The following is a 144,179-nucleotide window of genomic DNA, read 5'->3' as shown; positions in this document are numbered from 1 at the left end:
AACTGACACAAGAACAGAAAACCAAACACCTCATGTTCTCACTCATAAGTGAGTGTTGAACAATGAGAACACAAGGAACCCAGGGAGGGGAATATCACACACTGGGGACTGTTGGGGTTTGGGGGGCTATAGGAAGGATAGCAGGGGGTGGGGGGATTGGGGAGGGACAGCATTAGGAGAAATACCTAATATAGATGACAAGGTGATGGATGCAGCAAACCACCATGGCACATGTATACCTATGGAACAAACCTGCATGTTCTGCACATGTACCCCAGAACTTCAAGTATAATAAAAAAACTTAAAAAATAAACGGGCATAGATGGGCCAAAAACGGATTCTGACAGGGATCTATCTGTTTTTAATTCTTGGGGTTTCATAAGAAATCTGGTCTCTGCACTATTGCCTGACTTTAGCTGCACTAAGTGGCCAATATTTCTGGCTTTCAAACTTTACCAAAAGCTCAGAGAAAGGAAAATCCAAGGCAGTTTGTGGAGAGGAAAGGAACCAATATCAAAAAATTCGATAGTAAAAGGTCATGCAGATATCAAACCTGAGAGAACTCATTCCCTTGGCCAGGATTGAATCCAGCCACAGGGAGGCTAAACAAAGCCTTGCTGCAGGGTTGCGGGCACCATTCCCAAGGATGTAAAACAAGAATCAGGCATGCAACTAAGTTTGCTGCGGACCATACATGACCATACGGCAGATTGGCTGCAGCTTAAGATGAACTGCACAAATCCTTTCTCACAATTAAAACTCTACAGAAAATATAAATAATGATCCCCATCATTCCTGGCCTAGCAAAGCATCTTCTACAAAAAAAAAACAACAACTCTTGTTTAAAAGTCAGCTACCGACAGGGTGAAGCGAAAAGGATTCCTGGGGAAAGAACTTCTTATTCTTAGGCAAATGGTTCCTCCACCAGGGAGAAAAGCTTAATTGCTGGGGACAAAGCTGGACTCCCTGCCCAGGGAGGGGGAGACCCCAAGGTGCATGGTGGGGAATGTCAGCCAGCCAGGTGGGGCACTTTAGAAACTGGGTAGCAGCTGTGGCTTATTGCCGCCCTGAGTGGCTGTTGAACACCGCACACACCTGTGGCAGACGTGGCCACACACCCCAGGCAGTAGGGAAGGGAGAGCAGGGAGCCGCCCTACCCAACCGTCCCACACACACACCTGTGTGAGTTGGGGTGGGTGTGGACCACCTCCAGTATTGTAAAAGAAAGATAGATGCCATTACTCTCCTGAAAAATATAAGAGGAATCTCATAAGACCAAAAGGCTCAGAACCGAAAGTGAAAGGTTTTGGGTCTCCATTTCACTCACCCTTCCTCAGGTCCCACATTCTGGGCGCCAAAAACTGTAAAACATTCACTTTCCATTCTCCCCTTCCCCGTCTCCCTGGAAACCACCATTCTACTTTCTGTCTCTACGCATTTGCTTACTCTAGTTACCTCATATAACTGAAATATTTGTCTCTCTGTGACCAGCTTACTTCGCTTAGCATATTGTTCATAAAATTTATACATATTGTGGCGTGTAACAGAATTTCATTCTTTTTTTTAAGACAAATCAATATTCCGCTGCATGTTTATACCCAACTTTATCCAATCATGTATTGGTGGGCGTTTGGATATTTCTACTTTCAAATTAAGTTTAGGCCTGAGGTTGCCTCCATACTTGAGCCCTTACGTGACAAACTGCAACCTGCATTGGTAGACAGACTACTAATTGAAAGCCTAACTTAGGAGTACATAAACTCTTCTGACAAGTGTCTGAGTTCTAGTCAATCACAGCTGCTGAGCTTCAGTCAATTGCAGGTGCCCCCTCATTCAAATAAGGCAAAACGCTGAGCTGTAACCAACTAAGCTGACAGTGTATCACTTCTGTTCTTCATCCATAAGTGTTATCACTTCGCAGTCCCCGAGTTATTATAATCTATTCTGGTTCTGAGGGCTTCCCAATTCCAGAATTGCTAAGATCTTTAAATTTGTTGTAATTTTATCTTTCAATATCACCTTTGGCCTATTGTGCATAATGCTGCTATGAACATTGGTGCAAAAGAATCTCTTTGAGTTCTTGCTTTCAATTTTTTCAGGTGTATACTGAGAAATTGAATTTTGTTAATTCTATGTTTAGCTTTTTGAGGAACCACCATACTATTTTTTACAGATGCTGTTCTATGCACTAAGGTTTTAATTTCTCCACATCCTCACCAACACTTATTATTTTCTGTTTTTTTTTTAAATAACCAACCAAATGAGTGTGATCATTTATTTTTATACACGTACCCATTGTACTAATAGTCCTAATTATTTTAATAGAAAATTTAAAAGATGAGATAAAGATCATACAATATGAGTACACTTTATCCAAAATGCTTGAAAATAGAAGTGTTTTGAATTTTAGGTTTTTTTCAGATTTTGGAATATTTGCATACATATATGCAAATCTTGAGGACGAGACCCAAGTGTAAATACCAAATTTATGTTTTATAGCAACCTTGTACACATAGCATAAAGATAATTTTATTCAACAGTTCAAATCATTTTGTGCATGAAACAAAGTTTTCATTGTTTTGACTGCAACACCTCATATGAGATCAGGTGTGGAATTTTCTACTTGTAGCATGATGTTGACACAAAAAGTTTTGGATTTCAGGGCATTTGGGATTTTGCATTTTCATATTAGGGATGCTCAACCTATAAAATCTGTATTGTAAAATAAACTCTATTTGTAAGTATTATTTCTCAAATATTATGTTTAGCCTAAAAAATTAACATCAACATTAACCGTTTAAGTAAAAACAAAGTGACATGTAACACCTTGTTACATTCTAAAGCTTAGTTCAGCACTTTGTGATGTCACTGAGTTTTAATGGCTATCATCTGAAAAAAGTTTATTATACATATGTTTACATCCATGTGGAATGTTATTGGTTGTAAACCCTGAAGTTTATTTTTTACTTTGATTCACCAATTTTTAATATTTTTCTGTTAAAATACATCTAGTAATTTTTTTCTCTCTGATATGAGTGTGTTTTCTTATTAATAAATCAGAAAGTATTATATTTTCTTACTTCAGGTTAAACGTCCCTAATCTGAAAATCCAAAATCCAAAATACTCCAAAGTTCGAAACTTTTTAAGCACTGGACATGATGTCATAAGTGGAAAATTCCACACCTGACTTAATGTGACAGGTCGCAGCAGAAATGCAAGTCACAGCACAGTTTACTTAGTGTCCCCAAGAGAAAAAGACCCTCTCAGCCCTCTTCAGCAACAACATATTTTTTTTTTCATGCATGCCCAGACTTCCTCAGGCAAGCATGGCTGCAAAGGGTAATAAAATGCCACATGTGCAGGATGAATGCACCCATGGCAGATTCCCTGCAATGATCCACATAGGCCAGGACCTACATGCATTACTCACTGTTTTTTGCTTATTCTCTCCTCTCTGATGTAAAGCTAATTGTTGGAAATGTCAAAAAGGCCTGCAGATACCCTATGGTAATGGTGACAAGTGAAAGAGGAAGCATTTATGTTTATCTATAGCACAGAAAGATAAACTGTTGGAGAAAATGGACAGTAGTGTAAGTGTAAAATGTCTTACAGAAGAGTATGGTGTTGGAATGTCCAGTATTTATGACCTGAAGCAACAGAGAAACAAACTGTTGAAGCTCTATGCTAAAAGTAATGACTAAAAGTTAATGAAAAATAGAAAAACACTGTGCAAAGCTAAAAATTAAAATATTGATTATGCATTGAAAGAATGGATCCATCAGTATTGCAGTAAACACATGCATGGTATGCTGATCATAAAACAAGCAAAGCTCTGTCACAATAAACCGAAGAGAATTGTGAATATTCAACAAGCTAGTTGTAGAAATTTAAGAAAAAATGTTGCACTACATTTTTTAAATATTTGTAGTGATTAAATTTGTAGTATTTTAAAAAAACATCTACTGAACATGAAACAACAGAGAAATTCATTGACAAGTTTGCCAAGGTCATCCCTGAGGAAAATTTGACACCAGAACAGGTCTATAATGCTGATGAAACATCACTGTTTTGGCCGTATTGTACCAGAAAGTCACTGACTGCAGATGACGAGACAGCCCCTACAGGAATCAAGGATCCCAAGGACAGAAGAATATTTGCATACACATAATGAGATATCTTGGAGATGGGACTTGGGTCCCATCTGTGCTGGGCTGTGCTAATGCAGCAGGCATGCATAAGTGAACCTGGTGTGACAGGCAAAAGCTGTGTCCTTTCTGTTTCCAAGGAATGAATTTTTTACCAGTCCATGATTATGCTAACAAAAAGGCACAGATCACCAGGGACATCTTTTCTGTTTGGTTTCACAAACATTTTGTACCAGCAGCTTATGCTCAGAACAGGGAAACTAGACTGGGTGATGACTGCAAGATTTTGTTATTCCTTGACAACTGTCCTGCTCATCCTCCAGCAGAAGTTCTCCTCAAAAATGGTTATGCCCTATACTTTCCCCCAGACGTCACTTCATTAATTGTGACTAGGGTACTTTTAGATCAATGAAGTAAATATAAAAACACTCTACTGGACAGTATGCTACACTGTGGATGTGGAAGGTTAAAAAAGGAGTTTAGCATGAAGGATGCTGGGTATGTTGTTACCAATCCTTGGAACACAGTGACTAACACACAGTTGTGCATGCCTGGTACAATCTCTGGCCTGTAACTGTGTTCAGTGATGATGGTAAAAAAGTTGGTGACTTTGAAGGATTCTATATATCAAGTTAGAAAAAATGATGGCTGACCTCCTTAGTATTCAGAAAACACACCTTCAGTGTTCATCAGTAAGCTAGAAGTGGATGTTGAAGAAGTTTTTAACATTGATAATGAGTCTCTGGTTATTCATTCATTGATCAATGGTGAAATAGCTGAAATGGTGTAAATCAAGATGATCAGAATAAAAGATGACAATGAAGATGAAGCTGATAACACGGAAGAGAAAGTGCCTAAGGATGATGTAGGGAAAATGTGTGATGGGCTTACTGACAGACTAGAGCAGCATGCATTAATAACAGAACAAGTCATGTCTATTTATAAAACCAAAGAGAGACTCTGAAGACAAATAGCATTGTCAATGAATCAGAAAACTCTGGAGGAAACATTTTAAAAAGCCATCCAGCAGGCCAAGCATGGTGGCTCACACCTGTAATCCCAGCACTTTGGGAGGCCAAGGCGGTTATATCAGCTGAGGCCAGGAGTTCGAGACCACTCTGGACAACATGGTGAAACCTTGTCTCTACTAAAAATGCAAAAATTAGCTAGGTCTAGTGGCAACTGTCTGTAGTTCTGGCTACTCAGGAAGCTGAGGCCAAAGAATCTCTTGAACCCAGGAGGCAGAGGTTGCAGTGAGCTGAGATCATGCCATTGCACTCCAGCCTGGGTGACAGAGCGAGACTGTCTCAAAAAAAAAAGAAGCCATCCAGCAGAATGACTCCTCATCCCTAGACAATCTACCACTTCCTGGTCCCTTAACTCCTTCTCATATTACTTTTCACCCCAAAAATAAAATACAGTTTGCAGTAAACTTTTGGTCAAAACACAACATCATCGATGGAGACTGAAAGCCTGCTGCTGTTTGTGGTTGCTGAAGTCTAACGGCTGACACAGGTTTTCTGGTGATGTTACTGTGCTGCTTAGTTACCCTGAACACATTACTTTTTCACTGCATTCATGGTATATCATATTTTTTACTGAATACTTGCTTGTGAACAAGCATAAGAAAATGATTACTTTTTAGTAGCACATAAGTTCAGAGTCAGGAATGATGGTAATACCAAACAGCATAGATTATTTACATGGGTAGCTGAGATTGTGACACTTTTGCTTTCTGATAGTACAATGTATACAAACCTTGTTTATGCACAGAATTATATAAAATATTGGATAAAAATTACTTGCAGGCTATGTGGGCCGATGTATGTGAATCATAAATGAATTTCGCGTTTAGACTTGGGTCCCATCCAAGATATCTCATTATGTGTGTGTAAATATTCCAAAATTCAAAGTCCAGAACATTTCTATTCCCATGCATTTCAAATGAAAGATACTAAACCTGTATTATCAAATAGTTTGAAAACCCATTGGAAATCTTTATTTGAAATGTTTTTAAATAGACAAAACATTTACTTGTCAATTTTTTGAGTTTAGATATGAGAAAATTCGTATGGGACACATACGCATTGTTTGGCAGTAAAATCATGGAACAATAGAAACATTTCCAAACATCCAATTTTAAAATGCTTTGTTCATAGCAGGAGTTGCTTTTGAAAAGCCATTACTTTTACATTCATTGTTAAAACATTACTTTATACTAAGGAGATGGATTAAGTGTGTTTATATTTTCAAAAAAACATCTGGTGGGTAGCATACTATTGACAGACACTTGTCATCACAGAAAAGAACAGAAAATCTGGAACACTTGTCTTTTCATTTTAAAAAGATGAAAATTACACATCTCTAAGTTAATTATTCAGTAGTCTGTCATGATAAATGCAGAGAAACTTTTACAGTAATAAAGATGTTCACAATCTCTTCCTGTCTCATTGCAACATCTACTCTTCTATTTCGTTTTTGTAAAACTAAGTGCACTAGCACAATCTGTATCAAAATACAGCAGAATGGGATTGTTATAAATGAATGAGTGGGGCGGGGCACTCAAGCCCACTGCCTGGTGGGATTCCCACTTGCAATAAAGCAAATAAAGGACCACAAAACAGCTCCTTCCTTCTATCCTTTGCAAGGTGACTCCCCAGCTCTTTTCAGAGAGCAGTTATTTCCCCTTCCCTTGAATCTGAGGTAGCCTTGTGCTCTGCTTTGGACAACAGAGCATGGCAGAAGCACCACAGTGTCCGTTTCAAATCTGGACCACTAGACTCTTTGCCTGCTTCTGCTATTGCTCATGGAATCCTGCCACCATGTGATCAAGCATGGGCTTCTTAGAAATACAAATCTCCAGGGCTCTCCTCCAAAGATTCTAATTTACTGGGACCAAAAATTTATGCTTTTATTCTGATTCAGGAGGTCTTCAGATAACACCACAAAAAACACTGCAAACCTGGATTATGGAGTGGCCTCAACTCCAAGCATATTATAAGAATCAGAAAATACGTAAAAACTAGGGTCCAATCAGAGCAGCCTAAACTCAGTGGTAATACTGCATCAGTGTATGCTCCTAGTGCATGTAGGGAGTATCCCACACTGTGACAATATTGATGCAACAATTAGAGGGAGGACCTCCAGAGAAGAGGAAAAGAAGGGCCCCTGGAGGTTCTCCTATGCGTCAACTTTGCAGGATTCCTGAGCTTGACTTTAGTTCTGATTTTGTCTTTTACTAACTTCACAATGTTGGATAATTCCCCTAACCTCTCTAAACTTTAACCCTTCTATCTATAAAGTGGGAATTCTAACTGTCTCATAAGTTTGTTGCAAGAAGAAAATGAGATAAGTTGTAGAAAGCACTTAATACGGAACCTGGAATACAGAAGATATTCAACTATTTATTATTCTTCTTTCATTATGATATTGATATCCTTAAAAACCTACTCCTATCAAAGAGCTAATCTGCATTTCTGGACATCTCCAAATCCCTCAATGGAAGCCTGTCTCACATATAGTCAGACTCTGGAATCAGACCTATCTTGGTTCCTGTCCTCAACTCCACCACATGTAACCTTCAGCAAGTCACTTATAAATCTTTTTTTTTAATCTGTAAAACAGAGACAACAATATTATCTTATACAATAGGGTTGTGAAGATTAGAAGTGTTAATGTTCACTGCCTCACACACTGTAACCCACAGCAAATATTAGCAATTAGCATTATTTCCTCAGGGCTCTCCTTCATCAATTCTGAAATCTGAATCAAGAAAATGCACCTGCAGGTTTACAAGAAGCAACCCAGAAATTCAATAATAAGGTCGCATCAATGTATGCTCCCAGTGCATGTAGGGAGAATCCCAGAGTGTGACAAGATTGGCGGAACAATTAGAAAGAGGACCTCCAGAGAAGAAGGAAAGAAGAGTCCCTGGAGGTTTTCCTGGGGCACAGACCCTAAAAACAGACCTATCTGGTGTTTGGAGTTGCAGCAAGAATAAATTTGCTTTTGTGGGACTCATGTTGTCAAAAGCTCAACTGTAAGTGAAAAATGAAGTTGAGACAATGTGGTCACCAAAAAAACAGGTCAGGGCTTTGAGGCCCAGGAAGTGATTTAGAAAGATAATAAAGGCATCATTCCATCTCTATTACTTCTTTTACTACCTCATCCAGACCCTCCTGACCCTCGGCCTGGAAAAGTACAGCACTTTCAACTGGTCCCTCTGCATCTTGCTCTTCTGTTCCTCCCATCCACTCAGCACACCAAGGCCCAAGTTATTTACTGAAAATACTCATGGGTAAAAACCTACAGAGGCCACTCCCATTGGGTCTGATGCAAATACTTCATTCTTACACAGTAGACTTCACCCTGCTGCCATGTCCATGAAATTCTTCTCATTAGGGTCATCAATACAGTAGTCCCCCTTTATTCAAGAGATACATTCCAAGATCTCCAGTGGATTCCTGAAACCTCAGATCATACTAATCTCTATATACACTATGTTTTTTCCCTACACATACATACCTATGATAAGGTTTAAGATTAAGTTAATCTAACACAACACAATGCTGTCAATCAGAACACACTTCTGTTCATGTTTTCCATCCACAAATTTAAGGCCTTTGCCATTTTAACTAAGCACTTATCATTCGCTGTTTGAGGTGCCACAGCAAAAGCAGCACTGCACTGCCATGAGAATCGATCTGATAACTGAGAGGACTGCAAAGTGACTAACAGGCAGGTAGGGTATGCAGGGTCAACACACTGTCATCCAAAGGGATGATGCATGCCCAGGCAGGATGGAGCAGGATGGCATAAGACTTGATCCCAATACTTGGAACAGTGCACAATTTTAAACAGATGAATTATTCATTTCTGGAATTTTCCATTTAATATTTTCAGACCATGTGTAACTGAAAATGTGGAAAACAAAACTGTGGATAAGGAGGGATTACTGTAGCCTTCCAACTGCCAGAAGCAGGGAAGGGTAGTACTCTCCTGAACATTCGTGTAGCCCAAGTTAGAAGAATGTAGCAAAATTCCCCTAGACCTTCACATTTTAGGGCTAGCCAACATAAAACAAGATTCTTTAGGTTGTTTTAATGTTGCATTCAGAATAAATATGCTATAGCTGAACATTTTTCATGCTGGTTTTTTTTCACTGGTTACATTTTATTCTTTTTAAAATTTTTTTTATGATTTACAAATAATTTCCCATATTCTTATTTTTTGTAACAAGATTTTTTTCTAACCTTTTAAAATATGTTTCATTTTTAAGTATGTTCTCAGATTCAGAAGTCTTAGTTCTCTTAGAGGGCCACTTGCTTGAATAGAGCTAAGATTCTGACTCCCAACCTCCCATAGTCATGCCTGTGGCTTACTTCAAGATTGGAATCTTCCACAAGTGATTCTTGACAACCAAAGAGGGAATGAGCTGTGTCTAGTGGCAAGGGGATGCCAGTCCATGAAGTATAGCAGGGTTGCCTTGCATTCCTCAGAGGCTGAAGCAAAGTTGAGAGAAAAAAAAATGCTAACATATGAAAGCTTGCCTCAAGGCCTGTTATACGGAGCATTTTTCTGAGACTGAAGTGTTCCTGCCTTTCACATTTTATAAACTTGCCATTGCAGCAGGAGAGCCACAGAGAAAGAAAGATGGAATCACGGAGAATGGGAGATTGGCTTGGCCCTGAAGAGAAAATGCCCACAGTGTGACCTGTTTTCCCCTGTTTTCAGCTTCAGCTGAGGGTTCAAAAGGAAGCCTGTGACATGTGGGACTACATAGGATTTTCCCTAGTGTCAGAGAGTAACTATGGTGATTTCCCTTTGAGGGAATCTGGAGCTGTCTTTAGGCAACTCATGATGTCTGCTAAACTTAAAGCCCTGTTTAATTGATTATGAGACTTTCAGCTAAGGAGCCTGAGCTCTCTGGAAAGCGTTCTGTCAATTCCCGCAAAAGCCTTGCATCAAGCAAACTATAAATTGCTACAGGTAACATAGAAGCCAAAATAACATTACAAATATTCTTATTGCTATTGTTAGTGGTGGTCTTACTGTGTTCGAAGATTATATGGGCTCTTAGGAACCTCAGGAATTCCTGAGAATTATTTGTGGGAAAGCACACATTTTTAAGCCTCACTAACAAAGGAGAAACAATTTATCAGAGCCCTAGTTCAGGAGGGGACCATCTATGCTCTACCCCTGCCTTTAGCTGAAAATATCGTGTTTATGCTCAACTTATATATTCTCAAAATATCCAAGGGATCAGGGCTTTACTCTTCAATTCCAAATAATAACTTCTCCATAAAATCCTCACTTCTGGAGCTGATAGTCAAGTCCAAATCTTATTAAAGTCTTCATTCGGAATGCATATCCAAATCAAAACATATGATAACTTCTTAGAAATTAATCTCAGATTTTATGCCACCAGATATTAAATTTTAGGGTGCATAAGAATGACACAAAGCACATATTTAAAATGCATATTCCTAGCTGCAATCCAGAAATATCAACCCAGGTGAATTTAATACAAATGAGTGATGGCCACAATTTGAAAAACATGTCTTTAGACTTTTCTCAGTTAAACACAACCAAACAGAAATTGCCAAAAGACATCCATCATGTATTGTTACATAGCTTGCTGAGGAAGCATTCTTGAGTCTTCCTACCAAACAGAAAAATAAATAAATAAATAAATAAAGGAATTATTGTATGGTTAGAAGTATCCACTCTCTTTTATGAGGAAAAAAAGCCTCTGCCCCAACAAAATCCCATTTAGGTCTCTTGGCCCAAACTTGTCCCATGGCCTCTCACAGCCAGCACAGGGGCTGGGAAAGCTGGGAACAAGGCTATCATGATCAGTCCAAGTTATCATGACCCAATACTAGGGCTTAGTATTTTGCCAACCTCAACAGAATCAGAATCCTGTCTATAAAGAAAGTGGAATGAACCCTAGATAACTCTTAGTGTCTAGCTCCAAAGGGAAGAAAGCAAATAAATAATGAACACCTACCATTATATACGGAAAGTTCTGGAACAGGTACTTCCACATTTTAAAAAATCTCATTTGAGCTGATTGAAGGGGGAACTGAAGCAGGGAGCCAGACTGGGAGATTCCCGGGCAGAAAAGCGCCACAAATCTCAACACTGCTGTTTCAGCCGGTGCAGTGCCCCCACCAAAAAACAGCAATTGGAAGCACTGAAGATTGAGAGTTTCACAGCAAGTGCAGCTGAACCCAGGAAGGTCCAGCTTCACTGGGGTGGGGCGTCCACCAAAGGAAAACTAAGAAACAGAAAAAAACTTCATCACCAACAAGCTGGACGTCCACTTAGAGACCCAATCTGAAAGTCAGCAATTACAAAGAAGACAGGTAGGTAAATCCACAAAGATGGGAAGAAACCAGTGCAAAAAGGCTGAAAATACCCAAACTCAGAATGTCTATCTTCCTACAGGGGATCGCAGCTCCTCATCAGCAACAGAACAAGGCCTAATGGAAAATGAGTGTGATGAATTGACAGAATCAGGCTGCAGAAGGTGGATAATAAAAAACTTTTGGGAGCTAAAAGAACATGTTCTAACCCAATGCAAACTAAGAACCTTGAGAAAACGTTGGATAAAATGCTAACGAGAATAGACAATTTAGAGAGGAATATAAGTGAAGTAACAGAACTGAAAAACACAATACAAGAACTTCATGAAGTATGCACAAGTTTTAACAGTCAAATTGATCAACCAGAAGAAAGGATATCAGAGGTCAAAGACCAACTTAATGAAATAAAATGAGAAGACAAGTTTAGAGAAAAAAGGCTAAAAAGGAATGAGCAAAGTCTCCAAGAAATATGGGACTATGTGAAAAGACCTAATCTATGTTTGATAGGTGTACCTGAATGTGACAAAGAGAATGAATCCAAGCTGGAAAATATTCTTCAGGATATTATCCAGGAAAACTTTCCCAACCTAGCAAGGCAGGACAATACTTAACTCCAGGTAATACAGAACACACCACAAAGATATTCCTCAAGAAGAGCAACCCCAAGGCACATAATCATTAGATTCACCAGGGTTTAAATGAAGGAGAAAATACTAAGGGCAGCCAGAGAAAAAAGTCAGGTTACGCACAAAGGGAAGCCTATCAGACTCACAGCAGAAACCCTATAAGCCAGAAGAGAGGGGGGCCAATATTCAACATCCTTAAAGAAAAGAACTTTCTTTCTTTTTTTTTTTTTTTGAGATGGAGTTTCGCTCTTGTTACCCAGGCTGGAGTGCAATGGCATGATCTCGGCTCACCACAACCTCTGCCTCCTGGGTTCAGGCAATTCTCCTGCCTCAGCCTCCTGAGTAGCTGGGATTACAGGCATGCACCACCATGCCCAGCTAATTTTTTTGTATTTTTAGTAAAGGCGGGGTTTCACCATGTTGACCAGGATGGTCTCGATCTCTTGACCTTGTGATCCACCCGCCTCAGCCTCCCAAAGTGCTGGGATTACAGGCGTGAGCCACCACGCCTGGCCAGAAAAGAACTTTCAACCCAGAATTTCATATCCAGCCAAACTAAGCTTCATAAGTGAAGGAAAAAATAAAATTTTTTGCAAACAAACAAATACTCAGAGATTTCATCACCACCAGGCCTGCTTTATAAGAGCTTCTGAAAGAAGCATTACACATAGAAAAGAACAACTAGTATCAGCCATTCCAAAAACACACCAAAAGGTAAAGAGCATCACCATAATGAAGAATTTACATCAACTAATGGGCAAAACAGCCAGCCAGCATTAAATGGCAGTATTAAACTCAATCCCAAATTTAAATGGACTAAATGCTGCAATCAAAAGACACAGACAGGCAAATTGGATAAAAAGCCAAAACCCATCAATATGCTGCATCCAGACCCATCTCACATGCAAGGATACATAACGACTCAAAAAAGGGATGGATGAAGATTTACCAACCAAATGGAGAGCAAAAAAAAAAAAAGCAGGAGTTGCAATTCTCATCTCTGATAAAATAGACTTTAAAGCAACAAAGACCAAACGAGACAAAGAAGGACATTACATAATGGTAAAAGGATCAATGCAACAAGAAGAGCTAACAATCCTAAATATATGCATACCCAATACAGGAGTACCCAGATACATAAGGCAAGTTCTTAATGACTTACAAAGAGACTTAGACTCCCACATAATAATAGTGGGAGACTTTAACACAACGTTGTCAATATTAGACAGATCAACGAGACATAAAATTAATAAGGATATCCAGGACTTGAACTCAGACCTGAAATAAGTAAACTTAATAAACATTTGCAGAACTCTCCACCCCAAATCCACAAAACATGTATTTTTCTCAGTATCATATCACACCTATTCTAAAAGTGACCACAAAATTAGAAATAAATTACTCCTCAGCAATTGCATAGCATTTCACAGGTTTAAATGAAATATTGGTTGGCTGCTTGTTATTTTCCTCCCTTATTCCTTCCTGTCTCCATTGTTAAGCACATTTATTGGCATAAAAGAGGTTTTTAATACCCATTTTTAGACTGCATTCTAGCCTGGGCAATAGAGCAAGACTCCTATTCTCTCTCCCTCTTTCTCTTCCTCTTTCTTTCTCTCTTTTATTCTTTTTTTCTTTCCTTCTCTCTTTCTTCTTTTATTTCTTTTTCTTCCTTTCTTTCTTTTTTCTAAAGAAAAAAAAAATCTCATTTAACATAATACTCCAATCTTGCCTGTAAACAGAGCCTTTTTCTTTTCTCATATCTTCTCTGATGATTTTCTAAAAAGATTGCCTTTAAAAGTTTCTATTTACTGTAATTTCAGTCACTCAAAACTGAGTTTTCAAATGGGTCTCTAAGCTATATTACACTTTAGTTTTCTGTATTGAGGTTCTTTGTTCTTTTCGGTTGTTTCAGGCAGCAAGAGAAACATTTTTATGCAAACTTTGGGCATAATATGTGTAATCCATTTGAGATATAAATAAAAGGAACAAAATCTCTTTCCTATTTTCTTAAAGACGAAAATATTTTTTAAAACCCGAAGACCTCAAATACAGCTGTTATATGGTATATGGTGATTTCCCTGAGAGAATGGGACATTAAAATTTTTCTTTTGTTCTCAATTTCTAAAAGGAAAGTAAATGCAAAAAAAAGCTAATAATACAATGTACAAGATACCAATTAAAACGTGGAAGTCAAGAAGCACAAAGGTGAATGTTTTCATAGGAACCTCAGATCATGTGCCCTGTTTCCATGCATGATCTGGGTGTTTCAACCGATAAACCTGACATTCTGTTTCTTTGTTATGTTGTTGTTGTTTTTGAGATAGAGTTTCCGCTCTTTTTACCCAGGCTGGAGTGCAGTGGTGTGATATCAGCCCACTGCAACCTCCACCTCTTGGGTTCAAGCGATTCTCCTGCCTCGGCCACCCAAGTAGCTAGGATTACAGGCACCCACCACCATGCCCAGCTAATTTTTTGTATCTTTAGTAGAGACATGGATTCATCATGTTGGCCAGGCTGGTCTTGGTGAACTCCTGACCTCAGGTGATCCAACCTCTTTGGCCTCCCAAACTGCAGGGATTACAGGCATTAGCCACTGCGCCTGGCCTAACCTGACATTCTGGTCATGAACCCTTGTAAATCTGTAACTGCCTGGACAGTCATCATATGTTTAGAAGTGAAAAAAAATTCTAGAATAATTGCTTATTAAAATTCATATTTATTTTTATTCTCTGCACTGTATCTATAAATAATATAACTATGTTTTTATTCTCTGCACTGTATCTTAAAACAATGTATTTATCTGTATTTACAAATCTTTAGTTTCCATTACCAGAAGAATTGGGTAGATGGATCAACATGGTGCTAAAAAACTCTGATCTATTCAGTAAACAGATCAGTCCACACCGGCCCAGACTAAGTCAGATTGAATGTCTGACACTTCATTGAATTGTTTAGACATTTTACAGTCATAGACAACCAATCTCACTCCTAGAATAGGGGGCGGTTAAGCACGCACCACACATATTTCTTTAACTTTGAGGTGTTAAAGAGTTTTGGTCTCTTCCCCTTTGTCATCTCCCTCCACCCTCCTTCTTCCCTCCAAGTCAGAGAGGGAATATAAAGGCACTATATGCAAACTAAACACTACACATAATGCTGTATTCCCTAAGCCTATCCCCTTCTTTTAGGTGGAAACTCTGATGTGCAGACCACATGATGTAGAAGTAATTCTTGGTCTGGAGCAGGGGTTAGCAAACTTTTTCTGTAAAGGGTTGAAAAGTAAATATTTTCAGCTTCTCAGGCGCAAGTTCTCTGCCTTAAACTACTCACCTCTTCTGTTGGAGCATAAAAATAGCCACAGATAATACATAAACAAATGGGCATGGCTATGTTGCAATAAAACTTTATTTACAGAACCAGGGCAGTGGGCTAGGTCATTTGCTGAACCCTGGTCTACAGAATTCTAGCTAGTTTGTTTTTTCTCATTGAATTAAAGATATATTCAATTTTATAGTTCAGTAATTCAACCCTATTTTTAAAAAATATACACTGTTGCCTCATTCTATTTTATTTCTTGCCACTACTATTTTAATTAGTCTATCAGCCATTCTTCTAATTGTAAAGCTTCTAGGTCCAATTTTAGATTTGTTTAATTTTCTCTACCTCTATCACAGCCCAAATTTCCCCAGCCTTCATCTGCTGATGAGTACAATCACAGCTGAGTTAGAACACTTTAGCCTTAATACTTGTTTTAATTAGTGTGAGGTATCAGAATACAGCATCCCAAAATATGCTATTTTGGCATAAGAATTATTTTGAAGGGAGGGGACTCAAGATGGCGCTGTGAGAACAACCCAGGATTGGAGCCCGCGTTGAATCCGCAAACGGTGAGTCAGTGCTGCATTTCCAGACTGATCTTTGTTGCCCACAGAACGGGGAAACTCCCAAGTATAAAAAGACACGGGACGCCAGGCAGTAGGTCTGCCTGGCGAAGCCGGCAGCCGGGGCGGCGGCGGCCGGCCCTACCCAGCAATCCCCACAGGGCGCGCTTGTCCGGGTGCCTTGTTGAACCGGCAACCTGAGACTTGAGAGGGCTGGACTTGAGACTGAACGAGACTTGGACAGTAGCCCAGCCCAGGGGATTGCAGGGACAGATCGTTTGGGATACCCAGTGGGACGAACAAAACCGCGATTTCAAACTATCCCAAGCAGACGGCCTGAGACGCTCTGTGGGGGAGGGGCGTCCACCACTACCGAGGCAACCCGCCCCAACTGAGATACACGCCCACTGCTGACGCAGCCAGCCGTTGCCGAGGCAACCCGCCCCAACTGAGATACACGCCCACTGCTGACGCAGCCAGCCGCTGCCGAGGCAACCCGCCCCAACTGAGATACATGCCCACTGCTGACTCAGACTGCCGTTGCTGAGGCAACACGCTACAACGAAGAGACTCCGCCGCAGGGCGTGGCGGAGACCACAGCAGAGCCTGCAGGAACAGGGCGAATCACACAACAGCAGGGCAGAGCCTGGAAAGCAAACAGTGGCTAGTCTGCCTTCTAGCTGGGCAGGACACCTCATCGAACATCCAAAAATAAAGCCCAAACCCCCCAACACAGAGCATTTGAGAAAAAAAAAAAAAAGGGTTTTTTAATGAGCTCTGTTGCAGCAGAATCAAACATAGCAGCCTAACAGCCCTGAAGGAACAACAGAGCACACAGCTCAGCAATTAAACCCCTATAAAGTACAAACTGTCTCCTCAAGCAGCTCCCTGACCCCTCTATATCCAAAAGACTGATATTAGGCAGGCATCATCCTGGGACAAAGATAGCAGAAAAAGAAACTGGTAGCATCCCTCGCTGTGCCACAGCTGCTAGAGGTGCACCCCAGACAAGCAAGGTCTGGAGCGGACCTCAGCAGTCGTACAGCGAAGGGGCTAGACGGGTAGAAGGAAAACCAAGCAACAGAAATACTTCATCATCAACATTCTGGGTGTCCACTCAGAGACCCAAACGAAAAGTCAGCAACTACGCAGACGACCAGCGGACAAATCCACAAAGATGGGAAGAAACCAGCGCAAAAAGGAGGAAAGCACCCGAAACCAGAACACATTGCCTCCTAGAAAGGACCAAAACTCCTCACCAGCAAGGGAACAAAGCTGGACGGAGAATGACTGTGACGAAATGACGGAATTAGACTTCAGAAGATGGATAATGAGAAACTTTGGTGAGCTAAAAGATCATGTATTAAATCAATGCAAAGAAACTAAGAACCTTGAAAAAAGATTTGAAAAAAGATTCAAGGAAATGATAACAAGAATGGATAACTTAGAGAGGAATATGAATGAATTAAAGGAGCTGAAAAACACAATACGAGAACTTCGCGAAGCTAACAAAAGTTTCAATAGCCGAATTGACCAAGCAGAAGAAAGAATATCTGAAGTCGAAGACCAACTCAATGAAATAAAACGAGAAACCAAGATCAGAGAAAAAAGCACAAAAAGGAATGAACAAAGTCTCCAAGAAATGTGGGACTATGTGAAAAGACCTAACCTACGTTTGATAGGTGTACCAGAAGGGGACGAAGAGAATGAATCCAAGCTGGAAAATACTCTTCAGGACATCATCCAGGAAAATTTCCCCCACCTAGCAAGACAGGCCAACACTCAATTGCAGGAAATACAGAGAACACCACAAAGATATTCCGCAAGAAGAGCAACCCCAAGGCACATAATCGTTAGATTCAACAGGGTTGAAATAAAGGAGAGAATACTAAGGGCAGCCAGAGAGAAAGGTCGGGTCACCCACAAAGGGAAGCCCATCAGACTCACAGCAGATCTCTCGGCAGAAACACTACAAGCCAGAAGAGAGTGGGGGCCAATATTCAACATTCTTAAAGAAAAGAACTTTCTACCCAGAATTTCATATCCAGCCAAACTGAGCTTCAGAAGTGAAGGAAAAATAAAATCCTTTGCAAACAAGCAAGTACTCAGAGATTTTGTCACCACCAGGCCTGCTTTACAAGAGCTCCTAAAAGAGGCACTACACATAGAAAGGATCAACCAGTACCAGCCATTCCAAAATCACACTGAATGCTAAAGAGCTTCAACATAATGAAGAATCTACAACAACAAACAGGCAAAACAGCCACTTAGCATCAAAATGGCAGTATCAAATTCACACATAACAATATTAACCCTAAACGTAAATGGACTAAATGCACCGATCAAAAGACACAGACTGGCAAATTGGATAAAAAGCCAAAACCCATCAGTGTGCTGTATCCAGGAAACCCATCTCACATGCAAGGATACACAAAGGCTCAAAATAAAGGGATGGAGGAAGATTTACCAAGCTAATGGAAAGCAAAAAAAAGCAGGAGTTGCAATTCTCATCTCTGATAAAATAGACTTTAAAGCAACAAAGATCAAAAGAGACAAAGAAGGCCATTACATAATGGTAAAAGGATCAATACAACAAGAAGAGCTAACAATCCTAAACATATATGGACCCAATGCAGGAGCACCCAGATACATAAGGCAAGTTCTTAATGACTTACAAAAGGACTTAGATTCCCACACAATAATAGTGGGAGACTTTAACACTCCACTGTCAATACTAGACAGATCAACCAGACAGAAAATCAACAAGGATATCCAGGGCTTGAACTCAGACCTGGAGCAAGCAAACCTGATAGACATTTACAGAACTCTCCACCCCAAATCCACAGAATACACATTCTTCTCAGCACCACATCACACCTACTCTAAAATTGACCACATAGTTGGAAGTAAAGCACTGCTCAACAAATGCAAAACAACTGAAATCATAACAAACAGCCTCTCAGACCATAGTGCAATCAAGCTAGAACTCAGAATTCAGAAACCAACCCAGAACCGCACAGCTTCATGGAAACTGAACAACTGGCTGTTGAATGTTGACTGGGTAAACAACGAAATGAAGGCAGAAATAAAGAAGTTCTTCGAAACCAATGAGAACGAAGACACAATGTGCCAGATCCTCTGGGACACATTTAAAGCAGTCTCTAGAGGAAAGTATATAGCAATAAGTGCCCATATGAGGAGAATGGAGAGATCCAAAATTGACACCCTATCATCAAAATTGAAAGAGCTAGAGGAGCAAGATCAAAAAAACTCAAAACCCAGCAGAAGACAAGAAATAACTAAGATCAGAGCTGAGCTGAAGGAGATTGAGACACGAAAAACCCTTCAAAAAATCAATAAATCCAAGAGCTGGTTTTTTGAAAAGATCAACAAAATAGACAGACCACTAGCCAGATTGATTAAAAAGAGAGAACAACCAAATAGATGCAATAAAAAATGATAAAGGGGAAATCACCACAGATTCCACAGAAATTCAAACCATCATCAGAGAATATTACAAACAACTCTATGCACATAAACTAGTAAACCTGGAAGAAATGGATAAATTCCTGGACTCCTGTGTCCTCCCAAGCCTAAACCAGGAGGAAGCTGAAACTATGAATAGACCAATAACAAGGTCTGAAGTTGAGGCAGCAATTAAGAGCCTACCACACAAAAAAAGCCCAGGTCCAGACGGGTTCACAGCCGAATTCTACCAGACACACAAGGAGGAGCTGGTACCATTCCTTCTAAAACTATTTCAAACAATCCAAAAAGAGGGAATCCTTCCCAAATCATTTTATGAGACCAACATCATCCTGATACCAAAACCCGGCAGAGACCCAACGAGAAAAGAAAACTTCAGGCCAATATCCATGATGAACATAGATGCAAAAATCTTCAATAAAATATTGGCAAGCCGATTGCAACAGCAAATCAAAAAACTTATTCATCATGATCAAGTAGGATTCATCCCGGGGATGCAAGGCTGGTTCAACATACGCAAGTCTATCAACGTAATTCACCACATAAACAGAACCAAAAACAAAAACCACATGATTATCTCAATCGACGCAGAGAAGGCATTTGACAAAATTCAACAGCCCTTTATGCTAAAAACCCTCAATAAACTCGGTATCGATGGAACGTATCTCAAAGTAATAAAAGCTATATATGACAAACCAACAGCCAATATCATACTGAATGGGCAAAAACTGGAGGCATTCCCTTTAAAATCTGGCACTAGACAAGGATGCCCTCTCTCACCACTCCTATTCAATATAGTACTGGAAGTTCTAGCCAGAGCAATCAGGCAAGAAAAAGAAATAAAGGGTATTCAAATAGGAAAGGTGGAAGCCAAATTGTCTCTATTTGCAGACGACATGATAGTATACCTAGAAGACCCCATTGCCTCAGCCCAAAAACTCCTGAAACTGATAGGCAACTTCAGCAAAGTCTCAGGATATAAAATCAATGTGCAAAATTCACAAGCATTCGTCTACACCAACAACAGACTTAAAGAAAGCCAAATCAAGAGCGAACTGCCATTCGCAATTGCTACAAAAAGAATAAAATACCTTGGAATACAACTCACAAGGAACGTAAGAGACCTCTACAAGGAGAACTACAAACCACTGCTCAATGAAATCAGAGAGGACACAAACAGATGGAGAAACATTCCATGTTCATGGTTAGGAAGAATTAATATCGTGAAAATGGCTATACTACCCAAAGTAATTTACAGAATCAACGCTATCCCCATCAAGCTACCACTGACTTTCTTCACAGAACTGGAAAAAACCACCATGAACTTCATATGGAACCAAAAGAGAGCCCGCATAGCCAAGTCAATTCTAAGCAAAAAGAACACAGCGGGGGGCATCACACTACCGGATTTCAAACTATACTGCAAGGCTACAGTAATCAAAACAGCATGGTACTGGTACCAAAACAGAGATATAGACCAATGGAACAAAACAGAGGCACCGGAGGCAACACAACATACATACAACTATACAATCTTTGATAAACCTGACAAAAACAAGCAATGGGGAAAGGATTCCATGTTTAACAAATGGTGTTGGGAAAACTGGCTAGCCATGTGCAGAAAGCAGAAACTGGACCCCTTCCTGACACCTTACACTAAAATTAACTCCAGATGGATTAAAGACTTAAACATAAGACCTGGCACCATAAAAACCCTAGAAGGAAATCTAGGCAAAACTATCCAGGACATAGGAGTAGGCAAGGACTTTATGAACAAAACACCAAAAGCATTGGCAACAAAAGCCAAAATAGACAAATGGGACCTAATCAAACTCCACAGCTTCTGCACGGCAAAAGAAACAGTCACTAGAGTGGATGGGCAACCAACAGAATGGGAAAATATTTTCGCAGTCTACCCATCTGACAAAGGGCTGATATCCAGAATTTACAAAGAACTCAAACAGATTTACAGGAAAAAAACAAACAAGCCCATTCAAAAGTGGGCAAGGATATGAACAGACACTTTACGAAGGAAGACATATATGAGGCCAACAATCATATGAAAAAATGCTCATCGTCACTGGTCATCAGAGAGATGCAAATCAAAACCACATTGAGATACCATCTCACGCCAGTTAGAATGGCGATCATTAAAAAATCTGGAGACAACAGATGCTGGAGAGGATGTGGAGAAAAAGGAACACTTTTACACTGTTGGTGGGAGTGTAAATTAGTTCAACCATTGTGGAAGACAGTGTGGCGATTCCTCAAGGCCTTAGAAATAGAAATTCCATTTGACCCAGCAATCCCATTACTGGGTATATATCCAAAAGACTATAAATCGTTCTACTACAAGGACACATGTACACGAATGTTCATTGCAGCACTGTTTACAATAGCAAATACCTGGAATCAACCCAAATGCCCATTGATAATAGACTGGATTGGAAAAATGTGGCACATATACACCATGGAATATTATGCAGCAATCAGAAATGATGAGTTTGTGTCATTTGTAGGGACATGGATGAATCTGGAGAACATCATCCTCAGCAAACTGACACAAGAACAGAAAATGAAACACCGCATATTCTCACTCATAGGCGGGTGATGAAAAATGAGAACACATGGACACAGAAAGGGGAGTACTAAACACTGGGGTCTATTGGGGGGAAAAGGGGAGGGCCAGTGGGAGGGGGAGGTGGGGAGGGATAGCCTGGGGAGAAATGCCAAATGTGGGTGAAGGGGAGAAGAAAAGCAAAGCACACTGCCATGTGTGTACCTACGCAACTGTCTTGCATGCTATGCTCATGTACCCCAAAACCTAAAATCCAATAAAAAATTAAAAAAAAAAAAAAAAGAATTATTTTGAGCTGGAGGCATATGAGAATCAATAGATGTAGAAAGAAACCTTCCTGGAGCTTTCCACATCCAACTAAAAGCAGACAATTCTGAGAAGTGAGAACTGCTATGAATGTCCTCTCTATGATGGCCATGAAGGAGATGAACTCTGCACCAAGGTGCACCTGAACAAGCAAATCTTACTCCATTAGTTTCTCCCACATATTCAACCTTCCTCTATTTGCCACTCGTCTTAGTCCATTTTTTGCTGCTCTAACAGAATACCTGAGGGTAGGTAATTTATAAAGAACAGAGATCTGTTTCTTACAGTACTAGAGGCTAGAAAGTCCAAGATTGAAGGGCTGACATCTGGAGAGGGTCTTCTTGTGGCATCATCCCATGGCAGAAGGCAGACGTGCAAGCAGACACTCTTGTGAGAAAGAGAAGGGAGCTGAACTCAATCTTTTATCAGGTACCTACTCCCAAGATAACAACCCACTCCTGCATTAACAGCATTAATCCATGTCTGAGAGCAGAGTCCTCATGTCCGAATCACCTCTTAAAATGGTACCTCTAAGCACTGTTGCCTTGGAGATTAAGTTTCCAAAACATGAAATCTGGGAGGCAAATTCAAATCACAGCACCACCTTTGAAATCCTGGAACTCTTTTTTTTTTGTTTTGTCACTTCTCTACCAATGTATTTTTTTTTTCTCATTAAGATGCTATTGGCTGGGTGCAGTGGCTCACACCTGCAATCCCAGCACTTTGGGAGGCCTAGGTGGTGGATCACCTGAGGTCAGGAGTTCAAGAGCAGCCTAGCCAATATAGTGAAACCCCTCTCTACTAAAAATAAAAAAATTAGCCAGGTGGAATATGCCTATAGTCCCAGCTAGTGGGGAGACTAAGGCAGGAGAATCACTTGAACCTGGGAGGCAGAGACTGCAGTGAACCAAGATTGGCCCCATCTCAAAAATAAATACAAATAAAATTTTAAAAAGTTACCTAAGCCAAATTCCAGCCTTCCTCTCATTTCAACTACTCCTCAAGAGGTTTCTGCCTTGCTATGCACTGCATCCATTAACAAACTGTTTTTCTCTTGTTAACTTTTTTTAGTCTAACTTATAGGGCCCTAACCAGAGAACATGAGGAGATGGAGCATATTTTTTCTCCCCTACAGAAGCACCCCAAAAACTGTGTCTTGAAACAACTACTCATTATCTTTTGTGAGTCTTTTGGATCAGACAGTTGTCTCTCCTCACTTCTTCATCATAACTTTCTCATCAGTTCTTGGTATTTAGTATTCCAAATGAACTAATAAAATTATTTTCTCTAATTCCCAAAAGAAATCATTGAGGTTTTTATTGCAATTTCCTCAAACATTTATCTATTTTAGAAAGATTGACATTTTTATGACATTGTCTTTTCACCTAAAACCATGATATACCCTTCCATTTTTTCAGACCCTGTTTTCTGTCTTTTCCTAAAACTTTATAGTTGTATTCAAGGAGGCCCTGTTTTTTCCTCTTCATTTTGTTCATAAGCATTTTACAAGTTGTATGGCTATCATTGGGGCATTTTCATTTGTAGTCAATTATTATAAATACAGAGAATTTTGATTTTTGCACATTTATCTTATGCCTAACCCCTTTACTAACATCAAATTTACGTTTTAAATTTCTCTTTTTCAATATATTTTATTTTTCATTTTTCTTTCAATTCTCAATTTAGAATTCATTTTTTCCTCTCCTTTCTTAATATTCCTTATGATGTGCCCAGTGTCATTACAAGCATTAAATAAAATAGTACATGTAAAGCATTTTGCACAATGGCTGGCAAAACGAGCAGTAAGCACTCAGTAAATGTTAGCCATATTAAGAATTTGATGTTTATTCAAGATAAATTTTAATTTGATGCTATACTTTGGTCATCATTCTAGTCATAGGTATGGGATTTCTTGACTATATGAAGCAGGAAAAATCTATCTGTGGAAAACTCTGGGAAACAGTACACAATTTTGTATTTCATATTCCTATATTCCTAATATCCATTAATATCCAAAGACTATACAAATAATAAGCCAATACATGAAGCACCATTTAGAGTTAGTTCAATTCTAAAGATTAAATGTATTGAAGATTTTATGCTTTGATGAAAAGTATCAAATTGAATTGTTTTTATATGAAAATTATAATGCTTATAAAATGCAGCTTTAATATAACCAATGAACACAATTAAAGTGGAACTTCTTAATTAAATATAATGTTGAGAATAATCCATGTTTCTAATTCTGATTGATATATTCTACTACCTATATTTAAAGACACTTGATTCTGCTTTCCAAAGTGCTATCGTTTTTTTTTCAATTATTTTTTTCTATTATATTTGGATTAGTCTATGCTTCCTTGAGACAAATGTTCCCCCTTTTCTGCTTTTTTCCCCTTGCAAAAATATATTTTTTAAAAAAATCTAAGAAAGACAAGAGAAATTGGACACAAGGAAAAAGAAGTGTGGCTGAACCAGGAATACTGTGTTTTGACTGCCTTTGGATTTGTATCTAACATGTATCTCTACAGTCTGTGCAGCATAAGGATATTTCAATAAACAGACTATATACCTAGAGAGACAACATACCTGTCTGTCTTCAGGTATATAGTCTGTCTAGATATATAATCTGGATAATCCCATAAGATTGTAATACTGTATTTTTACTGTACCATTTCTATGTTTACATACACAAATACTTACCATTGTATTACAACTGCCTACAGTAACATTCTATTCAGGTTTGTAGCGTAGGAGCAACAGGCTATACCATATAGCCTAGGGGTGTAGTAGGCTGTGCCATCTAGGATTAAGTCATCTCTGTGATGTTTGCACCATGACAAAATGACCTAAGGACACATTTCTCAGAATGTATTCCTGTCATTAAATGATGCATGACTGTATTTAGTCCCTTGGCTCAGTGGGCTAGAGAGTGGTACTATGAAGCAAAGATTCAAGGTTTAGGCTTGTCGATTTTGGTATCACTGTATTTCTTGGCCAAAAGACTATATTTCAAAAGTAAATAAATATTAATAAAAGCAGCAGTTCTTTAATGCATTATTTCATGTAATTCCTGACTATAACTTTTGCTTCACAAACAAGGAAACTGAGGCCTAATAAAGCTGAAGGTCAAAAACCAAGGAGGAATTAGTGGTTTGGCTTCAGAATCTGAATTCTTAATCACAAAACTAAACTTTCTCTTAAACTTTTGTCTTCTGTTTTGCTAAGACATTTCCTAAGTAATGAAGCTTTTAACTGATTTTTACTCAAAATTCTTTATTGGTATGAATATCTCATTAGAAATTGCCTAAAATATGTCAAAAGCCAAATTTCTATATATGCACCTGTATAGAACACATACATACATACATGTGGCCCTGGATCACAAAAAATAGCACTGGCCATATGCTTAGGCTGAAAAATCGCTTAAAGCAGGCTTCAGGGCAGCCAGAAGGTATATGAGACATAGCTCAGTCTTCCCTTTGAATTACTCTAACTTAGCTGTTTTTTCTCAGGGAAGTGATTATGCAGCAAGGTCCCAGTATGTTTGCTTTTAATATACAACTACTATTCTTTTGGGGAACAAGAGAACATGTATATGTATACATATATACACATATTATATATGTATATATTATATATATGTGTATGTATATATGTATATGTATACACACATAGATATATATAATAAATGTATATATATAATATATGTATATATTATATCTATATGTGTATATATATATATATATATATACACACATATATATATATAATTCTATTCAGGACAAGACTGTATGGAATAGAGAATGGATCCTGCAGAAATCAACCAAAGAGGCTTGCAGGCCTTCTAAGAAATACACTCCACACATAAAAGAGGCCCAGTGGGCAAATACCTCCTTACTTTGCAAGCCAACCCACTCCTGGAAGTACATGTGCCAATAAAAATATATCACATGTGGGAAACATGACTTCCGAATTTTCCCTGATAAGGAATTTGAATGCTGACCTCCAAGAGAAAGACATAATTGCTCCCCTCTTGGATGGAAACAGAATTCAAATATGTGATCTTGATTATCACAGTGAAATAGAGAACTGACAGATTTCAAACACTTATTTCTGCCAAGGTGATTGCACTTTTCCTTCTTTCTTTAAAAAACATTTTTCCATTCACTTTTCCAGCTGACGGATAGATAAGAATGCCATTGAGATTTCCAAGATTACTTGGCAGGAGAGGTTTGGTGTGAGGGTTGAATGTTTTAAACATTAGTTTGAGCTCATTTTTATGAACTGGGAAGAGGAAAAATGAAATTTCTGCGTATATCAGATTTGTGAAGACTCACATACCAGCCTGTAAACTGGTGAAAATCATTGGTTACTTTTATTTTCTTCTCCCTGTGAAACATACAAGTGGGTGACTTACCCCCGGGACAGGAGCCTAGAATCATGTTCTCACCATGTTCCCCTCTGGGGAGCTGGAGGCAGGAGGTCTCATAGGGTACTAGACTCACCACAATTGCCTAATAGAACACATGATTACTTTCTAGACCATATTGCACCCCAGTGCTGTTGATCTCTCATCTTCTCATTCTGACCTTAATAAGAATATTGATGTAGTCTTGAAAGGATGCTGGTTTTTGATTGTCAAGTATTTTTAAAATGTCTTTTCCCCCCGGTATGTTTAGCTTTTAAAATATACTGTTGACAGTAAAAATCATCTTGAGATTTAGCAGTATCAAGATTTTTATGTAAAGTACACTTTTTTTTTTTCACATGCCACCTATTATGGTCAGAGTTCTTGGTAGCAAATGATGGAAACTTAATCCAGATAATTTAGCCAGCCAGAGAATTTATAGGAAGGCTACTGGGTATTTTACAGAATTTATAAAAAATGCTAAAGAATGAAGTTTAAAAAGTGATTCAAGAATGAAAGTAAGGGTCCCTTGAATATTCTAGATAGGATAGCACTTCTACAGGAGACCCCCACCGCCATGGGTGCCATCTCCACTAGGCACTTGATGCCTCTGGAATCCTAGCTCTGTCCTTGTCACCAAGAACTCATGATTCATTTTCTCTAGAACTTTGCATTTCTTCCTACACTTTCAACAACGTTTAGAGTTAAGGTATAATGTCACAGTCTAGCTGCTTGTGGTTGGAGTAGTATCTGCGGTGCCCTTCAATCTTTGTACACTTAAATAAAGGAGTTTATTCCTAAATAATGAGATCTAAGTAATATGAAGCAAAAAAATATGTGAGTATATGCATATCAACTACCACCCCTAATTTTTCCCAACACATGCATATGCCACTCTGTACCATTCTATAATGAATATTTTTATTCACAATACACTTACTCATATTCTCCATTATTTCTATTTATCAATTTTCTCATTATGATTCCCTCTATGATCTACTTTTTCTGCATTTATCCTTCAATTTCTTTTCCTAGTGGTATTTTGTTTCCATTTGCATGAATGCCAATACACAACTTGCATGTACAACCAGCTATCCCTTTATAAATGCTGAATCTTCAAGGCCAGATCACAGAAGATTATTTCATCATAGAAAGTATGATCATAAAAAGCTGATCTCAGCTAGAATTCTATACCAAGTTTCTGCATCTTTATACTTGAATATCCTATCTGATATTCTACAAATGCAAATACTCTATAAGAGCCAACTTGATAGGCTGCCCAAACCCCCACCCCCCCACCCCAGGAACAGACTCACTGGAATCCTCCTGTCTCCTACCTTCTCTCTATTACCAGTGCCACCATCCATCCATTTATCTCATTCAAATCAGGAATCTGGAGATCTGCACAATTTCTCCTTTGTTCTCCACCTCTACTTCCAGAGAATCACACAACCCTGTCAGTTCTACCACATAAATATTTCTTGATTCTGCCCTGTTCTCTCTTCTGTCCCTGTTGCCACTGGACTAAGTCAGGCTCTCATTTTATCTTAAGTGAAGGGCTCTGCTTATTCCTTGTGCCTCATTTCGCACTGCTTCCCACACTTGGCATTTTTCACCCAGGCTGTACCAACACACTTAGTCTCTGAAATATGTCCAACTTTCATGCATTTCTGTTTGCTAGGAATGTTTTCCTACCTTGTGTACCCAGCAAACAAGTGTTCATCATATAAAACTGAACTCAGAGTCCACCTCTGCCATGAAGCATTTCTACCTCCTCTCACCTCCTACCTCTAATGCCACCCCCCATATCTAGGTTATCCCTTCCTCTGTTCCATCACTATTCAATCATACTGTATTCTAAGTCTATCCACTATTGCCCCTCTTAACATTGAACGATAATTTCTGGTGTGTATGATTACAAGCTCCTTGAGAAATGATATGATTTGGCTCTGTGTCCCCACCTAAATCTCATCTTGAATTGTACTTCCATAATTCCCATGTCCTGTGGGAGGTACCTGGTGGAAGATAATTTAAATCATGGGGAAAGTTTCACCCATACTGTTCTCATGGTAGTGAACAAGTCTCACAAGATCTAATGGTTTTATCAGGGGTTTCTGTGTTTGCATCTTCCTCATTTTCTCTTGCTGCCACCATGTAAAAAGTGCCTTTGGTCCCCAGGCAAGATGACTAAATAGGAACAGCTCTGGGGCACAGCTCCCAGGGAGATCGACACAGAAGGTGGGAGATTTCCACATTTCCAACTGAGGTACCTGGTTCATCTCATTGGGACTGGTTGGAGAGTGGGTGCAGTCCAAGGAGGAGCAAGCTGAAGTAGAGTGGGGTGTCACACCACCCGGGAAGCACACGGGACCAGGGAACTCCCTCTCCTAGCCAAAGGAAGCCATTGGGGGATGTTCCCTGTACTCCAGATCAGATACTGCACTTTTCCCATGGTCTTCACAACCTGCAGACCAGGAGATTCCCTCTGGTACCTACACAACCACCAGCGCCCAGGGTTTCTAGAACAAAACTGGGCAGTCGTTTGGGCAGGAACTGAGCTAGCCACAACAGTTTTGTCATATCCCAGAGGTGCCTGGAATGCCAGCAAGACAGAACCATTCACTACACTAAAAAGGAGTCTGAAGCCAGAGAGCCAAGTGGTCTAGCTCAGCAGGTCCCTCCCCCACAGAGACCAGCAAACTAAGATCCATAGCTTGAAATTCTCATGGTCAGCACAGCAGTCTGAGCTTGACCTGAAACATTCGAGTTCCATGGTGGGAGGGGCGTCTGCCATTGCTGAGGCTCAAGTAGGTGGTTTCAACCCCTCAGTGCAAGCAAAGCTGCTGGATATTCGAACTGGGTTGAGCCCTACACAGCTCAGCAGCTGCAGGTACTGTCTCACTAAATGTCCTTGCTGGGCAGAGCATCTCTGAAAAAAAAGCAGCAGCCCATCAGGAACTTACTAATAAAGCCCCCACCTTCCTGGGACAGAACACCTGGGAAAAGGTGATAGTGGGTAGTGCGGCAGCAGACCTAAACATCTCTGCCTGGCAGCTCTGAAGAGAGCAGTGGATTTCCCAACACAGCATTTGAGCTCTGATAAGGGGCAGACTGCCTTATCAAGTGGTTCGCTGACCCCTGTGTATCCTGACTGGGAGACACCTCCCAATAGGGGCCTACAGACACTTCATATAGAGAGCTCTGGCTGGCATCTGGCAGGTACCCCTCTGGGACAAAGCTACCAGAGGAAGGAACAGGCAGCAATCTTTGCTGTTCTGCAGTCTCCACTGGTGATTACCAGGCAAGCAAGGTCTGGAGTGGACCTCCAGCAAACTCCAGCAGACCTGCAGCAGAGGGGCCTGTTAGAAGGAAAAATAACAAACAGAAAAAAATAGTTTCAACATCAACAAAAAGGACATCCACTCAGAGACCTAATCCAAAGGTCACTGAATTCAAAGACCAAAGGAAGATAAATCCATGAAGATGGGAAGAAACTAGCACAAAAAGGCGAAAAACTCCAAAACCCAGAATGCCTCTTTTCCTTTAAGAGATCACAGCTCCTCACCAGCAAGGGAAAAAAACTATACAGAGAAAGTTTGATGAATTGACAAAAGCAGGCTTCAGAAGGTGGGTAATAACAAACTTCTCTGAGCTAAAGGAGCATGTTCTAACCCAATGCAAGGAAACTAAGAATTTTGAAAAAAAATAGATGAAATGCTAACTAGAACAACCAGTTTAGAGAAGAACATAAATGACCTGATGGAGCTGAAAAATGCAGCATGAGAACCTCATGAAGCACACCCAAGTTACAATAGCTCAATCAATCAAATGGAAGAAAGGATATCAGAGACTGAAGATCAACTCAATGAAATAAGGTGAGAAGACAAGATTAGAGAAAAAAGAGTAAAAAGAAATGAACAAAGCCTCCAAGAAATATGGGATTCAGTGAAAAGACCAAATCTACATTTGGTCTGTGTACCTGAAAGTGAAGGGGAGAATGAAACCAAGCTGAAAAACACTCTTCAGGATATTATCCAGAATTTCCCCAACCTAGCAAGGCAGGCCAACATTCAAATTCAGGAAATACACAGGACACCACAAAAATACTCCTCAAGAAGAGCAACCTCAAGACACATAATTGTCAAATTCACCAAGGTTGAAATGAAGGAAAAAATGTTAAGGACAGTCAGAAGGAAAGGTCGGGTTACCCACAAAGGAAAGCCCATCAGACTAATAGCAGATCTCTCTGTAGGAACCCTAAAAGCCAGAAGAGACTGGAGGCCAATATTCAACATTCTTGAAGAAAAAAATTTTCAACCCAGAATCTTATATCCAGCCAAACTAAAATTCATTAGTAAAGGAGAAATAATAATCCTTTAAGACAAGCAAATGCTGAGAGATTTTGTCACTATCAGGCCTGCCCTACAAGAGCTCCTGAAGGAAGCACTAAACATGCAAAGGAACAAGCAGTACCAGCCACTGCAAAAACATACCAATTTGTAAAGATCATTGATGCTAGGAAGAAACTGTATCAACCAATGGGCAAAATAACCAGCTAGCATCAAAATGGCAGGATCAAATTCACACATAACAATATTAACCTTAAATGTAAATGGGCTAAATGCCCCAATCGAAAGACACAGACTGGAAAATTGGATGAAGAGTCAAGACCCATCAGTGTGCTGTATTCAAGAAACCCAACTCACATGCAAAGACACACATAGGCTCAAAATAAAAGGATGGAGGAATATTTACCAAGAAAATAGAAAGAAAAAAAAAGCAGGGGTTGCAATCCTAGTCTCTGATAAAACAGACTTTAAACCATCAAAGATCAAAAGATACAAAGAAGGGCATTACATAATGGTAAAGGGATCAATGCAATAAGAAGAGCTAACTATCCTAAATATATAAGCACCCAATGCAGGAGCACCCATTTTCATAAAGCAAGTTCTTAGAGACCTACAAAGAGACTAAGACTCCCACACAATAATAGTGGGAGACTTTAACATCCCACTGTCAATATTAGACAGATCAATGAAACAGAAAATTAACAAGGATATCCAGGACTTGAACTCAGATCTGGATCAAGCAGATCTAATAGACATCTACAGAACCCTCCACTGCAAATCAACAGAATATACACTCTTCTCAGCACCACACTGCAACTATTCTAATTTTGACCACACAATTGGAAGTAAAGCACTCCTAAGCAAACACAAAAGAACAGAAATGATAACAAACAGTCTCTCACACCACAGTGCAATCAAATTAGAACCCAGGATTTAAAAACTTACTCAAAATACACAACTACATGTAAACTGGACAACCTGCTCCTGAATGACTACTGAATAAATAACAAAATGAAGGCAGAAATGAAGATGTTCTTTGAAACCAATGAGAACCAACACACAGTGTACCATAATCTCTGGGACACGTTTAAAGCAGTGTATAGAGGGAAATTTAGAGCACTAAATGCCCAATAGAGAACGCAGAAAAGATCAAAAATTGACACGCTAACATCAAAATTAAAAGAACTAGACAAACAAGAACAAACAAATTCAAAAGCCAAAAGAAGACAAGAAGTAACAAGAGATGAGAGCAGAACTGAAGGAGACAGAGTCACAAAAAACCCTTCAAAAAAAATCAATGAATCCAGGAGCTGGATTTTTGGAAAACAGATAGATCGCTAGCCAGACTAATAAAGAAGAAAAGAGAGAAGAATCAAATTGATGCAATAAAAAATGATAAAGGTGATACAACCACTGATCCCATAGAAATACCAACTACCATCAGAGAATACTGTAAACACTTCTAAACAAATAAAACAGAAAATCTAGAAGAAATGGATAAATTTCTGGACACTTACACCCTCCCAAGACTAAACCAGGAAGTTGTCAAATCCTGGAATAGACAGCTAACAAGGTCTGAAATTGAAGCAGCAATTACTAGCCTACCAACCAAAAGAAGTCCAGTACCAGATAGTTTCACAGCAGAATTCTACCAGACGTACAAAGAGGAGCTGGTATCATTCCTTCTGAAACTATTCCAAACAATAGAAAAAGACAGACATAGATGAAGCTGGAAACCATCATTCTCAGCAAACTAACACAAGAAGAAAAAAACCAAACACCACATGTTCTCACTCATAAGTGGGGGGTTGAATAATGAGAACTCATGGACACAGGGAGATGAACATCACACACTGGGGACTGTCGGAGGGTAGGGGGCTAGGGGAGGGATAGCATTAGGAGAAATACCTCATGTAGATGACGAGGTGATGGATGCAGCCAACCACCATGGCACACGTATACCTATGTAACAAACTTGAATGTTCTGCACATGTACCCAACAACTTAAAGTACAATTAAGAAAAAGAAGTGCCCTTCGTCTCCCAGCATGATTCTAAAGCCTCCGCAGCCATGTGGAACTATTAGTCCAATTAAACCTTTTTTTCTTCCCAGTCTTGGGTATGTCTTTATCAGCACCATGAAAATGGACTAATACAGTAAACTGGTACTGAGAGTGGGGTATCGCTGAAAAGATCTGAAAATGTGGAAGCGACTTTGGAATTGGGTTAACAGGCAGAGTTTGGAACAGTTTGGATGGCTCAGAAGAGAGCAAAATGTGGGAAGGTTTAGAACCTCTTAGAGACTTGTTAAGTGGCTTTGAACAAAAATGCTGATACTGATAAGGTACAGGCTGATTTGGTCTCAGATGGAGATGAGGAACTTGTTGGGAACTGGAGTAAAGATGACTTAGGTTTTCGCAAAGAGACTGGTGGCATTTTGCCCCTACCCTAAAGATTTGTGGAACTTTGAACTTGAGAGGGATGATTTAGGGTATATGGAGAAAGAAATTTCTAAGCAGCAAAACATTTAAGAGGCAACTTGGGTGCTGTTAAGAGCATTCCATTTTAAAAGGAAAACAAAGCATAAAAGTTTAGAAAATTTGTAGCCTGATGATGCAGAAAAGAAAAACCCACTTTTTGAGGAGAAATTCAAGATGGCTACAGAAATTTGCATAAGTAATGAGGAGTCAAATGTTCATCCCCAAGACAATCCCCAAGAAAATGTCTCCAGGCCATGTGAGAGATCTTCATGGCAGGCCTTCCAATTACAGACCTGGAGGCTCAGCAGGAAGTGGTTTCCTGGGCCCAGGATCCCTGTGCTGTGTGCAGCCTAGGGACTTGGGAGTCTTGTGTCCTAGCCACCCCAGCCATTGCTAAAAGGGGCCAAGGTACAGCTCAGCCCATGGTTTCAGAGGATGCAAGCCCCAAACACTGGCAGCTTCCACATGGTGTTTAGCCTGTGAGTACACAGAAGTCAAGAATTGAGGTTTGGGAACCTCCACCTAGATTTCAAAAGATGTATGGAAACACCTGAATGCCCATGAAAAAGTTTGCTGCAGACAGGGGGTCCTCAGGGAGAAGCTCTGCTAGGGCAGTGTGGAAGGGGAATGTGGGGTGGGAGCCCCCACATTGAGTCCCTACTGGGGTACTACCTTGCACAGTAATGAGAAGAGGGCCACCATTCTCCAGACTCCAGAATGGTAGATCCACCAACAGCTTGCACTGTGCACCTGGAAAAGACACAGACACTCTAACACCAGCCCATGAAAGCAGCCAGGTGTGGTTACCCTGCAAAGCCACAGGAGTGGAGCTACCCAAGACTACGGGAAACTACCTCTTGCATCAGCGTGACCTGGATGTGATCTCAAAGGAGATGATTTTGGAGCTTTAAAATTTGACTGCCCCACCGGATTTTGGATTGCATGAGCCCTGCAACCTCTTTATTTTGGCCAATTTCTCCCATTTGTGATGGCTGTATTTACCCCATACCTATACCCACACTGTTAGGAAGTAACTATCCTGCTTTTGATTTTACAGGCTCATAGGTGGAAGGAACTTGCCTTGTCTCAGATGAAACTTTGGACTGTGGACTTCTGGGTTCATGCTGAAATAAAACTGGGGGTCTGTTGGGAAGGCATGATTGGTTTTGAAATGTGAGAACATGAGACTTAGATATATGGTTTGGCTCTGTGTCTCCACCCAAATTTCATCTTGAATTGTACTCTCGTAATTCCCACCAGAGACCTGGTGAGAGATATTTAAATCATGGGACTGGCTTCCCCTATACTTTTCTCATGGTAGTGAATAAGTCTCAAGATCTGATGGTTTTATCAGGGGTTTCCACTTTGGCATCTTCCTCATTTTCTCTTGCTGCCACCATGTAAGAAGCGCCTTTTACCTCCTGCCATGATTCTGAGACCTCCCCAACCATGTGTAACTGTAAGTCCAATTAAACCTTTTTTTCTTCCCAGTCTCAGGTATGTCTTTATCAGTAGCATGAAAATGGACTAATACAAAAAACATATCCCTACAACCCACTTCCAACATAGAGAAAAGAATGGCAACTTTGGTACTTATAACTCATGGTCTTCAATATTCCCAGTCTACTTGCCTTCCTATACCCAGAGAAGTCTGCATTTCCTAACCCTCCTTACATGTGAGTGGGGCTATGTGACCTTCTTTGCATAATGAACTAGCACTTCTGAGACAAAACGCTTAGGAGTTGGTGTGTAATTTTTATGCTCTTTCCCTCTAAAACCTATTACTGACATAGGAACATAGGGTGGGAGAACATCACCCTGGATGATTAAGGTGAACAGAACCTCACTATCAACCTGGATGGATCAAATGGCACAAAATTTAGAGATGTGTTTCTACAGCGTAAGCTAGCTTTTCCTAACTAAAGCGGTATGTACCCATCTATGTTCAAAATCCTTGCAAATTGTTACATAGGTATTTATGCATATTAAAAAAATTATTTGAAGAAACTTCTTTTGAGATGGACTAAGAATGCCTTATTATTTTCCCACTTAAACATGATGGAACATAGGTTCCTGCTATCAAAGATTTCATTGTAATACAGTGTAAGAAACTAAGTATTGGATTCCAGTAATAAAAGATGGCTGCATTTTCCCTCTTCCATTAGAAACTTTTTCACAAGGAGGAAAGGGTATGTGGAAACAAAGCAATATAAAATGTATCACATAAATAAGAAGCCAAAAAATTAATTTTATTGAGTAAAGAAGTTCATTTAGAGCTTACACAGATCATAAGAATACTTTAGATTATAACAGCTGAAAAGATCAATAGCTGACTAGAAAGAAAAAAGGAAGCAGTTTCTATTTTCAATGTAGAAAAAAAGTCTAATTGCTACAGATGTCTCGTAAAATTCCCAAAACAAGGTCTAGCCAAGTTTATTGTTTGGTAATTTTTTTCTTTTTTCTAAAGGAAAAAAGCAAGATTCAATGTGTGTACTACTGGTTACAACTAATGTAACAGCTTGAAAACATAATGAGACAGAAGCATAAATATAATATAAAAAGACAAAACTTTAAAATTGTATTATAGGAATAGAACTATAAGTGGAAAAGATACATTAAAACCATCAGTGTGTTATATATACTCCTTCAAAACAAAATTTATTAAGACCAAAACTGAAGCAAGAAAATGGTCAGTTTTTAGGAAGCATATCAAGACAGACACCACAAAAAATGCCAACTGAGACTATGTGGTCCCCTCGTTACTAGTAATGTGTCAAAAGTGGAGTGACTGGGTTAACAGCCTAAGCTTTCTCCAAAGATTTGTAGTATTCCATCAGCACAGTCCAAGCCTTGGGAGCCATGAAACCTTCAGGTGGTTTCTGGCATTCTCGGGCAAGTTTGCGCATTCGTGTTCCTGAAATAAATTCAAAGTCTTCATGGCTAAAGGAGAGGAAAAAAAGAAAATTAATTTCATAATTTAGTGAGATTTTAAAAAAAGAAAACTGAACATAGTACTTGTGAATATATATCTGATTTCAAATATGTCATTGAACAAAAAACACCACTATTGAATATTACCATTTTTAGAGCCAGAAAAGAAATCCGTATTAATCATGGTATTACTTATCATAAATTTTTATTAAGACCATTGTAGAGTCACAGAAATTGTAAGAAATAATACAGCCAGTCACCATTATACCCTTATCCAGTTTCCTCCAAAAGGTAACATCTTGCAAAACTACAGCATATCATAGCCAGGATATCAACGTGGAAACAATCTACCAATCTAACTCAGACTTTCCTAGTTTTACTTGTGCTCATTTCTCTTGTATAGTATTACTTAATACTATACTACTTTATCACATGTGCAGGTTCATGGAGCTGCCACAGTGAAGTTACAGAACACTTCCAAAACCATGCCCATTCCCAGGGGTTTTCCTTTTATAGTCATACCCATATCACCTCTCTGCCCTCTCCTCCCCAGCTCCTGGCAACCACTAATCTAGGACTGGATTTTTTTTTTTTTTAAGAAAGCACTCAATCTAATTTAGCTAGCACAAATTGAAAACTTTTAAGGAAGTTTCAACCTGAAAGGCTAAATGCATAACTGAAATATTAAGTGCAAAATTGAATGTTTCTTTTTTAGAACAGCAAGTAAGTAGCAATAGTCAATACTATTTCATTAACAAGACACTATAGAGTTAGTACTGACAGTTTTTCTCATCTTCACACATACAAAAACACACAAAAGCCCTCTAAGCACTAAGCACAGAGCACACATAGCTATGGCATATATTACTTATCATAAATTGATGCTCTTCTCTCAAACATGGGAACCAACTTAGACGGCCAGCTAGTTCTTAACAAGCATTCAGAGTCACTCAGGTCACCAGATCACAAGGCTGTTTACTTCTAGTTGGCAGTTCTGTCCCTCTTCTCTTCATTGTTTATAGAGTTAACCCTGAGAACCCAGCGCAATCATAAACTACCAAGTGGCCCTGGCTTCTGGAGGTATGCCAAGTATGTTTTAACTATTAATCACACTTCTACAAACCTAGAAGAAAATAATTAGAGGCAGACAAATATGCTTAAGACAGCTATCTGAAAGTCATTTTTTGACTGCAAAATACTATAAATAACCTAAAGGCCAAAAGATCCAAAATAAGATCCTATGTAATATTCTACTCAGAACTGAGTCATATAAATTTTAAACTCTGGTTTCTACTCAGGATTGAGTAGAATATTACAGAGTCATTAAAGTAAGGATGGGATAAGATGCTCATGATGTGATTAATAATAAATAAAATAACCAGAACACAAAACTATATGCAAACACTGCTATGAATTCAATTTTTGTATCCCCCCTTTAACAATATTAGGGCTTCATATGCTGAAGGCCTCATTTCCAAAGTGATAATATCTGAAGGTGGAACATTAGGGAAGTAATTAAATGAGGCCAAAAGAGTGGGCCCCCGTGACGGGATTCATCCCCTTATAAGAAAAGAAAGAAACAGGAAATTCTTGCTCTTTTCTCTAAGTGAGGATAGAGCAGAAAGGCAGCCATCCACAACCAGGAAAAAGGGTCCTCACTAGACACTGCCTCTGCTGGAACCTTGATCTTGGACTTCCCAACCTCTAGAACTGTGAGAAATAAATGTTTGTCATCTAAGCCATCCAGCATGAAGTCAGAGAAATATCACTGCTATTTTGAGAAAATGCAGAGAAAGAGACAGAGAGACAGAGAGAGAGAGAGAGAGAGAGAGAGACACACACACACACACACACACAGAGAGAGAGAGAGTGTGTGTGTGTGTATACATAAGAGTGCGCACATAAAGAAGTATGTCCTATGTAGTCACTATTGGGGTTTTAAAAAAAAGAAATATGTCCAAATGTTAACAGTGGTTATTTCTAGGAAGTGGTCTTACGAGTGCTTTTTATTTTGTTCATGTTTTCTGCAGTTTTCTACAATGATCATTTAATCAATTATCATTATCAAAATCAAATAAAAATATCAATTATCAATTTTATAATAAGTAAAAACTTATTTTAAAAATCTCTATCAGAAAGTGACCATTCTGGCCCCCCAATAATTATAATGGCTATTAACACACACACAAATGACAGACATTAGCAGTAAAAACTATATCTGAATGGCGCTAGGGACACCAAATATATTCAATAAATATTAACTGACCAGTGACCAGGTAGTTTATTATCTAACTAGGAGCTCAGTAAATATTTGGTAAAATATGAAAGGATAAATAGGTATATGTATAGGAAAATGTATTGGTTCAATATAGAACTATTCATAGCCCTCAATGAGTGACTAATCTTTATACTGTGGCAAAAAGGGGAATTAAATCTTACTGAATATTATGGTCAATTTGTGCTACTTCTTTGGTTTTTGAAAGGCAATGTTTTATTCAAATGTAACAAATTAAGAAATGGGTTGTAGACATGGGTGACAGGGGACATAAGGACAAAAAAAACTAACGTGCATTAAGATGGGATAGGAATGTTGATATAAATAAGTGAATACATAAATATATAATATAAGAAGTATCAGTTACTAAAGTCTGAGCTACTTCCACATTCCCTTTTATCTTAATCTGGACTATTAATATTAGAAGTTTCAGCATGCCCTTCATAATGATCTCATCAATAATCCTTTTCAGATCTATCTTCTCTCTGACATCATTCACCTCCACACTAGTCAGCTTCCCACCATCTTCCTTAGCACTCGTCACTGAGTCTAGCTATGGGCTTGTGGGCTATCCACTCATTAGGGTGGGTTCTAGAACAAGAAAGAAGTATCATGATTTCCTTAGCCATCTAGGTGGTGTATCAAGCTTCTGGCTTCTCGTTTGACGTTTGTTATCTTTGTACTCAATCACTCAGCTACTCTCAGGGCTTATATGAGGCCTGGGCTTGGTGTTTTTTGTTTTGTTTTGTTTTTTCTCTCCAGCTTCCAAGCATCTCCTATACCTGACCTACCCCCTGGCCTGACCACTACTGTCAGTTCTTACAACAACTTGACACTTGGTCCCTGGTCTAGTTCTGCCTCTTAGATTCACTTCTGGCTCCAATTCTGGCCTTTCCAACTTCCCAGTGAAGAACCAGGATTTTAAAAAATGCTCCATCTCCCCTTTGAAACATGTCTAAGAGTTTTATTCTTGAATGCTATACATACATGATATGAATATAAACTAGTGTGACTCATTTCATCAGTCACAAGAAAAATCAGTGTGTTTTATAATGTCATTTCTAACTGTTAAGGAGAAAGGTACTACTAATTTAATTCAGATGTGTCACAACCTCCCCTAGTCATCCTGTCTGTTCTTCCTATTCCCTGCATTACCAGAAAGACAAGAAGATAGACATACACATTCAACTCAAGATTTCAACTCTCATCTTTCTAGGGTAAAACATATTTTACATGTCTGTAACAAATTATTAAAGATGATGGATAAAAAGGAAAGGTTAATAGATATTCCTTCAAAATAAGACAGTTTGATTCTGAGAGTTTATAAATGTATGGCGTATCACCCACCTCTATCATAGTCAATGTGCAAGAAGTGTCAAGTAGCCCATGATATACTGGCCCATGCAGATGGGCTGGTTACTACAGTTTATACACAGAGTAAACCATCATCTTTCTATTACGTAAATGACTACGACCTAAGGGGAGAAAAAGTTACTGCATGTGAAATGAACCTAGAAAAATAAGCAACACTATGAGAGAAGAGATTTCGAAAACAATCAAGAGAGCTATAATTAGAAATAACTTGTAAGTTTATCAAAACTAAAATAAAAACTCTCCAAGAAAATGGAGAAGCTCTCCAAAGAAAGAAAACTCAGCAAAAGGGAAATAATACATTTGTCAGAGGTAGAAAGAGAACCAAGATGATTATATGGAGTCATGGAAGAAGGGAAACATAAATGGTAAGGCCACAGAGGGCTTAGGAAGATGACCACAGGGGGGAACAAAATGCTGAATTTACAAATCAGAATTGAAATCTTCCTAATAGAAGCGTTTTAATAGATGAGGAAAGAGATGGAGCGGTGAAATGACAGAGATACACAGTGGAGTTCAGATGTGATTTTTCTTTTTAAAGAAAAGAGAGACGGCTTAACAAGTTATATAGGCAGAAGAAAATACGTGGCAAGAACGAGAAAGGGGAGAAGGATGACTGCGAGAAGAGGAAACAAGAGAAAATATAGAATGGAGAAGGAAGCCCAGGATGATGACACAAGGAGAGGGGCTTTGACAAGGAGGCAAGTCCGGCTGATAAAATGAGGAAAGAGATGGTGTGAGGGTGGAGTGAGAGACAGAGAAATGATTTGTGTTAGAAATGGTGGTTAAGGCAAGATGGTTTCAATTTTCTCACTAAAGATGTCAAGTTGCCTTGTGAGGGTAAGGAGAATCCGCGTGCAAATGAATATAGAAAATAATCCATCAATGCAGTTAGTTGACTTTACCTCCAGGCCAGAGAGGTTATATCTCAGGACAAGGCTTAGTGAGCAGAGCCTCGACAGGAAGTCAAGGGAATTGAGTAGCTATAGAAGTGTCCAGATAGCTTTCCAACTATGTCTAAAAATGCTTGCTCCAACCAGATGTAAAATTAAAAACTTGTTTGGTCAAGAATAATTTGACAAAATAGTGACCTGAATGTGTTTCAGTTCCTTAGGAGGTCCACCTAATCAGCTCCCTAAATAAGCTTCATTGTGAAAACTTATGATGCTAGAGCTTTCTGGTCATGTTAATTTTAAACTCTGGTTTCAAAAAGGAAAAACCTATCAGTTGCATAAAGTGCTTGTTCTTGAAGGCAATGAAAAAGAAGAGAGCAGCTTGCAGAATGGCTCTGCCTAACTTTTTGATTAAAGGAAAAACGCTAGACCAATTAAAGTCCTTTCTTTCCCCAGAATGCCAAACTGTCTGAAATCCAGAAGTTTGCTTGCATTCCTTCTGAAATTGCAATTTTAAACCAAGGTCCCTGGGCACCTCTTTTCCTGAAGCTAATTCACACTCCATCTGCCCTGCATGCCATAAGCATTTCTTCATCACACGAAATGGGAGTTTCCGCTTCCACATGGTGGTGGTTCCACTCCACCCTGGCTTCGGAAAACACATTTTCCTCTGCCTTATACTTATATTTCTATCTCTGTCACATAAGGATTTTAACTTTTTATCAGAATCTAGGTTCAAGGAGTCAACACAAGAGTCACCATAATCAAATCATATTTTTTACAAGTACATCTTTAAATGGGCATTATTTTACAGAAATAATTAAATCAAAAAAACTGGAGAATTTCTGGAATGAGCTAAAATTATCTCTGAACTTTACCTACAAGTAATCAATCAGGAATGTGTCAGTAGCAGGAAAGGCTACTAAATAAGGGACTTTGGGTTTTCACTACAAATAAATTCTAATTAGGGCCATTTCATTACACTAATTAACCAATTTTCCATGGCACCTGGAAAAAGAAATACAAGTATGTTTGCTTTCTTCCTTCTCAAAACCACTTGGTTACAGATTCTTCTAATCTACAGCAGACAGAATGCTAGCTCTTAAAAAAAAGAGAGAGAGAAGAGGTTATAACAGCAAGGAGGGAGGAAATGCCCCAAATGAGCAGAGAATGTGAAACCCTTCATAACATACTAACCACATGTGGCCAGCATCTTGACTAACTCCAAAGCAGAAATGACTCTCGGCCACTTGTTGAAGATTTTAAATCTTTACAGCCATCTGCTGTTTCTCACTCCACGTACATGACCATAAGGGCCACTAGTTGTTCATACGGACAAGAGCTGGGGTCTGCAGATGGTCCTTTAAGTGTCTCTTTTGAAAGTTCATATTCAATTAGACCAGCTTTTTAAAAGTGTTAAATAGGCAACAAGAAATTCAGAGAAGCAAAAGAAAATTTCTTCTTTGATAGAACTGAAAATCATAGTGGTAACTTATAAGTGATCTATTTTGAGCCTAATTAACTTTTTATTCTAACTTGAAAGGAGGTTACATCAAACATAGTACATCAAAACACTAAGCATTCTTAAGACTGGGGTTAAAAATTCTCTTCAAAATCAGATAAACATTTATGGCTTTCTTTTCAAGAACTAAAAAGTGTTGTTTGACATCATACATGACAAATTCAACAATTTTTGTTTTCAAACCAAAGACCATGACCAACTGAAAGACAAGAAAAACTAAATTATCTAAAATCTAATTAATAAAAGTCATTCATTTGTCATGTTTTCCTCCCAGCACTCCAGTCTTTTAAATAAAGGCTAGAGTACAGTACCTATTAATATTGTCAAATAATGAACTTCCAGGATTGTCCTAAAGTGTGCTGCAAAATCAACTCAATTTCTCAACAGAGATGATTTTTGCCATCCTCTTCCCCTGCCCAGGGCAAACATCGTATAATGCACAGGACAGCCTCTCCAGAACAAAGATTTATCTGGCCCAAAAGGCCAATACTCCTGAGATTGAGAAACCCTGATAACGAGTATGCTAATAAGAAAGCAAGCTTGGGTTGACAATTTTATAAAATGTAAATTTTACCGTTACCCTAAAGGAGCAGAAAAGAAAAAAAGAGATGTCAAAGTCACAGGAAAAAGAAAAGTAGGTAACAGAACAAAACATCACTTTGTAAGGCATATAGCTTAACAGTTATTTCCTCCTAGACCTCTTCACAGTAAGAAAGAAGGTCAATGACTGCTCACAGCTCAGATCTATAGCGTAAGACATCATCATGGCCAGGTTATGGTACAGATACAGAAAAACTTCTATGTTTTTAAAAGGAGTGGAAAGAGATGGGACAAGGAGACGAATGCTACCAGCCCTCAATGATACCTAAGGACACGAGTGTGCTGTGAGGAAGCTTCTTCCAGAGCAGGGTGAGCCTTCATAAACTTCTTTATTCAACTACAACCAGTGAGACGTACCGCATAGCATCATACCAGATACTGAAAAAGAGCCATTAAAATGATTGCAAAGAACTTCTAGTAGCATGGAATGATGCTCATGAAAAGTAAGTAAATTAAAAAGCAGGACATAAAATGCTATTATATTGTAAACTCAACTGTGTTAAATGAATGTATAAAGAGAGAATAAACATGCAAAAAATATTGGTGGTGACATGTTAATTTTCTCTTTTTAAATGCTCTCGTAATTTTTCTCAAACGTATTTTCAATTGGGTGACCTCTTAGGGGGCACTTATTCCATCCATTTACCCCTTATTCACCCAAGAATGTATCCAAATCAGGGCACTCCACTTATCCACAAAGAAGAAACTTTCCAGGAAGAGAGGTTTTTAAAGAGTGAGTAGAAATGACTGTGACCTATTTTCCATCCACGGGAGGACATCAAGAGCACGCGTACTACTCAATGGGGAGACCTGGACCACTCTACCTACGCACTAGGGAAAATATTCTTTCAGGAACTGTCTTATTTGCTCTTTCTATTTTTTCTCTAGTACTGATACCCTACAAGAGTGGTCAAATCTATTAAGGGCGTTTGAGAGAGAGAAAATGACCTCTGTCTTTCTCTGGGTTCAAAGCTACTTTGGTTTTCTGGCATTAATAAAATATGTCTTCCATGCAGTCAATTCCAGCTCACAAGAATTCTACACTGGGGCCGAAGCCCAAGAGTACTGCTCTGCCTTCAATTGCTGTTTTCTGCTCTATGCCTATCTCCCCTTCCCCTGCCCTTCTTTCTCCCAGATACTGTAGTTGATTAAAAGCAGCATATGGGTATTGATGGGTTTTATAACAAAAATACTGTAATAATGGTGTCTTATCTATCATTCCTAGTATTAACCATTAAGGGAAACAATCACTTCTATTTTATTTCTAGAAAATGTAAGTGTCTGACCTCTCTAGAATGGTTTCAAAACAAGGGTTTATGAAAGGATAAAACAAATAATGCACATGTCCAAGTCATGTGTTTCATTACTGATTAAAGAAAGCTTACCATAAGAACTAGGGAGAAAACTATCATCTTCTATTGTTAGATAAAATATTCTAAAGGGAGCAAAATACACAAAATCTTTTGTTTATTAACTGCTTTATGAAATGTAGAAGCAGAATCTTGTGATCAGAACACTTTCAGAATCAAAAAATTTGCTGTCACAGAAAACTTAAAATTGTACACAATAATAATGGTGTGTGAAACACAAACCCTTCACTCATTCCATCACACCTTTACATCAACAGTTCTTTCCATTAAAACTTCCTGCCTATTACCCATGGAATTGCAAAGGAGGATAATGAACTAAATTGGTTTTGTTTTGTTTGCTTTGAAATGGGGGAGGTGAGTAGATGTATTTGATTAAAAAAAAGAAAACAGCCTTTTTTTTAATAACAATTATACTCCAAGTTCTACTGACTATGCCTTCTGAAGATGTCTTGAAGTCAAACCACTTCCTCCAATCCTCCCAGTGCAACCCACCCACATGATATTGACACACACCTATACACTGACTTCCCTTTCTTTCTGTTTTCTAAACTCCTAAGTCACTTTTATAATTTTTATGTTCCATGTGGGTAGTTTCACACTTCTCCTTGGTTTTACAAACACTACAAGTATAGTGATTTTGTAATCTATATCTGGTAATTCTAACATGCGAAGTCTCTGTAGGTCTGCTTCTGCTGACTACAGTTTCCATTTTTTTCTTGTTATGGTTATTTGTTTCTTTGTATCCTTTGTTATTTTTGACTAAAACTGTTCATTAAGTATATACAAGTATTTATAGGAGTAAGTTGAGGCCTAGGATGCTGATGTGATGCTCTAGAAAGAGTTTATGTTCACTTCTGCTGAATGCTTAGAGGAATGCCTAGTCAAGAACCACCTAAAACTAATTGTATGGCTTGAGGGTTTTTTGTTTTAGTATCACCCAGGTAATGTACGTTTGGCCCATCTGGGCAGAGCTTCCAACTTTCTAGCTTAAGCACAATGTACTGCTCACAGTCTCCTACAACAGGAGAAGGAACTGGGTTCACTTCAGGCTCTCCCTTATACTTAAGGTGGGAGGGTGTCTCAACTGCATGGGAGTTTCTCCTGTTAGGCTCTCCACCTTGATCAGGAGCAGAGTTGTATTTTCTGTTTCCACCTACATGATGCGGCATTGAAAATCGATACTCTCAAGTTTGTTAGGTTTACCAGGGCAAAAGCAACTTCAACACTCAGCTTATCTGAAGTTTTAGCATTCACTTACTAGTTTTGGCCTCACAGTTCCTATCATCATCTTGTCAGATCCATAATACTTTTATGAAAATATTTAATCTAGCATTTTTAGTTTCTTCAGAAAGGCAGTCTGTAAATCTAACCTACCTTTTTGCCAGAAACCTGAATTTTATATAACTAATTCGCAGTTACACCACCATCTTTTAAAAAGTTCTTATCAACTCCAGCTCCTGCCTTTCAAGAACTGTTTTATCTGGCCCCTGAGTATCTCATCAACGCCCTTTGACTCTGTTCTACCTCATTTTGTTCAACCCTCTATGTCACCCAGGACCTTGACATGCACGGATCCTTTTGTCCAGAATACTATTATTCCCTTCTTCACCAAAGGAGTGCCAATCATCTTTTGGAGCTCAGAGCAAACATCACTTGCTCCAGGAATCTATCCCCGATACCTGAGACTTGGTCAAGCAAGTGCTCAGTTTTCCACAGTCTTCTGCCAAGTACTTAGCACCGTTAATTGTATTGTCAGTGGTTTACTATCTGTCTTCTTTCCTAGAATTTAAGTTCCATGAGGGCAACGACAATATCTGCCTGTTTCCATATATAGTGCCTACAATCTAGCAATGGCTTGCAAATAGTAAAGGCTCCATAAGAAGTTAATAAATGAATAATGCCGAGGAAAGTCAAAATTTTGTACTAATTTCAATAGAGTATATTGACCTCAATACAAGATCCAGTATATATAAAATATATAATTTCATTTTCAAAAATATATATATACTATAGGTTATACTATACATAATTATGATTCAAATGCACACTAGAAGACAATATAACAGAGTTTATATTAGGTTTTATCTATTAATGACCATAAAGCAATAAAATAAATGCAAAATTGACAAATACAGGATGAGACTAATTGGTAAATTCATGCAGTTATAGTCAGACTCTAAATGTATTAATTTTGTTTTTATCAAAATTAATAAAAACAAAGCATTTTATGAAGTAACAGAAAAGACCGTTTCCCAATACTCTAACAAATACTTGTGTATTACAAAGATTGTGGCAAGAAAGGGAAAGGAAAAAATTCACACATTTCACTCGTAAACTTGATAAGACCTGGCTACAATGAGTGAAGGAAAAGGATAAAGGACTTTAAGTTTCTATATAGTGAGAATAAGAAGTAACTAAAGATATGTAAAATTTGGGGATATTATGAGGGTAAAGGTAAAGAAATAAATTTAGAAAGAAATAGAAGAAGCAAGAAATCTATGCAGAAATGTTCACTAGTGTGAGAGGCAGATTTCTAACATGGCCCCAATGACCTTTGCTCCCTGGTGTTATTACCACACTATGTTAACACATGGCAAAAGAGATTTTGCAGATACAATTAACATTTTCATCAGCTGACCTTAAAATAGCAAAATTATCTGGGTGGCCCTAAGTTAACCACTCAAATTTTCCTGTCTTGTAGCAGAAGGGAAGTTAGAGAGATCTGAGGCATGACAGGGATGCAACATGAGGGAGGTTCTATTGCTGAGATGGAGGGCCTCCAGAATAGATGGAGGGCTGTCTAGGAGCAGAAAGCAATCCTCAGCCAATAGTCATTAAGAAGACGAGAACTTCAGTTCTGTAACTAGAAGGAACTGAACTCCACTAATAACAAGGTTCAACTTGAGAGTACATTCTTTTCAGAGCCTTCAGATACAAACCCAGCCTGCCCAGAGAACCCTGTCAAGCACATCCAGTCTTCTGACCTAAAGAACCATGCATGAGGTAATAAATGGCTGTTATTAAATGGTGCTTTGTTATGCAACAACAAAAACTAATACAACTGGGAAACACTGAGGTACAGGTTTAAAAATCACCCCCACAGGAACTGCAGGAACAGATGAGCTCTCCTATGGAAAGTATATCTGAAAAACCCTTGAAGGATGCCTACAGTTAGGGTGTTTTTTAAAAATGACACCAATAGGCCAGGCGCAGTGGCTGACACCTCTAATCCCAGCATTTTGGGAGCTCAAGGCAGGTAAATCACAAGGTCAAGAGATTGAGACCATCCTGGCCAATATGGTGAAACCTTGTCTCTATTTAAAAAAAAAAAAATTAGCTGGGCATGGTGGCACATGCCTGTAGTCCCAGCTATTTGGAAGGCAGAGGCAGGAGAATCGCCTGAACCTGGGAGGTGGAGGTTGTAGTGAGCCAAGATCGTGCCACTGAATTCCAGCCTGACGCAGAGTAAGACTCTGACTCAAAAAAAAAAAAAGACACTAATAGTAAACGGTTTAGAGTATACTCTGGCATCAAAAACATGAAAGAAATCCTCTAATGATGAAAATGTGGAAATAACCAGACAGCAAACATTTCTGTCCACCTACCCATTCATTTACCCATTTCCACAAGGCACTCTCACTCTTGTATACTCTGCCTTCTTTTTGAGTTATTTCACTAATCTGAATAATTCTGTATCTATCTACCCTAATGCAAAGACTTACTTTATAAAAGAGGAAAAAAAATACAAACAAGATAATTGAATTACCTCTAAAAGTTTAATTGCAATATCTGAACAAATGGACTTTAATCTCATAGTCCTAAAACTAAATTTCCTTTAGTGCCTATTATGGCTACTTTGAACCTCCTTAACTTTCAAAGTATAAACAGATGATTTATTATAATTCCTATCAATAATGTTTTGCCTGAAATCTTCATGAAGTTTGTTTCTTTTCTCCTAAGCTTTGCCTGATACTGGTATTTAATCAAATAAGAAGCAAAAAAAAAAAAAAAAAATCATTAATTACATAAAAGCTGGCACTGAGTAATATCCATTAATCAGACAAAAGACAACCTCATCTGTGCATAATTAATAACTGTTTTCTCACTACATCAAAGCCCATCGCCTTTCCACAAAATTTTAATCACTTTCCAACATATTACCATCAACTTAATTATTTTTGAACACAAACACAAAAAGTTAGAAAACTAAGGCAGTTTTAAAGCTTCCCCAGTTATTACTTATTAAGATTTGGTAACCCCCAAAAAATTCCAAGAAAATGAGCCACTCATGCAACGAATATAGAATTCATCTTTGGAAAATCTTATGAGAACTGATGTAATTATTTAGCTTTTGAATGATTAAAAGAGAGACTTAAAGCAATACTACACAGATTTAACCAAACATCAAAGTTATCAAAGGCTTACCAGCACATCAGTCAACTACATACAGATGGGGTTTAGGGTCCTGTGTATGATTAAACCAGCTGATCATGCAAAGAGACCACAGTAATGAAACATTTCGGCACAAGAAGTGTAAAAGAAAAGCTCAGTTCTTTTTAGTTTGGTTTTGTTTTCATAACTCATCAAAATGGAAATTCACCTAAGTTTTAAGCATTTAGCCACTAGCAAAGTAATTTTATTTCATTCTCCTTGCTCTCCCTTGCCATTGTATTAGCAACTTAAGGAAGTTTTTCCTAACTTTCAGAACAAAAGTATGTTCATAATTACTTGCATACAAACAGAAAAAATAAATCTCACGCCAGGTGAGAAGCAAAAGGTTGCTGGGCCCAGCATTTCACCTGACATTGTGTGTTTTATAGATCCATAGGAAGGCACTGCTACCCTTTTTTAGTGGTTTTAGGGTGGGGAGCTTTTAAAAGAATTACAAATGTATAAGGCTTCTCCCCAGACTAAGTAAATTAGAATTTTTGACAATGGCCTGCTATAAAAGGGCAGAACTGTACCGAAAGTTTTTTACTTCTTTTAATAATCAATTTACATTTTAAAGTTTCAATCACCTTTTGTGGTAAAACAGTTCAAAGTTAACTACAATTTTTTTCTTTCTTTTCTTAAAAAAATTTTAAGGCATCCTTTTGGTAGAAAAGCCCTTTTACAACCAACTCTCAGCACACCGCTTTTACAGTTGCACTTTTTAGACAGTGAAATTGTACTAAGGGTATATATATAAGTATGTATACACATACATACATATAGATACATATTTCTTTTAAAGGCAAAAAAAAACCCACATGATTTAGAACTATATCTAAATGTTGACAAACCTAATTCTGTACAAGGGTAAAAATGTTCTAGTGTGCTGCAATTTTTCTTTTGGTGTGGTTCACAAGTATACTAGAATCTGGGCCACATTTCAGATCTTCAGAAAATACAAACTAGAATAGCTCCTGTCTTGAATTATATAGGGAACAGTCAGGAGTCCTTTTACACTTGCCTACCCCAGTTATGAAAGCCTTTCTGTTCATTTACTCTAACAAGACTTTCCTATATTTTAGCTACAGTTCATCTCTCAGAAAAGTTTATCATCTAAAAGTGTGTATTGTCTCCAGAATTATTTCTGTCATTAAAGAGAAACCACACATTCCCCAATATCCACTGGTAATAATAGTATTTCCTTCTCCAAACAACTTATCATTTATTTCCAATAAATCAAGTGACAACAAACTTCATGTCCATTTTAGAAACAAGAGAATGTTGTTTTAATTTTTTAAAGGTTTATTTCTATCTTCTGCCCCTATTATCACAAAATGAGCCATACAGAAGAGGACACAGGGTCAGAGCTGCATTATTCCTAAATGGGGAACCAACTATGAAGTATCATGGCAAAGCATGGCAGCTTTCAGATTAAAGGTTACTAGGCCATAGTCAATTTCCAATTAATGCATGTCAGTAGAGCTGACACTGGTAAAAATGTAAATTAAAAAAATCTGTTTTGCTTGTTGAATTATCTGTTTGCTTGCTGAATGTGGATTGTGATTTGTACTAAAAAAGCAGGTATACTAAGTAAAGGTCAAGCACACAACAATTCATATGTACAAGTACCTACTAAGGTGTAAAAATAACCAGGTGCTATATATCATGCAAAGGGCTACACATTTTGAGCTAAGAGGGAATCATCTTGTCCACTGCCATTATTCCAGAGACAAGGAAACAAGAGAAGACAGAACTCTCAAGCCATGTAGCAAGAACAGGGCTAGAACCCATAACTTCAGAGTTTACAGCTTCACACTACCACTTTAAACTTACAGACTGTACTACCTATAGATGAAAGGTAACATAATTTTGTCAGCCAAAGGTACATAGATACAAGGAGCCATCAAAAGATTCCTGGAAAATGTTCACTATGGAAAAAACTATGCATGGATTTCAATTTTTCACCAAAATAAATTCACACTAACTTTTATAACATGTCTGAACAGGATCTAGTTTGAAGCACTAAGAAAGATAAGATGTCAGTTTGAAAAGAGCCCCTATCAGGGCAATATGAATTCTGCTAAAACTAAAGCAAGAACAAACATCAACTTTATGGTGAAGTTTGGGTAAAAGAATGGTGAAATCACTGATGCTTCAGGAAAAGTTAATGGGGATAATGTCCCAAAGAAATCAGCAGTTTACATTTTGAGAAGGGATAAAATGATGTTGGAGATGAGGCCCACAGTGGCAGACCACATCAATTTTCAAGGAAGAAATTAATCTTGTCCATGCCCTAACTGAAGAAGACCGATGATTAACAGGAGAAACAAAAGCCAACACCAAAGACATCTAAATTGGTTTGGCCTACACAATTCTGACTGTAAAATTAAAGTTGAGCAAACTTGCCACTTGACTGGTGCCAAAACCACTACACCCAGATCAGCTACAGACAAAAGCTGTCAATGGGAATTTTAAACAAGTAGGATCAAGATCCTGAAGCATTTCTTCTAAGAATTGAGGCAGGAGATAAAACATGGCTTTACGAGTACAATCCTGAAAATAAAGCACAACCAAGCAATGACTACCAAGAGGTGGAAGCTGTCCAGCCAAGCAAAAGTGAACCAGTCAACAGCAAAGGTCATGGAAACAATTTTTGTGGAATGCTTAAGGCATTTTGCTTGTTGACTTTCTAGAGGGCCAAAGAACAATAACATCTGCTTATTATGAGAATGTTTTGAGAAAGTTAGCCAAAGCTTTAGTAGAAAAATGCCCAGGAAAGCTTCACCGGAAAGTCCTCCACCATGGCAATGTTCCTGCTCATTCCTCTCATCCAACAAGGGCAATTTTGCAAGAATTTCAATGGGACATTATTAGGCATCCACCTCTAAGGTCCTAATTTGGCTTTCTGATTTCTTTTCATTTTCTAATCTTAAGAAATCTTTAAAGGGCAGCCATTTTTCTTCAACCAAAAGAGATTACATTGACACGGTTAAATTCACAGGACCCTCAGTTCTTTTTTACCCCTAGTCTCCAGGTCTCCAGACACCCTCATTCTTCAGGAATAGATTAAATGACTGGTATCATAATTTACAAAAGTGTCTCGAACTTGATGGAGCTTATATTGAGAAATAAAGTTTACATTTTTATTCTTATGTTTTAATTCCATTTTTCCACAAACTTTTTGAAGTTCCCTTGTATATGTTTGATGTAGTTTGACTCTGTGTCCCCACCCAAATCTCAACTTGAATTGTAATCCCCACATGTCAGGGGAGGAACCTACTGGAAGGTGACTGGATCATGGGGGCAGTTTCCCCCATGGTGTTCTCGTGATATTGAGTTCTCATGAGATCTGACCATTTAAAAGTGTGGCACTTCCCTGCTTTGTTCTCTCTCCTGTGGCCATGTAAAACGTGCTTTGCTTCCCCTTCACCTCCCCAGTCAAACAGAACTGTGAGTCAACTGAACCTCTTTTCTGTACAAATTATCTAGTCTCACATTGCTTTTAATAGCATTGTGAAAACGGACAAATTCAATGTTCAATACTACCAATAATTTGTACTAAAAGCTTAGGGTTTTTTGCTCTTCCTAAGATCTCTGAAGACAAAAGTTGTGGTGTTAATGATTAAGAGCACAGACTCTGTAACCAGACTGCCTGGGACTCAGCTACTTAGCTGTCATTTACTAGTCCTGTGACCTCATACAAGTTATCCGGCCTTTGTATGCCTCAGGTTACTCAACTATAAAATGGAGCTAACTGCATCTACTTTAGAGATCACTGTGGAAAATATACGTTGAGCATCCCAATCCACAATCCAAAATATTCCAAAATCTCAAAATTTTTGAGCATCAACAAGACAAAAGTGGAAAAATCCCATCTCTGACACCTTTGCTTTCTGATGGTTTAGTGTACACAAATTCTGTTTCATGCACAAAGTTATGTAAAATATTATATAAAATTACCTCTAGGCTATACGTATAAAGTATATTTAAAACATAAATGAATTCCATGTTTAGAACTGGGTCCCATCCCCAAGATATCTCATTCAAATATTCAAATATTCCTAAATCTGAAGGAATTCAAAATCAGAAACACTTCTGGTCCTAAGCATTTCATACAAGGGATACTCAACCTGTAAATAATTTAGTACTTGTAAATAATTAGGACAATGCCGGTCGCATAGTGATTGCACAAATATTAGCTAAACTCTCTCTCTATACATAGACTCTCTTGGCTTACCATAGTAATCATCACTGAGTTCTCGTACTACTTATGTTCACTAAGCTACAGCAGACGTAGTAAGCAGAGAAATCACAATACTGCCCTTACAGACTTTACAACAAAATTTCTGAAACTGTGAAACAAGATTCAAGTTTTATTTCTACTTCTAATTCTTGGAATATTGAGAAATTAGTTTTCTGAGTTTACCTTTCTCTGACATGGGTAAAACAAAGCCTGTCATCAGTACAGTTGTAGAGATTAGACAGTAAGCTAAATTCCTAGGACCAGCTTAGACGACAAAACACTTCAAAGATTTGTACAGAGAGTGTAAGACTTACTGTTCAGAGTCATAATAGTCCATACGCTTCTTTTTCTTATTGTAAGCCGCAACTCGAAAGGGAACTATTTCCAAAGTGATTAAACCAGGGGCCATTGTCAGCACTTTGGCACCATGACTTGGCTCATAAAGATCCTTCCCTGTTTCTGGATGAGGCATGCCAGCAGGGTCTCGTCCAACAATGTAAAAGTTGGCTCCTGCAACCATTCGTGCTCTGCAATGCCACTGGACCTAGAATAAAAGTTTCATTTTAGATAAGTATGCTTTTATGACTATGTACTTAAAAGTAATAAGTCAATAATAAATGCATATGATTTTCATATAATCATTATCAGTAGGAAATCTCAAGAAATTTAAATGTACCATCATGGGAAGCCAAAAACAAAACAAAAAACAGAAAAAAACCTGCCCCAAACCAAAAGATCAAAAGCATAATGATTTATGGATATATATGTTTATTACTTACCTACTTATAAATGTAAATCTATATATGTTTCTAGATGTTTGATTTTACACAACTACCAGATGCCATTTATATAGCTCAAAATCTAATCTATGAGGTTAGAAGTCAGGATAATGGCTGACCCCTGGAGGGAGGCAACTGCAAGGAGCTTCTGGAATAATGGTAATGCTGTTTCTTGATCCAGTATCTGGTACTGGTAATTAGGATGTGCTCACTGTAAAAGTTCATTGACCTATGCACACACTTATAATTTAGGAACTTTTCTCTATATTATACTTTAACAGGTTAAACAAATCCTATTGGACAAAAATGACAAGTTATGTAAGTACTTAAACTGGTACTGAGAAAATCATAGAAATAATATAACTAGTGTATAACTAATCATATAACATAAGCCAACACTAGCTTAAAAAACAAACAAACAAAAAAAGATTGGTTGTGAATAAATGGCTATGTTGCATCCAAAACTGGCCTTGAGGCCTGTAGTTTCAGACCTAGTAAGACCTATTATTAAAAAATAAAAATTAGTGTAACATCTAGAATAATGCAACTTTAGAATTTAAAGTGACAGTAAGAGATCATCTCTAGTTCAACAAAAAATCTGAAGGTAAAGGCGCCCAAAGGTTAAGTGACTTGGCCAATAAAGTTTAGGATAAACTCAGGCCTAGAAATTTGGTCTTAGGTAGACTCCATTATCTGGTAATTTATATAACCATCACTGTTCTATATTGAAAGAAGGTATAAATGAAGACCACTACACATAAATAACCAAATCACCTTTTACTGATTTGTTTTCATTTTATTTCTCTTGATAATTTCCTGCATACCAGATACTTATCTGTTTATCAACATAGTTTAGAAAGAGCAATAGTAAGAGAGCAATTCCATACCTCACACTTGAACTGTTCATCCTGAGGGGTTCCAACTTTTTAAATTGTTTCTACTAATGTTCCCCTTCATGTTTTCAAACAGTATGCTTATGCTGCTTTAACTGTTTAATTTTACACAGTTTATAACATAGATATTATTTCTACATCACTTAGATTTGATGCCATATTAGAATATTTAATGAGGTTTTTATTCCCTAATAGGTACAGTGATACCAGCATTTTTGGTGAAATCAATATTCATCTGTGAAGTGAGGATTATAATAGTATTTATCTCATAGAAGTTTAAGAAAATTAATAAATGAAACATGTGAGGACTTAGAATAATACCTGGTACACAGTAAGTAGACAATAAATTTAGCCATTATGATGTGTATTTTAATCCCTTTTTTGTACAGCTGTTTATTTTTCCCAGATTTAATGACTGCCTTGATTTTTTCCACTTGCTTAGTTTTCCCAGGTTTCTATGTACCTTGCTCTAATCTTCTTCGTGAGCACACAGTTTAACATAATTCCCATGTTCCTTGCAGTGTGGCCATATGACTGAGTACTGACCAAATGAATGACTGCCAAAGTTGTATGCAGCTCTTTTAATTGTGGCCCATTAAAACGCCCCCTGGCACTTTTCTAGTTCCTAGAACTCGGAAGGAACTATCATAGTTCTGAATGAATAAGATGGCAAAGTATGATGCCATCAGATGTCTGTTCCCCATATAAGCTACTACTTCTTCCACCAACCCTCAGATTCAGCTCTTCACAAAAATTTTGGTCATTCCCCTCTGTTTATACAGAAGAAAGACACAAGACCTCCTAGTTCAGACTCCTGTTATCAAAGGATCAGTCAGAATGATATCTTCAATTAATCACTCTGCAATTCTACTTAAACGGAAAATCTTTTCTGTCTCATGCAAATTAGAAGCTGCTTACATGGAGTTACATTAAAAGAGCAGTCTAAGTTCTCTGAACTTCAGTGAAACTAATTTGCTCATTAAACATTTATGCCTATCATTCAAGTACCCAAAAGTTGATAATCTGGAAATGTTTTACTTAATTTTAATATGTAAGGAAGCTCAGATAATTTAACCCAATTCCGTTTGTCTTTTTAAAACCAGAGAGGAAACTGGAGCTCAGAAAAATTAAGCACCTTACCAGGGGGTAGAACATATTGGTGGCAGTGGCCAGTTCTAATTTCTAGTCTTGCACAATTATTAGAAAATGTAATTGCTTGACTTCTTCTAGAGGTTATATGAGTAAATTAACAAACATGAGTCAACATTCTCTTGCAGGTGACTTGAATAATTTTCATTTACATTCTACCAAATGGTTCTCCAGTGAGAATACTTTTAAATTTGAACAGACATGAATAAACAGAACACATGAAACTCTTCCAAGAACACCTGTTTGTGAGACAACTTAGAACTTATTGAAAAGTTAATAGGCTTTATAATCAAGACAATGTAAGTCAGCCTTCATCAATGGTGTATCTGGTTAAGAACAGACCTTAGAGTCAGGCTGCCCTAGATTTGAGTCCTAGCTTTGTCCCTTACTGACTGAGTGTCCTTAAGTAAGTTCCTTACATAAATATAGTCATCTAATTTATAAAAATCAGAATGATAATGCGTAACACCAAAGGTTGACAGAAGATTTGAAAGCACTCAAGATAGCACCTGGCCCTCAGTAAGTAACAGCCACACACATCGATGCTGTTACTATTATTCTGTGAAACATTTCCTGTGAAACTCAGCTGAATTAATTGCTTCCTAACCAGAGTTTCTAAAGAAAACCCATTCACTCTCTGAAAAAGATGACATGCTGACTATAAGATGGGTGCTGAAAACCAGTGACAGCTGCCTGCTCATCTCCCCAACAGATTTATGTCAAGATGTATTATTTATCTTTATATGCCCAGTAGTAGCATGATATCTGGGATATTTCACGCATACTTTTGAAGGAACACAGGGATGATTTCCAAAGGTTTTCTATAAAGCCCTCTAAGAAAATGTAAGTTGTGCATGGTGGCTCATGCATGTAATCCCAGCACTTTGCAAGACTGAAGCAGGAGGGCTGTCTGAGCCCAGGAGTTTAAGATCAGCCTGGGCAACATAGGGATACTTCATCTCTACAAAAAAAAAAAAAGAAAAAAAAGCCAGGCATGGTGGCACTTGCCTGTAGTACCTGTCCCAGCTACTCAGGAGGTTGAGGTGCGAGGATTACTTGAGCCTCTGGGAGACTGATCCTGCAGTGAGTGGAGATCGCACCACTGCATTCTAGCCTAGGTAACAGAAGAAGACCCATCTCATAATAAAAAAGGAGAAAAAAAAAATAGGTAAATGGCCAACCTCACAGCAAACGACTCATTTTCAGCTTTACTTGTATCTATCAACCAAATAACAACGTTATTTTCTGATTAGAAAAGTAACTTAAATCATATGTAGTAAACACTGTCAGTTTCCAATGCAAGTGATTTCTCTTTGTCCTAATCTCTCTGTTCCTTGATAATAGCAATCTCACTCTCAGAAGGATGAGAATGTGAACAGTTTGCTTTCCCAGCCTTCCTTGCTGCAGCCTGGGCATCCAAGAAAATAATGGAACCTCTGGGGAAGTCTGCTGGAAGGTTTCTGAAACACTTTCCCTCCGTAATAACATTCTCAACTTTTTTTGTTCTGAAAATGTCTTTACTTCACTTCTACTGTTTAGAGATATTTTTGCTTGCGCATAGAATTCTAGATTAAGATGCTTATTATTACATTAATTTTAATTTTCTTTCATTTTTATTTTTTCTCTTAAAGATGTTATTCCATTGCTTCAGAGAAGTCAGTCACCATTCCTACTATTTCTGGGTATGAAATATTCCCTCTTCTCTCCCCTGCCCACCTCCTTTTCTATTTATTGTTAACTTTCAGCAAATTGACTGTGTGCTTAGGTGTGTTTTCTTCAGATTTATCTAAGATTCACTTGACTTCTTAAATTTGTAGGTTGATATTATTCACCAATTTCAACCATTACTTTTTCATAACTTTGTATGTCACATTCCTCTCCTTCCCCACTTCTCTCAGAACTCCAATTATATATATACTAAACAACTTGATACTGTCCCCAAGTCACTGAGGTTCTGCTTATTTTCTCATCTTTTCTTTTACAAAATTACTATATTTTAAGCCTTTAACTATTGTTCATTATTTAAAGGCATCCTATAATAAATTTCCCCTTTTTTCAAATTACTTTTACTGATCTGTCTTCTAGGTGAATAAGCCAACTGTAGTCTGCTTTTAAGTCAGTCATCCAAGTAAATTTTTTCATTTCAGATACTATGTTCTTTTAGTCCTTGAATTTCCTCTTTAAAAAAAAAATGTTCATTCTTCTGAGATTCCCCATCCATAGGACTATGAATTTTTTTGAAGACATTAATGCTCTTATTCCAAAATCAGCATCATCTCAAGATATGTTTTTACAGTTTTTATTCTAGATTATAAATCACATTTTCCTATTTCTTCCAGTATATACTGTATGCTTCCAGTAATTTGTTATTGTATGCTGTGTATACGAGTAAAGATACAGGAAAAAATACAAAATTCAGGACAGAGATTACCTGGGGTGGAGGTGGGTGATGGGAATGGCAGCATAAGAATGGGATTAGAAGTACTTGCTAGGTAGAAGTCACACTTATCGGCTTAGGAGCAGTTCTATGTTGTTCATTAAATAGTTTATTGTTTCTGAGACAGAGTCTCACTCTGTCACCCAGGTTGGAGTGCACTGGTGCAAAAATGGCTTATTCCAGGTTCAGCCTCCTGGGCTCAGACAATCCTCCTGTCTCAGCCTCTCAAGTAGCTGGGACCACAGGGATGCGCCACCATGCCAGGCTATTTTTTATTTTTTGTAGAGACAGGGTCTTGCCATGTTGCCCAGGTTAGTCTCAAACTCCTGTGCTGGAATGGCCCTCCCACATTAGCCTCCCAAAGTACTAGGATTACAGGTGTCTGGCCATTAGTTTTTAAAAATAAGAAATACATAATCAAAATGAAAAAGGACAATTAATTCATGAGCTAATGACAGGGCATCACGTACCACAGATTATGATTAATCCAATTCTGTGTGTCTGAGGTCCATGCAAGATACTTTTAGGAAATAATATTAATTTACATTCCCACCATGTTTTAACTTTATCGAAGTAAATGGTGGAACATTTTATTAAGGTTCAAATTCACTGACAAAATTAACAAGATATGTTATCAACACATCATTTAAAATAAACCCAAACAAAGAAATGCATTTCCTACAACGTAGCTCATATTTTACCTAATTTTGTTCATAGGGTTCCTAATTCACACTGCTTAAATGTATTTCAAAGTACATGAACCACAAGATTTTGTATACATTATACAAGTTGGAAAGAAAATTAAAAGATGGCTAAATTTTGTAAAATATTCACAAGATCTAAAATTTCCACAATATTCTAAACATACTTTTAAAGTTTTTCTATAATGTTTTATTTTTACTTCTTTTTTATATTCTATACTGGCCTTTACTCAACATAAATACACTTCTTTAGACAGACAGACTTCAATTTCCAGTTCCTTAACCAAAGAAACCTACTGGCTGAAAAACGCATGTTCCCTAAAGACGACTGCTAAAAACAAAAAGTAAGAGAAAAAACTCAAGGGAAAAAAATCCAAACTATTACAGTGTATTTTATTCCCAAGCATTAATATGGTATACACTTATCTTTTTTCACTAGGCTACAGCTTAAAATAAACTAAAAGAATTAAAGGGAAAAATATCTCCAGCAATATGATTCTTTTTGTCATCAATAAAGCCAAGAAGATGCTCATCCAACATGTCAATTCAATGACCACATAAAAGTTGCATTTAAAAGCAGACCAAAAATTAAAAGAAATAGGTGGAGCAAATAAGGACTGTTTTCCTCTATAAACTTCCAATCTCCTAAAAACTGTTTTTTTGATAAAGTGAGGCAATTAAAGGAAACAAAAAGGAGAAACAATAGGAAGTAAACAGTGAATTAACATTTTAAAAATAACACCACGAACATAAATTTATATGCTGGTAATAACTCTATAGAAAGAATAATCTACATGCTGGAACCATGACACTAAAAAGTTACATAATAAACATTACTTTATAAGACTTTAAAATATTCTTATTACCCAAAATAGCACAACTGTTGCATTTTCTGGAAGCTGTGGTGTTTCCTGGACTTACTGACAGGTACACAGAGACCCTCCCTGGCTTAGGAAGTGTGCTTCTCTGTTTATCTTGTCAGTCACAAACTTTCAACCTTCCAGCACTTAAAAATCAGTGACAAAGCAGGCATGTGAGTGTACAGTGATTACCTTTTTAGACAGTATTATACTACTTTGCTCTGCGTATGTGAAAGAAAACTGGGTATAAGATATCCAAAAGGCAAGATTTTGATAACATGTCAAAAAATTCAAGCAATTTCAATTCCAGAAATATTGTGAAGTAAATATGCAAAAAGGTTCATTTCAGGATTTATTACAGGGTTGTCAAAAAACAGAAACTAACCCAAAGATCCTTCAACTGGGGTTGTTATTTAATTAAATTCCTAAACAGCAGGGAACTAACTGTACCATCATTAAAATCAAAGATCAATATTTAAATTAACATAAAAAGGTATTTGTAACACAGGAAGTTTAAGAAGCGGTTTAACAATACAAAATACATATAGAAATGTTGGGGAGAAATGAAACAAACGTTCTAGGCTTTGATCTCTATCACAACCATCAAGCCCTAGAGAATATGATTTCGGAAAATCACTTGCTGAATTCGCTTACTAGTGAAATGATGGCAGACATGCAACTCAAGGAAGAGGAGGAACAAGAGTGATAAGACAGGTCTTACACTCCCGAAACAGAATAATGAAATCATCAGTGTGGATCTGATTCACTATGTGGTACAAAATTTCCATACTGCCTTGTTCAAGAAAATGAAAAAGCAGGGGAAGATAGGAGGATCAAATTTAAATAATACTGAGGTGCCTTTTTACCTTTAGATAAAGTTTAAGAATTGTCTTATCAAAATGGAAGGCAGAATACGGGCTACTAAAAATAAGTAATTATACTTGAAATAAATAGATATTTGTTTCAGAATTTCCTTCACAAGGACATTCATGGAGCTAAGGTTTATTCGAATTTTTACTTAATTTCCTGTGAGTCATACAGGTAAGAGTTAGTGATGTTTTACCACCCAATAGTGAGAATAGAAGAGTAGCTCCTGGTCCAAATTAAAGTCAACACTTTAAAAAAATGTATCTATGAAAATTTTAATTCTATAGTGGCTTCTCCTTGCTATCCATCATAGGTTAATTAAGATATCACATGACTAATAGGTCAATGATCGCTGATGGGTAAGAACCTCAGTTCCATATCTCTACACACATTTGTAATATAAAATTCTTCAGAGTTAGAATTGTTCTAGATTCATCCCAATATGGCATGTTTTCTAGAAGTTTCTTAACCTCTTTTAATTCATGCCCCTTTTTATAAACCTAAAAGTTTCATTTCTTCCAAATACATTTGAAAACAGTATCTATCACTTATCTCTCACTTCCACACCTGGCAAAGACTTTGGTAAATTTTATTTTCAGTAGTTACTAAAACAAAAACAAATTAAAAACCTACTTTTCAAATCTGAAGTTACATTATAAAATTATAAAATAGACTATTATACTGCTTACATTTAATACCACTCCCATTAAACCATTCTCTCCCCACACCCAACCGTTGAGAAATTTCAACGTTCCAGAAGTCTGGAAGATTAGATATATGATATTTTCAATTTTTATGAATTTAAAATACTGAGAAGAATAAACTGAACATTTGAGTCCCACTTTAAGTGGCTTATGTCTTTATAGCTTCACATGAAAATCTGCATTTATTTAAGTGTAATAAATTTTATTAAAGTCAACATTCTGTAAGGCCAACTTTACATACTCAAAAGGTTTATAAAAGAACATAGAAACTATTTTTTTTAGCAAATGTTTGAATTTTATTTTCTAGACTGTCAAAAATGTATCTGTTTTAATGCTATAAAAATTCTTTAGGAATTACCCAGGGCCTCAGTGTAAATTAAAAAAAAAATTCTTTTTTAAGAGTAAATAAAAAAATAAATAAATAAAATTCTTTAGAAAGTCAAATGCATTACCTAATTTTGCTGTGTAAAAAAATCTACACCTTAATCTTAAGAATTCCATATTAAAATATTCTTTATCTTGGTTGTACCTTATCTAGTATTAACACACTTTCTTGAAATTCCTAAACTATAGTGATCTGCCTCTTGACTTTCCAGAGATAGGAATTATTTTAAACTCTTCAAGCTGACTGGGAGAATCGAGACAGGCAAGTGAAAGACAAGGTTCACCCTCCCATCATATAGCTTCCTGATACTGTGGCTTTTGCTCTTCTTTGTACTAATACAACTGATATTCTAAGTGCTTCTGTTACGTTCTATCACTATGTACTGGTACTGAACACTGGTCTCACGAGAGTCACATTTCTGGTTTGCAATACAAAAATTATGAAATTTACTTGGACGTTTCATACTTCACTTTGTAGGAGAGAATTAAATATACTTTACAAAAACTCTTACAATTTTAAGAGCTGAAAGGGAGTCTAGATGATGGAATCTGAATTCTTCATTTCATATATGAGGCCCAATACAAGACAGAGAATTTCCCCAAAATTTCCTTTACCTTTAAGGATAATGTTTCAATCTCCAAAAAAATATACCTCAAATGTAAGAGCTGTATTTTTTAAGAACAATCAGCAACCAAACTAATTTTATGCTTGGAAGTGACCTTGCCCTGGCTGAGCTCAGACCCCCCAGTCAGGTGAGAACAGTATCAGCCCTCCCAGAGTGGGGCCTCAGAGTGAAGACAGCAAGCCTGGCAAGGCTCAGCATCCACCTTCCCTTCTTGCCTCCCAAACCTTGGGGCCCTCAAAAGGCTCTCTGCCCTCCCACTGATTGTTATTTTAAGAAAACAGAGGAAAGCAACCATGATGATAAGGTACTGGAAACTATTTCATGAGGTCATTCACTAGGGTGAGATGAAGAAATTAAAATAGGTAACAAGTAACAAGCTCTTCCCAATATGCCAGTCACTGTACAAAATGTTTTATAAATATTTAATGTTTATAGCAAATCAATAAGATAGTTATTATTCCTGTTTTACAAATAAGAATACAGGGACTTGGAGAATTCAAATAACATATCCTAGCTGCAAAATGAACTGGTGAAGGACCAAGTCTTTGGACCTGGATCTGTGCGACCCCAAAACCCACACATTCCTATTCATCCTAAGCTACTCACACTGTATCAAGGATGGTTAGGGAAGACACTGTATAGATTATCTAGCTGGGAAATCAAAAAACTTGAAAAATCAGACTAACAGACAATATCTGAGTTTGATGCAGCTTTAGTAAGAAACAAGCAAGAACGAATTCTGAACAGAGCAAGAGAAAAAAATGACATCTTTTTCCCTGTGAAAAGCAATCTATCACCTGCAAAATCTGGTGTTTCCTAATGAAAAAAGTTCAGTTCTCAAGACAAATATAAGATAAAAGTATAAAATAGACTACAGGGATCCCCAAAGTTACTTTCAAAGCAAATCAATACACTCTACATCTATTTGTGACACAGGCCCACAACTGCTTATTCAAAATTTTGAAATCTAAAAACCCAGTTTTGTAACTCACTTGGTAGAAAAACCTGATCAAAACCAAGGAAGTTTCAATTGGTCTTTTTGCTAATCGTATTTGTGAGAAAAATCACTCACTTTGCTACAGGAATATTAATGTGCTTTAACATGGGGATACCATCCCAGGTCCATCAAGAGAGTTAATACATAATCCTAAAAATTTTGATAAGAGATTGTGACTATGTCATACTACTCAAGAAACTTTGGAACAAAATAAATGAGAAGACAAAATTGTCAAAGACTCCCAAAGATAGTCAAAGGTACAAATAAAACTTAGGTGTCTACAGCTTGTATAATTAAACTCAAGAAGTAACATCAGTTGCTAGAGCTATTGGACGTGTGCAGAGGGAAGAACAAGTTTATATCCTAACAGACACCCTACTCCCTGCTGCAGATACTGGTGTAAAGCATGGCCTACTTAAACAAGCACACTGGCATCCATGTCAGAGTGTGTTCTGCCCCTGGTAAAGGGCATCCACTTGCTTACACATAATCAGTTTCTTTTATAGAGTCATTTAACAATGCATGAGTAACTTTCACAGCAAAGGATAATCTCTACCTCCAACTGCATTTTCCCCTAAATTCAACTGTTTATGAAGTTTTAATCCTTATTAAAACTTCATAAACCCAGCATATAGCTGTTAGTAGCATATATCCACATTCTCAAATACATCTTACCTTTGACACTTTCATGTCACAGGTCTTAGAAAGCATTATCTATCCTTTGCAAAAATGGACTTAGTATGCAGTGAGATGAGACAAATAGAATTTCCTACACAGTCAGTTAATACCTCACAAAGACAAAGTGTGTATGTATAACACCATTTTAGCATTAGAAAGTTAACACTCCCTCCACATTCTCGCTTCCTCCATTCCTGAAATGGAATTTAGGATGCAAGCCATAAAATCTTTACAGACTAGAAAATCAGGAACATCCTGTTGATAACCAAATAGGCTTAACAGCTGCTCATGGTTCTGAAAAGCACTTGTGCTAAGGAAACAAATCTGGTACCAATACCTTCTAAATGACCTACAGAAAACTATTAAAGGAAGAGTCATTGTTTTCATTTTATTATTATTAGTTGGAAAATAAGCATTACTGACAGACTTTTTCCTGATGTCACTGGAAATGCTACAAAAATGAGGGTGTTTTTTTATTACAAAAAAATTCTTCACTTATGGCTGCAAATAAGCCAAATAAGTCAAACACACAAGTTAGGCCCTCGAGAAAAAGAGATACTTTTCCTAAACAGCTCAATCCAACAGCCTAAATACTGCCAGGCCAAAAACATTAAAACACTTCATGGTCTGAAATATTAAGATGTTTACTAGAATTTCTAAAGCTTATTCTTCTCAAGTTCAGAAGTTAAAAACTGCCTTTTGCTCAGGCATCAGAGCTGGGCCTTCCTGAAAAGAACCACATCTCTTAAGCTCACAATTCACACTCCAGACAGAGATGTAGAGGCAGACACAGCTTTAATATGCCTCTTAGTCTCCCTAGAAAACCCGGGAGCTCTGCAGGCACCCAGAACAACTAACTTCTTAGCCTTCCCTCCAAATGCCAAAGCACAAAGCGACTTTGAGGCTTCTTGGCAGCAAGGAGCCCTAGAAGGAAAAACAACAGACAGGCCCAAGTTTCAGACCCACTTCTGTGTCTCTCCTTGACCTAACATTAGTCAGGCTCCTCTGAGTACTCTAAGTCTTGACCTTCAGTGTCCATCGTTATCAGGCCTGCATTGCCCAACTGTAGCAAAAATCTTGCTAAGTTTGTTTACTGAGAATCCTCTATTTTCAGCATCTGTTCACTTTCATTATCTGATCAAATTCCTTATCTTCCACCCACCTCCCAGGTATCTGATCATCCTGGCCTGCCTTCAGCAAGAATCCCATTTATGCCAGAATCCCCTACTTCCAATGTTTCCTCTCAGTAATTTTCCATCCACTTACCTCCACCCTGTCCTTGGCTATGAATCCCCACCTGTCCATGCTGTATTCAGAGTTGAGCCTAATTCTATACTGAAGTCTTTATTCTCCTGTTGCAGTATTCCCTGAATAAAATTCTGTTTTTATTACTTTAACCACTGTACAGCTCTGGTCTTCTTTGACAGACTACAGTTAAGTCACTTAGCCTCTCTGAGCTTCAGTAACCTCACTGGTAAAACAAGAATAAAACCTTCCTCACCAAGCTGTGGAGTAACATAATGCATGCAAAGCAGCTATTTAGTGAGTGACACATGCACAGCCACTCATAAAATAGGTATTTTACATTTCTTTATATTATTAGCTTTACATATTATTAAACACCAAAGGATATCCCAAATTAAGCCTAGGACACATGCTCTGACATGAAGCCTATTGGGTGATAGGTCATCCCAGGTTCCCTGCCATCATCAAAACTCTAAGACTTCATAGACTTAAGAAGCATCCTTGAAATATTGATAGTTCCTTTGATGTGGGGCCAGAATCCTAGAAATGCTGAGAATTTGCAGCAAAGTAGTTTTTTAAAGACAGCCAATTATATTAATTACCACATATTGTCATGAGCCAGGCAATGTGTTAAATGATTTACATTGATCCGATTTGCTCCTCTGAACAACAGAAACATGGGCAGATATTACCAATACCAGGAGTCAGGTAATGTAATAATACAAAGATTAAGAATATGTATTATATGAAGAATATCACAATCCACAACTCTAGGCTCTGATTAAAAAAAAATAAGTCCATTTATTTGGAGATTCCCCCTGTAATGAATGTTGCCAGAGCCATCCTAACTCACTGCTTTGGAACTCTTATAGGATATTATAAGAATTTATTTCTAGTCTTCTCAAAAAAGATGTGGCTACATATTTTTAAAAATATTTTAATGTTATATAATATTAAAAATTATGCAAAATTATAATACAAAGCTCTGGAGCCAGATTACTTAGGTTGAAATTTTTTTTTTCTTTTTTTGAGACGGAGTTTAGCTCTTGTTACCCAGGCTGGAGTGCAATGGCGCGATCTCAGCTCACCGCAACCTTCGCCTCCTGCGTTCACGCAATTCTCCTGCCTCAGCCTCCGGAGTAGCTGGGATTACAGGCACGCGCCACCGTGCCCAGCTAATTTTTTTTTTGTATTTTTAGTAGAGACGGGGTTTCACCATGTTGACCAGGATGGTCTCGATCTCGTGACCTCGTGATCCACCCGCCTCGGCCTCCCAAAGTGCTGGGATTACAGGCGTGAGCCACCACGCCCAGCCAGGTTGAAATTTTATATCTACCATGTACTACTACTATGTGGTCCTGAACAGTTTAACCGCCCTACTTCAAGCTCCTCATCTGTGAATTGTGAATAACAATAGTACCTACCCTCTTAGTATTGTAAGGATTAATCCTTATAACCACTTACTGTGCACTTAAACACAGTCCAGAGAAGTCTCCAGAAGTCTAACCTGAGATTACAAACTAGCTGGTGGCAATCCAGGCCCAGAACTGTATCTGAACTACTCGACAACAGTCTTGTATTATTTCCACAAGACCAGGCTCTTATGGGTGGTGAGCAAAGTTGAATCTGAGGCCAGGGAAGGACTTGCTGCAACGTGCAGACTGATAGGGTTCAGGACGCACTCCCCCAGAATATGGCACCTTGGCATTTGAGAAAACAACAGAAGAAAGCAAGCCATTCTCACCTTCCCCTGAAGCAGACATAAAACGTAGTGGATCTTCCCCTGAAGTAGGTCATAAGACCCTTATTCCAGAGGTGCCTACCCTATACCTACAGGAAAGGAATGTGCCTATCTCTGAAAACACAAGGACACAGAGAAGAATAGAAACAAATAGGCTTTGCCCAGCTCCCCTCTTTAACAAGGACCGAGAACTCTGGAACTGGGACAAGATCAATGATGTTGGAGTTGTGTCTGCAATGTGGCTAGCAGTTACAAGAGGAGCTTGTGGCATACCTTCCAACCACACCCAGCCCTGTCCGCAGAGAACAACCCCTCCTTCAAACTGAGGCCAAGACCCACAACAGCAAGTGAAACCTCTCCCCACCTTTCCTTTCTCAAAGCTGCCCCTAACATCCAGGGAACATCCCTAACAAGCAGGAGAGGATGTTGTGTATGCTAAATGTTTGGAAAAGTCTACACAGCAGAGAAAAAGCAATGGGATGGTGACACTAGCTGTGTTAGTAAGAGGGGCTTTAACACTGCCGCAGTGAAAATCTTACAAGTTGTTTACCTCAGTTGGTCCAGCATACATCATGGGAGATGGGAAGATGGCCACCACAGTCGTCTCAGGATTCAGGACTCCTTCCTCCAAAACTGCAGCATGCTGCTTCATACGCCACATCAAAGGAACATCATCATCCTTTGTCCAGCCACCCAGAGGGTGGAGGAGGAGGACGGGGCGCCGGTAGCCCCTCTCTAGAAGTTGCTTATGGGTATCCTGCATTAACAGGGCATGTCCATTGTGCACTGGGTTGCGTAACTGAAATGCAAATACAGCATCTGAAAAGAGAATTTCCAGAGTCAGGAACAGCATGTTTCTAACAGATTACCTTCCAAAGGATAAGCAATTTTTCTCAAAACTTGATAGTTAGGATTAAGCAAACATATGCCTACTCAGAAATCAGAAAACTGGTTTAAAAAAAAAAGAAAAAGAAAAAGCATGTACTGCTATGACCATTTACTCTAGGATAATATCACCTATACTTCTACTGTACAATATTAAGTAAATCATACTTATCTGAGGATATGCAATATTACAGTCATGGATTTATAAGAATTACTTTCGTGCATTCATGGGAAATCAGAGCAATCATCAGACTTTCTGGTCCTAACATCTGGGATCATCTGCTTACCATAGATACACATTTTGGGTCTCTGCCTCAGTTACCCATCAAATCAGTCCCTCCAAAGGATCTAAGATAATGCTTTATTAAGGGAAACAGAAAGGTAGAGACAGATATTTGTAGTTTGAAAAATTGACTTACTGTCCAAATGTGCTCAATTACAACGATTACTTTGTTTGATTAGAACCATATTTTGTTTAATGATCCAAGGTCAGAATTTTGGATTATAATTTAGCAACAACAATATCCCTTAAAACAATGAAAATTACTAGACAGATGAAACTGGTTAACTCCCTATCTCCTGCTTACAACCCTGGCTTCATTCCTACGCGGTGCTTGCTAGGAGACCTCTCTAATCCAGTTAAAGGAGCTCTGTATTTTGCTTCCCTCACAATACCTGACAAAGCATGATGCCATGCTGATCCAAGATTGACTCAGACAGAGAAACAGCCTCTCTAAACAATCTGTAAGCCAAACAGTACATCTTAATCTATTTTCAATTCTGACCCTCTTCTATCATCATAACAAAAGGTATCACACTGTGGCATCCTACTGAGATTTTTTCTGTTTTGCCACATCCTGTAAAATCCAAGATTTATAGCATGATCATTATTCTTGGAAGTCCTCAAGTTACTTTTATACATGAACAGAACAGGGCTCATTTTCACAAAGTAAATAGCTGATATGACATTGGTACAAAGAACAGAAAAGTCTTAATATATAAGCACTTAAAATTATTTTGCTTTGGGATGGAAGGAGAGAAACAGACCTAACATTTTTCTATCCTTCTGAATGTACTTCAAATTTCATTTTACATATGGACATAAAAGATCCCAATATATCTATCCCTTTTGACAACTAGTACTACAGAATTCCCCTCCCACAAGATCAAGAACCAATTTTACTTCCTGACTAGATTATACTATAGTTAAAAAGACAGATGAAGAATATCGCCTGAACACAGAGGTAATAATATTCCTTCATAGGAGTATCAGTATTCTTTAATTCAGAGGATTACTGCCTGATGTTAATCGGCCCACTCTGATTCTGGCCTAAATCTCATCACTCAGTTCTCTCACCTCTCATCCTCTCACTTTACACTGCCCATTCTTCATAAATAGCTTAAACCACAACATAACACTTGCTAAGCACTAATGAATCCTACACCTGGGCTGAAGTGAATCACTGCACTGGGAGGAGGTGCGAGGGTCTGGCCCAGCACAAGTCTGCAGCACCAGGGCCAAGGAGAATAACTGGAGATTGAAGCCAGGAGGGCCAAAGCCCAGAAGACAGCCTGTTGGACTGGGAGACTGTTTACATACAGGAAGGTAGAGCCAGTAAGTCAATATTGAGAATAACGAGAGCCAGGGTTCTCACTATAGAAGAAGACAAGCATACATACAGAAAGGAGAATGGCTAGAATAGACTACAAGGTATTGGATGAAAATACGAGTGTGATGCCATGATTTTAAGCTATATGAACAGATACAAGAATACATACAAATTTAAGTGTATACATACACATGTGTGTATATATGTATGTGTATGTGTATATATATGTGCACATCTCTTAGTTTTGTCCACTTTCTTTTTGTAGGACCATTGTTTGGTCCTATAAACAATGACTACCCAGTGGCAAGGAGCAAAACAAAAGCCCAAATTTTCATTTCTAAATACCATTCCCCACTTATATCAACTGGAGCTCCTTGGCGAATGGCAGCTTTTACAGCTGGGGCAAGGAAAGTACAACATGAGCTGGAACACGTTTTTGTACCATTAAAAAAGGAAGTGCTCAATGAATAATGGGGACATCTGAAGAAGGCTCATCTGACAGACCACAATCTACACACTGGTGAATAAAGACACACTCTGACAACAGCAAGGACAGGCACTGCCCTCCCTGTCAAGTTTTTCTCTTTGTTGCATTTTTGCACAGCTATTATCAAACACATGACATTTGTATTCCACTTGGCCATTCTGGTCTAACCACCTGTTTCTGACATCTTGTGGTCCTCTTGGAGCCACAAGGCTTAATGCTGGGCCCTATGAAATTCCTTCTTTACAGACTCATTCAGGAGGCTTACCCCTGCACCTGGGTTCAATTACTGCACAAGAACAGATGGCTTCTCTTAGCCACATCTCTAAGTCCTGCCTTCCAGTTCATCAGACAGGCACATTACAAAAGCCATTTCAATACACATTGCTCATTACCTGCCTCTTTCCTCAATTCTTCTACCTTTCTTATTACTGTCACATCTCAAGTCAAATTTGGGTCTGGCCCCCAAAGCCTATTCCTTCTCCTGTCCTGCATGTCTATGTGAAAAAAATTCCCACTAGAGCAAGTTCTCTCCCTTTCCTCTGGATTCCTTATCATCTAGTCCAGGAGTCAGTGCACTACGGAAATGAGTGACATCTGATCCCTTTCCTTCCAGCTAGTAGAATAGGAAAAAGAAAGTGAAGAAGGTCTTCCTGAGCATACATGTGTGACAGGAAAGGCAATGAAAATATCAGCATTCCCTGGACACATGTAGGACAAGCCACAGGCCACTTCATCTAGTGATGTGGCCAGCAAGGACTGTCATGGCACAGTGCAGAGCCACCCAAACTCTACTCTTTCCAAGCTGAGCATCCAAAGAAAACTGCAGCTTAGCAAATACATAAATGAGGTGACGAGCAGGACCATGCTCCTAAATCCTAGTCACCCTTCCTCAGACTTCCAGAACTGTGCTTTGCATTCCAGCCCACAGCCAGAGCCCAGTATCCACCGCAACCACTGAACAGAGAATGACAATGTCTTGCTGCTTCTTTCCTCCTAACTTCACTGTAAGACTCCCCTACACAGAGCAGTCATTAGTAATTCCTTTCTTGCCATCCCACCCAAGGTTTCTATCTGCCTCTCTACCCAAAGCTCCAAGAACAGACATTTCTGATTTTTCCTAAATCAATGGAGTAGCTAAACAAGACAATGGTTCTAGGGTTGCTAAGAGTTGTGTGTTCAGTGTTTGCTTTTATGGGAGTTTTTGTGAAAGGACCTGGAAGAACAAAGCAATATGATCTCCCCTCCTCCCTTGAGATTATCATAAACTACCTGTCTTTCTTTTACTCAAGCTGCTTAAGAGAGGGGGGAGAAATAAAGGAATAAGACAGAGATGGGCCACTTGAGTGAATATGAAGATACTAGAATTTTTCACAAACTGGTACTCTCATACTCTAAAGTACGGTAGCAATGAACTGTTTTCTATTCTCATGACTAAAAATGCTTCCAAATTAAAGTAAGATGTTGACTATAAAGCTTTGTGCCGACTGGGTTCAGTGCCGCTTCTTTGCCATTCACCTTCCCATCTATTCTCTGATGTCTTGGGGCAAGGAACGCAGAGGTCCCTTAGGGCTTCCCCTAGAAGGGGCTGTTGTCCTCCTGCCTCAAGGGTGGGAGGCATTGGCAGGCAACCAGAGGATGGAGGGAGAAAAGTTTTGGGAGAGCTCTTGCCCCCACTAGCATCTGCCTCAGCACTGTGACTCTAGCTGTGCCAACAACTTGCAACCAGCTTCCGCCCAGCGGCCCTCCCACAGCTGAAGCTCCCACCTGGCACATGTAGGACAAGCCACAGGCCACTTCATCTAGTGATGTGGCCAGCAAGGACTTCCAACATCAGGAAGCAGGACAACACTGCTTCCTGCTCTCACCTCTTTGGGACTGACTGATGCTACCCAATGCCACTAGTCACTGGACACCTCAGCAATTTCTTGTAGGTTCCCTTAACCCTGATCACCCTTCTTTAAATACTTGCTCCATTAAATTATGCTCAAAGCCTCATCTGAGTGTGCCTTCTGCTTTCTGCTGGGACCTGACTGACAAAGGCTCCCCCTCACCCACTCTCAGCTCACAACATCTCCGGCTTGCTGCCACTGATCAATCCACTACCAACTTCAGAGCCAAACATACATAGATCTGCTTCTGCCTCAGCTTTCTCACATACCACCCCCAACTTTACCTTCTGATGTCTCCAGTTACTCACTTAAAATGTAGTTTGTAATTCAGCAACTCTAGAAAGCTTTCTCAGATTTATTCAACACTGTACTACCACATACTAGTCTGAAAGAAATTATGTCAGCTCTTCCCTTTGCAATCAGCAGGAAACCAATATTCCGTGTTCAATAAACACTAACAGGCTCTTACTTGGCTTACGTGAAACGCATTCCTCCCCTCCAGGATATTGGCCAATCATCAGTAATGCAAAGAACTTGCCATCTGGAAATGTATCACCTTGAAATCACTGATGTGGGTATTAAAGACTTCCCAATCCTTCCAGCTACAGAATGGTCTTAAGAACAGCCAAACCGATAATGCCATGCATGGGACAATACCCCACATGGGGTAATCAAAGTACTTCGAAGATGAGGGGAGTACAAAGAGGAAAAGGTAAGAAGAGAAATCCTAGATTAAGAAAATTAATTAATTCCCCACTTTCTCTCTCCTGAACACATCAGAACTGACTTGTTATTGGCTTTCTCAAAGAGTGAACAAGAACTACAAAGTCAACTCCTCAGTCTGTTGCTTATTTGCCTCAGTATAAAAATGGAAAAATAGAATAACACTCCAATTTTTGTTGTTTGATGTAAGGCTAATAACTGGCTCTCAGCTACTTTAAACAAAGTTGCAATCATTCATTATGTAACAAATTCTCTAAATGACTTAAAATGTTTGGCTCACAAAGAAGACTGCAAAACAGATGTAATATGAAAGTCCCTAATTATGAATGATAATTCCTTGATAAGACCCTTTCAACAGTGCCAACAATTAATCTACTAACATCAGTTCCAGATATGAATTCAAAATTTTGGCAAAAAAATTAAATAACATGTTCTCAGCAAGTCCTCCATTAAACATGTTTCTGTTCACCAGCAAAAAAAGGGAAGTGTGCTTATAATAAACTACCAGATGCTTCTGGTTGCAAATAACAGAAAATCCAACTAGAAGTACCTTAAATAATTTGAATATATGTTATCTCTTTGAATAAGAAATCTGGAGATAAATGACTGCATGGTTGGATGAGAAACTCACACTATAAGGACAAAAGTTAGCATATTTGGAATATTCATGAATACAAAATGGCTGCAGGAACACCAAACACTGTGTCCTCACGTGACAGCATCAAAAATGCTGTCAAAAGAAAGAGAAGGATGGAAAAAAGAGAATTTATTTGGCATAAGCCAAACTATCAGAAAAAAACATCTTTCCTGAAAACCCTCTCTCCCTTACATCTCAATGGCCAGAAATCACTTAACACACCCTTAAATCACACACTGACAACAAAGAAAGGGCATCATTATTGACTTATATCAATTATTATTCATTCCTGCATATTGGGCCTAAAACATGTTAGCAAAAAAGAAGAGAAATGAGCTGTTATGCAGGCAGCACCAAGTATAGCACTCAAAGAAGTTTTCGTACAAGTAGTTTAAGCTAAATATTTGCTTCAAATTCAGGAGTAAAGTACAAAAGGGGAAAAGGGGACCCCACACTCAAAAACTCTAAAGGAGCCAAGAAAGAAATGTGAATGAATCAAACAGAATAGATAGGAACTATGGAGCACTGAAGAGTGGGTGGCCCATCTGAGGCCTCCAATTTTTCATCCACACTGCAAATTTCAGAAAAAAGAGCTTAGGCATAAACAGATATTCTTGCTTTAACCTTCACACAAATAGTCTAGCTTCAGTTCACACAACAAAAATTAAGACAGTTGTATTACCACACGGCTTATCATTAAACGTATAGTAATAAGACATTACCACGCTGATTTCATCTCATTGGGTATGAAGAAATACCTGAGATTGGGTAATTTATCAGGAAAAGAGGTTCAATTGACTCAGTTCCACACAGCTGAGGAGGCCTCAGGAAATTTAAAATCACGGTGGAAGGGGAAGAAAACAAACACGTCCTTCTTCACATGGCAGCGAAAGAGAGAATGAGAACCAAGCAAAAGGGGAAGCCCCTTATAAAACCGTTGACCTGATGAGAACTTACTATCACAAGAATAGCATGGGGGAAACCACCCCCATGATTCTGTTACCTTCTACTGGGTCCCTCCCATGACATGGGAAATATGGGAACTACAATTCAAGATGGGAGTTGGGAGGACACACTCAAACCATATCAGCAGCTTAATCTCTTAGTACATGCCAATACAGTTTAAAGTGCCTTAAGCATCTTATTTCATTTCACTTTTAAAATAAAATGTTTTTCTTTAGGTACCATCAATATCCTCACCAATTGTCCATGAGCCTTAGAAAAGTAATTTCCCCACAAACATACAACTGCTAGGCAGTGAGGCAGAGTCTGAACACAGGATTCTGAATGCCTACCAGAAGCATTCTGGAGTTCACAGAGACTAACACAAATACAAATGAAATGCCTGCTCTTTCCCAGATGTTCTCTAGTTACTCGGAACGAGGGCTTCTGGTCCACAAACAGGGATTGGTGGCCAGCTAAACATCCCAAAAAGGTAACCATATTCACCTGCCCTTTCTCAGTCATATCCACCTGATTTCTTCGGCTTAGGGCCGAACCATCTCTGCAGTGGGTGGGAATTAGGATCACAACTGCAGGATGCTTCAAATTTTTCAGATCTTACAAAAGCCCCCCAAAATCTATAGTGAATCCTGTTCCCTGATGTGAAACCTTGAATTTGCAGGTACAGGAAGAGTATGGAAGCACCAAGGTAAGCAGATGATTTACCCACCTCTGTGGAAAAGACCTAATAGCACGAAGTCTGATATAAAAATCCTGTCCTGGAAAGCTTTATAATATAGAAAACACTATTATACAGAACAGCATCTGTAGCCTCTCTATTCTGCTCCCAAACAACTTTTTTCTATTATTGTTTAATGTCTCTCTTCTATACCATAAGCTCCTAGAGTATTTATCTATGGATCCTCAGCACCTGGTGTACTGGCATATAAAGATTCACAAACATTTTTTAAACAACGTGAACATCATAAAAGTTCCGTTGTTCCACGATTTGCTGTGATAATGACATTCATATTTTGGAAGTCCGCAATATATATTTGGTGATGTTAGGCTTGACCAGCTGATTTTTCCTTGTTAAAGTTACTTTTACTTCTATAATTCTATACCAAAAATTTGTATCTAAAGACAATCTGATGAATTATTTTGAGAAGTATTTCTATGCACAGTGTTTCCTGTAGTTTTTGCTTTACACAAATTTCTCTACTGTTTAAATCATAGTCATGTATCATTAGTACAATGGTATAATACAATGATCATGTATTATTATTTGCTATGCTACATCACCAAATATATACTGTGCACTTCCAATATATGAATGTCAAGTAAAACACTGAGATACGACATTCATATATATGTATATATATGTCATATAAAACATTCTGATATAAAGCAAATTTATATGAGTGAATTATTCAAATAATGTTCTATAGTTCCATTCAGCTTTAACGTGAGTTTTACAATAAACAACAGATAAATTTTGTATTAGCATCTTGCTTCCAGAGTATTCAAAATAATGTCAGATCAAATTATACCAATAAAATGAAACTACACAGCCTAGTTTTGATTGACTACATTTCTTTACATATTCCACGGATATATTTACCTGTACTCATTATTGTTTTACATTTTAGTAAGCACTGGAAAAAAATCTTCTAGAACTTTCTCTCCAAGCAGACCTGTATTAGGTAATGAATCCATGTCTTACCAGCATTCATATCTTTAAATTTTTGCTTTAGTTCAGTAGGAGTAAGACGATACTGGTCAAGACCATCATTCCAATAAACTCGGTCCAAGACTTGAAGATCTCCTCCAATCAGCCAATCTCCTTGTTCCATAACCATCTAATAGAAAGAAAAAAAAATTTTCTAATAGAAACTGAGATTGAAGTAAGTAAAAACATTTCTCTCATATAATCTAAATACAGCTGTTGTAAGCCACTCTCATCTTAAATGAGGTAAATCTGACTTAACAACTAAATTGACATTAGAGATGCTATAAAATTAGAAAAGATTTTGTAATTTCCCAAAAATTTGTGAAATAACTATCTTTACACATGAAAGGCAAATAAAACCAATGTGAATAATTATACCTTTTCAAGTAACAAAAATATTCTTTTCATTATCACTGTATATTGATTTACAGAACAATTTGTAGCCATGGGTCACCCCATACTCTATTTTCTCCAGTCCTAACCTTTTGAAGAATTAATGATCATTGAGTTAGATACAAATTCATGCCTTCCAATCTCCACATCACCCGAATTCCTTACAATTTTACTACTTTCTTTCCTTGCATCTGAAAGAAGCAGCCATGACCCTCCAGGACCTGTCCATCTTCAAAAGGCAGCTCCAGCCCTCCTTTTTTCCCATGTGGCTTTGGCTTATGTGCCAACAATGCCCCCGGCTTCTTTTTCAGTCTACCTTACCACACCTAACAACTGACAGAAATTTGACTTTAATAACATTCCACATACAATATATAAAATAAATGAAGAACACTGAGGAGAAATTATATTTCACTGCTTTCATATCAAACCATGCTGGTGAAAGCTCTCTTAGACCCCGACCTCACATGCTCATTATAAGTACATGCCTAAGCACATAACCAGACTGCATACTCCAAGTGCTGAAATACTGTGCCAGTGGTGTCCCTTGCCCTGCATTCCCAGCACCAGCACCTAGCTCAGTGCCATGTATATAATAGATATTTAAAATATGATTGTTGAATAAATATTTACTTGGACCAAAATGACAAGAGCATATGCTCATCACACTAATCTAAGGTCCGATCTCTACTCTGCAAAATATTAACAATTCCAATGAAAATCAATACACAGAAAATGCCCATATTTTAGTGCAAACATCACTGGCAAGACAAGATTAAATGCAGAATGCAGCGAGGTTTCTTCAGCACCTTGATGTAGGGGTGGTTCTTGCATGTTGTTCCCCACTGTCTGGCACAGCGCTCCTCTTTCCTGTGCTCATAAAATTCTGGATTGCGAAGAATGGCCACACGGCGGCCCTCATACATCAGAGCAAATGCTGTGCAGCCATCTAGCCTCTCTTTATCTTCATGAGTAGCAGTCAGAACTATAGGTACTGACAAGTTAATGACACCTCCTGCAGAGCACAAAGGAACATGAAGCACACAGTTTGGATTACTCAACAGGCTTTATTTATATCCACCTTTCACTTCAGGGGACTCTCTTCAAATAATAAAAGGCTATGGGCCCAGTGACAGTATTCTACTGGTAGCTGGCACAGAAAATCTAGAGACAGAACAAGGTCAGGAAGAATAAGCAATAAGACCTCAGAATAAGACTTCAGAAGTTTTTTAAAAAGAGCAAAAATTAAAAGAATCAAACTCTTTGGGTACAAAATTTTGGTATAGAATAACTTAAGTAAAAGGAAATGTTTAACACAAAAGAATCAGATGTTTAAACCTACACCGGCTGGTTAAGCCTGGGAAGCAGCTTTCCACAGTTATCAGGCAGAAATAGCATAGAAAAAGTATATGTTTTACAAGCCATCCTCAGCCCTAATCTCCAGATTTTCCCTCTCTCTCTGCAATAAGTAAGAGTCAGGAAAGGGAAAAATGAAAATAAGATCTCATGATTCACTTAAATATTCAGCACTGACATAACTTAGTCTTATAATCTACCTCTATTAAGATGTTATCCTACTACTTTTTGTCAACAGTGGCAAATCTCTGCAACTATGTAATGTCTCTTCTGTATACAACATAACTTTGAATGTGAAATGTCTTACCATCCAGAAGACAATCAAAATGAAGGCACTGCAAGTACTCCCTCTCTCTCATAAAGCCATTCAGTGGGGTTGCCCAGCCTTCTGCCAAAACCTGCACCCACTGCATATCCACCTAGTAAATTTGAAAGTAAAGCAAAATTTTCTATTCCACGTATATATGAGCAAAAGCAGTGATGATCTTTATGAATTTAATTTTGAAAGCAATAAAAACAGTGTAAGGATGATTACAGATTATACCAAACTAACAAAGAATTAAGGGCACTAGGTAAATATTCCCTTCTCCTATTAAATTTAAATAACATTAAGTCTCCAGGTATTTCTAATAAGAATAGCCTCGCCTAAACTACTGGTTCCCCAACTTTACCTCAAATCCCTGGAATGCTTGCTAAAATGACAACTGCTATACTCCCTGAGTTCCTGATTCAGTCAGTTTGCTGTGGGGCCCACGAATCTGTATTTCTAAAATGTTCCCAGAAATTGCTAACAGTGATGATCTAATACATTGATAACCACGGTCCTTAACCAAGAGAAACTTTACAGCCAGATGTGGTAGTTCATGTCTATAATCCCAGCACTCTGGAGGCCAAAGCGGGCAATATACATCCATCACCTGACGTCAGAAGTTCAAGACCAGGCTGGCCAACATGGTGAAACCCAGTCTCTATTAAAAATACAAAAAATTAGCCAGGTGTGGTGGTGCACACCTGTAGTCCAGCTACTTGGGAGGCTGAGGATATGAGAATTGCTTGAGCCTAGGAGGCAGGGGCTGCAATGAGCTGAGATAATGCCAATGCATTCCAGCCTGGGCAGTAGAGTGAGATCCTGTCTCAAAAAAAAGAAGATGACGAAGAAGTAGTCATCTTTGGGAGATAAGGAAACTCAAATAACCAATAAATGTACTGAAAAGATAGATACCCTTAATAAATCATCAGGGAAATTTAAAATGATTGCATAATCATTTCATAGAACAGAGAAGACTTTACCTTTATCTGTAAAGTTGCATTTTATTTGAGAGTTTGGTACCTTTACAGTGTACCCACGCACCCAGCTTATGGTCTCCAAAAAAAACTAGGCCTGGTTAGACAAAAAGTTGAGTCCAACTATAGGGCTAGAAGGTACAAGGTGATCCTAGAACATCTTTTTTACCCAGGAAGCAAAGAATCTTTCCAAGATTAACAAAATCTTGTTGGAAAGACACAGGAACCACCCCATTAGCCAGCTAAGACCATCTAAACTTCAAAAGAAAAACATTGGCTGAGGTCACTTGACATACAATAAATAAGAGCTTTGGCCCATTAACTGACTCACAAAAGAATGACCATAAAGCACTGTATTTCAAAAAAAAAAAAAAAAAAAAAGTGTATAGAAATAAGTACTTTCTCTTTTGTGGTCTTATTAGAAAAAAAAAAAAGGAAGCCACTGCACTCCAGTATGGGCAACACAGCAAGACGCCATCTCAAAAAAAAAAGAGAGAGAAAAAAAAAAAAAACTTTAAATAAAAATATTTTCTGAGAAAAGTCTCTTACCCATGACAGAGTACTCTTCATTTTACAAAGATCGATTTCTTGAACTTTGAGATTTCTAGCATATCCCATCAGGATCATAAGGGACCAACGAACAATGTACATATGATTAATCTAAGCTGGATATACTCATTTTATAACTAGGTATACAGCAGTGGCTCTCCAATGAGAAAGATAAAGCACCCGGCCGAGTGGTGTGCAGTAACAGCCTACTACTTATTCCCAAAGTGTGTTTGCCAATGTGTTCCACTGCAAAATCAAATACTGGTAAAGAATTCTGCTTGAATGCACAGGAAATAAAATTGTATTCATGGAGAAATTGTATTTGTTTCCCAAAACCTTTGATGGTGGCTACTACTTGTCTCTACTGGAATTCAATTCTAGATGGTATCTGTTAGGGACTCAATGTCTGTGTCCTCTCAAAATTCCTACATTGAAGCCCTAACCCCAATGCTACTGTACTTAGCAATGGGACATGCAAGGAGGTACAAAGAATGTGTGCCTTTCAGGTGCTCTGCCAATTGAACAAATTTGAGAACCAATGAATTGAAAAAATATCCTGTTTAGAAAAAGCTACTGTCTTTCTGGATTCCAAAATCTGACACGTAGATTCACAGTCATTCATTCTCATTCTTCTCTCTGCCTTTGTCTGCGTATATTAAATCCATGCAGTCTGTAAGAAACAAATTCTGTTGTTCTTTTCCAACAGTTCACTTCTTGAGCTGCTCTGCTCTGTAGTTCGCCCTCCCTGTCACTCCCTGGCATGTCTTGGCTTCTGGTCAGAGACCCAACCACACACACAAAGTGCATCAATGTAATTTACTCCCATCAGGGATTTCGGTAACTACTTAAAAGCATCTTTCTCCAAGCCTAGAGGTTTTGTTTTGTTTTCCTTTCTCCTTACTTTCAGACATGGCACTTCCCTGAGTGTTTTGGATTTTTACTATACTAAAAGAAAGGATGGGAAATGTAACTTCTGGTCCAAATACTTACTTCTTAATCTCCCTTTTTTTAAGTATATATAAATGATACAACTTAAAATTCTCTAAGATTTGAAAATGATAAATTATAGTTTCCATTCTCATGATTTCTAACTTAACTAAGCAGTTGTGATGGTAAAGACATCTAATGATATCATCAGAGCTAAGATACACAATGAAATTATTCCTAACAATATAAGACAGAGAGTCAAGTTTTGGCAAGAGATTAGAAAACATGCCTGAAGGGAGAAATGTCTACTTAATTACTATGGACTGGTATTTCTTAACCCTTCAGAACTCATTCCTTCTGATAAGCCTGAAGATCTCATACTTATCTGTTCTTTGATAGTTCAAAATAAGTAATACTACTCAAAGCAAATCAAAGCCATGGCAATTTAGGAATATGGCTGCACAAATTAAACACATTCCTCATCCTTAGAAATTGTGATATATACCACACCTTTGCCCCTCAACAAATACCACCCCAGCCTCAAATACTGCTATAAGTCACAAAGTTAACAAACTAACTGCTGTGTATAAGGCTGTATCACTTGCTGTGAAAAACAACAAAAAACTTACTTTATTAATTTTCAGAGCTGGTAATGTTTCTGCATCTGTTTTTGCCAAATGAAGTTTATTTTCTGGCACATATAGTTCTTTTACTTCATAAGATGCATCCACAGGTACAATATCCTATATAACAACAGGAATACAATTTAAATGTTTAATTCAAGATTTAGCGTTTACCAAAGCATATCTTAATGAAGAAAATCTCTCAAAATGAAACCAAAAAGTAGCATAAAAGAAGGCTATGAGTGCTATGTTCCCCTCAATCAATACTCTTAAGCAGATAGTATCTCACATACAAGAATTAATTAAGCACAATGTCCCAGCATCTAATGGGAAAGAATAAATTTCTAAAATATATGATATATGTCAAAGTCAGGCAACTAGAAATGAGAGGTAACCTCAAAGAACAGGTAACAACAAAAAGGATGTGGAAACAAGCAAATAAAACCCACCTGAACCATCATCCTTGTTATCTTTATCATATCGCAAAACCATTTTATTCCAGCTTTTATATACATCTTTATCACCACTGTCACAAAAGCCACCTTTTTCCCATGCAACATATTCTAGAATGTCAGCTTTACTTCCACCACTGTGGTCTGAAAGTCAGAACTTTTTGATCCCACATGAAATACAGCCTGGAATTTTTATCCAAGCTCCAAGTACTCATCTATAAAACACTGGGATAGTGTTTTTTTCCATTTATACTGCAAGTACATATTTGTGATAACAACATAGCCATTTACATACTGCTCATCAGGAGATCTTAATAAGGCTTGTTCACAACACTTGACATATCCCTAAGAATACTTACTAAATGTGTTTAATCACTTTAATTTTTTGTTTAAGCCAAATCTGTCAGGTAACCTCTACAACTATGCAAAACTGGCACTGATGGAGGGCTTTTCATGGACGTGCCAAGCAACACTTTGTCATTCAGAATAAAAGAATGAGAAGATAAGCCACAGACTGGGACAAAAATATATTCAAAAGGTGTACCTTTAGATAAAGGACTGTTACACAAAATATACAAAATTAAAATTCATCAATAAGAAAACGAACAACCCAATTTTAAAAATGGGCAAAAGACTTAAATAGACACCTCACCAAAGAAGATATACAGATTACAAATAAGCACACGAAAAGATGTTCAACATCATGTGTCATTAGGAAATGGCAAATCAAAATAAGATAGCACAACATACCTATCAGAATAGACAAAATCCAAAACACTGACAACATCTAATGTTGCCACAGATGTGGAGCAACAGGAATTCTCATTCATAGCTGGTAGGGATGCAAAATGGTACGACCACTTTGGAAAACATTTTGCCAGTTTGTTACAAAACTAAACACACTCTTAGCAGCAACTTCACTCCTTAGTATTCACCCAAATGAGGTGAAAACGTACCTCCACTCAAAAACCTGCACCAGGTGTTCATAGGAGCCCTGTTCAGAATTGCCAAAATTTGACAGAAACATGTCTTTAGTAGGTGAACAAACTGCAGAACATCTAGACAATGCAGTATTAGTCAACTCTAAGAAGAAATGAGCTCCATGAAAACATGGAAGAACCTTAAGTGAGAAGTGCTAAGTGAAAGCAGCCAATCTGAAAAGGGTACAGACTATATCATTCCAACTGCATGACATCAATTTTCCTGTGAACCTCAAAGTTCTCTAAAAAAAAGTCTGTTGTTTTTTATTTAAAAAAAAAAATCTAATTCGAGATGAAAGAACTGTATTTTTAAGGTCATGCTCCACTATGTTTCCTGAGGAATAGATATACTTTAGAAAGAAACTTCAATTTATATTTGGTCTTACATGACATATTCAGTAGGGAAAAAAAGGCAGATATGTCAATCAATGCCAGATGACTTCATGAAAGACCTAGGTGCCACCACTCAATCAGCAACTATGGGTTCTGAAAATCTAGAAAGAACTATTATCTTACGTTTTTCCTACTTTTCTCACACACTCAGTTTCTCAAAGATGAAACAAGAGACAGTTCAGCAATGGGTAAATATGCGCAGAAATCAGGCTCCTCCTACTGGTAAACTCAAAGTCTCTGACCTTTCTAATAATTAAAAACAAGAATAAACATGTAGAAAAAGAAATGTTAAAATCTAAAGACGGAAAAGAAATAAACACCACTAGCCACAACAGCAAATTCAGCCAGCTGTGCTGCTCCTGGTTTTAAGACATGAACAGCACTTTCTGGAGGCCCCTTGTCCCTCTAGGGTCTCACTGCTCACAGGACAAAAGCAGAAAAGTGTGTGAGGCACAAACCCGGCACAGCATGGGACTCTTCATATACCTTCCAAATCTTCTGCAGTTAAACTTCGAGCAGGCACCCACAGCTGAAAGCTATCTATTGCATTTACTGAGGGTAAATGATACATGAAGGCATTAAAAAATAATGGTGAAGGAGAAAGCTCCACCACCTGCTTCCATGTTCTCTTTGTAGATACAAATATGAATTACAGAACCATGCACTAATGGGGCAGATTATTTCTAATGAACCCACACTAAAGAGGGCATGTCTTCAATTTTGCCAAGGAGTTCAAAGCAGTTACAAGCAAATATATATAGTTTATACGTAATACTTAATTGTATACTGGGAGGGGAAACCACATATAGAAAAAAAGACTCTTAAATTGAACATAAGACATAGTTTGTCTTCCAACTCCAGGAATTACTTTTAACACATTTATTTTAAATTATAAAATAGCAGTGGAGAGAATTTGGGAATGAAAAAAACAATTCATCCTGCACCCCAGATATGGTTATCATTGCTTTTCTATCTTCCCTTTGATCTGGCCTTCATCTATAGGCACATCACAGAACAAATGATAGTTCAGCAGTCTGTACAAAGCCTATTACTTCATCAAGTAGAAAATAAAATTTCAGAGTCAATTTTTCCTAGAAGGAAATATCATGTGCATTAAGTGAACTACCCAATACAATCTACATGTTCAATTAGCTTCTTGGATATCTAAAGCCTCCAAAAATGCCTTGAGGCATACAGATTCTTTGCAGCTGCAAAGTATTGAAATCCTCTATACTAGGGAGAAAAAAACACTAAATGTAACTGAAGTTACATAAGTCAGGCATTCATTAGGACTTTTGTGAGGAAGAGTATGATACAGTCTCACAAGACACTTAAAATTAAACATGCACATAATCACAAAATTCAAGGGTCATAACATCTTCAAAACCAATGAGATACAAAAAGGAAAAACTGTATCAAGAAGAGTATGATACAGTTTCACATGACACTTAAACTTAAATATTTACATAATCACAAAATTTTAGGAGCATAACATCTTCAAAACCAAGGAGATACAAAAAGCAACAGTGGTCTATATATAGGTCAGTTATTTCCAATGTTCTTATCACTACCAATGTGAACTAAGAAGAGGGCAGAGACTTTTTATATTAAGATCTGAGTTCCAATTCTAACAGTACAACCTTAAGCATCTTACAATTTGGTTTTAAAAAAAATACACACAAAAAAAGATACACCCATATATGTTACAAGGCTGTGTGACAATTTATTGACCTAAATACCTGAACAGTGGAGGGTAACATTAGAAAGAACTGTCTACAATACCACACATTGTTCTAAGGGCTTTCTGTGAATTTTAATTCATTAATCTTCACCCCATCCTACTTATGAAGGCAGAAGAAACTACTGCTATCCCCTTTACAGAGGAAATCAAGGCCCAAGAGAAGTCAACGACTTGACCCAAATCCCTGCAATATTGCCTTTCAATGGACTTAACTCACAAAGAATATTCAATAATTACAGTATGCTTGCTACATGCCAGGAGCCTGTTTAAGCACTCTGCATATATCAACTCATAGAATCCTCTGTAAAATCCTGAGGCACGCACTTTTATTATTTCCCATTTCACAGATGAGCAAATTGAAGTCCAAGAAATTAGGCTATATCTTCCAAGGTCATACAGTTGAGAAGTACTGAAAACGAAGGTATTATTTTGTCAAATTTTTCTTATTTTCATGATTTTATTGAACATAATTCCCAAGTTCTTAGTCAGCATGTTATCTTTCAATGCATTGGTAAGGTTCTAGACAAAAAGAAAAGATATTCAACATTTCAGTTAGGCCTAAATAGTTCTATCAAAGACAAGTAAGCAATTTTCAACCAACTGTTCCGAACCCTCCCACTGTGAATAAATCAAGAACCTCTATTTCCACTATTGTGGACCCCTTAGCAGGATATATATAGTCTGGGAACAAATGACAAAGGACTCCAGAGAAGAAAAGAATCTCAATCTCAACTTCAATTGTAAGAAAACCTCTATATAAAGCTTTCTTTGCCATCTCTGAAACGTATCATAAGGATGGGATACCTTTTTGTATGTTGTGATGGGGCTTGACTACTCTCCCCATGTTTACTGCTGAAAATTGCCAAAATCCTAGAGAGGCAGAAGAAACCATGCAGCAGACACATCTTCTATTTTTACTGGCTACAACAAGGTATGTTTAGCTGGTTTCCTAAACCAGCATCACTAGTTCAGCTCACAAAGACTGAAGACCAGCACCAGTGAGCACAGTCCACCGCAATGCTACAGGCACAAGGCTGGGGCTGTATTCTTCCCTCCACCCTGTAGCCCCAAAAACACCAAGGGTGCACTCAGGAAGCAGAGGCTTCCTCTGAAGAGATGTTCCAAATAAGAACTGTGCACTAACAAATGTTTCTATAGATGATGTCTACCATTTCCTTCCAGTCATATCCCCAAGTTAAAAAAAAACTATACAAATAATTTGTGATCAAATCTGTCTCCACGGTAACTAGTTTGAATGTGAAAAGGGCAAAATCTATACTATGAGCCCTATCAAATTACTGAAATGTTTTATGCACTAATAAAGGTATTTGTAATTGAGCATAAATGTATTTTTATTAATGTGCTACTTTACATGTATTATCAACGGCTATAACCACTTTCTTTTCAAGAAGGGAAATATTTTTTGTTTTTGAGTCAAAGTGAAGTTTTCATTAGAAGCATTTCATGATATTCTTCCCCTTTCAAAATTCACACCTTACAATATTTTCAAATGGATTTTAGCCTCACAACCTCAATACAAAATTCTTCTCATACCTAATCAATGCCAAACTAAACATTCAAGAGGTTGCTACTGTTTTTCTCTTCAAAAAAAGATACATAGGGTGAACGTTTTGGGAATTAATGCAAAAATAACATGAATCAAGAAGAACTTGAAGCATCTGCTCAGTCTGTGGAAATGAATTATACACAGATTCTATGTGTTAAAGACAAAAGGACTCAGTCTCTATCAGGAATACAAAAAGAATCTTAAACATGCAGATGCTGCCAGCTTCTAGCACTGCCAGCTTCTAGTACATTCCAGTAACAAATCTCAGTTTCTAAAACCACTGTTAAACATCTGAAAGGAGCAAAACCACCTCAAAGTGAGACAAGATATCTGGACAACAGAAAGCTGAAGTCCCTGCCATATGAGCTATCCACTTTATTTCAGATTCATTAGGATTTCCATAGACACAGCTATTAGAAACAGCATGCTCTTCTTAGATTTGTATATATAAAATGCTTTATTTCAGAAAATGTCCTTTAAAACAAAAATAGATCCCAATCCAGGCCAGGAGAAAGTCTTCACATACCTGGATACCTCACCTCCAATCTGAAAGGCTCCAGTCACCCAGCACTAAAGGGTAAAGGGGACTCAGAGGAGTTGTAGGAATACTTCTGAGCAGAAGATCAGTAAACAACCCATACTCTACTATTAATGAGAGGTGAATTCTGTAACCTGTAAGTCTAGAGATACTATAAATCTGTAAGTATTAATTTTAAAACATAACACGGGTTACCCAGAACTTTTTTTGTTTGACTTTGACAGTCTAAGATGTAACATATGTTGTATCTAAAAACGGACAACTGTTTTTGTTTTACCTGGAAACTGGCAGGAAGGGCAAACAACATGCACTACATGAAAGTGGTAGCTCTCGCCTCTCATTTTAATCTTCCTAAAGAACTCTGAACATGTTAATACAGTGATTCCACATTTTAAGTTTTCCTTTAAATATTTTCTGCACTTTTTTCTTGAGCCAAATCTGCTCAACAGATTTGAACACCAGGGCACATTCATATTTTTATGTAACTATTAAATTTCTATTATCTAAACTACATGCATCCAAAGCATGAACACCAAATGACATTCTGGCAACACTTTAAAACTGAGCTGCAAAGTCTGGCTTTTATGTGCAGCATAAAACCCATTTAGAACACTAAACCACCATTTCGTAAAAAGACAAACCTTTAAATAATTTATAGCACCAGTAAATCTAGAGTTCCTGGTAGATTTTAAAACAGTATTTAAAATATCACTTTAGATTAAAACCAGCAGCAAGAAGTCTACTTCCTTATGTCATAACAAGTCAAGTCAAAATGTAATACTAGCAGGCCATCTAGTGACCAATTTAGGGTCTAGGAAAATAAAAAATCCTAATTTGTTAGTGTCTTCTATTTTCCTAAATACATACCAAACAAAGAAAATTAAGATGTTGGGAGAAAATACTGAGAAATGCAGTCTTTGTATGAATAACTACTTTACCTATCCCTGGATTACATTACACAGCCAGAGTGAAAGAGAAGGCACTCCAGAAATGACAGAGAAGACTTAGGTTTGTGTAAAGTACCCATGGTAACCAAAGGACCCATCATCACAAAATACCCCTTGTACAGCATACTAAAAAGATTTTTCTTGGGCAATGAAATAAATACTGTATCCTACTAAAGACCATTAAACAATTCCAGGTACAATTCACTACAGAAGAGTCTCTCCAAGGGAACACAGTGCAACAGATAAAGGCAAACTCTACTTAGCACTATTATTTCCACGGAGACAGTGCTTTTCAAACATCTTCATTCTCTGGAAAGTCCCAGACCATAGTACCTTCTTCCTCGAATAAAAAGTTGTATCCAATGGGAAATATATATGGTGTTTGCTCTCTGTGTCTTTTGGCACAGAGCTCCTAAAACCCTTCAAATCCCCTAAGTGATCAACGTGTCTTTAGAGTGCTGAGATGACTCTTGGCTGAAGGGCGCCTGTACAGCTTCACGATGGGGGCTGGAACCAGAAAGTCCAAGTCACCATCACAGGGTTGAAACTTTCAGCCTCACTCTTCTCCCCTGACCTCTGGGGAGCAGAAAGGCATTAGAGAGATTGAACTCAATCACCAGTGGCCAATGATATAATCAAATGCGTGATGTAAAGTCTACATAAAAACCTCTAAATGTTGGGGTTCAGAGAGCTTCCAGGTTGGTGAGCACAAGCAGTTACTAGGGAGTTGAGGGGGGCTGAAGCTCATGGAGAGAGCATGGAAGCTCTGGCACCCCCTTCCTGCACATCTCTTCCATTTGGCTGTTCCTGAGTCTGTAAGAAACTGGTAGTAGTAAATAAAATACTTCACTGACTTAAGTGAGTTGTCCCAGCTAATGATCAAACCTGGTGTGGGGAAAGGGTAGAGAGGTGGGAAATCCTGGATTTATAATCAGCCAGGCAAGAAAGTAGGTAGCCTGGGCTCCCCATTTGGGCTGGCATCAAAAACAGGGCATTGTATAGGAGTGAGCCCTTAACCTGTGAGGTCTGGGCTAACTCCAGGTAGACAGGGTCAAAATTGAATTGAATCACTGGACACCAGATGATATCAGAGATTAAACAAGAAAATGGCTGAGAAAAAAAAATCTTCAAAAGTCTTAAAAAACTAAGCTTAAAGAGGGATAAAATTTACTTAGCTTATTTTAGGAATAAAGTTGTGATTACATCTAGTATAACACTTTGCCACTTAGATTTTGGGTTTTGTTTTTTTTTAATTATATTTGGGCTCTGGGGTACATGTGCACATCCTGCACCCTGCAGGACTGTTGCATAGGTACATACATGCATGGTGGTTTGCTGTCTCCAACTCCCCCACATTGCCTACATCAGGCATATCCCCCAGTGTTATCCCTGCCCATCCTTACCATCCCACCTACTGTCCCTCCTCAACCCTCCACCCCCAAATCTAGACCTGTGAGTGTTGTTCTCTTCCCTGTGCCCAAGTGTTCTCATTGTTCATTACCCACCTATGAGTGAAAATATGGCGTATTTGTTTTTCTGTTCTTGTTTCAGTTTGCTGAGAATGATGGTTTCTAGATTCATCCATGTCTCTACAAAGGATACAAACTTGTCATTTTTCATGGCTGCATAGCATTCTATGGTGTATATGTGCCACATTTTCTTTGTCCGGTTTATCATCCATGGGCATTTGGATTGGTTCCAGGTCTTTGCTATTGTAAACAGCAACACAACAAACATATATGTGCATGTGTCTTTATAATAGAAGAATTTAGAATCCTTTGGGTATATAACCAGTAATGGGATTGCTGGGTCAAATGGAATTTCTATTTCTAGATTCTTGAGGAACTGCCACACTGTCTTTCACAATGGTTGATCGAATTCACACTCCCACCAACAGGTACAAAAGTGTTCCTTTTCTCCACATCCTCTCCAGCATCTATTGTCTCCAGATTTTTTAATGATCACCATTCTAACTGGCGTGAGATGGTATCTCAATGTGGTTTTGATTTGTATTTCTCTTATGACCAATGATGATGAGCATTGTTTCACATGTTTATTGGCCACATATGTCTTCTTTTGAAAAGTGTCTGTTCATATCCTTTGCCCACTTTTGAATGGGTTTGTTTTTTTCTTGTAAACCTGCTTTAGTTCTTTGTAGATTCTGGATATTAACCCTTTGTCAGATGGGTAGATTACAAAAATGTTTTCCCATTCTGTTGGTTGCCAGTTCACTCTGATTGTTTCTTTTGCTGTGAAGAAGCTCTGGACTTTAATTAGATCCCATTTGTCTATTTTGGCTTTTGTTGCCATTGCTTTTGGTGTTTTAGTCATGAAATCCTTGCCTGTGCCTATGTCTTGAATGGTGTTGCCTAGGTTTTCTTCCAGTGTTTTTATGGTGTTAGTTCTTACGTTTAAATCTTTAATTCATCTGGAGTTAATTTTTGTATAAGGTGTACAGAAGAGGTCCAGTTTCAGCTTCCTGCACATGGCTAGCCAGTATTCCCAACACCATTTATTAAACAGGGAATCCTTTCCCCATTGCTTTTGTCCAGTTCGTCAAAGATCAGATGGGTGTAGATGTGTGGCATTACTTCCGAGGCCTCTGTTCTGTTCCATTGGTCTATATATCTGTTTTGGTACCAGTACCATGCTGTTTTGATTACTGTAGCCTTGCAGTATAGTTTGAAGTCAGGTTGCGTGATGCCTCTGGCTTTGTTGTTTTGGTTTAGGATCGTCTTGGCTATGCAGGCTCTCCTTTGGTTCCATATGAAGTTTAAAGTGGTTTTTTCCAGTTCTGTGAAGAAGGTCAATGGTAGCTTGATGGGGCTAGCACTGAATCTATAAATTATTTTGAGCAGTATGGCCATTTTCACAATATTGATTCTTCCTAACAATGAGCATGGAATGTTTTTCCACCTGTTTGTGTCCTCTCTTATTTCCTTGATCAGTGGTTTGTAGTTCTCCTTGAAGAGATCTTTTACATCCTTTGTTAGTTGTATTCCTAGGTATTTTATTCTCTTTGTAGTAATTGTAAATGGGAGTTCATTCTTGATTTGGCTCTCTGTTTGTTGTTGGTGAATAGGAATGCTTGTGACTTCTGCACATTGATTTTGTATCATGAGACTTTGCCGAAGTTGCTTATCAGCTTAAGATTTTGGGCTGAGACAATGGGGTCTTCTAAATACACGATCATGTTGTCTGCAAATAGGGACAATCTGATTTCTTCATTTCCTAATTGAACGCCCTTTATTTCTTTTTCTTGCTTGATTGCTTTGGCTAGAACTTCCAATACTATATTGAATAGGAGCAGTGAGAGAGGGCATCCTTGTCTAGTGCCAGTTTTTAAAGGGAATGCTTCTAGTTTTTGCCCACTCAGTATGATACTGGCTGTGGGTTTGTTGTAAATAGCTCTTATTATTTTGAGATACATTCCAGGTTTTAAGAATTACATAAATCATAATTCATTAGGCAAAATGTGCCTTATCCAAGGTAAATTAGATGACCTACAAACACGTTTCTTATTTCACCTACACAGAAGAAGCCTTTCACACTAAGTGGGCACAAGTATAAGCAGTTTATTTTTTGAAATAATAAACATTCTTTCCAACCCAGATAGTGTTGCCTCTGATCTGCTCCAGTACTTCCAAAGTATTCAAGAAATATTAACCTTTCTAAGGTCAACGAAATGCCCATGCGTCTCCCATTTCTTAATCCCAACTATAGGTGTGGAACAACTCATCAAGGAATATGAAAGAGAGTCAGAGAAAAGACTGGTATTTCAGAAATAAACTAGAAATGGAATGAATCTAGATATTATTAAAGGCAGTATAGTAGAAACATGAGTGTGTAGGCTGCAGAATCAATCGGAACTGTGTGCAAACCTCACTCTCCCCAACTGAACTATCTGGACAAATAACTTCACCTATGGAATCTGTTTCCTCATCAGCAAAATGAAGATAATTTTAACTACTCCTCAGTTTCAATGCAAACTAGATGCAATAATGCTACTGCAGCACCTAACACAGGGCCTAATACATAGTAAAGTTCAGCTGATGAGTTCCTGTTGATGGTCTCCATCTCTGCCTATAATGGTTAATACTGTGTGTCAACTTGGTCAGATTGAAGGATACAAAGTATTGATCCTGGGTATGCCTGTGAGGTGTTGCCAAAGGAGATTAACATTTGAGTCAGTGGGCTAGGATAGGTAGACCCATTCTTAATCTGGGTGGGTACCATCTAATCAGCTACCAGCACAGCAAGAATATAAGCAGGCAGGAAAATGTAAAAAGAGAGACTGGCCTACCTCCCAGCCTACACCTTTCTCCCATGCTGGATGCTTCCTGCCCTCAAACATCAGACTCCAAATTCTTCAGGTCTCGAACTCAAGACTAGTTTCCTTGCTCTTCAGCCTGCAGATGACCTACTGTGGGACCTTGTGATCATGTGAGTTAAGACTAAATAAATTCCCCTGTATATATATATTCCATCAGTTCTGTCCCTCTAGAGAGCCCTGACTAATACACTGCCCATGGCATTCTCTTTCAGCACACACATTTGTATCTTCTTTTACATAATGCAATGTAATGGCACATAATGCTGGTTAATGTGGGACCCCTAACCTTCACCTCCCCACTCCAAACACACACCCTAGAGCTATATAGATTTGATTATTATTTCTTGCTTTATAACAACATGCACTTGATATATTCATCCCTTTCACCTCCCCATCTATACTGAGATTATACTATGTGTCCTCCCATAGCCTACCTTTGGAAAACCTAACAAATGTCTTTGTGATAACAATGAAGTTGAATGAACCGAATTTGCGACTCCTGGATAGAGGGAGTTTGGTATGAAATGTACACATTATAGCGAGTCACTTTCCAATGAAGTACAGTGGGCAAATGCACAACTGGCATCACTAAGGATGAACTCTGAGCTGAATGTCAGGTATTCACTGATTTCTCCATGTGCCCTAATGCCCACTGGGATTCAACTTTGGGGGGGAAAAAATCAAAAGAAAGTAAGTGCCAGATATAATTGTGTGTATATGCATATTTCTTCCTTCAATTATACATTTAAATTCTACATGATAGTATAAGAGAAGAAAAACAAATGAATCTGTATATGGTCATTCTAGTCTATACACTATAAACAAAATGATAGTGGTGAAGACCAAAAATTAAGGTCCCTGAGGTAGGAATGTTTATTGCTTAATTCACTGCCACATCCCCAGCATTCACAAAAGTACTTGCCACATACAGCACTAACTGTTAAATTAACTAAAAAGATCAAATAAGTACAACAGAAATGTTCATGCTTTCATTGGAAAGTGAAGTCATTTATTCAGAAAAGCATGTAACAAATATTTAAAAGGAGGGTGATACCAAAAGAAAGTGATCAAATTAGGGAGGCATTTGCATTTCTTCGTTTGTCACCACTCACTTTTGAGATAAAAATAAACAGTTTCTCAAAAGAAAATTTCTGTCTTAAATGAACATAACCAGAATTCCTTTCTGGATATAGATTTAACTACATCCAAAGTGTAATGAGAACACTCCTGAAAGTAAAAGCCAGAGGTTTTTATAAGAAAATGACTGAAATTGTAGGTGCGGAATCCAGCATGTCCATGAACAAGTTTCTTCATTTCTCTGAAATACTTCGAAAGTTTATGGTATGAATAAAATTAAACAACATATGAAAAGAACTTAGCACAATGACCACTTGGAAAACTACCACAGTAATTCAGGTGAGAGATAGCTGGAAGCTAAACTATGTAAAAAGGCCACTTTCCCTCAAACTGAAATAAACAGAACAAGTTATTTTAAAAGACAACATACTATATATATACATATATATATCCCTTATAATAAGGACTCAGCAAATGTTGATTTCTTATCTACCCTTCTTTTTCAAGGATAATTTCCTTCAATGAAACTGTCCAATCATCAGATTGTCTAGCAGGCATAATACAGATTAATATCTATATAAAAGAAGGCTCTATATAAAACAGTATCTATTACAATATATTAGTATCTATATAAAATAGCATAATTAATAATTAGATACAAATAAATTAGGAGGAAGGCATTAATTAAGACTAGATATAATACAACTCATAGCACCAAGGAAAGAAGGTACCATGGTGGACTTCATAAGGACAACGAATAAGAAAATATGCAGCATGGAACCAAACTATGAAGAGCTGTGAACACAATCATCTCATCCTTTATTTTACTTTTATTGATGTATTTTGTTTTATTATTTTTTTATTTGAGACACGGTCTCACTCTGTCATTCAGGCTGGAGGGCAGTGGCGCAATCATAGCTCTCTGCAGCCTCAAACTCCTGGACTCAAGAGATCTTCCTACCTCAGCCTCCTGAGTAGCTGGGATGTGCCACCACACCTGAGGGGTACTTTTTTAAAAAAATTTTTGGAGGCCAGGCACAGTGGCTCACACTTGTAATCCCAACATTCTGGGAGACCAAGGCAGGCAGATCATCTGAGGTCAAGAGTTTGAGACCAGCCTGACCAAATGAAGAAACCCCATCTCTAATAATTAAAAAAAAAAAAAAAATGAATGAAAGTAGACAGCAGGCATGGAGAGATGCAGAATTTCAAATGAGAAATGAATACTATCCAAAAAAGCCAAATAATGACAAAATTGTTTTTTAATGATTATCAGAGTTAAAGTCTTTTATGAGCATATTAATATATTAGATACAGCTAAGGGATCAGCAAACTTAAATATAAGTGATTAGAAATTATCAAAGCTAAAATGTTAAAAGAAAAGGGATGAAAAAAACAGAGCATCTTAAAACTATGGGAAAATATATTATTTAACATATGTGTAACTAGAGTTCCAGAAGAAAAGTTAAAAAGGCAAAAGAAACATTTAACATAATAATGGCCAAGAGTTTTTAAAAACTAATGGAAAGAAACAACAACAAACATCTACCCAAGAAGGTCAGAGATTTTTAAACAGGAAGAAAAAAGATCTAAATCTACTGGAAGATGGGTAACACATGATGTTAAACCCACTAAAAATCAAGGAGTAACAGAAAATCTTAAATTCAGACAGGAAGAAAAAAATCACATAGAGGAACAAAGAAAAGAATTACATTAGACTTCTAACCAGAAGTAAAGCAGATTTTTAAAAAGTGGAACATCTCTAAAGAACTAAAGGAAAAAGAAAGCCTATCAATGCAGAATTCTACATCCGGTAAAAATATTTTCTAAAAATGAACAAACAGATGAGTAGGACTGATATAAATCCTTTCCAAATTCATTCCCCTGTGCCTCCCAGTATGCCATGGATGCAAATGAAATCATGATTTCCAACATACTTCCTAGGAGTTAAACACTTTTATGTCTGTTTCTATCATCTATGATGTAAATTCCTCAAGAATGGAGGCACAGCTGATAAATCTTTACATTACTAGGACCATAACGACAATGGTGAACTTTTAATCAATGTGTGGTTGATGATGGATGATGAAAGAATGGATGCTGAGGCCGCTCTAGATAGATGAAAAGGAAGCCAGAAGTCGAGTAATAGGATTAGCACAAGAGGGCAGAAGTCAGTTAAAAAGAAACCTAGAAGGCAGAGACGATGAAGCATAAAACCTCCTGGGATGTCTCACTGACCTGCAGATAATGATATCTCATCAGTAAATACAAAAAGCATCAGAGCAGTACCAGTTTACATTATATATATTTATTCAGCTACAATATTTGGATAAAATAAATAAATTAGGAAGGAAAGTCCCAGGTTAACAACCTGGCGGATATTTTATAATGTGGAAAAACTCAAAGGCTAAACATTTGTAATATATTCAGACAAAGAAATTTTTTAAAGTTGTATGTCTAATATATACAGTAACATACACTAGATGAAAGGGGTTTATTATAGGATTTTGCAGATTAAAAGGGGGTTCGGACTCCAAAACCCACGGTTAGGACAGAATGAGGAAAGATGATGCCTAATTTTCTGTGCATCCCTAGGTCAGGAATGAACAGCAAAGGTAGGGGGATGCATGACAAGGGGACAGGGTAACCACAGATCCGAGACCTCCAACCACACAGAGGCCAGATCCTCTCTAACTACAGTGGACTATGTGATCCTCCAATGAAGTAAGGAGAAAGGGAGTTGAGGGTAGTGTGGAGGAAGCAAAAGAGAAAGAAAACTTACAAAAACCCAGACTAAAGTCTGAAGGAACCCTGCACTTGTTAGTGGGCCTGAGTACCTTGGATAAATAACATCAAGCCTCTTCAAGCCTCCATATGTCCAGGCACCAGGGAAAGGTCCTTAGGTCCTAGAAACTTACATCCTCCACAGGTCCCCTCTAAAATCCACCCATAAGGAGATAATCACACTATCACAAGAAAAATGTGGGTGCTCTAAATGCCTAAGAAAAGTTAACTACCTTGTATATCTCAAATTGAAAAATATAATACTATCAAGTTACAGGACTGAAAAATCACGACTGGATTTTCTCTGTTAGGTATTTTTCTGTGGTAAAATATAAGACTGTCTGACTCCTAAGACTACTGAGGTTTACACTAAGGGGGATATTTCATATACTGTACATTCACAGTGCTCCCCACAATACCTCACACACTGATAAACAGACACCAAACACTGTCAGCATTTCCAAGCATTTAAAATACAAATGTTACTCAATATTAACACCACCATTTTTTTTGTAAGGGAAGATTATGAGAGAGATACAATTTTTCTCTGATGATTCCTTCTTTTATCTTCTCTTACCCGTTCCTGTAGAAGTTCCACAACTTGCTGGACACAGTCATTCACATCACAGGAGTCTGTTTTCAGCACCAATTCAGGGGCCTCTGGCTTTTCATATTCAGAATCGATCCCAGTGAAACCTATAAAAGGTACCAGATAATAGAGTGGGGTGGAAAATAAAATTAAAATAGTTTTGTTTTTCAGTGCAGATCTCTGCTATGCTGAGGTTAGTATCTGCGCTGTCCCCCAAGCCACAGGGCTATAGTAATGAACTGTCTTTCTTGGGAAAAAAATTTTTTTTTTTTTTTGATACAGAGTTTTGCTCTTGTCGCCCAGGCTGGAGTGCAGTGGCGCGATCTTGGCTCACGGCAACCTCCGAGTCCTGGGTTCAAGCGATTCTCCTACCTCAGCCTCCTGAGTAGCTGGGATTACAGGCACCCGCCACCACATCTGGCTTATTTTTTAGTTAGAGATGGGGTTTCGCCATATTGGGCAGGCTGGTCTCAAACTCCTGACCTCAGGTGATCCGCCTCAGCCTCCCAAAGTGCTAGGATGACAGGCGTGAGCCACTGCGTCCAGCCAAGATTTCTAATTTAACTTTTTTTTTCCAGCACCGAGGGCCATTTTCAACTGTAAAACCACCCAAAGTAGCACAAAAATATAAAAAAATATGGCACCAAATAGGCTGCAGAAGAACAATTGTTTATGGTATGAGAACTAAAACCAAAAGGCCAAGTGCTGCCTTGTTGACTTTTGCTGGGAACTGTGTCAGGTGTGTCGGAGGTGTTGTACTGATCATGGAAGCGCCAGGCATATTGATGTGGAGGTTACAAATAAATTTTGTCAAGTAGGCAAATTCATAAATATAGAATCCACAATTCAAAAACTAGTAGAATCAATTCTACTACTTTTGTCACCTTTTTTCTTTCTTGTCTTAAGAAAATGCCCAAGCTGCCTGTGAAGATGTACAGAATTAATACCAGGTGATCCAAAGCATCTCAATTTCTCTATAGGACATGGACATAAAACCAAACCTGACAAGATTATTTTCTTCTCAGTGCAAAAACACTAGGTCAATCTGTCTACTACATTCACAAGCATTATCCATGACCAAATTGAAGCTCCACAGGCTTCTTCTGCTGTCAGATAACAAGTGTTCAAACAAATTAACTACTATTTGCTTAAATTAAATACAAATAAGGATACTAAATCTATTAGATCACAAAATAAATTACACTATCAAATATAATTTTAGTATTAACCACTATTTAGATTTTTCCTATGGTATATGTGTTACCACGTAACTGCTAAGAAAAGAGCAAACAGACGATTATTTCCCAGAGAGGGTTAGCTAAGCTAAAGATATGCCATTCCTATCTTACACCCCTGACCTTACCCCACATGTAAGTCACTCAAGGCTTGTCTATCTTGGAAAGCTTAGGTCATTCTTAAGTTAGAATGGCATGCATGAATTTAAAATCACTACCATTAATACCAAGAAGTACAGTACAGCTAGCAAAAGAGTTCAAAAATATATACTACAAAGCTACAGCCCACTTATTTTTTTTTCTGTTTCATATTTCTAAGCATCCCCTACAGTCCTGAACTCAAGAAAAAACTTCTGCATTACCAGTATTCCCATTTAACAGTGAGTCACAAGAAAATAACTGGGAAAAAAATAAATAATTCTGGTTAAGAACACTAATTGTTAAGCTCTGATTCTCAAATGCGGCGATACACTGGAATCACCAGGTCCCACCCCATGAGATTCTGATTTCACTGGTCTGGGGTACAGCCTTGGCACTGGATTTTTAAAAGTTCCCAAGGAAATGCTTACAGGCAGCAGAACTTGACAAGCACTGGGTTAGAAGAGGTGGTTTAACATTTTAGAAGCCCTGGAGTTCTACTAATTTATCCATAAGTGATTATAATAATCCATGTAAACTGTGAGGAAAAACATGCACATTTAAGTAGGTAATAAAAACTATCTTAAGTAGTCATCATGAAAATAACTGAGATAACAGAATGGCTGACACAAGGATATACTGACTGTCCAATAAATGTCACATAAAGGTCTGTAATAGCCTGAGGCCCCTGAATATACACAATCTTGTCTGTCCTTGAATGTTTACCATCATGGCTTTGAAATAGAGTTGATAGGGAATTTGTTACACACCACTTACATGTAACAGCTTTTTAAAAAAATAAGCAACTCTATAATTAGGAACTCCAGCACCATGGCAAACCTAAAATACATCAGTGTATGCGTACAGACACACACAAACACACACACATTAACCAAAGGAACATTTTACCAACTACTCAGCGCAATGTAGACAACAACTGAGAAAGTAAACAAGAAACCGGACTAATACAAACACACTCCCAGTTATCGAGTACAAACTGTAAGAGACCCAAGAGTATTGTGGACAGAGTCTTATTCATCTTTGAACACCTAGCACTAAATATATACCTTGCAAATAGAAAGCTGAGGACTGAACTCTGATTTTTTATCTTGCCCAAATTCCTATCAAAGAGGTCTGGGGAGTCATCCCTTACACACCCTAAATTCTCATCTGACAGGTTTTATTTAACCCTATATATCATGACTTATTTTCCAACCTGACTCTGGCATGATATTCAATATTTCAAAGAAGAAAATCGAAATATTTTCCCCAAAACATGTTTCTTTGCTACATTTTAAAATATGTTTCTTTGCTACAAAGCTGTTCTTTGCAAGCTGTTCTTTGTGGGGGGAAATCTGCATTGGTAAAGAATCTCTATTAACATAACTATTGTTTTCTTCCAGACTCTCCCAATCCTAAAGAGATTAAGAACTGAACAGGAAACATCTGTCATCTATTGTCTCTAAGGGCAGCAGCCACTCTAAGACTTCAAGAGAACTTTGGTCTCCCTTCTCTTAACCTGAACATTCCCTTTCTATCAATCCCAGGTCTTTAGACAAACTCAACCAAGTGTTAATCAGAAAATATTTAAATTTACCTGTAGCCACCACCCAGCTTTGAGTTGTCCCACCTTTCTGTACCAAACCAATGTATTTCTTAAATGTATTTGACTGATGTCTCGTGCCTCTCTAAAGTGTATGAAACCAAGCTGCGATCCGACCACCTTGGGCAGTTTTCTTAGGACCTCCTGAGGGCTGTGTCACGGGCCACAGTCATTCGTATTTGGCTCAGAATAAATCTTTTCAGATATAGAGTTCAACTCTTTTCGTCGACAAAGTATTGGTAAATGTGTGTTGAACATTCCACTCCCACTCTACTTTCTCATCCATCCAACAAACATTAACTGTGTGTGTGACAGGTATATGCTTTGGGCAATGTACTGTGCTAAATTCTAAACACAGAAAAGTATTCACTATGACGTCCCTGGTCACAAGTAGCTTACTCCAGCCAGGATGACAAACCTACCTCCCTTACAAATCCATTCTTGCAAAAACAACAAAACTAACTACAATTAAAATAAGTAAAAGGTTTAGACTTTAGGATCCTAGACACACCGTTTTGCTTTTCTGTACCTAATCTCTACACAAAGACTGATGTGAAAACTGGCCATTGAGAGAGTAATATGGGAGATAAAGGGCTAAACAGGTTTTCCTCCAATTGTCATAAATTATTCTGGTTAAGCATCCTGCTGTGAGTCAAGAAAGTAACAGCTTAATGGGGCAGACAGATGACAGGCAGCAGTCCCCATTAAGGAGCTGATTCTCCATAGTGGCACTGCCAGAGGTCAGCCTTCCCCATGGAACTGTTACCTCAGCAGATGGAACTTGACCAAACTGCCAAAGGATACCCAGGTCCAAATACAGAAGAACCCAGAATAACTACCATTTCCCTTCCCACTCTACCTTTTTCCTTTCAGGGCCAGAAAATGAATGCCAGAATCTATAATTCAGAGAGCTCCTGGGAGTTCTTGTGACAGTCTCAGGCTATCACATTCGCCACTGGGAAGGCAAACTTAAAAGTTACCTGCATGACTCACTGATCCCTAAACAATGCTATCTTTAGTTTTTATTTTGTTGTTTTTTTTAAGCTATTAAGTCCTCTGTTTTTGTTAACAATAATAGAACAGGACACGTCAAAGGATATCTACGAAATAAATACTATGATTGACATCAAAGGCTACAGCAGAGGTGGGTTCTAAATTTCTCCCTCAATGTCTAAATGACCATCACAGTGGAAATTCTGGGAAGCAGAACATAAAATCTAAAAAGCAAGGTGTAGAGCTGTCCTTGGTAACCATGTGGATTTGGTCCAGGGCTCCTGGTGAATACCATAATGTGAGGATGCCCAAGTCCCTTACAAATAATGATGTACTATTTGCATATAACATATGTTCATTCTCCTATATACTTTAAATCATCTCTACATTACTTACAATACCTAATAAAATGTAAATGTGCTATATAAATAGATGTTATACTATATTTGTTATTTATACTATTTATTAGTATACTATATTATATTATTTCTTCCAGAATATTTGCAATTCACAGTTGGTTGAAACCACACAGGTGGAATCCACAGACTTAGAGGGTCAGCTGTATATATTTTAATAGAATCAGTGATATGCTAAATCAATCCTAGTCAACAATAGTGTATGAAATGAATAAGGGACTATTCAAAGGATTCTAATAAAGTATAATGTATTATTCTTGTCATCAAAATGCTTATAATTCAGACATTTTTTTCCAACAGCTACGGGATTTCCTCCATTTCCTCTGGAACAAAGAAAGCAGAACTGGTGACAGCAGGCAACTGACATCCAACTTCATGCTAAGCACCTAATTTTATCAAGTAGGTTTTCACTAACTCCCAACCCCAACTCTGGGTAGTGAACAAGATTCCAACAGGATCAACAAGACCCAACACCAGGCACTGCTGCTATGCCCGAGAGATAGAACAGTGTAACAAGACCCACACATTCTCTCCTCAAGGAGCTCCAAGTCACTCCAACACTTCCAATTTCTTAGAAAATATCAGTCCTAGATATGGGAAGATAAAATATCTAAGCAAAGTGAAACTGGGAAGAAAATATTACTGACCTTTAATTTCTCCTGCCCGGGCTTTTTTGTAGAGTCCTTTGACATCCCTCTGTTCACAAACATGCAGAGGAGCATCAACAAATACTTCAAAAAAGGGTAAACTTGCACCCTCATGAATCTGCCTTGCATTGTTGCGATCCTTTAAAAAAAAAAGAAATGCACAGAAACAATAAAAAGTGATCACACAGCTCACGAAGGTACTGTGTTAATATTAAAGATGAGTAAAAAAAGCTTTTCACCCAATTTAGTGGGAAATAGACAAAATTTATGTTTTCAAACATAAACTGAAAAAAAAATCCAAGAAATTAGGTTAACCTCTATTATTTGTGTCAATTTTAAAAGGCATCCTGTTCTACTAACCCAGGATGGGGAGTTACAGAAGGAAAACAATGAATGCACCACAAAATCTCTCACCTAAATTCCATGTGGACCCTGAGCCAAAGCGCAGCTTGAATGCCAGGTGTCAGCAGGCTTCTCTCTAATATCACATTCAAACCCAGCCTGAGCTAGCATGAAAGCAATTTCACAAAAAGGATCCATTCAGAATCCTGAGGCTAGTTTATTTCTTTGCCAAATCCAAGCCCCCTGCAGTCACTTCTCCTCTCTAGCACTCCCCAAACTTAACTTCTCTGCTTCTAACTCCCAACTCTCTAGTAACTACCTTGGTAGCTCCCTCTAAACCCTCTCCACTCTGTTCTTTGAAACTTTTGTAAATCAATCTTTGCTTCTTTCTGGTCTTCAAAACCTGATTCTCCCTTTGCTCCACATTTCTACTCCATTAACCAAAGTGCCAACATTTTCAAAGGTGGTCCCTACAATTTCTACCATCCTTTTCTCACACAGCTCATTTTAGCATTTGCCACCTTCCTTATGGTCCCTCTGATAATCCTTACCTGCTTTCACTCTTACCAGATGACCATACTTCATATTTCAAAAACAAAACCCCAAGCATAAGCTCTCAATCTCTTCTCTGTCATATAAAATCTCTTTTCTGTCACACAAATTTATCTACATATTAATGATCCTTTTCTCCCTGCCACTCCTACCTTCATGTATTAAGAATCCCCTCCCCTTTCACGGCCTCCTGCAGGACCTTGTTCAACCCATTCTCTCTACTCCACTTGAAATCTTCAGTATTCCCTTTGCTGCTTTCCCTGCTCCCCAGCAACAAACAAGTACAAGTCCCTCCATCCATTTAAAACAAATGAACTTCTAAGGGCAGTAGTACACACTTAACAGTCCCAGCTACTTGGGAAGGCTGACGCAGGAAGATCACTTGAGCCCAGGGGTTCCAGGCTGTAACACTACAGCCTGTGAACAGTCACTACACTCCAGTCTGAGTGACAGAATGAGATCTCGTCTCTAAAAAAAAATTTTAGCATAATGAACTAACAAATCATATAAAAACTTGCCCTTAACCATAGGTACTTTTCAGTATTTACAATACCAGGCCTCTTCGCTGCATTTCCCACTGCTACACCTACGGATGCCTACAATGTTATTCCCTGATCTTTCCAAGGCAGACTCCACCTGGGCTCCTCCTACTTCACCCATCCCTTAACACTGGAGTTGTCCACACTCCCGTCCAGTCCACTGCTCACCTTACACAGTTCTTGAGCATTTCTCTCAAGTGCGTTCACAGTATAAACTACAACACATACATCAACACTTCAGCTTGAACTCTGACCTCTGTCTTGAAATTGAATACACATGTCCAAATTCTTCCCACATCCACCTGGAAACACCACAGTTGCCAAAAACTAAACATGTCCAGCAGTGAATCTAGTCCCTTTTCTCTCAAGTTTGCATTCTGTTGTATACTTCCCAAAGCAAGGAAGACCACCACACCACACACCCACAATCCTAAGAGTGGCTCCTTCTCTTTCCCATACACTGAGTCAGTCACTAAGTCCTTCAGATGTTACTTCTAAAGATCAAGGCAATCCAGTTTGCAATCTTTCCTTATTCCCTAGTTCAACCTCACTTCTCTTGTCTGAACAACCTCAACATATTAACAGGTCTTCTGGTTCTAACTTGAATCTGCTCAAAGCCATAGTCTACACTGTCCTGGGGTGGCAAAGGATGCAAATCTGACCATATTACTAAGCTCTTCAGAGACTCCCTGCCACCACTGGGGTAAAATCCAAGTTTCTTAATGTGAGGCATCAGCCCTATACCTGGCCCCACCATTCTCAGTCTTGCACTTGATGCTCTATTAGTAATACCTGCCTGGTTAGGCTGTTTCCACCTTAAGCCTCCCCATGCCACAACCCAACCCCTACCAGAAACACTCCACCCCTCTCTTCCAGACAAACTAATGTGCTCCCTCACAGCACATCTCCATGGTAACCTCCTCCAGGAAGCCTTCCCTGCATGTCAGGCTGGTGAAGGCCCTTGCTTCCTCAGAGTTCTCAGAATACTCACTATATACCGTAATAGATCTTATTCCAGTATATTAAAATCATCTTATTAGCTTTACAACTTTAGCATCTGGAATAGCAATTAAGCTGTGATCTTACTATTCTAACTATCCTTTTAAAGGAAAGTGTCCCTGAGTTTCCATCCATGGCTCTCATCTTGCTATATACCCTTTGGTACATAATTGAAGAGTACATAATCATCTAGGTTTCAACTAATAAAGTTAATGATTCCTAAATCTAGATCTGAATCCTACACAACTTTCCTAAACTCTAGAACCAATTTCCTAGATGATCCAGTGGTAATCTCCAATTAGACACTTCACGAGCATTTTAAATATAACCCACCAAAAATGAAACATTCGTATCCTCCCCACCTATCCTGTGACCTTTATTCAGAAAGTACCATGCTTTATTCTGCTCCCCTGCAAAATCAGCAATCAAGCAGGCACCAGATCCTACTGATGAAACTCAAGCCTCAAGAGCCGTCAAATATACCCCCATATTTTCTAGTCCCAATTGCTGCTGCTTGAATTCACACCTTGTTCCATGAAGGAGTTGGTGCTACCTAGCACCTATTTAATAAATGGTGCTAAGACAACTGGCTTATTAAACAGGGAATCCTTTCTCACTGCTTATTTCTGTCAGGTTTGTCAAAGATCAGATGGTTAGATGGGCATGTGTTATTTTTAAAAACCCAGTTCACTGGTGATACTGACAGTGGCTGTAGCGATAATAATATTAATACAGATAATAATAATAATACAGAACACTGAACTGTATTCTGGTAACTGTTAGAGTGCTTTTTTTATTATATACATATATATTTTATTGCACTTTAGGTTCTGGGGTACATGTGCAGAACATGCAGGACTGTTGCATAGGTACATACATGGCAATGTGGTTTGCTGCTCCATCCCCATCACCTATATGTGGCATTTCTCCCCATGTTATTCCTACCCAACCTCCCTACCCCCTGCTCTTCCTCCCCTAGTCCCCCCAAACAGATCCCAGTGTATGATGCTTGCCTTCCCCTCCCTGTGTCCACGTGTTCTCATTGTTCATCACCCGCCTATGAGTGAGAACATGAGGTGTTTGATTTTATGTTCTTGTGTCAGTTTGCGGAGAACAAGTTTCTGTCATTTGTAGGGACATCCATGACCTATAAAAAAATGACTTTTTTTTTATGATTCTATAGTTTTTTATGGTTGTGTAGTACTCCATGGTGTATATATGCCACATTATCCTTGTCCAGTCTATCATCGATGTGCATTTGGGATGGTTCCACGTCTTTGCTATTGTAAACAGTGCCACAATGAACATATGTGTCTTTATAACATGTGTCTTTATAACAGAATGATTTATAATCCTTTGGATATATACCCAGTCATGGGATTGCTGGGACAATTAAAATTCCTATTTCTAAGCCCTTGAGAAATCGCTACACTGTCTTCCACAATGTTTGAGCTAATTTACACTCACACCAACAGTGTAAAAGTGTTCCTATTTCAGACGGAGGTTGCGGTGAGCCGAGATCGCGTCATTGCACTCCAGCCTGGGTAACAAGAGCGAAACTCCGTCTCAAAAAAAAAAAAAAGTGTTCCTATTTCTCCACATCCTCTCTAGCAATTGTTGTCTCTAGATTTTTTAATGATTCCCATTCTAACTGGCGTGAGATGGTATCTCAATGTGGTTTTGACTTGCATTTCTCTAATGACCAGTGATGATGAGCATTTGTTCATATGTTTGTTGGCTTCATATATGTCTTCTTTTGAAAAGTGTCTGTTCATATCCTTCACCCACTTTTGAAGGGGTTTGTTTGTTTGTTTCTTGTAAATCTCTTTTAGTTCTTTGTAGATTCTGGATATTAGCACTTTGTCTGATGGGTAGATTGCAAAAATTTTTTCCCAATCTGTTGGTTGCCAGTTCACTGTAATGATTGTTTCTTTTGCTGTACAGAAACTCTGGAGTTTAATTAGATATCATTTGTCTATTTTGAGTTTTGTTGCCAATGCTTTTGGTATTTTAGTCATGAAGTCCTTGCCTATGCCTATGTCCTGAATGGTTTGGCCTAGGTTTTCATGGTGTTAGGTCTTAGGTTTAAGTCTTTAATCCATCTGGAGTTAATTTTAGTGTAAGGTATCAGGAAGGGGTCCAGTTTCTGCTTTCTGGACATGGCCAGCCAGTTTTCCCAACACCATTTATTAAACAGGGATTCCTTTCCCTATTGCTTGTTTTTGTTCGGTTTATCAAAGATCAGATGGTTGTAGATGTGTGGCACTGCCTCCGAGGCCTCTGTTCTGTTCCATTGGTCTATATCTGTTTTGGTATCAGTACCATGCTGTTTTGATTACTGTAGGCTTGTTAGTTTGACATCAGGTAGCATAATGCCTCCAGCTTTGTCTTTTTGCTTAGAATTGTCTTGGCTATGCAGACTCTCTTTTGGTTCCATATGAAGTTTAAGGTGGTTATTTCCAGTTCTGTGAAGAGGGTCACAAGTAGCCTGACGGGGATAGCACTGAATCTATAAATTACTTTGAGCAGTATGGCCATTTTCAGGACACTGATTCTTCCTAACCATGAGCATGGAATGCTTTTCCATCTGTTTGTTTCCTCTCTTATTTCCTCTTGTAGTTCTCCTTGAGGAGGTCCTTTTTTTTTTTTGAGACGTAGTTTCACTCTTGTTACCCAGGCTGGAGTGCAATGGTGCGATCTCGGTTCACCGCAACCTCCGCCTCCTGGGTTCAGGCAATTCTCCTGCCTCAGCCTCCCGAGTTGCTGGGATTACAGGCACGCACCACCATGCCCAGCTAATTTTTTGTATTTTTAGTAGAGACGGGGTTTCACCATGTTGACCAGGATGGTCTCCATCTCTTGACCTCGTAATCCACCAGCCTCGGCCTCCCAAAGTGCTGGGATTACAGGTTTGAGCCACCACACCCAGCCTGAGGAGGTCCTTTACATCCTTTGTTAGTTGTATTCCTAGGTATTTTCTTCTCTTTGTAGCAATTATGAATGGCAGTTTGTTCTTCATTTGGCTCTCTTTAAGTCTGTTCCTGGTGTATAGGAATGCTTGTGATTTCTGCACATTGAGTTTGTATGCTGAGACTTTGCTGAAGTTTTATCAGTTTCAGGAGATTCTGGACTGAGACGATAAGGTCTTCTAAACACACAATCATGTCATCTGCAAAGAGAGACAACTTGACTTCCTCCTTTCCTAATTGAATATTCAATTTATTGTTCTTGCCTGATTGCTTTGGCTAGAACTTCCAATACTATATTAAATAGGAGCGGTGAGAGAGGGCATCCTTGTCTAGTGCCAGATTTCAAAGGGAATGCTTCCAGTTTTTGCCCATTCAGTATGATATTGGCTGTGGGTTTGTCATAAATAGCTTTTATTATTTTGAGATATGTTATATGTTCCTTTGACACCTAGTTTATTGAGACTTTTTAGCATAAAGTGCTGTTAAATTTTGTCAAAGGCCTTCTCTGCATCTACTGAGATAATCATGTGTTTTTGACTTTGGTTCTGTTTATGTGGTGGATTATGTTCATAGACTTGTGTATGCTGAACCAGCTTTGCATCCCCGAGATGAAGCCTACTTGATTGTGATGGATAAGCTTTTTGATGTGCTGTTGCAATTGGTTTGCCAGTACTTTAAGATTTTTGCATCTATGTTCATCATGGATATTGGTCAGAGGTTTTCTTTTTTTGTTGATTCTCTGTATCCAGATGATGTTGGTCTCATAAAATGATTTGGGAAGGGTTCCTCTTTTTGTATTGTTTGGAATAGTTTCAGAAGGAATGGTACCAACTCTTCTTTGTACATGTGGTAGAATTCAGCTGTGAACCCATCTGGACATGGACTTTTTTTGGTTGGTAGGCTATTAATTGCTGCCTCAACTTCAGCCCTTGTTATTGGTCTATTCAAGATTTCAACTTCTTTCTGGTTTAGGCTTGGGAGGGTGCAAGTGTCCAGGAATCTATCCATTTCTTCCAGGTATACTGATTTATGTGCAGAGTTGTTTGCAGTAATCTCTGATGGTAGTTTGTATTTCTGTGGAATTGTTGGGGATATTCCCTTTTATTGTTTTTTACTGCATCTATCTGATTTTTCTCTCTTTTCTTATTAATTTGGCTAGTGGTCTATTTTGTTGATCTTTTCAAAAAACCAGCTCCTGAATTTATTGATTTTTTTAAGGGTTGGTTGTGTCTCTATCTCCTTCAGTTCTGCTCTGATCTTAGTTATTTCCTGTCTTCTGCTAGCTTTTGAGATTTTTTTATCTTGCTCCTCTAGCTCTTTCAATTTTGAAGATATGGTGTTGATTTTAGATCTTTCCTTGCTTCTCATGTGGGCATTTATTGCCATAAATTTCCCTCTCGACACTGCTTTAAAGATGTCCCAGAGATTCTGGTAAATTGTGTCTTCATTCTGGTTGGTTTCCAAGAACATCTTTATTTCTGCCTTTAATTCAATGTTTAGCCAGTCAACATTCAAGAGCCAGTTGTTCAGTTTCTATGAAGTTGTGTGGTTCTGAGTGAGTTTCTTAATTCTGAGTACTAATTTGATGGCACTGTGGTCTGAGAGACTGTTTGTTATGATTTCCATTCTTTTGCATTTGCTGAGGAGTGATTTACTTCCAATTATGTGGTCAATTTTAGAGTAGGTGTGATGTGGGGCTGAGAAGAATGTATATTCTGTGGATTTGGGGTGGAGATTTCTGTAGATGTCTATTATGTCTGCCTGGTCCAGATCTGAGTTCAAGTCCTGAATATCCTTGTTAATTTTCTGTCTTGCTGATCTAATATGGACAGTGGAGTGTTAAAGTCTCCCACTATTACTGTGCAGGAGTCTAAGTCTCTTTGTAGGTCACATTAAGAACTTCCTTTATGTATCTGGGTGCTCCTGTATTGGGTGTGTATATATTTAGGATCGTTAGCTCTTCTTGTTGCATTGATCCTTTGACCATTATGTAATGTCCTTCTTCACCTCTTTTGATCTTTGTTGATTTAAAGTCTATTTTATCAGAGACTAGGATTGCAACACCTGCTTTTTTTTTTTTTTGGTCTCCATTTGTTTGGTAAATCTTCCTCCATCCCTTTATTTTGAGCCTATGTGTGTCCTTCCACATGAGATGAATTTCCTGGATACAGTACATCGATGGGTTTTAACTTTTTACCCAATTTGCCAGTCCATGTCTTTTGATTGGGGCATTTAGCCCATTTACATTTAAGGTTAATATTGTTATGTGTGAATTTGATCCTGCCATTTTGATGCTAGCTGGCTGTTTTGCCCATTAATTGACGCAGTTTCTTCATTGTATCAATGCTCTTTCCCATTTGGTACATTTTTGGAGTGGCTGGTATTGGTTGTTCCTTTCCATGTTTAGTATTTCCTTCATGATTTCTTGCAAGGCAGGTCTTGTAGCGATGAAATCTGTCAGCAATTGCCTGTCTGTAAAGAATTTTATTTCTCCTTCACTTATAGAGCTTAGTTTGGCTGGATATGACATTCTGGGTTGAAAGTTCTTTTCTTTAAGGATGTTGAATATTGGCCCCCACTCCATTCTAGCTTGTAGAGTTCCTGTCGAGAGATCCGCTGCGAGTCTGACAGTCTTTCCTTTGTGGGTGACTCAACCTTACTCTCTAGCTGCCCTTAGGATTTTTTTCCTTCATTTCAACCCTGGTGAATCTGATGATTATGTGCCTTGGGGATGCTCTTCTTAAGGAGTATCTTTGTGGTGTTCTCTGTATTTCCTGGATTTGAATGTTGGGCCTGCCTTGTTAGGCTCGGGAAGTTCTCTTGGATAATATCCCAAAGAGTGTTTTCCAACTTGGATTCATTCTCCCCATGACATTCAGGTATGTCGATCAAGCCTAGATTAGGTCCTTTCAAATAATCCCATAGTTCTTGGAAGCTATGTTCATTTCTTTTCACAATTTTTTCTCTAATCTTTCCTTCTCATTTTATTTCATTGATTTGATCTTCTATCTCTGATATCCTTTCTTCTGCTTGATCGATTAGGCTGCTGAAACTTATGCATGCCTCATGAAGTAAAGCTGGTTATTTTATTTAGCATTTTGTCTAACCTTTTTTCAAGGTTCTTAGTTTCTTTGCATTGGGTTAGAACATGGTCTTTTAACTCAGAGAAGTTTATTGTCCACCTTCTGCCTGCTTCTGTCAATTTGTCACACTCACTTTCTGTCTTGTTTTATTCCCTTGATGGTGAGGAGCTGTGACCCCTGGGAGGGAAAGAGGTGTACTGGTCTCTGAAGATTTCATCCTTTTTGCGCTGTTTTTTTCCCCATCTTCGTGGATTTATCTCCCTTTAATCTTTGAAGTTGGAGATTTCGGGAGAAATCTGAGTGGACATCCTTTCTGTTGCAGTTGGAGCTATATGTTTTTTAGCCTGCAGAGGCGCTGCTGGGCTGCCTCAGATTCACTCAGGTTGCTGGGTGGGTGGTCTTCCCCTGAAGTTTGTTTGCAGGTGAAATTAGCCCTGCTTTCCCAATGGCATCTCTCCTTCCCTAAGCTCCATCTTCCCAGTTGGGGTCAAACTGATGTATTTCCTGCCAAGTTCTCCAGCATGCAGGCTTCAGTTTGAGTTTTGTGGATTGTGGGGCCTGCCAGGCCTTATGGCCTGTTTCCCTGCTTTCAGCTCTGCCTCTTTCTGTGGGACGGGTTGTTCCGTCCCACTGGCACTAGTCCAAACTCCCACCCAGGTCCAGCACCTGGCGGGAGCCATCGCTCTGATTTGCATCGACAACGCATGGTGCCCCTCAGTCTGGCAGGGCTCTCGTGGACTGTGGGTTGTAGGATGAGGTAAGCACAGGATCCAAATCGGAGCACTGAGGGGGTGAAGTTTCCTGACTCTCTGAGCCGGCTGCATGTTCCAGATGGGGACATGCCCTGCCCTGTCTTGGTTCATTCTCCCTGGGTGGCTCTCGCTCTGCTTTGGCTCCCTCCCTGGGCTATATTCAGAGTCCTTCCGGTTCTCCCAAAATGAACCTGGCACCTCACATGGAATCATGAAGTCCTCTAGCCCTCTGCGTCTCATTCACCAGGAGCTGCATTCTGATATTGCCTCCTCTTGGCCATCTTGGCACTGCCACCTAGAGTGCTTTTATGTGAATTAACTCAAGTAATTCAATCAAATGCAAAGCCAGTGACATCATTCTGTTATAATCTCAAACTGTTAACGCCTTTTGGGGCAAAATCCTTTCTAAGCAGTCAAGAAGTCACTGCAAATTGATCCAACTACATGTCCCCTCAGAATCATCCTTCATAACCGTCACACCAGCCTACCTACAGTTCTCCAAAAAACCCAACTGTCTCACATTCCATTGAGAATACTGTACTGTCTCCTCTGTCAGAAACAGCTTTCTCCCTCTGGTCTAACTAGTATACTCTGATTCATCCTTCATGACTCATTTCAAGCAGCAGCTCCTCTGTGAATCTTCTATAACACCTTTCATATATATTTACTTCACCACTTGCCTCTAGATATTGTAACTTTTCACATTTCTGCATTCCCACCAGACTACTAACTCCTTAAAGATAGAAACTATCAAATTTATTTTTAGAACCAATATGCCTAGTTCAGCGGTTGGTATGGAAGTACCCAATAAACATCTCTTGAATGAATGAACAAATATAATCCTGATTGGACAGAAAAATACACATATCCTGTTTCCATGTTTCAATCCAAATATTTTCATGTTTTTTCACATGCCCTAAACATAGCCCATACCTCATTATCAGTGCTTTTATAGATGAGGTCAACAAAGATTTTGCTCCACACTATGCAAACAAGGGAGCAACAAAACAGATCAGCACATACTCTTAGATACCCAGGTATGGGCTGACAGCTCTCCCTAACAGGTATTACAGACCTTCTCCTTTTCTGAGAACTGCAAAGATTCCCACCAGAAGGTATAAGAATACCATTATCATATTTTTGTGAAAACTGTGTATACCCAAGGATTCAGGAACTCTAAATAACTCGTGCTATGCTCCTGTACTTCACTATTTACACACTTTAAACTGATATATTGGCAATGATCTGAGAGTTTCAAGAAATGGTTTTTACAGAATGTTTTAGGCCTCCTGTCATGGTTCAATTAAGTGAACCTGTGTAAGTAGTACTCAATCTAACACCTATACTTCTCAAAGGTCAAATCTTGTTGACAAAAAAAGTCCAAGTAACCATCAAAATTTATGATATAGTACTAGAATTGTGCTATCATGCTTTATTACATTTACTGAATAGTTATTACATCCCAGGCACTGTGCTGGGGATTTAAATACATGACTTACCTAATCTTCAAGGCAACCCTATGACACAAGGATTACCTGAACTGAAAGAGGTTAAGTGTGCTGGCCAAGGCTGCAGCAGCAGTAACTGGCAGAGCTGAGATTTCAGCCTCTTTGTTTCCAACTTCAAAGACCCTGCCTCTCACCACTACACTAACTCACTTATTCACTGATATCAGGGCTTCCCAAGGGAGTATGCTATTGTTCAACAAACACTAATCATAGGATATGGTCCCAGAGCCAGGCCTGGCATCAAGATTACAAAGGCAAATAAGGCACAGTCCCAGCAGTCATGGAGCCAGTGGGGTTTGGAGGCAGCATAGCATCCAGTCCAAGAGATGTCTGGGTGCAAACCCTTGCTCTTCTACAAGTAGAATGTGTGACTATGGGCAATGCACACCTTTGTCTCCTTGTGACCCCACTAGGAGACAAGAATTACTTGAGTTAATTCACATAAAAGCACTCTAGCCATTACCAGAACACAGTTCAGTGTTCAATAAATGTTAATTATTATTATCGCTACAGATACTATCAGTATCACCAGTCAATAAACTGGGTTTTTTTAAAAATAACATATGCACACCTAACCATCTGATCTTTGACAAACCTGACAAACACAAGCAGTGAGAAAAGATTCCCTATTTAATAAATGGTACTAGCAGAACTGGCTTGCCATATGCAGAAAATTGGACCCCTTCCTTACACTACATGCAAAAATTAACTTGAGATGGATTAAAGACTTAAATGTGAAATACGAAACTATAAAAACCCTAGAAATTTAATCTAGGCAATACCATTTAGGACATAGGCACAGGCACAAGATTTCATGACAAAAACATCAAAAGTAACTGCAGCAAAAGCAAAAATTGACAAATGGGATCTAATTGAACTAAAGAGCTTCTGCACAGAAAAAGAATCTAACATCACAGTGAACAGGCAGCCTGAAGAATGGGATCAACAAGGAACTTAAGCAAAGTTATAAGAAAAAAGCATTAAAAAGTGGGCAAAGGACATGAACAGACACTTCTTATGCAGCCAACAAACATGAAAAAGAGCTCAACATCACTGAACATTAAGAAATGCAAATCAAAACTGCAATGAGATACCATCTCACACTAGTCAGAATGGCTATTACTAGAAAGTCAAGAAAGAACAGATGCTGGTGAGGATGTGGAGAAAAAAGGAATGCTTTTACATTGCAGGTGGGAGTGTAAATTAGTTCAACCATTGTGGAAGACAGTGTGGCAATTCCTCAAAGACCTAGAGGCAGAAATAACATTTAACACAGCAGTCCCATTACTGGGTATACACCCAAAGGAATATAAATCATTATATTACAAAGATACATGCATGAGTATGTTCACTGCAGCACCATTCACGATAGCAAAGACATGGAATCAACCTAAATGCCCATCAATGATAGGCTGAATAAAGAAAATGTGGTACATATATATCACGGAATACTATGCAGCTATAAAAAGGAATGGGATCATGTCCTTTGCACGGACATGGATGGAGTCGGAAGCCATTATCCTCAGCAAACTAACACAGGAACAGAAAACCAAACACCGTATGTTCTCACTTATCAGTGGCAGCTGAATAATGAGAAGACATGGACACATGGGCAGGAAACAACACACACTGGTGCCTGTTGTGGGTAGGGAGGGAGACCATCAGAAGAACAGCTAATGGATGCTGGGCTTAATACCTAGGTGATAGGATGATCTGTGTAGCACACCACCATGGTACACGTTTACCAATTTAACAAACCTGCACATCCTGCACATGTAGTCCTGAACTTAAAAACTGAAGAAAGTAAAATAATGTATTAAGGTACCTAACCTAAGTCTCAATGTATGGCAGGAAGTCAGCTGACACTGCGCAAAGAAAAATAGGAGGGAGGAGAAGAGTACCTTCCAGGCAGGGAGGAAACAAAATCCTGAGATAAGAAACGACACAATTGTTTCAGAGAAATACACAAACATGGTTTGTTGTTGCTGCAGTCCCTAAAATAAGGAACTATAATGCATGCTAAGAACAACAAATTCTGAGCAAAGAAGCCATGGTAGGACACATGTTAAGAAACTCAGATTTGCTCCGGAATCTGACATCTGTCAAGTATTCACTATAGGTTTATTAAATTGAAAAGTCAAACTTGAAATAATTTGGCCATTGGCTTGAGTTCAATGACTGTGTTACACTTTAGGGTTTTCTTAAAACCAGGTTTTATCAAAACTGGATTTACTTATAAAGTCAAAGCACAGAAATGTTTTAGGTTATTTTAATCTTATGTTACAGGAACAAAGAGATAGTAGCCAGGTAATAGTAGAGTTAGCCTCAAAGCACCTATCAGTGTTTCAAGTATGTGCTTTGCCTGATACCATATTCTCAATAAATGTAATCAGAAAGGCGATGGCACAAAAATCACGTACCTGAGTATAAGGTGATATAAAACTTGTGATGCACACTAAGCCAGCATCTGCAAACAGTTTAGCAACTTCTGCGATGCGTCGAACATTCTCTTCTCTGTCTTCAGGACTAAAGCCAAGATTTTTATTGAGACCTTGACGAATATTGTCACCATCCAGAGTATAGCATGGAATACCATGGCAAACCAGGTACTCTTCCAAAGCCATGCTCACCGTAGTCTTTCCTGCTCCTGACAACCCTAAAAGTAAACAGTCCAAACAGATTCCATGAGTAAAGTTAGAAGGATAACTATGTAGTAATACCTTTTTTTCCCCAGAAATAGGGTTGCACTCTGCCACGCAGGCTAGAGTGCAATGGTGCAATCACAGCTCACTGCAGCTTCAAATTCCCGGACTCAAGAGATCATGCCTCAGCCTCCTGAAGAGCTGGGACTACAGGCACATGCCACCACATCCAACTTATTTTATTATTTGTAGAGACAGAATTCTCAAAATGTTGCCCCAGCTGATCTCAAACTCCTGGCCTCAAGAAATATAAAAACTTTTAATCACAGGATTGAATACATTCATTATGCATAGCAATCTCTCAGTAACATTCTTACCCAGTATTTCTCTTTAAGATTTACCTCTTACCTAGAAAAACACCTACAGTTTAAACATAGTAAGTGTTTGTTTTTAATAATGTATCTATGAGCAAAGGTATCAGAAATCACTGAAAAACTTCAAAAAGGCTTAACTAATTTTATTAGCAGTCATGGTTGGCTAAATATTCACTTTGTCTTCTTGTTACCACTTTTCTAAAGCTGCATGCCAAATTTCAAAAAAGTCATATGACCAAATTATTTCCAGTGAGGGAAGAAAAAGAAAGTACAAAAGTAAGTGAAATGTTACAAAGGTACCTCCATTTTCCTGGATCATCAGCTCTCACAAATCACCTTGCTACAACTATTTGGGAGTCCAATTTATAATAGAATTAATCTTAATAGAACACCTTCATTTCAACTCATCTTCCTATACCAACAGTGTTTATTCAGTAAACAAGGAGGAAAAGGAAAGAGTATATTTATGAACTATTACTTGCCACCTTGGCAAGTGTCATAACCAAGAAAGGGAAGAGATAAAATACTAAAGTCTAATGTACCAATGCTCTTAAAAAAAATTCATGGTAGTACAGAACACTAACTGGAATTTAAAAAAAAAAAAAAAATAGAAGAGAAGACTTTTTTGGTTCCATATGAAATTTAAAGTAGTTTTTTCTAATTCTGTCAGAATATCAGTGGTAGTTTTATGGGAATAGCACTCAATCTATAGATTACTTTGGGCAGTATGTCAATTTTCACAACATTGATTTTTCCTATCCAGGAGGATGGAATGTTTTTCCATTTGTTTGTGTCCTCTCTTATTTCCTTGAGCAGCGATTTGTCGTTCTCCTTGCAAGAGGTCCTTTATCTCCCTTGCAAGTTGTATTCCTAGGTATTTTATTCTCTTTGTAGCAATTGTGAGTGGGAGTTTATTCATGATTTGGCTCTCTGCTTGTCTATTGTTGGTGCATAAGGATGCTTGTGATTTTTGCACGTTGATTTTGTATCCTGAGACTTTGCTGAAATTATGTATCAGCTTAAGGAGTTTTTGGGCTGAGACTGTGGGGCTTTCTAAATATAGAATCATATCTGCAAAAAGAGACAATTTGACTTCCTCTCTTCCTATATGAATACCTTATTTCTTTCTCTTCCCTGACTGCCCTGGCTAGAACTTCCAATACTATGTTTACTAGAAGAGGTTAGAGATGGCATCCTTGTCTTGTGCCAGTTTTCAAACAGAATGCTTCCGGCTTTTGCCCATTCAGTATGATATTGACAATGGGTTTGTCATAAATAGCTCTTATCATTTTGAGATATGTTCCATCAAAATCTAGTTTATTGAGAGCTTTTAACATAAAGAGATGTTGAATGTTATCAAAGGCCTGTTCTGCATGTATTGAGATAAATAATGTGGTTTTTGTCATTGGTTCTGTTTATGTGACGGATTACGTTTACTGATATGCGTATGTGGAAAAAATTTTTGCAATCTACTCATCTGACAAAGGTCTAATACCCAGAATCTAAAGGAACTTAAACAAATATACAAGAAAACAAAAACCCATCAAAAAGTGAGCAAAGGATATGGACACGTCTCAAAAGAAGACATTTATGTGGCCAAAAAACATGAAAAAAAGCTCATCATCACTGATCATTAGAGAAATGCAAATCAAAACCACAATGAGGTACCATCTCATGCCAGTCAGAATGCCTATTATTAAAAAGTCAAGAAACAACAGATGCTGGTAAGGCTATGGAGAAACAGGAACACTTTTACACTGTTGGTAGGAATATAAATGAGTTCAACCATTGTGGAAGACAGTGTGGTGATTCCTCAAGGACCTAGTACCAGAAACACCATTTGACCTAGCAATCCCATTACTGGGTATATACCCAAAGGAATATAAATCATTCTACTTTAAATATACATGCACATGTTTACTGCAGCACAATTTACAATAGCAAAAACATGGAACCAACCCAATTGCCCATCAACGATAGACTGCATAAAGAATGTGGTACATATACACCATGGAATACTATGCAGCCATAAAAAGGAATAAGATCATGTCCTCTGCAGGGTCATGGATGGAGCTGCAAGCCATCATCCTTGGCAAACTAACAGAGGAAGAGAAAACCAAAACTTGAATGTTCTGCCTTATAAGTGGGAGCTGAACAGTTAGAATACATGGACACAGAGAGGGGAGCAACATATAGTAGGGCCTGTGGCGGGGGGCAGGGTGGGGGTGCAGAGGTGAGGGAAAGCATCAGGACAAATAGCTAATGTATGTGGGGCTTAAAACCCAGTTGATGAGTTGATAGGTGCAGTAAACCACCATGACCCACATATACCTATGTAACAAACCTGCACATTCTACACATGTATCCCAGAACTTAAAGTAAAATTTAAAAAAAAGGAGAGAGGATATGTTGAGAGCATTGATATAGTGTCATTGCTCTATATATTAAAAACCTGCATTAATGACTGTAGCCAACTGCATTTTCCAAAGACGGCAGCAACTGAGTATCTCATCCTACAAGCTCTTCTACAATGTGACTTTACTACTGTCACATCAAGAGGTACTAATTCCCTGCCCTTAAATGTGGGCTGGCCTTAGAACTTACCTGCGCCAAAAGAATGTAGTGAAACAGTGAAACAGTGATGTGTGACTACCAAGGCTAGGTCAGAAAACATAATGCAGCTTTTCTTTGGTCACTTAATTTAGAAGCCAGCAGCTAAAGTCCCTAAGACCACCATGTTAATGTGTTCGCGAGCAGGTGTTCCAGCCAGTCGCAGGCTGCTAAGCTCCCAGCTGACAACCAGCAGCATCTGAGTAAGTCATCTTGGACATCCAGGCCAGCTGAACCTTCAGATGACTGTGGCCCAGGTCAGCATGACAACAACCAAGCAAGACCTAAGCAAAGCTGCCTGTCTGAGCCCTCTTAAATCCCTTACCTCCAAAATGGTAAGCACAGTTAAATGTTACTTATTTTACACCACTGGGTTTTAGGCAAATTGTTACACAGTAACAGTAGGTGGAACAAAGAGATGGTGGCTGGGAAGGAACAGCCTTTTCTTTTTTTCTTTTGAATTACTGTTTTTAACTACCACTTGATCATCAAGTATAAGGAGGAAATAATCTGAAACTCTAAACTTTTATACCACAAAAACAACCTAAATTATAATAAAAGTGTCTGTTCATACATACATGTGTATTTATATATTTTATGTGTCTATTTAATTTGAAACAAAGAATAGGCACGGTTGAAAATTGAATTACTGACATAAACAGTTTCATTTAGATAATTACAGTCAGCAAAGCAGTCAGAGGAAATTGATAATACAAGATAAGCAATCCAAATCTAAGATAAGGATAACTGATATAACTGAAGAACAGAAACCAGCTTTACTTGGTTGAATAGTGTTCCCCAAATATTCATGTCCACCCAGAACCTTAGAAGATGACCTTATCTGGAAATAAGAGTCTTTACAAACATAATCAAAGTTAAATTAAGAGGAGGTTGTACTAGATTGGGGGGGGACCCTAAATCCAACAGCTGGTGTTCTTACAAGGCTATGAGACAAAAGCAGAGATTGAAGTGATCTGCCCACACACCAAGGAACACCAAGGACTGCCAGCAACCAGCAGAAGCTAAGAGAAGAACAGAACAGATTCTCCCTCAGCACCTACAGGATGAACCAACCTCACCACAAACTTAATTTCAAACTTCTAGCCTCCAGAACTGTGGCAGAATACATTTCCATTTGAGGCCACCCATTTTGTGGTTAATTTGTTATGACAGCCCCGGTCAGTTAATATACCAACCAATGTCTAAACACAAAACAAGAAAATTTGCCTAAAATAAAATCTGAGAAAAAGTGAACCATGTCTAGGAAAACAATACAAATCACTCGATAACTTGGGCAGATCCAGGTTAAGCATCTGAATTGCAAGAAAAAACAAATCTTGACTTCCATGTCCAACATCATTATCAAAAACATATATATATCTGAAGGCTACAGAAGATATGATACCACAACTGACGAGCTTAATCTATTATACAGAATACTGCACACATCAGGGGAATACATATTCTTCTCAAATACATGTTTATGAAAACCACAAGTTTTCCAGGTCCACACATAGGAGGAGCCTGAAAGTCACCACTAAATCCGAACAAGTAAAAACCTGAACAGAATAACTCTTCTTGCATCTGTAAGTGAAGGGAGGACAAGGGGCAAACCACTGCCCCCAAGACTGGGGAGACAGGCAAATGCAGTGTGTGACTGCTGACTGGAACAGAAACTCACTGTGGGGAAAAGTGCTGTGGGAACCAGTGTCACAGAGAAGAACCTCAACTGTAATTGATGAATTAATTAAAGCTCAGTATAGACAAGTCTGAGAGTTAAAAATTTCAAAGGAACCTAGTTATAGAGAGTTTCCAACAATATTGTGAGTTTCACCTCCAGAAGCTCAATCAGGTTCTCACAGTAAATACTGGAGAAAAATCCCTGTGTGCTTCCATTCTGAAATATACCAGAGTACCAGATTCTTTTTAACAAGGACTGATCTCAGGAGAAATTATTTAACCAAAGCCTCACCTGCTGAGGTTTTATTGGAACCTAACTGACCTGAGGGAAGGGAGATATAAACTCCAGCCAACACTAGCTATCCTGTCCCAATAGAGGAAGGTATAGAGTGGGAGCAAGGTGAAGACTGAAAACTTACTACATACTAGACCATAAAGCAAGTACCAAAAAACCAGATAAGCTTTATTTATAAGTATCATTAGTGACGAAATAAATAGAAAATACCACGTTCGAGAAAAAGAGAATCCACTATCCTAAAGATCAATTTTCTCCCAAAATTAACCTTAGATACAACGCAATCCCTAACTAAATAACAGCAGAGTTCTGGGGAATTGGTTAAATCTATTACAAGACTTACACAACACTAAGAGCCAAAATAAAGGAAGTCACAATGAAAAAAAAAAGGCAACACTGCTGATGAAGAACAAAGAGGACTTACTCCACTGTCTTTCAAGATTTATCATAATAGAGAACTAAGAATGCCGCATTAACAGAGGAACAGAAAAACATCTCAGGGGACATAGCAGAGGGTCCACACATAGTAGACACCTGATATAAGACAGAGCTGGCACTGCAGATCAGAGAAAGAGGATACCCTCATCAATCTATGTTCTTGGGACAAGTGATTATCCGTGTGGAAAAAAAATTTTAATGGATCCCTCTCTACACTATACACAAAAATCAACTGCAGATGAGGACCTAACTGAAAAAGACAAAAACCTCTATTTCCCTGTATTTTTATGGAAAATAATTCTTTAGTCATCCAGATGGAAAAAAAAAAAAAAAAAGCTCCTAAAAAGAAAAGGCTGATTAGGCTCACACGTCTTCAAAACATTTAATGCCAGAAGACAATAGAGTACTGTTTTTAAAATTCTAAGACCAAGAAAGTATGAACCAAAAATATATTTTACCCAGCCAAGTTGGCATAAAAGATAAACAGACATTCTCAAACATAAAACCTCCAGTAGTTCAGAACCTAATGGAAGGCCATCTTGCAAAAATTATTTAACAATGGCATACAGACAATTAAGACGATTCAAATAAAGAGCTCATGAGTGGACATGCCATAGTAAAAGAACTGATGGTAAGCTAGCAACTATTGACCCATTAAGTGCTATAAACCTGGGCAATAAAAAAGGTAACAGTTTAACATCTATCTGGAATTAAGAATGAGAAAATGGGAAGAATGTAAGAGTGCTATCTTCTTTCATAAAAAAACAAAGACCTGTCTAAAATTGAAACATGATTAAAAAAACAAAAGAGTAATGTTTTTTGCCAATCAGCAAAAAATGTTAAGAACTGGTAACACCCACTGTTGAAAAAGACACTGGGAAATAAACACCCTTCCATACTGCTGGTAGGAGAGTAAATTGGTATAAAATTTTAGTGGATAATGTGGCAAAATGTATCAAAATTTTAAATACAATTCCTAGAAGTGAAAGGATCCAACCTTTTTAAAGCTACTTAAAAATCTGTATCAATTCATTGTCTCACCAGCTAGCTATGGCTAAGCTCAAAGAAAGACTCTAGGGAAACCAACACTCACACACACACAAAAAACAAAGGCCAAAATCAAGAGCTGAGTAGTAGAAATTCACTTTGTGAAAATCCCTATCACTCATTCTTTCTCATTACACTGTGCTATGGTTTGAATGTGTCTCTCAAAGTTCATATGTTGGAAACTTGATCCTCAACGCAACAGTGTTGAATGATAGGGTCTAACGGAGGTGTTTAGGTCATAAGGGATCCACCCTCATTAATGGAATAATCCATCTATAAAGGGGATTGAAGCTGTGAGTTCAATCTCTTGCTCTTTCTCACCATGTGATATCTTCTGCCATGTTATAGACATAGCAAGAAGGCCCTCTCCGGATGCTAGTCCCTCAATCTTGGTCTTCCCAGGCTCCAGAGCTATGAGAAATAAATTTCTATTCATATAAATTACCCAGTCTCTGGTATTCTGTTATAAGAGCATAAAATAGATTAAGATGTATGGTTTACACTGTTAGCTTCTTAGAGCAGAATCCAGATCTTATTTGCACTCAGAAGTGGGTAGAATTTCATGTAGTATCTACTAGAAAGTAGTTTTAATATGCACTGTGGTTTTTACCTTTATTTAACAGCAATCCTGTAAAAGAACAAAAAAAAATTACCAGACAGAAATGTTATTATTAAGTAACCATGTCAGTTATGTGTCGTGATGCTCAAAAATACAAGAACAGAGCTCAAAATTTAAATATGCCTACTCTTAGTCCAGGGTTACCTGTAAGCATTGCTTTTAAAATAAACTGGTTTCTCTCTCTTGACAATACCTGTTAGCCAAACTGTGCAGCCACGAAAGCCACCTCTGGTCCCCACAACCTGACCTCTCTTGTTCCTGCTGACATGATGGGCTTGGTAGGTGACATTAGTTGCTCTCTGCATTCCCTAGAAAAAAAAAGAAAAAAAAATTCTAGTTTATATAAGTCCTTTAAAAGGCAAGCACACATTCCTTGCAAACACACAAAACTCTATGTAACATGCCAAAAGCAAAGAAAAAGATAAAAGAGCTAGCCTTATTTTTTTCCTTAGAGTACTGGCATGGTATTTACTGCTTTACACATGCCAACTGATTTAATCCACACAGCAACCCAATGACATAGGCACTCTTACTACTAAGGTTTTACAGATGAAGATGTTAAATCTGAGAAAAGGTAAAATAACTTGCTCAAGATTTCAAAACCAGTGAGTGGCAGACTTTAGAGCCTAGTCTTTTCACACATGCATTTATTCATTCAACCATTCAGACAGTATCTACTAAGGCCCTACGCGTATGCCAAGTGAGCAAAACACCCTCAATTAGCTTACATCCCACTGGGGAACAATGTAAACCAATAAAACTTAATTACAACATCAGAGAGTGATAAGTGCACTGCAGAAAAATAAAATAGGGTAAAAAAGGAAACAGAGATGAGGAAAGAGTGCTTCTTTAGAGAGGATGAACAAGAAATGCTAAGAAGATGACATTTGAGTAGACTCCCAAAGAAAGTGTGGAAGAGATGCCTTTGTGTATCATGAGATAGCTACTTCTGAAATGAGAAAAGTGGAATGCACTGGTTATAACTACATATTCTCCCAAAGCTCCTTCTTAAAAAAGAAAAAAAAAAAAAAAGCATAGAATTACATAGTCCTCAAAGTATCTGAACAGGCTTTCCTCCAAAGAAGATAAACAAATGGTAAATAAGACATATTATTCAAATAATATTCATCATCATTATCCACAAGGGAAATGCAAATCAAAACCACAATAAGATATCATGTCACTTCACACCCACTAGGACAGCTGTAATAAAGATAGACAGTAACAAGTACTGGTGAGGATATGGAGATACTGGAATCTTCATACATTTGTTGTTGCCAATATAAAATAGTACAGTCATTTTAGAAAACAGCAGCCCCTCAAAATATTAAATACAGTTATCATATAACCAAACAATCCCATGCCTACATTATACGCACAAGAAATGAAAACATATGACCACATAAAACTTGTACATACATATGTCCATAGCAGCATTTTCAGAAACTTTATTATCATTACCATGTTGTACAATAGATATTTTGAACTTATTCCTCATATCTAAATAAAATTTTGCATCCTTTGACCAACATCTCCTCCAACCATCCCCACCAGTCCCCTCTATACCCCAAACTTGGCAGTCCCTGATAAACACATTCACTCTCTACTTCTACAGGTTCAACTTTTTTAGATTCCACATATAAGTGACATCATATGGTATTTCTCTTTCTATGCTTGGCTTATTTCACTTAACACTATATCATCCATGTGGTGACAAACAAAAGGATTTCCACCATTTTTAAGGTTGAATAGTATTCCACTGTGTAAATATACCATTTTTTATCCATTTATCAATTGATGATCACTTAGGCTGATTCTATATCTTGACTATGGCAAACAGTGCTGCAATGAACATGAGAATGCAGCTATCGATTCAACATACTAATTTCACATCCTTTCATTATATAGCTAGTAGTGGGATTGCTGGATCATATAGTTCTATTTCTAATTTTTTGAGAAACCTCCATATTGATTTCCATAATGGCTATACTAATATTCCCACAAAAGCATACTAGGATTTTCTTTTCCCACATCCTCACCAACAGTTCTGTCTTTTTCATAACAGCCATCATAACAGGTGTGGGGTGACAGCTCATTGTGGTTTTAATTGCATTTCCCTGATGATTAAAGATGTTGGGCCTTTTTTCATAGACCTGTTGGCTAATTGTCTATCTTCTTCTGAGGAAAGTCTATTCAGATTCTTTCCCCTTTTTTCAATTGCATTGTTTTCTTGCCATTGAGTTGTTTGGCTTCCTATTTTGGATATTAACCCCTTATCAGATGTATGGTTTGCAAATATTTTCTCCCATTCTGTAGGTCTCTTCACTCCGTTGATACATCTGATCTTTGCCATACAGATATTTTTAGTTTGATGAACTCCAATTCGCCTATATTCACATTTGTTGCCTATACTTTTGGAGTCATATCCAAAAAAAAAAAAACAAAACAAAACACTGCCTACTGTCATAAGTCTTTTCCCCTACTTTTCTCTAGCAGTTTTACAGTTTCTGGTCTTACATGTAACTCTTTAAATCACTGAGTTTTTTATGTGAAGTGAGATAAGGATCTAACTTCATTCTTCTTCATGCAGATACTCAGTTTTCCTAACATCATTTATTCTTGGCACCTCTGTCAAAAATCCATTAAACATAAATGCATGCATTTATATCTGGTCTTTCTGCTCTGTTCTGTTCTATGGTTTATATGTCTGTTTTTATGCCTGTAGCATGCTGTTTTGATAACTATAGCTTCAGAGTGTGTTTTAAAATCAAGTAGTGCAATGCCTCCAGCTTTCTTACTGTTGCTCAAGACTGCTTTGGTTATCTGGGGTCTTTTGTGGTTCAATACAAATTTTAGAATTGATTTTCCTATTTGTGAAGAATCTTTGAAATTTTTATAGGGATTGCATTGAATCTGTAGATCACTTTAAGTAATAAGAACATTTTAACAACATTAATTCTTTTAATCCCTGAATACATACAATGTTTCCATTTATATCTGTCTTCAATTTTTTTCAACAATGCTTTACAGTTTTTAATACACAGGCCTCTTACCTCCTTGGTTAAATTTATTCCCAAGTTATTTTTCTGGTAGCTATTATAAATGAGATTGTTTTCTTGTTTCCTTCACAGGTACTTTATTGTTAGTATTAAAAAATACTATTGGTTTTCTAATGTTGAGTTTGTATTCTGCAATTTTACTAAATTCATTTATTCTAACAGTCTTTTGGTGAAATCTTTAGGGTTTTCCATATATTTAACACCATGTCATCTGCAAACAGGAACAATTTAGCTTCTTCTTTTCCAATATGGATCCCTTTTATTTCTTTCTCTTGTCTAAGTGCTCTGTCTAGGACCTCCAGTACTATGAAGAATAGAAGTGGTAAGAGTGGGCACCCTTGTTGTGTTCCTGATCTTAGGGGGAAGGCTTTCAACTTTTCCTGTTTTACCATTGGGTATAATGTTAGTTGTGGGCTTGAAATATATAGCCTTTATTGTGTTGGAGTACATTTCTTCTTTTCCTAATTTGTTGAGAGTTTTTAATCATAAAGGGATAATGAATTCTGTCAAATAATTTTTCTGCAACTATTGAGATAATCATAGGATTGTTGCCCTTCATTCTATTAGTGTGGTGCATCACCTCTGTTAATCTGCATGTTAGGTGAGTGTGGTAGCTCACACCGTAAAACCCAGCACTTTGGGAGGCCAAGGTAGGCAGACCACCTGAGGTCAGGAGTTTGAGAACAGCCAGGCCAATGTGGTGAAACCCCATTACTACTAAAAATACAAAAATTAGCTGTGCATGGTGGTGCACACCTGTAATCCCAGCTACTTGGGAGGCTGAGGCAGAAGAACTGCTTGAACCTGGGAGGTGAAGGGTGCAGTTAGCCAAGATCATACCACTGCACTCCAGCCTGGGTAACAAGAGCAAAACTCCATCTCAAAAAAAAAAGAAAAAGAAAAAGCCTACATTGAATCATCCTTGTATCCCTTAAATAAATCCCACTTGATAATGATGATGGACCCCTTACGTGCTATGTAATTCAGTTTGCTACTATGCGTTGATGATTTCTGCATCTATGTTCACCAGGGACATTGGCCTGTGATTTTTTTCTTTCTTGTAGTATCCTTATGTGGATTTGGTATCAGAGTAATGCTGGCCTCATAAAATAAATTTGGAAGTATTCCCTCATCAATTTTTTGGAAGTTTGAGGAAAAAACGGTGATATGGATTGGCTGTGTCCACACAAATCTCATCTCAAATTGTAATTTCCATGTGTGGAGGGAGCAACATGGTAGGAGGTGATTGGATTATGGGGGCACTTTCTCCCATGCTGCTCTCATGACAGTGAGTTCTCACAAGATTTGCTAGTTCAAAAGTGTGGCACTTCCCCCCTTGTTCTACCTCTCCTGCCACTATGTAAGATGTGCCCTGCCTCCTCTTCACCTTCCACCATGATTGTAAGTTTCCTGAGGCCTCCTCAGCCATGCAGAACTATGAGTCAATTAAACCTCTTTTCTTTAGAAATTACCGAGTCTCAGGTCGGTCTGTACAGTAGTGTGAAAATGGATTAAATAGACTGGCATTAATCCTTCTTTAAATGTTTGGTAGAACTCACAGTGAAGATATCACTTAACAAATTATTGTTACTTTTTTTAATAATTTAAACATTCACACTAGAGATATAAATTACTGACACACCACAATTACAGTATTCAAGTATTCTGAACTTGACTATGGATTTATTTTTATCAGTGAGTTTTATGCTACTAATTTATGTTTTATGTTACTAATTAGCATCCTTTTCTTTCAGCTTGGAGAACTCCCTCTAATGTTTCTTTTAAGACACGTCTAGTAGTGATGAACTTCCTTAGCTTTGTCTGGGCAAGTCTTCATGTTTCCACTTGTAAATGACAGCATTGCTGAATGCAGTATTCTTGGTTGGCAGGGTCTTTTTTTTTTTTTTTCAACACTTTGAACATATCACCCCACTCTCTCCTGGACTATAAAGTTTCTGCTGAAAAGTCTGCTGCTAGCATTTTTGTAACTCCCTTATACGTGATTTGCTTATTTTCTCTAGCTGCTTTCAGAATCCTCTTTTATTTTTGACAGTTTAATTATATGGCTTGATGTAGTACTGTTTAGACAAATTGAATCTGATTAGAACTTTTGAGCTCCCTGTACTTAGATATTTATACCTTTCTCCAGATTTGGGAAGTTTTCTGTTGTTATTTATTTAAATAAGCTTTGTAACCCTTTGCCTTCTCTTCTCCTTAAACTCCCATAATTCAACTTTTTGCACTTTTGATGCTGCCCTATAAATTCTGTGAGCTTTCTCCATTACTTTTCTTTTTTTCCTCCAGTAACCGTGAAAGAAATCTGTCTTCAAGTACAGATTATTTTACTTGATTAGTTCTTCTTTGGATGCTATCTATTGCATTTTTCATTTTATTCATTACATATTTCACTTCCAGAATTTTTTAAAAATAATTTTAATGTGTTAAATTTTTCATGTTGGTTATTTATTGCTTTTCAGATTATACTGGATTATTTCTATTTTATTGAGGTTTGCTGAGTTTCCTTAAAATAATTATTTTTTTAATGCTTTTTCAGGCAGTTCATGTATCTCCATTTCTTTCGAGTCAGCTACTGGAAGATTACTGTGATCCTTTTGGTAGCATTAAGTCTCATTTTTTCACATTTCTTGTTGTCTTATATCAATATCTATACAATGAAGAAGTAGGGACTTATTCCAGTCTTTGTAGACTGGCTTCATCTGGGAAGCACTTCACCAGTTCGCCTGTCCAGAGAATCGGGAAGGGCAACTGGCATGGTCCACAGGGAGGCTTGCTGCTGGAGTCCTCAGGGAGGCTGGCCTGGTATCTGGGTCAGCAGGTAGGCAGAGCTCAGCTGGTGCTGGGCCAAATATGGAGGACTAAGTCTACAAGAGTTGGTGTGAAGTCTACCTAGAACACAGGGCCTGCCCTGGAGCCATGGGGGCTGGCCTAGATGGTGGGCAGGTGTGGGCTGGCCTGGAACCTGGATCCATAGAAGTGGTCTTACAGCCTGGGACCTGGGGGGGCTGGTCCAGTCCTGATATGTACCCGTATGGTCTTGAGACCTTCAGTCTCTAAAATATGGGGTTGCAGTAGTCAGCCTGGAGGGTGGAGCCACAGGGAATGGCCTTGTACTGGGGCAGACCTGAAGCCCAGGGCTGTGTGGGCCAACCTGGCTCTCAGCTGCTCTAAAACCTGGAGAGAGCATGAAGCTGGGACAGCTTGAAGCCTGTACCCACAGGTACCTGCCTGTGGGGGCTAGCCTGGTACTACAGGTAGCTCTGAGCCCAGGGCAACTGGGGCCAGCCTGGCCCTAAGACAAGTCTAAAACTTGAGTCTGTGGGGTCTGTCCTGGTGATTTATGGGTGCTGGAGGAGCTGGAACCTGGGGCTGCAGAATCCTGCTTAGCACCAGGGTAGACTTGGAGGCTGTCGATGGGTACCTCTCTGGAGTCTGGGGACGTGGGGTCCTGCCCAGCACTGGGTTTCACTGGGATGAGCCTGGTGTTGGGTTCTGAGGCACAATCTTATGCTCACTGCCCTCTCTCTCCCCTAAGCAGAGGGTTATCTTTCTCCACATTGTGCTGCCTGAAGTTGCAAGGTGGGGCGGTGATATAGGCCATGTAAAACTGTTCTTTCTACTCTCTTCAATGTGTTTTTCTGATTTCTCTCCTACACCCAGGTGCTGCCATCTCTCACCTGGTTTCCTCAGCTTTTACGAAGGTATTTTTTGCAATAATAGTTGTTCAATTAATGTTTCTGTGGGAAGTCCCATTTTGTCATTTTGTTGACATCCACCAAGACACAGATTTGATTTTTAAGGAATTAAATTTACATCCAAATATTCAACTTCCATGAGATTAAGGATCTCTTTTCCTACCTTCCCCTTCACAATTCTGTAGAGTAGAAATGCCAACTCCCACACAACTGAATCTTACTATCATCATTACCATTGCCGGAAAAATCCTCTGGGACCAAAGGGACAATGTGACAATTCTTTTAATAGATATGCCACAAAAGCTGCACCCCTTCCCAACTACTCATATCATTAACAATAATTATTTATACCATTATTAATACTTTATTTCCAATACTTTTACATATTTAATAATCACTTTCAAAAAAAGGATCTCTAGATTCATTTCTTTTCAATAAACTGATGAAGCAAATATAACTTACCAGCTCTACATTTCCAAGAACTTAACAAAGAGGGCTTCAGAAATAGACGTTTGTGTATCCTGAGGAGTGGCACCTCTTTAGCTCTAGCTCCCATCCATACTGGCTCAGGAGAAAAAGGGAGCTAAGGTGTGTGCTAAAAGGGAATTGAGGGGGCTACACATATTCTGTGACCTATACAGGTAGAACCTGTTTGGCTTGGTCATTTTGTTTGAGGATTTTTCCAAGTTCTTTTGCTCTTAGACAAGAAAAAAACATAAATGTAATGAATTTTAATTGATTTGGGCCCTTTAAAATATCTTCTGCTTTTCTTATTAAATCAAGCTAGAATGCATAAAAATTATCTGTCAAGCTATAAACTAACTGCCAAGGATATGGCTGAGAAAAAATACAGACAGTGTAAGTAGAGACCATCTGTTTTAATCACTAAAAAGAATGCTCCTTCAAAGTTTCTTGCCTCCTACATTTAAAAAGATTCTGGCAGCAAATGTAGTACACTGGATATAAGGAGATTTTTTTGGTTTACGTATGTTTGATATTGTTAAATCAAGTTAAGCCTAAAGCTACTTTACATATTTTAAGTTCAGCATAAAGGTTTCTCCATATGTGATGAGATATATGTAACCTAGCTGGAGATATATACAGACTATGGCCTACTCTTGTGCCAATCACTGAGTTTTGGCCAATCAAACATGGCCAACTGTCCAAACCATGTTCAAATACGGCAAAGGCTGAGCTATAACCAAACCAGCTGTTTCTGGACCTCACTTCCATTTTCTGTATGCCACTTTCCTTTTTCTGTCCATAAATCTTCCACCACATGGCTGCACCAGGGCCGCTGAGCCTACTCTGGCTCAGGAGGCTGCCCAATTCACAAATAGTTCTTTGCTTAAAGTCTTTTAAATTTAATTCGGCTAAAGTTTTTAACAATATTTTTCATATTAAAAAATAAACTTAAAAGAAACATTTGCCACATTCTCCTACCTCCCAGTTTTTCAGAGTAAATCAATGAGCATTTTTATAAAACTACTGGAATTGAAACCGTCTTTGCAAAAATAATAAGTGAGAAAATTGTAACAGTGAAAAAGATCTGAGCTAACCAACCCCCAACTTGCCTTTAACCTCCAAACTGCCCTTAGGCATTGTTGGGTTTGGGCCAAGCTAACTTTGGGAGAAATTTAGTTTTTAGTTTAAATAACAACACTTACCCAAAAGTAAACTACCTTTTAAAGCTAATAAAAGACCCCCAGATGAGACGGATCAGAGAAGCCTGAATTTTGCTAAGGTGTAAACATAATTACCAGCCACTATTCCAGAAGTCACAAGATTTTCAATTTTCACAGTTACTCCTGCAAATAACATCACTATTATAGAACCTAAGATTGGTCTTTTGAGCTGTCTTTTCAGGTTTTTGCATTTCCGACTATCAGTGGCTCCATCTGTACCCACCAATCACCTGTGTGGCCCCACCAAGCAGTGAACTTAACACACTATAACTATTTTCCAAACCCCTACGATTACATCCCCAACGAACCAGCTGCACCCATTCCCTAAGCCCACCAAACTATCCTTAAAAAACCTTGGCCTCCGAATTTTGAAGGAGGCTGATTTGTTCAATAATAAAACAGTCTCCTCTTCAGCTGGCAATGCATCTATTAAACTCTTTCTCTATTGCAATTACCCTGCCTTGACAAATTAGCTCTCTGTGGGCAGCAGGCAAAACGAATGTATTGGGTAGTTATGGAATTGCAAAGTGGTAGACTTATGCCCGAATTTTTACACTCTACTGGCCGTGTATACATGTAATCTTCTTCTACTTTCCCTTTCTTTCCTTCTGCCCCCACATCAGCCAAATCCTTTCTATAATTCTGCTGAGGAAACATGACATTAATGGCTCATTAAGGGTTGAGATAGAGTTCCTTCCTTCCACCTCTAAATTTCTATTCTTGGCTCTCTGGATTGGAACGTTTTTAAAAAGTACATTTCTATACTGAGTCTTCTGTGCCCTAGTTTCCATACACAGGAAAGAGAAACCAAGCTTACTGCTTCTTACTTAATAGTCTGGGTGCTTTGTAGAAATACATGTATCTGGCTCGGAATAAGTATGTGTACCTAAGAAGTCCCTGTAACATTAACTGCCCATATCATTCTTTGGTTACTTATGAACAATTAGGTGTCTTTTTGTGCCTATATATTTTTACTTCCTTAGGAAAGTAGTTCAAGGACTATGAGTCCTGCTTGGGGTCAGGTCCCAGCTCATGCTGAGGTCCAAAGGGAGTGAGTGGATGAGCAGGTAACTGAAAGAACACTTGGGGGCCGCAGGCAGGTGAAAGGTAGTTTTTTATTCAGCAGCTCTCTCACACTGTTCACCTCGTCTCAGCTGCTTAGTCCAGCAGCTCGCACACATAGCAGTGTGGCCAGCTCTCCCTTTAGGGTCAGCAGCTTCACTTTTTCTCTCTGAGCTGTGTCCTGGCTTGCTCCTTTCCATCTGCAAAGATGGACAGTTCTAGCTCTCTCTCTCCTTCTCTGGGTGCAAGCGCACCCATAAAATGTCAGCAGGGCAATTATACCTTTTGCAGCCAATAGTGGCTTAGAGCCTTCTTATGTTATGGCTGCATGGCTGTGATAACAAGTGGAGTTAAACTCGCTAAGTCACTCTGGATGTTTACCTCAGCTTATCCTTGACCAAAGCATAGTCATGCTCCTTACAATAAGTTATAATTATCCACATTTTTCACAATGCCCAACCCCTTTTTTGTTCCTAGGTAGTACCCATAAAAGATAGATATAAGACATTTATTTTAAAGTATGATTTGTGTTCCCTGTGTAACTTTCAAATAAAATGATGACTGACATTTGGAAATCTTAAATCTAGCAAAAATGGGACAATTCATTTCAAGACCATTTAATATCCTATATGTAGAACTAAATGACTAACAATCCCGTCACTAGGCTAACATTGCATGGCCTCTGATAGTTGTGGTGTGCATTTTCTGTACATACTACAAACTTCCATCCTCATCAATCACAAAAGTGGCCCTTTTTTACCCATCTTAATTTCCACATGGCCATTTTATTGTTTTATTCACTTGCCTATAAGGAAAATTAACTTCTCTGTGATGCTACTTAGAGAATTTCAGATTTTGTCAATTTTTCAAGACTTTATAAAGAACTGTGCATTTTTAGGTGAAATTTATAAAGACACAAAGCATATACCAAATACTAAGCATAATTCTGCACTTCAACATCTTTCACCCATCCTACCACCCACCCTAGACTAACTGCTAAACAATGTATTCCTCCAATAAAAAATCTCTGAAATGGCAACAAGCACATTTCTTTTATGTCCCAAGACACAATATGGATAAATAAGAGACTGTAGAATACAATGGAAGGAAAGCTTTGGTTCACAGAGTTGTTGATAATTGAAACCTTTAGTTCACAGAGTTAACTGATAACTGAAATTAACCTTTTAAATATTAATAAATCAATGATAAACAGCAAGTGAAGATCACAAATCCCTGGAGGATGTTGAGAAAACAACTTGAAAAGGTTACTCTTAAAACTCTGCTACTAGGCCGGGAGCAGTGGCTCAAGCCTGTAATCCCAGCACTTTGGGAGGCTGAGGCGGGTGGATCACGAGGTCAAGAGATTGAGACCATCCCGGTCAACATGGTGAAACCCCGTCTCTACTAAAAAGACAAAAAATTAGCTGGGCATGGTGGCGCCTGCCTGTAATCCCAGCTACTCAAGAGGCTGAGGCAGGAGAATTGCCTAAACCCAGGAGGCGGAGGTTGCGGTGAGCCAAGATCGCGCCATTGCACTCTAGCCTGGGTAACAAGAGCAAAACTCCATCTCAAAAAAAAAAAAAAACTCTGCTACTACAAAATATGTTGTGCAGCAACACAGGAACGGTCTGGCTGCTTCTTAGGAAGCAAATCTCAGGCCCTACCACAGACCTCCTGAATCAGGACTAAGTTACTAGCATGCTTACCTCATCACCACCATCTGTCCTGCATACACTCTGCATACACATTATGGCTCTCCAACTATTCTGTTAAAGATTAAAGAACTTTTAAAAGCTTGTTTAATAGGTTTTTATATCAGTGCCTTTAATGGGAGGGCCCCTCAATGACCACCAGCTGGAAAATCTGGCCCTACGACACTCCTAGAAGTCAGAATGGGCCTGGGACTATCTGTTCATTATTTGTCGATTGATCATTTCTGGACACTCAGGACACACACACACACATACACACACACAAAAAACATAAAAGGAGTTAGTTATACTAGGTAAATAAAGAAATCATTAATCTTAACAGAGTCTGTTTCCTACCACAAACACAGTGGGGCATTCACCACACATACAAGACAGTTTCAGAGACTGGGCAGCCAAAATACACTAATGTCCACCTCAAAGGTTGAAAGCAACTATTAAAACCACATAAGAGTACCCACAAAAACGTATACACAAATGTTCATAGCACTTATTCATGATAGCCAAAAAGTAGGAACAACCTAAATGTCCATCAACTGACGTATAAAGATGTGCTATTATCCATACAATGGGATTTTATTCAACCACATAAGGAATGAACTTTTATTTTTTTTTGAGACAGGGTCTCGCTATGCTGCCCAGACTAGAGTGCAGTGCCATGATTTTGGCTCACCGCAACCTCCACCTCCTCGTTTAAGGGATTCTCCTGCCACAGCCTCCCAAGTAGCTGGGATTACAGACACATGCCACTATGCTTGGCTAATTTTTTTTGTATTTTTAGTAGAAACAAGGTTTCACCATGTTGGCCAGACTAACTGATACATGCTGTAACATGGATGAGACTTGAGAACATTATCTTAAATGACAAAAGCCAGATATAAAGGCCATAGATTACATAATTTCATTTCTAGGAAAGCCCACAATAGCATAATCCATAGCGACAGAAGGTACATAATTGGTTGTCAGGGGCTAGGAGAAAATGTAGAGCCTGGGGAATGACTGACCACTAATGGGCATAGGGTTTCTTTTTGGGGAGATGAAAATGTTCTAAGCTTAGATTCTGGTGATGGCTGTACAACTCTGGCTATACTAAAAACCACTGAATTGTGCATTTTAAAACATGAAAGACAGACCAGGTGCAGTGGCACATGCCTGTAATCCCAGCACTTTGGGAGCCCAAGGCAGGCGGATCAGGAGGTCAAGAGATTGAGAACATCCTGGCCAACATGGTGAAACCCTGTCTCTACTAAAAATACAAAAATTAGCTGGGCATGGTGGCGGGCACCTATAGTCCTAGCTACTCCAGAGACTGAGGCAGGAGAATCAGTTGAATCCAAGGTGGAGTTTGCAGTGAGCCAAGATCATGCCACTGCACTCCAGCCTGGTGACAGAGCGAGACTCCATCTCAAATAAGAAAAAAAATATGAAAAACAAAGGCACAGGGAAGGGATGCAAGCATCAAGAGGAAACAGCGTGCACAATGGCTCCATCCACCCAAATACAGAAACTGAATTTCTCTACATAATGTCTAGTATTTCCACCATCATTATTCAGTTAAAATTTAACAACTGTGTCTTTAGGAAAAGATATGTCGCAGAAATAATTACCACTGACAAGACTTCTCTCCTTGACCAAAGTAGGCAGGCTCCTCTGAGCCCTTTTTCAACTGGGCCCTATCCTTGGGCATGTCTTCAAGAATCCAATTTTAGCAGAAATCCCCCATTCCTCAATATTCGACCAAACTCTTCAAGCTGCACCATCCCCCAGCTGACGTCTGATCACTGTGGCCTGCCTGCCTGCCTGTCTTCAGCAAGAACCCTGTTAAATGGGTTTAGTCAGAACCCTCCCTACATTTTAAGGTTTCCTTTCTCAGTAATTTTCCATCCACAGACCCCCAACCTGCTCCCTGACCATCAATTCCCACTTTTCCTTATTGTATTTGGAACTGAGCCCAATCTCTCTCCCCTACAGCAAAACTCCTTTGCAGAAGTCTCTAAATCCACTGCAATAGTCTCCCTGAGAACATTTTCTTTATTACCACTTAAGTGAATACCAAAAAGAAAAATCATTCCTTTCATTTGAACTAATTTTAATCTGATTTCAAAACAATTCAGGATTGGGGTTTTCCTGTCTTGTTCCTGGTATGCTATGAGTAACTGATCCATCTCAGAGGAAGAGATGGCAACTTCCAGGCTGACGTGGGAAAAAATGCCACATCAATTGGATTTGATTTTCAATTGGATTTTACATTTGCATTTCATAATTAAGAACTTTTTTTAGAAATTTATATTTTTAAGAAATCTTTTCCAGTAGATGCTAGAAGAATTATCCCCCTCCATACACAAGCAGAACAACCAAAATTGTCTCCAGAATTGCCAAATGCCCCCTGGGGCTGGCAAAATCTCACAAGATTGAAAACCACGGGAGTAGAAAACTACTCAAAATTCAATGTAACACAGCCAGGCTGGGAAGCATATTGACACTTCAAATCTGAAGAAGCAACCACACTAAGGGGAGGCTAACACTGCTGGACACACTACCAGAAGTCAGCATGCAAAACTGCCCAAAACTAAAATTTCAAAGTAGCCACTGATCTAGATCTGCACCGTCAAGCAGAACTTCCTGAGATGATGAAAATGTTCTACAATGTGCTATCCAAGTCCTGCGGCCACTAACCACATATACAGCTCCTGAAATGTGGTTATTGCAACTAACAAATGGAACTTTTTACTTGACTTAACGTTAACTCAATTCCACTTGCCACAAGTGGACAGTGGCTACCGAACTGACAACGCAGATCTAGACCTTACTATCATTCGTCTTACTGCTGTTGTTGGTAGAAGTTTAAGTCTCCCTTTTCATCAGTCAATTTTTTAGTATCATCTTCCCAGGGCAGAAAGATCAATTCTCTGTTAAACCTGGGGGTGGGGGAAATAAAAAACCAATGCCTGCCCCTGACCACATCCAGGCCAATCCTCTGAAAAAAAAATATAACGGCCTCTTGTTGGGCTGTGTGTCCCACTTCTGTGTTCTTATTTCATTTTTGTACCATCTGAGTATTCAGCTAAATCCAGAATGGGCTGCTGGCCTTCTATGAAAAACATCCACATATAAGGGGACAAACTATTTGGGAAAGATAGAATTGGTAAAAGGGAGAATCAGCTCACTCATTTATTTGGTTTAATTAACTCTCTCCCAGGTAGAATGTAATGTCCATGGAAGCAGGACCCTTTTCTATCTTTTTACCACTGCATTCTTAGGACCTGGAACAAAGGCACATGCAAAATAAGTGTTACATATTTGATGAAACTGTAACAACAAGAATAGTAGTCATGTGCCAGGAACCACAGGTTTATAAATATATTGACGTCTTTAAATCTCACTATAACCCCGTAAGGTATGCACTATTGGCCTCACTATGAGGTATGTTTTATTATCTCCATTATTACAGATGACAATACTGAGAAATGGAGGGTTTAAATAATGTTCCCAAGATCACCGAGATGGTAAGTGACAAACCTGTAATCTGAATCCCACCACATATGAAGCTTATTTCCTTACTTAAGCTGTTGTAAGATACTAATGAATTATCTAAGGATTTCAATATCAGAAATACCTGAGCTACTTTGCATCCTGCCCCTTATCCCCAATTCTGTTACATCAGGAAAGCTCAGTGTAGATACAAAACATCTATAATGAATTATGATTACAAGATACATGATAACAGCAGACAGAATGCAACATAATGCAGAAGAGTATGAGTAATTCAGCCCATGAACAAGTGAACATGTGTACCCATAAGGGCCACACATTTTACACAGTTAAGGCAAAACGGTCCAAGGCTCTGAACACTTCAGCCCCTAATAGGAGGTAACAGGCATCCCCAGGAGAAGGAAAGCCTTATGTAAAACCATGCGGATGCATAATATGGATGGAAAGTTGGGCTGGAGCTATGGAAGTTTAGGGAGTGGTGAAAGGGGAATGGAGAAGCAAACCGGAGAGGGACTGTATATGCTTCTTAATGTCATGCCCAGTTTCAGACTCTCTGGCAGTAGGACCCTACTCCACTGCAAGGCAGGTCCAACAAGGGATTCAGCCCAATATGATTCTACAAAATAGGTGAATGATATCTGGATCTGTCTCAAATTTCCCTCATCCCAACTGACACATCCCCAAGGGCAGATGAAAACTGGTCTTATTGGAGAAAGATTCAATCAGATAGGAAATGATACTCATTATATCGGATGCTTTATTAAGAGGTGGCTCCAAGAGCAAGTCAGTTTCTTGGTTTTTCTTTACTATTCCGACAAGTATATGGACAATATATTAACTTCTTGGTTTTTCTTTACTATTCCGACAAGTATATTAACTTCCTGTATTTCTAAACGTTTCCCAGAGCTGTAGCACTACATTTTCCCATCTCTTTGCCTATCATCTCCCACAAATACACTTCCTTTACTTAATCCTTAACAGGAGCTATAGCTTCTTATTTGGTCTCTCATTTACTTTCCTTATATTTTTTAACTCAAATTTAACCACGAAGCCATTAATTCGAACCTCAGCACAACTCAATTTCAATAACTATGTTATCCACATGCCCCTACTATTTGAAATGTGGCTAGTAAGAAGTGAAATGTGCACCAAATGAACGAAAATATACTCCAGATTATTAATAACTTTGCATTAATTATGATAGTGTTGAACTTATAACAACATTAAAAAACATATTGAAATGATAGTATTTGGGATATATTAGGTTAAAGATATCATTGAAATTTATTTCACCTGTTACTTTTTACTTTTTAATGTGGTATATAGAAAATGTTGAATTACGTACATGGCTCATATTTCCTCTATACACTATCTCTACTAAGGCTGTCCCTCAAATGCAACAGGTTTAAAATGGAATCCAACATTAACAAGCTCCATGACATTTCCAGGCCTCAGTTTTGTCATCTATAAAATGGAACTACTAATTGTAATAGAGGACGATAACAGTAAGAGATAATGCTAATAGTCACAATATCCCTGTGAAGCTGTCATTCTCATTTTACAGTTAAGTAGATAGAGGCACAGGGAAATTAAGTGACCAATCAAAAGTTACATAGTTAGTAAATAGTGGAGCTCAGATTTCAGCCCAGGCAATCAGCCCCAGGGTCCTGCTTTTAACTACTGTCTCTCTTAATACTCACCTCAGAAACGTAACAAAAACTCAATGGGTTAATTTAGATAAAACATTTCAAAATGTACCTGGTACACACTAAACTCTCCTTTGTGTTTAACTATTATCACCCTTACCCCCATCCCCAACCTACTTCCCAGTTTCCCCACACGTAACGACTTTTCTCCCCACTTCCCAGATCAAAACTTCAGGACCATTTTTTAACATTTCTTTTTCATCCCATAAATCTACTCAGTTCTCTCTACTCTTCCTTCAATGTTTTCAATGCAGCTACTTCTCTAGTACCACTGCCATCTTACCCCAGCCCTTCAGCCCCTCACACTGATCAACTAACAAGAACACAAAGAGTATTCACGTGCCAGGCACGCTTCCAATCTAGTAATTCATTTAAACTTCACTATAACTTTGTCCGGTCTCCAGGTCTTCCACATCGGGGTCCTACCAGTGTCTACATTTCTTCAGCACGGAACATTCTTCCTGGATTACCAGTTTCATCCTATGATAGGAATTTTAAAGGTACGGGTGCTTCACACTGGCCTTATCAGCTGATTTAAGTAGGAGAGAGGGAGACGATGGGTGTTCCATGAGGGAGAGAAAAAAATTACAAGGATCAGAAAATTTAAAATTCTATCCCCATCAAAAATCTCCCATAGAATCTAGTCTACTCTGCAGCCAAACACAAGAGCATCACATAGCCCCAGCCTCCCTACTCAACCTTACCTCCACTTCCCAACAAAAACTCTCCCGAGCAGTCACACAAATCTCGTCAATATTCCTGGAATAAAATATAGTAATTCTTATTCTCAACACTTATCCACAGAGTCCCCTCTGACTCAGAAATCTGAGCTTCTCCATAAACCCTCCCAAAACACCCAGGTGAAACTAATCTTTCCTCTACACTGCAATAAAACTTCTGTCTTATGCCACTCACTGTGGATCACAAAGACACATTCACCACCTGGCAAATGCCATTTACAACCTCAACAGAGACCATGAACTACCAGAAGGCAAGCAGTAATTCCCGCATTTTTCACCATGTCTAGCACAAGTCTCTGCATAGAATACCCACTATATGGCAAATGGAAATAAGTGAGTAAATAAATGTACAATGTAACAGCAATTATCTGTAAATACCCCAAGTTAGCCAACCTTATTTCCCTAACCATGAAAGACCTGAAGGTAACAGAAGGAATACTAAGTCTGAGTTTCAAGGCAGTGGTTTCACTGCACTTTCAAATTCATTATCTGTCTTTTTTGCTCATCTGAACAATCCCGTGAAGTACATACTATTACACCTTTAAGTCAACTGAGGTTCGAACAAGTAAAGTGACTTTCTCCAAGACTACATAGTAAATGGCAAAGCTGCGATGAGAGACCAGGCCAGGAGTCCAGTGCTCTCTCCACTGCTCTAATTCATCTTTTATCTCCTTCCCCTACTCAACTTCTATGAAGTTAGATACAAGGAGAGAGGAATCAGCAGACAATTCTTGATAATAACAGATATGACAAATTAATGACTTCCAAAGAATATTTGCCTGAGATTGCTTGTTTTGTTTTTTTTCTTTGACTCATCAAGGGCAAGTAATGCTTTGGGAGATATTGCATTTAAACCTCATTATTCCACTGGACTGTGAAATATTTCCATCTAACCCTAAAACCAGTGCCCTTCCAGACTCCAAGATGGGCCCTCCCCTGCTCCACACTTAAAGGAAGATAAGGCTGTTTCTCATTACACAGTAATTAAGGAAGGAAGCAACGTTGTGAGGACCAGCACTTTACAAAGTCAACTGGCAATTACTAAACATTATAAACGACTGGACTTCCCACACCTGACTGTTATCAGGAATGGAGTCTTTAAAACTCTTAACTTGTTAAACATCCCGATTTAACACAGACACACAAAGAACCTCAGTTCAGGGCAGTCTCAACTCATGAATGACCACATTGTTGGGTGCTCTCCGTTCACACTGAAACTCAGAAATGGAAAGACATGGAGATGGACTCAAACCTGGGCCAACTGCACTGGCAGAGCCAAGAAAAACCAGGAACGCGTCGAAGGCGCCCGCCTCCGCCTGCTCTGCAGATCTTCAAGCCACTCCAAGTGACGCAGCCAGCTCCTGCTTCTACAGCTGCAGGTTTCAGCAGCCTCAGGTTTCAAGCAACCGCCAGCTCACGTGTGAAGGATTTTCCTGGGGGTCTTACCTGAGCGGAGGCGCTGGGGAGTGGGGGCGTTTTTCCCACGGACGGTGGCTCGGACCCCACGCTGCGCCCAGCTCGGGCGAGACCTTTACCCTGCGCTGCGACCCTCCGCCCCGCAGCCGCCCACGGCCCAGCCGGGAGGCGCCGCGGCCCGGGAACCCAGCTCCATGCTCCTAGAAGGATGCGGAGGAGGTGGGAGAGAGGCAGCGGCTCCTAAACCAGCTGCTCCCACAGTCCCTCGGATCCTCGCCGTCTCGCCCTCTGCCCCCACTTACCCAGTTCTGCGCGTTATTGCTCAGCTTGACTTTCTTGCACAGGCTCCCGGGGCTCTCCATGACCGTGGAGCGCGCAGGGAAGCCAGAGTTTTTTGCGCCGCGAGGGTAGCAGGAGGGTAGGGCAGCAGGAGGTGGGCAAGGCGGCGATCGGGGCGGGGCTGGGGGGCAGGGCCTCCTCGCGTCGGGCGGGCGCGCGCTGACGTGCGTACGCGCCCGTGCTCATGGGCCGGGTTGCGTGATGCCAGCGCCGCGCCTTGGAAGTGGATCCGGGGCAGAGGTCTGCACAGAAGGGCGAGAACCGGAAGTAGAAGCTGGGGGAGGAACTTCAGCGCTCTCACGGGCGCGAGCGCGGACAGCATTCCCCCTTCCTGATACCAAGGGAGAGGCGGGGCCTGAGAGGTAGTTGTGGGACGTTCTCTTCCTCTGTGGCTGCCAGCTTTGCGCTGTGAACAATGAGAGCGAGTCCTAGCGGCAGGTAGAAAGGCGTGTGGGGAGCGCGACTCGCCGCGTGCGGCACTCGCTCAGCAGAGGCTGCTTGGGAGGACGCTGATGCGGGCTCCTGCCCCTCTGGCTACTCCTCCCAAGGCCTGGCTGCGGCCTTCTGTCTTCCTCTTGTGTGCTCATGTTACCCTGGCTACTTTTTAAATGTTTTCCACCTTTGCAAAGGGAAGGATTGATCTACTGAACAGCTCGTTCTCCACGTTACGCTTCACTTTAAAATTCTGCTCAAGGCACAATTTTTTTAATTTTTTTTTTGGAAACAGTTTTGCTCTGTTGCCAGGCTCCAGTCTGGAGTGCATTGACGCAATCTCGGCTCACTGCAATCTTCACCTCCCGGGTTCAAGTAATTCTCCTGCCTCAGCCTCCTGAGTAGCTGGGACTACAGGCACGCGCCACCACGCCCAGCTAATATTTGTATTTTTTAGTAGAGACGGAGTTTCACCATGTTGGCCAGGATGGTCTTGATCTCTTGACCTCGTGATCCACGCGCCTCAGCCTCCCAAAGTGCTGGGATTACAGGCGTGAGCCACTGCGCCCGGCCAATATTTTTTTCTTTTTTTGAGACAGTCTCGCTCTGTCGCCCAGGCTGGAGTGCAGTGGTGCGGCGCCTCCTGGGTTCAAGCGATGATTCTGCCTCAGTCTCCCAGTAGCTGGAACTCAGGCGTGTGCTACCACACCTGGCTAATTTTTGTATTTTCAGCAGGGTTTCACCATGTTGGCCAGGCTGGTCTTAGACTGTAACCTTAGGTGATCCGCCCGCCTGGGCCTCCCAAAATGGCAGGGTTACAGGCATGAACCACTGCGCTCAGCCTTAAGACACTATTTTTAAAAAGACGTAAATGCCCCGTTTCTGGATATCAATAATTAATATCTCAACCCAGGTTAGTGATGACTTATACCCTCTCCTCTTGGATACCCCACAGCGCATCAGATTTCTGTACAGTGCTTCTTAACCGACGTACACCGGAAAGGGGCTTCTGTATTAGGAGCTACTCGGGAAATCCCTAGAGGACTGAAATCCAGGACTGGAGAGGCCACTGGTAACCCCAAATAGAATGCCCGCCTACAGAAGGCATTTTCAAATTCACCTAATTATTCCAGGGCAAGTTTGTAGGAGGATGGGCTGGGGACATGAGAGAGTTTCCTCCGGGAGTTATCTTCCCCCATCCCCCATAACTGAGCTCTCTTTTCCGCGGCTTGCTCTTGGCACCAATAGAGTAGCTTGCAGCTCTGCCCCTGACACAGCCACCCTCCACCCCCACCCATCACCAAGACCTGAGACTGCCGCCTGTTAGTGACTAGCAAATCAGCCCCCCATCTATTTACCCCACTGCCACTGTCTTAAATTAGGCCTTCTCCATATCCAGCCTGAGTCATCACCAAGCCCATTAACTGGACATCCTCCCACCTGTGCAGCGGCTCTCCACACCCCGACGACACACTCCATTATTGCACCTGCTGTCAGAGCAGTATTTCTGAAACAGAAATCTGATCTTGTTACTTGACTACTTAAAATGTGATTGGTTCCCTTCAGCTTTTTCTAGGGACTTTTCAATCTGGAGTTCTTACATAGAACTGAAATTCAATATAATTCCAAATTCTGCCAATAACAGGAATGAACTTAGAAAAGGATCTAAAGCTTCATATGAGAAAATAGGGACACATCTGAAGTTAACCGTTTCTCTGAGTCCGGGTTCTTGTTAGAGAGAAATGGCATTTAGTTATTGAATAATTATGGCTATATATATGGGAGTTTATTAAGTATTGACTTACACAATCACAAGGTCCTACAATAGGCTGTTTGCAAGCTGAGGAGCAAGGAGAGCAAGTCCAAGTCCCAAAACTGAACAACTTGGACTCCGATGTTCAAGGGCAGGAAGCGTCCAGCACAGGAGAAAGATGTATGTGGGCTGGGAGGCTAGGCCTATCTCACCTCTTCACGTTTTTCTGTCTGTTTTATATTCACTGTTAGCTGATTAGATGGTGCCCACTCGATTAAGGGTGGGTCTGCCATCCCCAGCCACTGACTCAAATGTTAATCTCCTTGGGCAACACCCTCACAGACACACCCATGATAAATATTACATTCTTCAGTCAAGTTGACACAGGTATTAATCATCATAAATCCGCCCATTGACAACTTGAACCCATACACATTTCCTGAGATAATCTTCACGTAAGACAATAATAAAGTCATAATTACCCCTAACATAATACAACTATCCTTTGTACAACCGGAAATGCACCAGTCCCCAACTTAAGTACTATTACATAAAGTTAACAATACTTAAATGCTGATATGAAGTCAATAAATCTTATGTCACATGATAAAAAGGAGATAAAATGAAGATATTTTCTCAGTACAAGTGTATACATGCACAAACATGTTTTTAACAAAAGAAGGAGGAAATATGACAATTATAGTCCTTGTTTCTGCAGCTGGTCACATTGTCATAGCTGGTATTGATGACTACCTTTTCTACTCCCCATTCTGTATCCCCTTTGCCTTCAGCAAGCACCTGAGCAGGTTGTGGTTTTTTTCCCAGTGGAGT

General features: G+C 38.7%; 1 protein-coding gene across 2 annotated transcripts; it reads right to left on the bottom strand.

Moving 5' to 3' along the window:
• Nucleotides 1–35,857: 35,857 nt before the first annotated feature.
• On the bottom strand, nt 35,858–141,286 carry PAPSS1 (3'-phosphoadenosine 5'-phosphosulfate synthase 1). 2 transcript variants are annotated; one of them, XM_035293174.3, is made up of 12 exons: nt 141,127–141,286; nt 122,436–122,550; nt 114,958–115,193; nt 101,794–101,932; nt 96,750–96,868; nt 81,367–81,480; nt 78,285–78,396; nt 77,431–77,636; nt 76,223–76,358; nt 67,877–68,145; nt 53,580–53,809; nt 35,858–36,569 (listed from the first exon to the last, which is right to left on the bottom strand). In XM_035293174.3, the coding sequence occupies exons 1-12, from the start codon at nt 141,184–141,186 to the stop codon at nt 36,431–36,433; spliced, it is 1,875 nt and encodes a 624-aa protein (XP_035149065.1). In that variant the 5' UTR covers nt 141,187–141,286; the 3' UTR covers nt 35,858–36,430. The 2 variants fall into 2 exon arrangements, with proteins under 2 accessions (XP_035149065.1, XP_035149066.1); XM_035293175.3 differs by having other exon boundaries at nt 140,855–141,249.
• Nucleotides 141,287–144,179: the final 2,893 nt, after the last annotated feature.

Source organism: Callithrix jacchus, chromosome 3 (genome assembly GCF_049354715.1).
Source record: "Callithrix jacchus isolate 240 chromosome 3, calJac240_pri, whole genome shotgun sequence".
Taxonomy (NCBI): Eukaryota; Metazoa; Chordata; class Mammalia; order Primates; family Cebidae; genus Callithrix; species Callithrix jacchus.
The sequence above is the reverse complement of the archived record's forward strand: the minus strand, read 5'-3'. Positions and strand labels throughout refer to the sequence as shown.

Coding starts and splice junctions, on each gene's coding strand:
- PAPSS1 (XM_035293174.3), bottom strand. CDS start 141,186: ATGGAGAGCCCCGGGAGCCTGTGCAAGAAAGTCAAGCTGAGCAATAAC. Junction 96,869..101,793: donor CCGGGCAGGAGAAATTAAAG/GTCAGTAATATT, acceptor TACCTTTTATAG/GTTTCACTGGGATCGATTCT. Junction 81,481..96,749: donor TGGAACTTCTACAGGAACGG/GTAAGAGAAGAT, acceptor GTTGTTATATAG/GATATTGTACCTGTGGATGC.